General features: G+C 35.5%; 3 protein-coding genes across 3 annotated transcripts in view; 1 reads left to right on the top strand and 2 right to left on the bottom strand.

Annotated features, from left to right (window-relative positions):
* The first annotated feature begins 29,209 nt into the window (after positions 1-29,209).
* gdnfa (glial cell derived neurotrophic factor a) lies at positions 29,210-38,198 on the top strand. The gene is made up of 3 exons (XM_059539089.1): positions 29,210-29,702; positions 30,636-30,848; positions 37,591-38,198. Exons 2-3 carry the CDS (start codon positions 30,662-30,664, stop codon positions 38,097-38,099), a joined length of 696 nt encoding a protein of 231 aa, XP_059395072.1. The 5' UTR covers positions 29,210-29,702; positions 30,636-30,661; the 3' UTR covers positions 38,100-38,198.
* Positions 38,199-47,055: 8,857 nt separating this feature from the next.
* On the bottom strand, positions 47,056-109,647 carry LOC132127260 (WD repeat-containing protein 70). The gene is made up of 18 exons (XM_059539050.1): positions 109,564-109,647; positions 107,733-107,786; positions 107,576-107,659; positions 107,431-107,497; positions 105,773-105,959; positions 100,284-100,343; positions 99,301-99,434; positions 93,079-93,232; positions 88,030-88,106; positions 82,094-82,268; positions 69,063-69,162; positions 68,070-68,154; positions 66,516-66,654; positions 57,210-57,310; positions 56,087-56,166; positions 54,749-54,865; positions 51,318-51,480; positions 47,056-47,405 (listed from the first exon to the last, which is right to left on the bottom strand). Exons 1-18 carry the CDS (start codon positions 109,586-109,588, stop codon positions 47,321-47,323), a joined length of 1,887 nt encoding a protein of 628 aa, XP_059395033.1. The 5' UTR covers positions 109,589-109,647; the 3' UTR covers positions 47,056-47,320.
* A 15,832-nt stretch (positions 109,648-125,479) lies between these two features.
* Positions 125,480-135,000, bottom strand: part of cplane1 (ciliogenesis and planar polarity effector 1) — a 53,552-nt gene continuing 44,031 nt past the window's right edge. The window contains exons 41-53 of the mRNA XM_059539389.1: positions 134,144-134,421; positions 133,999-134,080; positions 133,800-133,928; positions 130,500-130,535; positions 130,272-130,413; positions 128,878-129,037; positions 127,506-127,561; positions 127,325-127,435; positions 127,084-127,235; positions 126,748-126,843; positions 126,451-126,506; positions 125,794-125,801; positions 125,480-125,742 (exon numbers count right to left, since the gene is read on the bottom strand). Of these exons, the coding sequence (XP_059395372.1) occupies positions 125,583-125,742; positions 125,794-125,801; positions 126,451-126,506; positions 126,748-126,843; positions 127,084-127,235; positions 127,325-127,435; positions 127,506-127,561; positions 128,878-129,037; positions 130,272-130,413; positions 130,500-130,535; positions 133,800-133,928; positions 133,999-134,080; positions 134,144-134,421 (1,466 nt within the window). The 3' untranslated portion in view covers positions 125,480-125,582. The remainder of the gene's footprint in view (positions 125,743-125,793; positions 125,802-126,450; positions 126,507-126,747; positions 126,844-127,083; positions 127,236-127,324; positions 127,436-127,505; positions 127,562-128,877; positions 129,038-130,271; positions 130,414-130,499; positions 130,536-133,799; positions 133,929-133,998; positions 134,081-134,143; positions 134,422-135,000) is intronic.

Genomic DNA, 135,000 nt, shown 5'->3' with positions numbered 1-135,000 from the left:
AGTGTTTCTCGTCCCGGTGTGTTCTGAGTGACGGTGTGTGTTATCTCACTGAGGGTTGTGTGTGGTGTTTCTCCTCTCTGTGTGTTCTGAGTGACGGTGTGTGTTATCTCAGCGAGGGATGTGTGTGGTGTTTCTCCTCTCGGTGTGTTCTGAGTGACGGTGTGTGTTATCTCAGTGAGGGTTGTGTGTGGTGTTTCTCCTCTCTGTGTGTTCTGAGTGACGGTGTGTGTTATCTCAGTGAGGGTTGTGTGTGGTGTTTCTCCTCTCGGTGTGTTCCGAGTGACGGTGTGTGTTATCTCAGCGAGGGTTGTGTGTAGTGTTTCTCCTCTCGGTGTGTTCTGAATGACGGTGTGTGTTATCTCAGCGAGGGTTGTGTGTGGTGTTTCTCCTCTCGGTGTGTTCCGAGTGACGGTGTGTGTTATCTCAGCGAGGGTTGTGTGTAGTGTTTCTCCTCTCTGTGTGTTCTGAGTGACGGTGTGTGTTATCTCAGCGAGGGTTGTGTGTGGTGTTTCTCCTCTCTGTGTGTTCTGAGTGACGGTGTGTGTTATCTCAGCGAGGGATGTGTGTGGTGTTTCTCCTCTCTGTGTGTTCTGAGTGACGGTGTGTGTTATCTCAGTGAGGGTTGTGTGTGGTGTTTCTCCTCTCTGTGTGTTCTGAGTGACGGTGTGTGTTATCTCAGTGAGGGTTGTGTGTGGTGTTTCTCCTCTCTGTGTGTTCTGAGTGACGGTGTGTGTTATCTCAGTGAGGGTTGTGTGTGGTGTTTCTCCTCTCTGTGTGTTCTGAGTGACGGTGTGTGTTATCTCAGTGAGGGTTGTGTGTGGTGTTTCTCCTCTCTGTGTGTTCTGAGTGACGGTGTGTGTTATCTCAGTGAGGGTTGTGTGTGGTGTTTCTCCTCTCTGTGTGTTCTGAGTGACGGTGTGTGTTATCTCAGTGAGGGTTGTGTGTGGTGTTTCTCCTCTCTGTGTGTTCTGAGTGACGGTGTGTGTTATGTCAGTGAGGGTTGTGTGTGGTGTTTCTCCTCTCTGTGTGTTCTGAGTGACGGTGTGTGTTATCTCAGTGAGGGTTGTGTGTAGTGTTTCTCCTCTCTGTGTGTTCTGAGTGACGGTGTGTGTTATCTCAGTGAGGGTTGTGTGTAGTGTTTCTCCTCTCTGTGTGTTCTGAGTGACGGTGTGTGTTATCTCAGTGAGGGTTGTGTGTGGTGTTTCTCCTCTCTGTGTGTTCTGAGTGACGGTGTGTGTTATCTCAGTGAGGGTTGTGTGTGGTGTTTCTCCTCTCTGTGTGTTCTGAGTGACGGTGTGTGTTATCTCAGTGAGGGTTGTGTGTGGTGTTTCTCCTCTCTGTGTGTTCTGAGTGACGGTGTGTGTTATCTCAGTGAGGGTTGTGTGTGGTGTTTCTCCTCTCTGTGTGTTCTGAGTGACGGTGTGTGTTATGTCAGTGAGGGTTGTGTGTGGTGTTTCTCCTCTCTGTGTGTTCTGAGTGACGGTGTGTGTTATCTCAGTGAGGGTTGTGTGTAGTGTTTCTCCTCTCGGTGTGTTCTGAGTGACGGTGTGTGTTATCTCAGTGAGGGTTGTGTGTAGTGTTTCTCCTCTCTGTGTGTTCTGAGTGACGGTGTGTGTTATCTCAGCGAGGGTTGTGTGTAGTGTTTCTCCTCTCTGTGTGTTCTGAGTGACGGTGTGTGTTATCTCAGCGAGGGTTGTGTGTAGTGTTTCTCCTCTCTGTGTGTTCTGAGTGACGGTGTGTGTTATCTCAGTGAGGGTTGTGTGTATTGTTTCTCCTCTCTGTGTGTTCTGAGTGACGGTGTGTGTTATCTCATTGAGGGTTGTGTGTAGTGTTTCTCCTCTCGGTGTGTTCTGAGTGACGGTGTGTGTTATCTCAGCGAGGGTTGTGTGTGGTGTTTCTCCTCTCGGTGTGTTCTGAGTGACGGTGTGTGTTATCTCAGCGAGGGTTGTGTGTGGTGTTTCTCCTCTCGGTGTGTTCTGAGTGACGGTGTGTGTTATCTCAGTGAGGGTTGTGTGTGGTGTTTCTCCTCTCGGTGTGTTCTGAGTGACGGTGTGTGTTATCTCAGTGAGGGTTGTGTGTGGTGTTTCTCCTCTCGGTGTGTTCTGAGTGACGGTGTGTGTTATCTCAGTGAGGGGTGTGTGTGGTGTTTCTCCTCTCGGTGTGTTCCGAGTGACGGTGTGTGTCATCTCAGCGAGGGTTGTGTGTAGTGTTTCTCCTCTCTGTGTGTTCTGAGTGACGGTGTGTGTTATCTCAGCGAGGGTTGTGTGTAGTGTTTCTCCTCTCTGTGTGTTCTGAGTGACGGTGTGTGTTATCTCAGTGAGGGTTGTGTGTAGTGTTTCTCCTCTCTGTGTGTTCTGAGTGACGGTGTGTGTTATCTCAGCGAGGGTTGTGTGTATTGTTTCTCCTCTCTGTGTGTTCTGAGTGACGGTGTGTGTTATCTCATTGAGGGTTGTGTGTAGTGTTTCTCCTCTCGGTGTGTTCTGAGTGACGGTGTGTGTTATCTCAGCGAGGGTTGTGTGTAGTGTTTCTCCTCTCGGTGTGTTCTGAGTGACGGTGTGTGTTATCTCAGTGAGGGTTGTGTGTAGTGTTTCTCCTCTCGGTGTGTTCTGAGTGACAGTGTGTGTTATCTCAGTGAGGGTTGTGTGTGGTGTTTCTCCTCTCGGTGTGTTCTGAGTGACAGTGTGTGTTATCTCAGTGAGGGTTGTGTGTAGTGTTTCTCCTCTCGGTGTGTTCTGAGTGACGCTGTGTGTTATCTCAGCGAGGGATGTGTGTAGTGTTTCTCCTATCGGTTTGTTCCGGGTGACGGTGTGTGTTATCTCAGTGAGGGTTGTGTGTAGTGTTTCTCCTCACGCTGTGTTCCGAGTTACGGTGTGTGTTATCTCAGCGAGGGTTGTGTGTAGTGTTTCTCCTCTCGGTGTGTTCTGAGTGACGGTGTATGTTATCTCACTGAGGGTTGTGTGTGGTGTTTCTCCTCTCTGTGTGTTCTGAGTGACGGTGTGTGTTATCTCAGCGAGGTATGTGTGTGGTGTTTCTCCTCTCGGTGTGTTCTTAGTGACGGTGTGTGTTATCTCAGCGAGGGTTGTGTGTAGTGTTTCTCCTCTCGGTGTGTTCTGAGTGACTGTGTGTGTTATCTCAGCGAGGGTTGTGTGTGGTGTTTCTCCTCTCTGTGTGTTCTGAGTGACGGTGTGTGTTATCTCAGCGAGGGTTGTGTGTAGTGTTTCTCCTCTCGGTGTGTTCTGAGTGACTGTGTGTGTTATCTCAGCGAGGGTTGTGTGTAGTGTTTCTCCTCTCGGTGTGTTCTGAGTGACGGTGTGTGTTATCTCAGCGAGGGTTGTGTGTAGTGTTTCTCCTCTCGGTGTGTTCTGAGTGACTGTGTGTGTTATCTCAGCGAGGGTTGTGTGTGGTGTTTCTCCTCTCTGTGTGTTCTGAGTGACGGTGTGTGTTATCTCAGCGAGGGATGTGTGTGGTGTTTCTCCTCTCTGTGTGTTCTGAGTGACGGTGTGTGTTATCTCAGCGAGGGATGTGTGTGGTGTTTCTCCTCTCTGTGTGTTCTGAGTGACGGTGTGTGTTATCTCAGCGAGGGTTGTGTATGGTGTTTCTCCTCTCGGTGTGTTCTGAGTGACGGTGTGTGTTATCTCAGCGAGGGTTGTGTGTAGTGTTTCTCCTCTCGGTGTGTTCTGAGTGACGGTGTGTGTTATCTCATTGAGGGTCGTGTGTAGTGTTTCTCCTCTCGGTGTGTTCTGAGTGACGGTGTGTGTTATCTCAGCAAGGGTTGTGTGTAGTGTTTCTCCTCTCGGTGTGTTCTGACTGACGGTGTGTGTTATCTCAGCGAGGGTTGTGTGTGGTGTTTCCGAGTGATGGTGTGTGTTATCTCAGCGAGGGTTGTGTGTAGTGTTTCTCCTCTCGGTGTGTTCTGAGTGACGGTGTGTGTTATCTCACTGAGGGTTGTGTGTAGTGTTTCTCCTCTCGGTGTGTTCTGAGTGACGGTGTGTTATCTCAGCCAGAGTTGTGTGTAGTGTTTCTCCTCTCGGTGTGTTCTGAGTGACGGTGTGTGTTATCTCATTGAGGGTTGTGTGTAGTGTTTCTCCTCTCGGTGTGTTCTGAGTGACGCTGTGTGTTATCTCAGCGAGGGATGTGTGTAGTGTTTCTCCTATCGGTTTGTTCCGGGTGACGGTGTGTGTTATCTCAGTGAGGGTTGTGTGTAGTGTTTCTCCTCATGCTGTGTTCCGAGTGACGGTGTGTGTTATCTCAGCGAGGGTTGTGTGTGGTGTTTCTCCTCTCGGTGTGTTCTGAGTGACGGTGTATGTTATCTCACTGAGGATTGTGTGTGGTGTTTCTCCTCTCTGTGTGTTCTGAGTGACGGTGTGTGTTATCTCAGCGAGGTATGTGTGTGGTGTTTCTCCTCTCGGTGTGTTCTTAGTGACGGTGTGTGTTATCTCAGCGAGGGTTGTGTGTAGTGTTTCTCCTCTCGGTGTGTTCTGAGTGACTGTGTGTGTTATCTCAGTGAGGGTTGTGTGTGGTGTTTCTCCTCTCTGTGTGTTCTGAATGACGGTGTATGTTATCTCACTGAGGGTTGTGTGTGGTGTTTCTCCTCTCTGTGTGTTCTGAGTGACGGTGTGTGTTATCTCAGCGAGGGATGTGTGTGGTGTTTCTCCTCTCTGTGTGTTCTGAGTGACGGTGTGTGTTATCTCAGCGAGGGTTGTGTGTAGTGTTTCTCCTCTCGGTGTGTTCTGAGTGACGGTGTGTGTTATCTCAGTGAGGGTTGTGTGTAGTGTTTCTCCTCTCGGTGTGTTCTGAGTGACAGTGTGTGTTATCTCAGTGAGGGTTGTGTGTGATGTTTCTCCTCTCGGTTTGTTCCGGGTGACGGTGTGTGTTATCTCAGCGAGGGTTGTGTGTAGTGTTTCTCCTATCGGTTTGTTCCGAGTGACGGTGTGTGTTATCTCAGTGAGGGTTGTGTGTAGTGTTTCTCCTATCGGTTTGTTCCGAGTGACGGTGTGTGTTATCTCAGCGAGGGTTGTGTGTAGTGTTTCTCCTATCGGTTTGTTCCGAGTGACGGTGTGTGTTATCTCAGCGAGGGTTGTGTGTAGTGTTTCTCCTATCGGTTTGTTCCGAGTGACGGTGTGTGTTATCTCAGCGAGGGTTGTGTGTAGTGTTTCTCCTATCGGTTTGTTCCGAGTGACGGTGTGTGTTATCTCAGCGAGGGTTGTGTGTAGTGTTTCTCCTCTCGGTATGTTCCGAGTGACGGTGTGTGTTATCTCAGTGAGGGTTGTGTGTAGTGTTTCTCCTCTCGCTGTGTTCCGAGTGACGGTGTGTGTTATCTCAGCGAGGGTTGTGTGTAGTGTTTCTCCTCTCGGTGTGTTCTGAGTGACGGTGTATGTCATCTCACTGAGGGTTGTGAGTGGTGTTTCTCCTCTCTGTGTGTTCTGAGTGACGGTGTGTGTTATCTCAGCGAGGGATGTGTGTGGTGTTTCTCCTCTCTGTGTGTTCTGAGTGACGGTGTGTGATATCTCAGTGAGGGTTGTGTGTAGTGTTTCTCCTCTCGGTGTGTTCCGAGTGACGGTGTGTGTTATCTCAGCGAGGGATGTGTGTGGTGTTTCTCCTCTCTGTGTGTTCTGAGTGACGGTGTGTGTTATCTCAGCGAGGGATGTGTGTGGTGTTTCTCCTCTCTGTGTGTTCTGAGTGACGGTGTGTGATATCTCAGTGAGGGTTGTGTGTAGTGTTTCTCCTCTCGGTGTGTTCCGAGTGACGGTGTGTGTTATCTCAGTGAGGGTTGTGTGTGGTGTTTCTCCTCTCAGTGTGTTCTGAGTGACGGTGTGTGTTATCTCAGTGAGGGTTGTGTGTGGTGTTTCTCCTCTCAGTGTGTTCTGAGTGACGGTGTGTGTTATCTCAGCGAGGGATGTGTGTGGTGTTTCTCCTCTCGGTGTGTTCCGAGTGACGGTGTGTGTTATCTCAGTGAGGGTTGTGTGTGGTGTTTCTCCTCTCTGTGTGTTTTGAGTGACGGTGTGTGTTATCTCAGTGAGGGTTGTGTGTGGTGTTTCTCCTCTCTGTGTGTTTTGAGTGACGGTGTGTGTTATCTCAGTGAGGGTTGTGTGTGGTGTTTCTCCTCTCTGTGTGTTCTGAGTGACGGTGTGTGTTATCTCAGTGAGGGTTGTGTGTGGTGTTTCTCCTCTCTGTGTGTTCTGAGTGACGGTGTGTGTTATCTCAGTGAGGGTTGTGTGTGGTGTTTCTCCTCTCTGTGTGTTTTGAGTGACGGTGTGTGTTATCTCAGTGAGGGATGTGTGTGGTGTTTCTCCTCTCTGTGTGTTCTGAGTGACGGTGTGTGTTATCTCAGTGAGGGTTGTGTGTGGTGTTTCTCCTCTCTGTGTGTTTTGAGTGACGGTGTGTGTTATCTCAGTGAGGGTTGTGTGTGGTGTTTCTCCTCTCTGTGTGTTTTGAGTGACGGTGTGTGTTATCTCACTGAGGGTTGTGTGTGGTGTTTCTCCTCTCTGTGTGTTCTGAGTGACGGTGTGTGTTATCTCAGTGAGGGTTGTGTGTGGTGTTTCTCCTCTCTGTGTGTTTTGAGTGACGGTGTGTGTTATCTCAGTGAGGGATGTGTGTGGTGTTTCTCCTCTCTGTGTGTTCTGAGTGACGGTGTGTGTTATCTCAGCGAGGGTTGTGTGTGGTGTTTCTCCTCTCGGTGTGTTCTGAGTGACGGTTTTGTTATCTCAGTGAGGGTTGTGTGTAGTGTTTCTCCTCTCGGTGTGTTCTGAGTGACGGTGTGTGTTATCTCAGTGAGGGTTGTGTGTGGTGTTTCTCCTCTCTGTGTGTTTTGAGTGACGGTGTATGTTATCTCAGTGAGGGTTGTGTGTGGTGTTTCTCCTCTCTGTGTGTTCTGAGTGACGGTGTGTGTTATCTCAGTGAGGGTTGTGTGTGGTGTTTCTCCTCTCTGTGTGTTCTGAGTGACGGTGTGTGTTATCTCAGTGAGGGTTGTGTGTGGTGTTTCTCCTCTCTGTGTGTTTTGAGTGACGGTGTGTGTTATCTCAGTGAGGGTTGTGTGTGGTGTTTCTCCTCTCTGTGTGTTCTGAGTGACGGTGTGTGTTATCTCAGTGAGGGTTGTGTGTGGTGTTTCTCCTCTCTGTGTGTTTTGAGTGACGGTGTATGTTATCTCAGTGAGGGTTGTGTGTGGTGTTTCTCCTCTCTGTGTGTTCTGAGTGACGGTGTGTGTTATCTCAGTGAGGGATGTGTGTGGTGTTTCTCCTCTCTGTGTGTTCTGAGTGACGGTTTGTGTTATCTCAGTGAGGGTTGTGTGTGGTGTTTCTCCTCTCTGTGTGTTTTGAGTGACGGTGTGTGTTATCTCAGTGAGGGTTGTGTGTGGTGTTTCTCCTCTCTGTGTGTTTTGAGTGACGGTGTGTGTTATCTCACTGAGGGTTGTGTGTGGTGTTTCTCCTCTCTGTGTGTTCTGAGTGACGGTGTGTGTTATCTCAGTGAGGGTTGTGTGTGGTGTTTCTCCTCTCTGTGTGTTTTGAGTGACGGTGTGTGTTATCTCAGTGAGGGATGTGTGTAGTGTTTCTCCTCTCTGTGTGTTCTGAGTGACGGTGTGTGTTATCTCAGCGAGGGTTGTGTGTGGTGTTTCTCCTCTCGGTGTGTTCTGAGTGACGGTGTGTGTTATCTCAGTGAGGGTTGTGTGTGGTGTTTCTCCTCTCTGTGTGTTCTGAGTGACGGTGTGTGTTATCTCAGCGAGGGTTGTGTGTGGTGTTTCTCCTCTTGGTGTGTTCCGAGTGATGGTGTGTGTTATCTCAGCGAGGGTTGTGTGTGGTGTTTCTCCTCTTGGTGTGTTCCGAGTGATGGTGTGTGTTATCTCAGCGAGGGTTGTGTGTGGTGTTTCTCCTCTTGGTGTGTTCCGAGTGATGGTGTGTGTTATCTCAGCGAGGGTTGTGTGTGGTGTTTCTCCTCTTGGTGTGTTCCGAGTGATGGTGTGTGTTATCTCAGCGAGGGTTGTGTGTGGTGTTTCTCCTCTTGGTGTGTTCCGAGTGATGGTGTGTGTTATCTCAGTGAGGGTTGTGTGTAGTGTTTCTCCTCTCGGTGTGTTCTGAGTGACAGTGTGTGTTATCTCAGCGAGGGTTGTGTGTGGTGTTTCTCCTCTCTGTGTGTTCTGAGTGACGGTGTGTGTTATCTCAGTGAGGGTTGTGTGTAGTGTTTCTCCTATCGGTTTGTTCCGGGTGACGGTGTGTGTTATCTCAGCGAGGGTTGTGTGTAGTGTTTCTCCTCTCTGTGTGTTCTGAGTGACGGTGTGTGTTATCTCAAAGAGGGTTGTGTGTAGTGTTTCTCCTCTCGGTGTGTTCTGAGTGACGGTGTGTGTTATCTCAAAGAGGGTTGTGTGTAGTGTTTCTCCTATCGGTGTGTTCCGAGTGACGGTGTGTGTTATCTCAGCGAGGGTTGTGTGTAGTGTTTCTCCTCTCGGTGTGTTCTGAGTGACGGTGTGTGTTATCTCAGCGAGGGTTGTGTGTAGTGTTTTTCCTCTCGGTTTGTTCCGGGTGACGGTGTGTGTTATCTCAGTGAGGGTTGTGTGTAGTGTTTCTCCTCTCTGTGTGTTCTGAGTGACGGTGTGTGTTATCTCAAAGAGGGTTGTGTGTAGTGTTTCTCCTCTCGGTGTGTTCTGAGTGACGGTGTGTGTTATCTCAGCGAGGGTTGTGTGTGGTGTTTCTCCTCTCAGTGTGTTCCGAGTGACGGTGTGTGTTATCTCAGCGAGGGTTGTGTGTGGTGTTTCTCCTCTCGGTGTGTTCTGAGTGACGGTGTGTGTTATCTCAGCGAGGGATGTGTGTGGTGTTTCTCCTCTCTGTGTGTTCTGAGTGACGGTGTGTGTTATCTCAGCGAGGGTCGTGTGTGGTGTTTCTCCTCTCGGTGTGTTCTGAGTGACGGTGTGTGTTATCTCAGCGAGGGTTGTGTGTGGTGTTTCTCCTCTCAGTGTGTTCCGAGTGACGGTGTGTGTTATCTCAGCGAGGGTTGTGTGTGGTGTTTTTCCTCTCAGTGTGTTCTGAGTGACGGTGTGTGTTATCTCAGCGAGGGTTGTGTGTAGTGTTTCTCTTCTCGGTGTGTTCCAAGTGATCGTGTGTGTTTTCTCAGTGAGGGTTGTGTGTAGTGTTTTTCCTATCGGTTTGTTCCAAGTGATCGTGTGTGTTATCTCAGTGAGGGTTGTGTGTAGTGTTTCTCCTCTCGGTGTGTTCCAAGTGATCGTGTGTGTTATCTCAGTGAGGGTTGTGTGTAGTGTTTCTCTTCTCGGTGTGTTCCAAGTGATCGTGTGTGTTTTCTCAGTGAGGGTTGTGTGTAGTGTTTTTCCTATCGGTTTGTTCCGGGTGACGGTGTGTGTTATCTCAGCGAGGGATGTGTGTAGTGTTTCTCTTCTCGGTGTGTTCCAAGTGATCGTGTGTGTTATCTCAGCGAGGGTTGTGTGTAGTGTTTGGCTGCACTGAGTCTGTTTTGAGCCATGTGTTAAGAGTTGTGTTGCTTGGAATGAGTTTTGCAGGTGATGTGAACTGTTTAGCTCAGGTGACTGTTGCTAGTGCAGACTGTAGTTAGAATTTTGCACATGTAGCTTCAGTTGTGCTCACTGTCGTTTAGCAATCGAAAAAAACTAAAAAAATTTGTGGTCGGTATTAATACCTTTATACATCAAAGCATTAAACTGATCAAAGTATATGACATGAAAGTTTCAAAACATTTTTTTTTTTACTTTCTATTCATCTGTGAATCCTGTCAAAAAAAAAACTAACACAGTTATCACAAAAATATCATGCAGCACGACTGTTTTCAACATTGATAATAATCAGAAATGTTTTTGTGAGCAGCATATTAGAAGATATTTCTGAAGATCACGTGACAACTAAGACTGGAGGAATGATTGGTTTCTTCACAGAAATAAATTACAGTATAACAGATATTCACATAGAAAACAGCTGTTTAAAATCATAATAATATTTTACATTTTTACTGTATTTTTGATCACATGCAGCCCTATAAGAGACTCTTTTGAGAGCACGTGTTGCGTGTGCTATTAGTTCAAGATAATTTTTCACCACATCAGACAGGCCACACAAACCAACAACTCTCTCCACACAAGTGTGACTAAAGCAGAGGCCATCTGATAAGCTTTATCTTCACCTTTACAGCAAAACGATCCATCAGTATCGTAAAGCATCTCTAACTACCTTCAAAACGCCTGAAATGATCATCATTTCTCTCAAATCTTTCATCTTCTCGCCCACGTACAGTACAATGGCGTTTCGGAGATGCATGTAATCGGATGAGCCTCCAAAGCGCGGTCGAGCAAAGGCGGCCCAGCTGGGACATGTGTCCCGATCCATGTGTCCCGTTCTACACCTTCTTGTGGTCTTTTTTGTGCATTTGGCCTCAGGCTGCGACGCTAGAGTCTCATCTGCTTTTGGAGAGTCGCTTCTTTCTCTAGGAATAATGATACCTTTAAGCTAACTCTCTTTGTTAAGCGCAGGGATCCCATTTCTCTTTTGAAACCTCTTTCTTTTTGTTTCTATTCTGTGCTGCGTCTCCTGTAAAAGGCCGTGCCTTCAGTTGTTAAAGTGATGTGTAAAAAATGATTGAAGGCTTCAACGCCATCCATCAACGCTATATTCACCCGCAAGCACCTGAAAAACAGCCAGAAGATGGAAAAGAAAAAGAAAAGAGGGTAAAATATGTTGAGATTCTTCTTGAGGTGGATAATTGACCTCCTGATTGACCCTTTGCTGCATGAAAACAACTTTCTTCCTCAGTATTTCTGTCTGGTTTTGCAGTATGGATATCTAAACATTTATAAATCAAATGAAAAAAAAATTCAAATGCGATATATATATATATAGATATATATAATGTCAAATGAAAATGAGAAATATTGCCTTGGAAGCAAACTTAAACTATATTTTTCTAGTATATATTTTATTTTATTTATTTAAAGTGTTGAAAATGCCTTTTAATGATCTTAGTTTTGGCTATCTATTATAACCTCTCTGTAAACATTATGATCATTAAATCATGGCAACGTGTTTTTCATCAAATTAATGTAACCCATTTCATTTTATTTCATTTTTGACTTTTAAGCTGAAATGACTTGAATAGTCCAGTTAATTTATAGTACACTCTTAAAAATAAAGCTGCTTCATGATGCCATAGAAGAACCTTTTTTGTCTAAATGATTTCATAAAGAACCTTTAACATCTGAAGAACCTTTCTGTTTCACTAAAGCTTCTTTGTAGAGAAAGAAGGTTCTTCCGATTATAAAAAGATAAGAAAGAGATGGTTCTTTGACTGAATGACCAAAAATGGTTCTTCTGTTGCATCGCTGTGAAGAAGTTTTTAAGCGCCTTTATTTTTAAAAGTATACTTTAAGGCAGCAACTGAAGCTAAATTAAAGACTGAAATGGGCTTGTTTTCTTAGCAAACGTACTACAATAATCTTTGTTTCATTTACAACTACAATATCATTGTCACAGTGCACGAGTAAAGTCTACAGTTGTTCTTCAAAATGCATCTGAACGTGAAGACGTCGCTGTAGACGAGTGTCTCTCCTGGAGTTTGAACAGCTGTCTGCAGACATACACAGCAGCTGTGTGCTAAAACACATCTCTATCTGCATCAGATTTTGTTTGTGGACACACTTTAGACGGCAAGTGTTCGTAACATGATGAGAGTGCGTTTCAAAGGCCCATCAGGACTGAATGGAGCGTCGTCTGTGACGCCAGAGCTGGACGGACAGGTGCCACGCACAGGTGCAAACACACACGTACATGTGACCTCTAACATGGGCTGCTTTACTCAATAAATGCATTGAATCTGATTGTTTTTGGATGACAAGGGCTCTGTTCTGAAACTTATAGTGAGCTGTCTTGACATAACTGAAATGCAACACTCTACATAAGCATCACACGTACAAAATATAGTGTTAAAACAGTCAATTTTGGATTACATTTACCTACCATTATAGGACATAATCTGACATTTTTAATTTTGATCTGAGCCACTTTCATATGGGGAAAAAAATCTTTACGGTGTGAGTTCAGAGTTCATGTGTATTGCTTTCCTAAGCATTTTAAAATCAAGACATATTTAAATAATAAGCAAAATTGCAAGAAATTGTAGCAATATTAAGTACGTTTATGTCATGTGAGGTCAGAAAAATAATCCTGTTTTGTTTTTGGTTAAGTTTATTTTTTCTTCATTTCGCTTCTGAGTGAATTACATTATAAAACAAGAGAAAAATAATAGAAAATTATTTCTGCAGTTCTACACTGTTGAGAAACAATGACACGAGAAGTTCAAAAAACTTAAATCAAGATACTTTTACTTGAGAAGCAAAATGACTAAGATTTGTTTTCTGAAAAAAATAAGAAGACATAAATGTATGCTTTATGCTTAAAAAAGAAATAAATATCTATCAGTGGGGTCAGAAAAAAAAAGTAAAATTTTTTCAGATGTATTATTTCTTATTTAAAGCATAAAGCATCCATTTATGTCTTCTTATTTTTTTGCAAACACACAGTAAATGTTTCTTGATTAAAGAATTTGTGCTGGAAAACAAGACAAAAAAAACTATATATATTTGTGACAAGAGAAGATCAAATGTTACACTAATGCACTGATTTAATAGTAGAGGTTCAAAGGTCTTTGAATGTCTGAGTGTTTTATGCTTAGCACATTTGAAAGGTGAACAACTTCACAAAAAAAGACAGTTTCGAGGAGAAAAAGCCGACCTGGGAACTTACTGAAACATGTCACACACATGGAGATGTGAAGGAAGACGATGTGAATCAGACTGTTGAGTGAAGGGCTCTTCCTCACATATGGAAACACTCAAAGCTTGATATAACTCACAAGGGTGCCAGAGGACAGACACACGCAGTCTTCAGCTCATGAACATCATGCATTCGGATTAGAAGAGGAATTAAATTAAAGGGCACCTATTTTGCCCCTTTTTACAAGATGTAATATAAGTCTCAGGTGTCCCCAGAGTCTGTGAATTTTTAGCTCAAAATACCCCACGGATAATTTATTATATCAAGTCTATTTTGAGTAGAAACAGAAACAAGATGTTTTTGTACATGTCTCTTTAAATGCAAATGAGCTTCTGCTCCCCGCCCCCTTTTCCAGAATAGGGCTTGTGCCTAGATACTCTGCCAAAAAAACATCTGTTTGGTTTTGATTATCATGTCTATTGTGCTGAAAGCATGCGTTTTAAAGCCATATCAGTTTAAACTTCTGATATACGGTTTTCTGAGCGCAAACGTCTGAAGCAAACGCACAGAAAGCAGCTGTCACACAGCATGTGAGTACTAAACTAAGTTATTATTGCGCTTATTGCATTTAAACTGTCAAATACACACAAGCTTATGTTAGAAAAACACCATCGGTTATGCTGATGAAGGTAAACACCTGGGAAAGAAATCAGGTTTATATTAAATCAGTGACAGCATCGTAATGCACAGTAGCTATAGCTGTCTACGCTGTTAATATAACCCAAACAATAAAATAAAAGCAGAAAAACACTCACTGATCAGGACTGAATTATGTCTTTAGATTTAATAAGACATTACCTGTGCCCATAAACAGTCGTGGGCGGGGCTTGTAAAATGTCAAATTTTATGGATTCTGTAAACGGCTTAAAAATAAACAAACAAAAGGAGTGGGTGGATTTTTATCATTATAGTGGGGTAGTGTACACACGGCCATCACACATTTACATATTATTTAATTTTGCATAATACGTGCCCTGGTACTGTTCTAAAGCATTAAAATAATGTGTTACCAGATATTTAGTAAAGAAGCTCAATTAACATAGTTGTTTATCTTGTGTCGAAATGTCTGTTTTTGTATTGATCTGTGTGTCTCCGCCCACTGACAGGTTACCCAATAGTATTTTAACACTCCGGGTTGCCAGTTAGTGGAAAAAACAGCTTATCAGAGTCATGGAAACCAGCAAACAAACAGAGTCAGAGATCGATGATTCTACCCGAACTTAAAGGCTTCAGCATCCATCTAAAAAGCTCTATGATTCTGGGAATATTAAAACATGGCTAAATTAACACATCAACTTACTGTGTATGGCTTGTCTCCTTCAACTATCGTTCCTCTTGCATGTCCTTAATCTGGCAACCCATGTTAGTATCGAGTCTCAGGAAGACTGCAGTTCCCATTTCAACCTCTAGCTGTCAAATATTACCAGTGTTGGGAACGTTACTTTAAAAAAGTAATTAGTTATAGTTACTCACTACTTGTTCCAAAAAGTAACTGAGTTAGTAACTGAATTACTCTATAATAAAAGTAACTCGTTACCAGGGAAAGTAACTATTTGCGTTACTGTAAAAAAAAAAAAAAGTTGCTATGTCAAAGTATATATATATATTTTTTTTAGCAGTTTTCACAAGTCAGTTGAAATAAGTAGAACAGACAGGTGTTCGTACATAACTTTCGAGATGTATTGCACGTAAACAGACAGCAAGAGTTTTATCCTGCACTCTTTGTAAGAAAAGTGTTTTTGGCCACTAGCTTTGTAGATGCGTGTGTCACACATTACATGCACGTTCTTGCCTTTGACTACAATGAATTTGAAGTAGTGCTCATATCTCCACCTTGAAAATGCCAACTTTTCATCGGATTGCTCCTGACTCGCCATTTCTCCTGCTGCTGCGAATCTCTGTGTAGCTGTTGCGTGTGTGTGACTGTGTGTGTTTGGCGCCGCTGGTGCGTGTGTGCAAAATCACTGGCTCTGATTGGCTACCATGAAACACATGACTCTGCCTTAGCCAATCATAATCGCTTATCTCGTTATTAACCCACCTGCTCACTCGCTGTGTGAGCCAGGGGTGCGTTCGGATTGCATATTAAATCAATGCATAGTAACGCACCGCATTTAACGTTCAGTAACGTTAACGGCGTTGTAACGACGGGAAAAGTAATTAGTTAGATTACCCCGTTACTGAAAAAATAACGTCGTTACCTAAGGCCGTTCTTTTAAACGCCGTTATTCCAAACACTGAATATTACATACTGCACCTTTAAATATTGGAGGGGAGGCACAGGAACCGTCTCATGGAAAATCATAAAAGCTTCAGCGCTGCCCTTTTTATCAAACTCACTGCTTATGCTACAAACTCAGGCTACCGTAGAAACAAGTATCTGTTTGATATGATATCAGAAACATGATTCTCCGAACTCCAGGAGATGAACTGCGGTAACCAACTATAACCGTTCAACAAAGACACACCTCAGCTGATATCATTAAACGCATTAGACAAGTTCATTATTCAATATTGCCCTTAATAGAGTTGAAGCCAATCATCACTTGTACTAGTTTTCATAGTGTTAGTGAAGATGAAAGTGGAGCATTTGTGCTCCTAGAAACCACATAGAACACCCTAGAAACTGCATAATAACGTAATGCAATGGCAACCTCATATAATACACTAGAAACTGCATACTAATACCCTGGCAACTCCACAGAACACCTTATCAATGCCCTGGCAACCACAAAGAACACCATACCAAGCGCTTATCAGCCAGCTAACAACCACCTAGCAACATACAAAAAAGCCCTCACTTATGGAAATCAAAAGCAGAAACCCAGCATCACAGCAGCAAATGCTACACAGTTCAGCACCATTTGTTAAAACAGCAAGGAATGTAAAAATTGGGTGTAAAATATAGGTTGCATAAAGCTGTGTCTGTTCTTAAACGAATGGTGGTGAAATTGCGTGTCCAAATATTTACTCAAACATAAGTCTAAGAGGATTACAAGTCCATTTCTCCAGCTCAAAGCCGAGCTACAGGCCTGGCAGCGTTCCACATCTGATGGGACTTTAAATAGCGCTGTAGATCATTCACACCGTCTGTAATAGAGCTGGAATACGGCCAACCTGGAAACAGCTTTATTCTTAACTTCCTCCGACCTTGGCATGTAAATTACATTTTTATATTCTAACAAAACTCTGTGTCAAGGCCAGAGATGCAGACAGAACTCCGTTTCGCTCATTTAGAGATAATTATCAACGTGATCGACAGTAGAAGTTTGTTTTTGCTGCTTTGTGATTATCGTCATGTTACAGGCTTTGATTGTTATCACATGAGGGTTCAAGGACTGATTGTGTCATCCGAGAAGTCTGATAGTTATGTGTCCCACTTGTGGCGTTGAAATACAGCTATAAAAACACAACACTCTAGAAACTGGGTAAGTGTGATTTCACCAAGTACAACATGTTCCTGAATCATCATTCTTGTTGATCCTAGAACAACATTCCAATCAACCAGTCAGAATTGAGATTTTCAGGAAAATCCGTTTTAGGCTTACAATATGAGTAAGGTGCTTGTACACTCTTGTTAATCAGCTATCATTTCCCACTGATATTAGGAATAAATTATGGGTAGGATCAGGTTTAGGGGTAGGGATTGGAGATAAGTCTATATTTTTGGAAAATAATGTTTATCCAGGATCATCAAAAGATGTTGATCCAGGAACATGTCTCCATTGGCAAAATCACGGCGACCCTAGCAACTGCATAACACAACCCTGGCAACAGTACAGAACACTTTAGCAACCACATAGCAACACTCTTGTGTCCAAGAAATACTGCTATAAAAACAGAAGCTTCAGTAATATGAGAGATTTGACGCAATCAAACATTCCTTTCCACCAAAAAACACAAGCACCGTAATAATTAACCTTTTATCCAGACAAATTGATCTGAGAGTAGAACACATGAGGTTTATATTGAGCCTAATTGCACTGCTACTTTTAGATTATGCCGTCTTAATTATTAGTAATGGCCATTCATTGTGTTGAGGAGCTAGAATAACAGTAAGGTAACGGATAGCTTCAAGAACACGAGTAGGCGAGCCAAGCACCACAAAGAGCGACTGACGGCTTTATTAGGATCTGTGGCTTGTGCTGCTTTGATGCTGCTGCTGATTTATTCGCTGGGTGGAGGTCATCGCTTCAGCTTCACCACACCTTTACACCATGTGTCACTGATACTGTACTGCATTATGTTGGCGAAGCTATGTACACATGCTGTAGATAATGTTGTACAGCCTGGCCTGAAGAGCTGTGAGTTATGTTTACAAGACCTCAGGCACAAGATAAACTATGCTTTCTGAGTGCCTATGTTTTGTGGTTGCTTGGGTTGCACTGTGATACAGTTGTTAGGGTGTTCTACTGTAGATGGTTTTCTTGAAAATATCCATATGGGGTTCAGGTCAGTCCTGGTGGCTGGCCAATCAGGCACAGTAATATCATGGTCAGCATTGTGGGCTTGTCAGCATATGAAAGCATAAAGTGCTCCAAAATCTCCTGGTAGACGGCTGCATTGACTTTCGACTTCATATAAAACAATGGACCAACACCATCGGACGTCATGTACCCCTAATCATCACTGACTTTGGAAACTTCACACTTGACTTCAAGCAGTTGGATTCTGTGCCTCTTCAGTTTTCCTCCAGACCTTGATTTAAAAAATAAATGCAAAATGTACCTGTATCTGAAAATACGACTTTGCAGCACTGAGCAACAGTCCAGTTATTTTTTCTCCTTAGCCCAGGTAAGATGCTTCTGACGTTGTTTCTGTTTCAGAAGTGGCTTGGTAGGCCGTTCCGGAAGACGTCTGAGTGTGGTGACTTTTTATGCACTGACATTATTCTCCTGCTTTGCGGTCATCTCTGCTTCTTGTGCACCTTTTCCTACCCAATTTCTTCCTTCCAGTCAACTTTGCATTTAACATGCTTTGATACAGCACTCTGTGAACAGCCAGCCCTTTCAGTAATGACTTTCTGTGACTTACCCTCTTTGTGGAGGTTGTCAATGATCATCTTCTGGATCAATTGCCAAGTCAGCAATCTTCCCCCTTATTGTGGTTTCAAAATACTACAGATATCTGGAATTTATACTGTAGGGATGGTCATTTGATGAAACTCAAATATGAATATTAGAGTATTTTGAGATACTGGATTTTTGACTTTCCTGAGCTGTAAGCTCTAATCATCATAATAAAACAAACAAAAAAAGTGTTCCAGGTGGTTGCAAGGGTGTCTTTTATTCAATGTAACACCAATTTCAGATTTATCCAAGTTGCTTTGGATAAAAACATCTTCTAAATTAATAAATATGAATGTATTCTCGGTGGCTGCTAAGAAGTTGCTAGGATGTTCGTTATGGTTTCCAGGGCATTGCTATGCAGTTACATAGGTGTTGTAAATGGCAGAAGTGCAGCTTCTAAGGTGTTCTTTATCCAGAGGAAATTACACTTATTTATAAGTCGGTTTGGATAAAAGTATCTGCTAAATGAATGTGTATTAAGAGTGGTTGTTATTCAGCTGCTAAGGGTGTCTTTTATCCAAAGCCACTTTGTAAGTTGCTCAAATATCAGAATAATTTGGCATCACATTAAAGGGATCGTATACCTACATTTTTTTTATCATTAATTACCCTCATTTTGTTCCATCCCTAAATAGATTTCTTTCTTTGGTTGAAAAAACACAAAAGAAGATACTTGTTGGTGACCAAACAGTTTTTGGTATTTCTCCATACTATGGAAGTCAATGGCTAGCGGAGTGTTATCAGTGGTTGCTTTTGTGTTCAACAGAAGATAGAGACTCATACAGGTCTGGACCTGGATAAATGGTCAGAAATTTCATTTTTTCTGTGAATGATCCCTTTAAGGCATGTGACCTGAAGAAATGGAGGCATGAACATAGAAACTGTCTCCCTCAATCCTTGCTCTGCCACTGTCATATTTTGGATCTCTAGAAGGATCGGTGACCTTGAGAAGCCTCGCCTCAGCCCCATGATTTCTGAGAGGATCTCACAGCCAAACATGATCCGCTGGTGTCCAGCAGACCAGCTGCTGTGGCTCCCGAGAGCCATATAATATCCTGTGGATATAGAATGACACGGATCCAGCGTGTGGCTTAATTCTGGACGCTTTGATCCTTCTGCTGCAGGTGCTGCCAACTCCACGTGCTCTATGCTTGCGTTGCTGCAACCTGTGGTTGATGCCGGATTAGCTTGGGACCTGGAGGAATAGGAAGCCGAAACCAGATAGGGCTTAGATCAGTTCCTGGGTTCATCAGTGCTAACCATCACCGGCACTTCCTCCTCCAATTAGAGAAACCTTGTTACATGTAAGTCAAAACTAAGTACGTGTACTCCATGCATTTAACGTGCCGGTGGGCCGTGCTCAATGCTAGAGGTAAGCATCAAAATAGCACTCAGGAAATATGAACAGTGCATGAGAAACCAAGCACGATGAGAAAATCAACATCAGGCTGAAAGTGGAGTTTAGAATTTTGGCTGCACATTACTGTACTAGTTTCGACAAAAAAAAAAAAGACATCAGAAGACTACAACAAACAGTCAGGACTGCTGAGAGGATTATTGGTGCCCCTCTACCCAACCTCCAAGATCTTTACATCTCCAGAGTGAGGAAAAAGGCTAAGAAAATCACTCTGGACCCCTCACACCCAGCATACTTTCTCTTTGAACTGTTGCCCTCTGGCCGGCACTACAGAGCACTGAGCACCAAAACAGCGAGACACAAGAACAGATTTTTCTTCCAAGGCCATATCCCACCTGAACAACACATAACAGTACTGTACATATGTAAATAACTAATCAAACCTTCATCTGTAAATAGCACATATGCAAATTCACAATTCTGTCAATGCACATTTTCTTTTTCTCTATACTTGTATTACTATTGTTATTTATAATTTGTTGCATATTCTCTTTATTATTACTGTTTTTATTACCTTAATTATATCTATGTTTGTACTTTCTGTAATGGAAGCTCCTGACACCAAGACAAATTCCTTATGTGTGCAAAAACACTTGATGATAAAGCACTTTTAAACTCACGCTTGTGTGATATTTGTAATTGTTTGCCATTTACAACCCAAGACTGTCAACTCTAGAATTTCAGTTTCAGACTCAGGATTAAACTAAGTCTTGTAAGTTATGTAAATTAATTGCAGAAAAGCTAGTTCATGCATTCATGACCTCTAGACTGGACTATTGTAATGCACTTCTAGGTGGTTGTCCTGCTTCTTCAATAAACAAGCTACAGGTAGTCCAAAATGCAGCGGCTAGATACCTTACCAGGTCAAGAAATTATGATCATATTACCCCAATTTAACAGTCTATGCACTGGGTACCTATTAAGTTCAGTATCAGCTACAAAATATTATTGGTCTTCTACCATGCTACAATCCATCACGCTCCCTAAGGTCTCAAAACGCTTTTGGCTCCCAAACTCTGGAATAGCTTTCCTGAAAATGTTCGGGGTTCAGACGCACTCTCTCTGTTTAAATCTAGATTAAAAACACATCTCTTTCACCAAGCATTCAAATAATGCATCTCATAATCTTGGACTGCAGTTATATCTGATCAAATTACTAAAAAACTACTTAAAAAACTAATTCATTTTACTTGGTTGGAACCGCAGCTATGCTAATTATGTCTCTTTCTAATTCTCTGTTTCTGCTGGGATCTTCATCCCGTGGTAACTACTTGAATTGAATTACAAAAATAAATAATTAAACAAATAACTAAATATATCAAGTTATTTGCCAAAAAAAATGAAAAAAAAAAAGTGTCATATTTTTTTCTTTTTTAATTTCAGAGGTTGGGTTATTTGGAATAAAATAAAATAAAATAAAAACACATAAAAAAAAAAAAAATTTAAATGCAAAAAACACATCAAAAATAGATGAAGATATTATAAAATATACTATAAAATCAAAAAATTTATATTATTATAAAATCAAAAAGATCAAGTTTTTTTGTAAAAAAAAAAATATGTATATATATATTTAAAAGAATTTGACTTTTTATTTATATATTTTTTTTTCAAATAACTTGTTTTATATATATATATATAACACACACACACAAACATACATATAAATAAATAGTCCCATCCATGTGTAATGTAGTAATCTGGAATGTCAGCAGACCTCGGTGAGCAGGCCAACCTGCCCCTGCGGGAGACGTCATCAGCAGCAGCTGGTGCAGCTCAAAGCTCACAGGTACCATAACAAAGCGCTGGCATGTTATGAGTTCACGTCTGCTGGAGTCACAAAGGGTTGCAAACACAATCAGTCCTGACCGCAGAGAATGGCTGGCCACGCTGACGTGCCGTCCGGGGCTTATGCAGATGGTGCAAGGCCTGTGAAACAGCACTTACTCGACAACAGCACGTCTGTCTTGTGGAAACCCACCATCGGGAATAAAACGCTTGGGAGCTACTCTCTCGAATACATGAAATAACCTCCATATAGTATACATGATTCACCTCGTTGAAGATCTATAAGGGTGGAGCTGGGGAAGGTGGAGGGTTTCTGAAGCGGGCTGCAACTGCTACGACAAGCACTAGTCGTATATTTGAAAGTTGAGCAGTGAGCTCATTGGCTACCAATACAGAAGAGAACCAATCAGAAGTGTCATGTGATAATGTCATTATTTCAGATTGACATTCGGACTGCACCATCTAGAGTTTCTTGCCAGAACTCTTTATTTAATAAAAAAAAGGTCACATTAATTGCCAAAAAAAATAAAAAATAAATAAACAAATAAATAAAGATCAAGCCATTTGCAAAAATAGTTACATTCTGAAAGGTCAAGGTATTTGCAAAAATATTAAAGCAATTTATTTGCTAAATTGTAAAAAATATCAAGCTTAAAGAGATTTAAGTACATGTAAGAAAGGAAAGAGATCTCATTATTATTTCAATGAGATCAAATGAAGACAGTGCAAGTGCTTCTCAGATATTTCTCCTTAGAATAAAAGTTTCAGAAAGATTCAGAAGTCTACAATTAAAAGTCAGAAATCTCAAACATTTTGAGTCAAATGATCCGAGCTGCTCCACTTTAGTTTTACAGTTCTCACCGTATGACAATACTGACTCATTTGTATCTATTTTTATTTAAGGATTTCCAAGAAACATCTGAGGCAAAGCTGATACTTCAGTGACTCGTAACTCGTTAAATCTCCTGATCAATGAAAGAACAAAGCAATAACATTTTCCTCTGGGTAACAATATTAACTCGATTTCACCTGAACCGCTCTATTCCAGAAGAAACATTCTTTCATCATCAGCTGACAGGCCTTTCATTGGCTTGGCTTTTGCACTTCTGCGGTAAAAATAGAAAGGCAAGCTATCATTAATTCGACAAACAACCCTGAATACGATCCTTCTGTGGCGATGAAAGTCCAAACATACCTTTGCTCTTTAACTTTATGCATTTCTTATCTGTGTTTATCAGCTGAAGCAGCACACCCAGAGGACCTGACACAAGCTGATCCATGACAGCGCGGCCATTGACTCGCCATCTACGTGATGATAGTAACACGGATGATGACATAATTTCCACCTGCACAGGTAACACAGGTGGGCCAGAATCTTGCAAAGAGAGCAATGGAAAAAGAGGCATGTCACCAAACAATAAACACATAGAAGATACTGTAACAGCAATTATCTAGTCAACAAAATGTGTTTACCTGCAGTATCTGCATGCTAAACCCAACCGATTAATGAAATAAAATTAAGTAGAGGACACATCACTGTGTCCAAATGTAACCTGTCCTAGATTGTTTAATAACCTCATACACAACTCATGCAAGATGTGTTTTATAATCAATATTACTAGCACTTATAATTTTATTGATAACCTTTAATTTATTATTTAAATTGATAAACTAAGTACCAAGTACAATGAAAAAACATTTGGTGTAGGATTTACATTGAAACTACTTTCACTCAGAAATTGAAATGATTACACAGAAACACATTGGATTTGACTGATTATATATTTTTTGCAAATGTTTTATGAACAAACCCCTCTGGAAAATACCGGAGTAAAACTATACATTTTGGTGATGCTGCTAAAGTAAAGAAATAAACTCATTTAGAGAAAACATCCTTTAAATATATGTATTGTATTTAAATATACAGACTTAATTAAAAAAAGGGCCCTAATAAAATCAAGTGAACAATATATGAAGAAACCACTCAGTAAAAACCTTTAGAATATTGAAAGGAATAAAATTGTAAATTTTGGTGTACAGTATGTAAGTGCTGCTGAATTGGAGAAGAAGAAAAAAACTGAATTTAGAAAAAAAATCCTTTAAAGATATGTATTTTAGATACAAAATATATGTATCCTTTTAAAGATATGTATTGTAACTCAATCTACAGATGTAAATAGATGAAGTCTAATAAAAAAACACTTTAAAGTCTGAAACATGTTATGAAAAGCCAAACATCCCCAAATCTCAAAACTGATTTTTTTTTGCCTTAAATGTGAAATTTTGAAAACTGAAATATTATTTCCTTTTAAAATGTACTCCATTAATACTGTTTTATTCAAACCTTAGAATTTTTTTTATAATGCATTAAACTTTAGCATTGAACTCATCCCACACTGTTTGTCATCAAATGACAAGATAAGTGGTCCAAGAACTGAGCCCTGGGGAACCCCAGTAGTTAGATGTTGTGACTTGGACGCCTCACCTCTCCAAGATATCTTGAAGGACCTATCTGAGAGATAAGACTCAAACCACTGGTACATAATAGAAAATTCAGAATATAGTGTTTTAAAATCTGCTGTGTATTTTTTTATTTCTAACCCATCAAGTTCAAGTTGAGCTTTATTGTCATTACACTACATGTGTGGACATACAGAGTCGTGCCTCACAGAACTAAACTTTCTAACCTATCAAGGCACATTTTTATGGTTAGTCGCATTTTATTGTATGCATTAAGCAGTAGTGCCATTTTTGTATTGTGACCAACTCTTTGTGACCATCAATATCACATCACACGTCTAATCATTTGCAAACAGTTATGACTTTATGCCACGTCAGCAGAAGCAGATGAAATGCCACCAGGTTAGAAAACACATCTAAAAATCCCATGATTTACAATAAAACAGACAGTATTGTTTGACTCAAATGTTATTCATAAGACTTGCAATTATGCATGTAAACACATCTCATGCAAGTCGTTACTGGGTCATCATCATTGTGTACTTTGGTACCTCACCAACACGGCAGATGTTATCATTGGCATTCTGCAATAACATTTATTTTATCTAATTGTTTTCTGTGTTGAGTTGTGGTGAACACAGCTTTTCTCAATCAGAGAAACACCCATCTCAAGCAGTGGCAGTCTGATCTTTGTTCTCTGCACCCTTATGACTGTAATTTCATTAACCTGAGCATTTCATCCTGTCAGTGATCTCTGATTATATATATATATATATATATATATATATATATATACACACATACACACCGACCGGCCACTTTATTATGTACACCTGTTCAATTGTTTGGTAACACAAATTGCTAGTCAGCCAATCACATGGCAGCAACTCAATGCGTTTAGGCTTCTAGACGTGGTGAAGACGACTTTCTGAAGTTCAAACCGAGCATGAGAATGGGAAAGAATGAGGATTAAATGGGCAGACTGGTTAGAGATGATAGAAAGGCAACAGTAACTCAATTAACCACTCGTTACAACTAAGGTGTGCAGAATACCATCTCTGAACCCTGAAACAGATGAGGTACAGCAGTAGAAGAACACACCGGGTGATGCTCCTGACAGATAAGAACAGGAAACAGAGGCTACAATTCACACACACACAATTCTCACCAAAATTGGACTACAGAAGATTGGAAAAGCATTGCCTGGTCTGATGAGTCTCAATTTCTGTTGAGACATTCAGATGCTAGGGTCAGAATTTGGCGTAAAGAACATGAAAGCATGGGTCCATCCTGCCTTGCCTCAATAGTTCAGGCTGGTGGTGGTGGTGTAATGTTGTGGGGGATATTTTCTTGGCACACTTTGGGCCCTTTGAGCATTGTTTAAACACCACGGTCTACCTGAGTATTGTTGCTGTCAACGTTCATCCCTTTATTACTACAGTGCACCCATCTTCTGATGACAGGATAATGCACCATTTACTCAGATGACCTCCACAGTCACCAGATCTCCATCCAGTAGAGCAGCTTTGGGATGTGGTGGAACGGGAGATTCACATCATGGATGTGCAGCCGACAAATCTGCAGCAACTGTGTGATGCTATCATGTCAACATGGACCAAAATCTCTGAGGAATGTTTCCAACCCCTTGCTGAATCTATGCCACGAAGAATTAAGGCACTTCTGATGACAAAAGGGGGTCCAACCAGATACTAGCAAGGTGTACCTAATAAAGTGGCCAGTGAGCGTATGTATACATTATATCACATACATTATACGTTATATATATATATATATATACAGTACAGACCAAAAGTTTGGACACACCTTCTCATTCAAAGAGTTTTCTTTATTTTCATGACTATGAAAATTGTAGAGTCACACTGAAGGCATCAAGGGCTATTTGACCAAGAAGGAGAGTGATGGGGTGCTGCGCCAGATGACCTGGCCTCCACAGTCACCGGACCTGAACCCAATCGAGATGGTTTAGGGGTGAGCTGGACCGCAGACAGAAGGCAAAAGGGCCAACAAGTGCTAAGCATCTCTCGGGGAACTCCTTCAAGACTGTTGGAAGACCATTTCAGGTGACTACCTCTTGAAGCTCATCAAGAGAAAGCCAAGAGTGTGCAAAGCAGTAATCAAAGCAAAAGGTGGCTACTTTGGTTTAAGTATTTCTGCTTTTATTTTAATGTTTTTAAGAAAAAGTCTTATTTATGGACTTAGTTTTAGTTAACTAAAATAACCCTAACATGATGAAACTATCAAAGCACTTTTTTTCTTCATCCTAATCTAGTGGACGAGCTGTTTGCACCTCCAAGTGTCAAAATCACAGTCAATACAAGCAAAAAAAAGTGAGTGTTAATGCGGTGCTGTGAGAGACAGACTGCAGAGTGAGAAAATAGATCAATAAAGCTCCTAAAGCAGGAGCACTGGGCTTACGGCCAATTATGACAAAATTACTTAAATATAACCTCACTCACAAATCTAAATACAGGAGCAGGAGATCGGACTTCACTACGGAACGACGGGATCACAATGTCACAGCTGAAGAACACCGGATACTCGCCGAACTTCACAAGCCGAGGCTGCTTGCTGTCCTGCAAACATTAATGCATTTCAATAGACAAATATGGTGTCTGTTTTGGACAGCTTAAGCATATAATAGTTTCCAAGCATTTTCTGAGGGCTTCAACCATTCGCAATGGATCAAATGTTTGTGACTATGAACTACTTTGATCGGCATCCCAGAACAAAACAGAGGTTTTATTCATTAAAAATGAAAAGTGTTCAGAAAGCGCATGAGGACAAACTAGCTGATGGGAAGAGTATAGAAACATGCCATTTCTGAGCCTGCATTATCTCAACAGAAGGATAAAAGCGAACACACTTTATGGGCCCATCCGAGATCTGAATATTGAACTCAATACCCATTCAGAGAAAACAAGCCTTGTCCTGCCTTTCAGGATTTGAGTGTTGAATTGAAGGGATTGGCCCTCCATGTATTATATGACAGATTTCTTTAGGAAATCATAATGACAACCAGTGCTTTTGCCTTCACAATACACTAAATGAACACTCTAGACATCTTTGAATACACAAAACAAGAGGAAAACATGGGGAAATTAATTGACATTTTCCACAAAGTTGAATCCCCTTTTAGACTAAACTGATTATTTGTATGTTTAATAAATACAGGCATTTAGTCATACAGCGGGACTTTATTGTATAATAATTAATAATATTGTAAGAAAAGAATAATGTTATTCAAAATCCTGCAGTCGCTAAATATTTCAGTTTCTTAAAGGTACAAATAGTCATGTGTGTTTATATACATCTATATATATATATATATATATGTATGTATGTATGTATATGGAGATTTTTACAAACATGAAGTGTTTATATGCAAATCTCCATTTTTATAAATTTTCATAAATCATGTTTTTATTGCGTTTCATTGTGTGAGTTTTCTTTTTCATTATTATTTAATCAAAACAACACAACTGCAGATTGATTGATATTAATTGGAATGCAGGATAAAAACAAACAAAAAACGAACAAACAAACATGATTTGTGAACACTCATATATATGCATGTGCACACACACTTGCAGTATAACAAATATTTGTGTTTTTAAAAAAAATGCAGTCTAAATGAATACAAGGGCATAGGAACTGCATGAATAAATTATATACAGTATATGCAATTACATAATTATAAGTTAAATTATATATAATAATTGTATTGAATATAATTATTACATAATTAGTTTAAATAAAATGATTTTAAAAACTGTATCCATTTTCCTTTTAATGTAGCTAATGTTCACCCATCAGTTTTTCTGAGAGACTTACTTCAAACGTCTTCATGTTTTTCCCTTTCAAAAGACTTCTAGCCCCTGTATCTGTGTGTGGATGTGCTTTCAGACTCATGGCAGGATGTTTAGAGAGCTTCGCTTTACAATGCCACGCAGCTTTAATTCAATTCAGGTTTTCCAATTCAATTTGTTTGTATAGAGCTCTTCACAATGTAAATTGTTCCAACCAGCTTCACAATGAATAGAGTCTTACAAAGTCCCTCTGGAAAGCCAAAGATGACAGTAGCAAGAAAAACTCTCTAAGATGAGATGATGAGTAGATGAGAAGGAATCTTGGGAGGGACCGAGCCTCAGCTGGGGAAACCCTCCTCCTCCTCAACTATATTATACAAAGCATACATACAAACACACACACACACATCTGCTGTCAGTGATTCATTTATTTGCACTGCTTTTTTAGCAATTGTTCGGGTACTTTGTTGTAAAGCATGACTGATGCATACATAAATCCCTTGAAGGAAATCTACCCTCAGGCCATCCAAGCTGTAGATGAGTTTGTCTTCATCAGGTTTGGAGAAATGTAGCACTGCATCAGTGTCTCATCAATGGATGCTCTGCAGTGAATGGGTGCCGTCAGAATGAGAGTCTGATAAAAACATCACAATAATCCACAGCACTCCAGTCCATCAGTGAACATCTGGAGAAGACAAAAGATGAAACACATCCAGCATTAAGATGATTTTAACTCAAACACATAGAGTCTATAATGCATAATAACACTTCCTCCAGTGAAAAAGTGCATCTGCTGTTGTCTCTCACATCAGAATCCAGACACAGATTTGTTTAGAGCTGTTTAAACGCTGCTTGATCTGTGCAGATTTCTCTCCTGATTCAGACCAGAACACTTTTTCACTGGAGGAAGTGTTATTATGGATTATAGACTCTATGTGTTTGAGTTAAAATCATCTTAATGCTGGATGTGTTTCATCTTTTGTCTTCTCCAGATGTTCACTGATGGACTGGAGTGCTGTGGATTATTGTGATGTTTTTATCAGACTCTCATTCTGACGGCACCCATTCACTGCAGAGCATCCATTGATGAGACACTGATTTAATGCTACATTTCTCCAAACCTGATGAAGAAACAAACTCATCTACATCTTGTGTGACCCGAGGGTGTGTAAATGTGCAGCTAATTTTCATTCTTGGGTGCACTAGTCCTTTAAGATCACATTCAGAGGAGGGATTGTTTTGTTGCATTCCTCATTAAGTGGGTTCTGCATGCAGAAAAAAACGAATAAATGCAAATGAATGAGTTTGAACGGTCATGTATGTTTACACATTAACTGCCACTGATCCTTTTTCGTAAAGATGGTTTTAATAAAGTCTGCATGACACAGCTTAATCCTGTGGAACAACACACAAACACAACACCAAACACCACAAACCTCTCTTACCAAACAATGTGGCCGAGTCAGATTACATACCGTGGTATTTATTGCAAACATTGCAAGAAACTTCAGAGAAAATTACAATGAACAACTGAAAAAACCCAAAGGATGTTTACAATGGGCCTTCATGAGGCTTCACTCTAAATAGTTTTATTTTTGCATAAATTTATTAGTTTATTTTTGGTCAAGACATAGCCAACAAGATCAGATGCTTTAGAAAATTAGTGCATCATTTTCTGTAATATGCACAATGGTAGCCGTAATTTGTGCATGTATATTACTTCCAACGTTGCTCTCAAACTCTCACCGATGGATATATGTTTTGCGAGCATGAGAATATTAGGGCGGGGCCCAGGCGTGACGTCAGCGCGCTCGAACCCCTGAGAGTATTTATACGCGCTCAGCGCTGAGTGTGAGCGTCAGACGCGTTCAGAGACGCGCGAGTGGATCATGACCGCTGTCTGCTGCTGACAGATATCAGTCTCATACAGTCGCGCTGCACTCTCAGCTGATCCGCGCGGATATATCAAACATTCACCTGGATTTCATCACCTGTGCGTCGCTTCTCGGAGGCAGAATGCGGCGCGCTTTAATAGACACGGGAAACTATTACAGTTAGTTCGGATCCGGATCTGCGTCTTCGGGATCCCGATGTCTTCATATGAGCCGCTGCTGCTGGTTTTCTCTCTCGTTACAGACGCGGCAGCATCACGGTTCCGCGCGTCGCGTCGCGCACGGCGCGTCATTTGGACACTCTGGATCTTCTGCGCACGCTTCATTGGGATCAAGCGGATAACGTTGTGAATGCACCTGGAATCGTGATAGTTTTGAGGATAACGCACGGATTTTATCCTCTGGATGTTTCCTGATTTACTGAGAATTTGGCTTTTCTGAAGCTCCGGTCTGTATGGACCCCATTTAAGGTGAATTTGTCTATACAAAATAGTTTTTCCTTATTCATTTTTTTACAGCTATTTCCCCGCGTGCACTCTAAAACATAAATGTTATTGGCGTCTCTAATCCTTTCAGCAGTACATATTCTTTGGAAATTAAAAAGTTGGACATTTGATTATAGGTTTCTCAGATTCTGATGCACCAAAACAAATGGTCTCCTAAAAAAAATTGTTACTGTATGCTGTTTGAAAACAACTTTGTAACTTCAATAAAACACTAAAAATGCATTAATAAATATGGAGAAACCTTTAAGAGTTATGTTAACTTCACATCACTATGAGCAATTTTGGAATAGGTCAAAATACGTAAAACTCCAGGATTTATGCAGCTCTGATGGTTTTTATAAAGCAGAATGATACAGTAAATATCATAACCAAATGATCTACTGACTATATGATTTGAAATATCAAAAAGGTATTAATTACACGTAGAAACAGCAGGTTTTAATGATCAACATTTTTTAGCTATTCAGAGTAAAGCATCATTTACTGCAAAAAGGAGACATAAAGGTCATTGTAAACTTCTTTGTTCATGAAACTTGTAGATTTTATTTCCCTTTTCATCAACAGAAGTTTTCGGAATGGGGAAAAACTCTGGCAGAAAACACACATTTTTCTGCTCTGTAATACTGACAGAAATCTGTTCAGCATTAACTGACCTACAGAACACATTTCACGCAGGGCCCACATCAGAATATTTAATTCTGCACCTCTCACAAGTTACAACACTTCGCTCTAAACCGTTTCCCTCTGGGTAGACTTTCAGTAGCGCAGAATACAAAACACGGCATTCGTCAAATTAACACATGAAAAACCCTCTCCTTTTTCCATTCAAAGCCACGTTTTGTCACTCATGCATGCTGTTGTGCAGAAACTCATGCTTTTACCTTTGCACCATTGCAGCTTCCCTCAAAGGAACTGAGTCTAAAATGAAGTTATGGGACATACTAGCCACGTGTTTGTTGCTCCTGAGCTCCGTTTCTGCACGTCCCGTCTTCCACAAGCTCCAGCCATTCAAAAGAGCTGTCATCCACAGTTTGACGCCTGCTCTGGACCCCATCATCAACTCCCAACCTGAAACCATGCACCTAAAACAAGCCTCCATGGAGGAACAATGTAAGTCACAGAGCATGCAACTCTCAATTTCTTCAATGCACAGTGCAAAGGAGATGTCCATGTAGTGTTAATTTCTTTTAGTTCAAATGCAATGGAGAACTGTTTTCAATTACTTGCATAGCTGCATGTTGAGCAACCCAAATACAGATGCACAACTGACAATATACTGGTCAAGAGTACAGTACAGAAACATAACTTTCGGAAGCACTGCATGACCACATGTTTTAAGTAACACACCCTACTTGAGATGAACCCGGCATGGATTGTTTACATTCAACGCTGAGCTTTCCAGCACTTTTCTTACATGTTTTCCTAAGTAAGGTGATGTTGTGAACACCAACAGATATTGACGTAATGGGAAAGGCATGAACTATACATTCATTGTGCATTTCAGCAGCTGTTCCAGATGTTTAATAGTGGCCTCATCTTTTACACAGTAGCCTTCTTGCATCATGGGAACTTTCTAAATTAGAGTATTAATGAGTGAAACTTGGCATGTGGAACAGTTTGCACTGGACTGACCGCAAATATGCATGAATTTATTTAGAAGTCGGACGCTTCACCAGACCCTTGCATAATGTAAGGCGTGCTGAAACTATAGTGAACAACAGACAATGGGAGCTGCAAAAAAACAAACACATGTTGAATCACTCAGTGACTTGTGTCTTGGGGATTCAGTGTCTCTAGTCCTCTGAATTGCTCCAAAATGTGTTCTTGTTATGGCAGTTTGGCCGTCCAGAGAGCAGCCACTAAAAGCAGTGAAGAACATGCAGTGCACTGCAGACTTTCAGTCAGACGTTCAACCTGAAGCAAATGAAAAGGAGGTTTTGAGTGCATGATTGAGATGCATCTTTCTAAATGTTGCTCTGATTAAAAACACGAGTGAAAATTATGGTTTGACATGTTGAACAGTCTGTACACATTTAACATATCACTGATGTGCATCCAATAAATTGAGACGTCTCTCTGAACAATATGGAAGCTTATTTCTGCCTTGGGATAAAAATATAAAAATGGTATTAAAAAAGGTAAAAAGTGTGAACTTTTTTTTCCTTAGAACTGTGAGATACAAACTTGCAATTCTGAGTTTACATCTTGCCGTTCTGGTTTTTGTTTCTACTGCAGATTAAATTGCAAAAAAAAGCCACTTGTAGTTTATATCAATTACAAGGTACCGTTCTCACAATTCTGAGTTTATATCTTGCAATTCTGAGATGTGAGACATATCAGAATTGTGAGACAAAGTCAGAATGGCAAGAAAGTCACAATTGCGAGATATATTAGTCAGAATTGCAAAACATCTGAATTGTGAGACAAAGTCAGAATTGTGAGATAAAAAGTCAGAGTTGCGAGATATAAAGCCAGAATTGCGAGATATAAAGTCAGACTTGTGAGATATAAAGTCAGAGTTGCGAGATATAAAGCCAGAGTTGTGAGATAAGTTAGAATTGTGAGATATAAAGTCAGAATTGCGAGATATAAAGTCAGAATTGCGAGATATAAAGTCAGAATTGTGAGATATAAAGTCAGAATTGCGAGATATAAATTCAGAATTTCAAGATAAATTCAGAATGGCAAGAAAGTCACAATTGCGAGATATATTAGTCAGAATTGCGAAACATCTGAATTGCGAGACAAAGTCAGAATTGTGAGATAAAAGTCAGTATTGCAGGATATAAAGCCAGAATTGTGAGATAAGTTAGAATTGTGAGATATAAAGTCTGAATTGTGAGATAAAAAGCCAGAATTGTGTGACAAAGTCAGAGTTGCGAGATATAAAGCCAGAATTGCGTGATAAGTCAGAGTTGCGAGATATAAAGCTAGAATTGTGAGATATAAAGTCAATTGTGAGATATAAAGTCAGAATTGCAAGATATAAAGTCAGAATTGCGAGACAAAGTCAGAATTGCAAGATATGAAGTCAATATTGTGAGAAGTCAGAATTGCGTGATAAGTCAGAGTTGCCAGATATAAAGCTAGAATTGTGAGATATAAAGTCAGAATCGCGAGATATAAAGTCAGAATTGCGAGATACAAAGTCAGAATTGCGAGATACAAAGTCAGAATTGCGAGATACAAAGTCAGAATTGCGAGATACAAAGTCAGAATTGCGAGATATAAAGTCAGAATTGCGAGATAAGTCAGAATTGCGGGATATAAAGTCAGAATTGCGAGATACAAAGTCAGAATTGCGAGATATAAAGTCAGAATTGCGAGATATAAAGTCAGAATTGCGAGATACAAAGTCAGAATTGCGAGATACAAAGTCAGAATTGCGAGATATAAAGCTAGAATTGCGAGATATAAAGCTAGAATTGCGAGATATAAAGCTAGAATTGCGAGCTATAAAGTCAATTGCGAGATATAAAGTCAGAATTGCGAGATAAGTCAGAATTGCGTGATAAGTCAGAGTTGCGAGATATAAAGCTAGAATTGCGAGATATAAAGTCAGAATTGCGAGATATAAAGTCAGAATTGCGAGATAAGTCAGAATTGCGAGATATAAAGTCAGAATTGCGAGATATAAAGTCAGAATTGCGAGATAAGTCAGAATTGCGAGACAAAGTCAGAATTGCAAGATATAAATTCAGAATTAAGAGATAAATCAGAATTAAGAGATAAGTTAAAATTGCAAAATAAAAGTCAGAATGGTGAGATATAAAGAATTTACGAGATAAATCAGAATTGGGACATTAGTCAGAATTGCCAGATATAAAGTCCAAAATACGAGAAATAAAGTAAGAATTTACGAGATTAATCAGAATTGCGACATTAGTGAGAATTACGAGATATAAATTCAGAATTATGAGATAAGTCAGAATTGCGACATTAGTCAGATTTACGAGATATAAAGTCAGAATTGCGAGATATAAAGTCAGAATTGCGAGACAAGTCAGAATTGCGAGATATAAAGTCAGAATTGCGAGACAAGTCAGAATTGCGAGATATAAAGCCAGAATTGCAAGATATAAAGCCAAAATGGTAAGACATATCTCCACTGTGTGAATGTCAGAATTGCAAGATATGAAGCCAGAATCGCAAGACAAAGTCACAGTTGCGAGATATGAAGCCATAATTGGAGATAAAAAGTACGAATTGTGAACTTACTATTCTCTGGATAAAAACAAACTCGCAGAGAACTAAGATGAGCACCTGGCGTTTAGGGGTCTAAATGGCTTAATGTGAATGTGCCTGTTAATTCATTGCTCAATCATCCTGTGATGCACAAAATTGATTTCTATGTAGTCAGCACAGAGATTTGAGACGCAGCCAGCATTTGTCAGAGTCATCTGATACCGCCGTAGATCATGTAACCAACTGGGTTACACAAATGACTCCAGTGTAAAGGTTACTCGATTCTGGCACCATTCATCACGCCTCCAGCTCAGAAACAGTTGGAGCTCATACAAACATCTCAAGCAAGACTAAATTCCCTAAACATCTGAATCATCTTAGTCCCACAGGGAATACTTCACTCTACCTGCCATATGGTGCATCTGTAACACGAAACAGGTGTTAATGCATGTTTGATGTGCTGATATTTGCATGAAATAGCAGGCATGAAAATTGCTGAAACAGGTTTTGAGAGATTATTTCTTCTAGTTAAGGTGTGGTTTACGATTGGCATTAAAAGCACCCTGTCCTAATTTGACAAGTAAACAGCGATTCAATACATATAATTTGCATGTTCTCCGTCATAAGACTGCATTTCTCAAAGCTGCTTGTTTTTGAGTAAAGCAAAGGCGATAGAGAGGGTCGTGTGTCACTGGGTCCCAATGGAGGGCCAAATGACTCAAAATTAAATCATTAAATAAATGTGGAAATATATAAATAAATAATAAATACATAATTAAATACATTAATATTTATTCCTTCATTCATTAATTCATTCAAACTCATACTAACAATGGAATCATAATCATTAATTTATTAACGAATTAATAAATAAATATATAAATATTTATTTATTTACATGAGGAGAACCGTAAATCTGAAAATGATTTAAAAAATACTTAAAAAAATAAAATAAAAAAATACTTAATCATTGATTTATTTATTCACACTCGTGAACTAGAAGTTGAATCCATACTTGTCATTTATGGATTTATTTATTTATAAATTTAATGTTACTACTGTAATTCTATATTATTATGGGATTTCCTGCAATGCTTTCAGAATCTTTACTTTTTAAAATTATTTAGTTTCTATATTTCTTTATATATATTTTTATATGAACATTTTAATGACAGTACATTTATTGAACAAAAATTAAGTCTTTTATTTATCAAAAATATTACAAACTCTGCTAAAGTGATAGTTTTGAACAAGTACTAACTTGGACATAATACAAAATAAAGATAAAAACATTATTTTAGCTGAATATCGTATGTGGGGAAAAAAGGCCCACCTTGCCACCGAATACATTTATACGATTTTTAAACAAAATAAATCACTTGTATTTATTTTCATACAAAATATGATATTGATGCATGAAATCATACATTATGGGCATAGTGAAAAGCACATTTTTTGTCTTTAGCCCAGTTGTAACCTATAATATGCTTCAAATGCCTATATACTGTATAAATAGTCACCACTTTAACGACAAGACAAGGAGATGTAGTTGTTGACATATTTAAAGTTTATGACCTACCTAACTCAGAAACTGGAGTATTAAAAAAATCTCAGAAGTTGTAAATACAACTTCAGAGGCTGCTCATGATGCTCTGCAGTGAATGGGTGCCGTCAGAACGAGAGTCTGATAAAAACATCACAATAATCCACAGCACTCCAGTCCATCAGTGAACATCTGGAGAAGACAAAACCTGAAACAAATCCAGCATTAAGATGATTTTAACTCAAACACATAGAGTCTATAATCCATAATAACACTTCCTCCAGTGAAAAACTGCATCTGCTGTTGTTGTTTAGAGCTGTTTAAACGCTGCTTGATCTGTGCAGATTTCTCTCCTGATTCAGACCAGAACACTTCTTCACTGGAGGAAGTGTTATTATGGATTATAGACTCTATGTGTTTGAGTTAAAATCATCTTAATGCTGGATGTGTTTAATCTTTTGTCTTCTCCAGATGTTCACTGATGGACTGGAGTGCTGTGGATTATTGTGATGTTTTTATCAGCTCTCGTTCTGACGGCACCCATTCACTGCAGAGCATCCATTGATCGCAGATGACACGAGGGTGTGTAAATGTGCAGCTTTTATAATCGTAACCTCTTATAAGTGGGAATAAATGAAACATTTCCAAAAGTACTATTCATTTCTTTCACGTTAAATCATTTTTAATGAGGAAAAAATGACCAATAAAGATTAGCAGCATGTACTGTATACAGTATACCATGATTGTTGCAAGGCTTTTCCGAGAACTGTGACACGGTCTGACTGTAATGAAATCATGATGCATTACATGCAGATCAAACGTGTGCTTGTTTTTGTTTAAGATGAGTGCGGCGTTCATGTTTCGAGTTTGTGGTTGAGCAGATGTATTTCTGCTGTAGCTCAGTGTCATGATCTATAAGAGGAGAAGAGTCTGAACAGTGACGGGCGAGAGCCCCGTGAGTCATGAGCCGTTATTTGGGATGGGACGGTCGATCGTGACAAATAAACAATGTCCAATACAGTGAATCTGAGTCAAAAGTCTGAGAGCAAGCTGAGGGTCTGGAAACAAACAGAAAATGTTTAAAACATTAAAATATTTCACATTCTAGGTCACTAATCAAATGAGCATATTTATACTTATATATAGTGACATCAGTGTTATCATTAATACAGTATTTATTAATATTAATAAATATAAAATAATTTTCCATTTTCTTTTCAAAGTTCGTAATTTTGTTGTGTTGTTTTGTTTATGTTGTTTTTACAGTATATCCGTTACGTTTTTCTTATTTTTTCTTTTCAGTTTTAGTAATTTTGTTGTGTTTTATCGTTTCCTTTTAGTTTATTAATATGTCTATTTATTTATTTTTAGTACTTTTGTTGCGTTTTTGTAGGCTTTATCATTTTTTTTTTTTTTTTTTTAATATGTCTATTTAGTTTTTATTATTTATTTTGGTTTAAGTAATTTTATTGTATGTCATTTTTATTATTGCTTAAAATGTATATAAGTTTTTATTAATTTATTTCAAGTGTAGTAATTTTGTGTTTTTGTAATTTGTATTATTTTTCTTTACTGCCTATTTGGTTTTTATTATTTTTTTATTTTAGTTTAAGTATTTTATGTCGTGTTCTTGACATTTCTATTTTATTTATGTCTAATTAGTTTTTGGTGTTTTTATATTTCCGTTTTAGTAATTTTACTAATGTTGTGTTTTTGTAGGTTTTAATAATTTAGTTTTTCTCATTTATATGAGTTTTTAAATGTCTGTAAATTTTTAACACTTGCTATTGGTTTTTATTTCAGTTTTAGTAATTTTAGTACTTCAACTTTAATAAAATTATAAATGTTGCCTTTCAACAAAAAACTGAAATATTTACTAAAAGTTATTTTTTCATTATTTCAATTATCATGAATCAACATGAATTTACGACTCAAGATATTACGGTCTTGTTTTTTTTTTTGTTTTTTGAAAACAAGATTTAATAAAGTTAATGCATCAAGTAAATGCATCTTGATTCAAGAATGCTTTGATATTTATACTAGAAAACAAGACTAAAACACTAAGAGAATGATTTTTTGCAGAGTAAACCTCACAGCTGATGTGTTTTGTTCTGTGTCTTGAAGATGACGTGAACGGCTTTTACCCGGAGCAGTTCGAGAACGTAATGGACTTCATCGAAGCCACGATCGGCCGACTGCGCAGATCCTCCGACGCAGATTCGCAAACCAAGCGGGACAGAGGCCGACACAAAGGAGCAACAAACACGGAGAGGAACAGCCGGAAGAGGAGTCGTGGACGAGGCCGTAAGGAAAGCCGAGACGACAGGGTCAAAGGTCAAGGGCGTGGGTGTCTGCTTAAAGAGATCCACCTCAACGTCACTGACCTGGGCTTGGGTTACAGGACCAAAGAGGAGCTGATCTTCCGCTACTGCAGCGGCCCGTGTTTCGACGCCGAGACCAACTACGACAAGATCCTCAACAACCTCACCCACAACAAGAAGCTGGACAAGGAAACGCCGTCTCGGACTTGCTGTCGGCCCGTCGCGTTCGACGACGACGTCTCGTTTTTAGACGACAGCTTGGAATACCATACTCTGAAGAAGCATTCGGCTAAAAAGTGCGCTTGTGTTTGACGGACGAAACCAGCGCAGTGCAACAAATTATTTTCTTACTTAGTACTTCTGTGTTGTTTTCTAGTATTAATATCTTAACGTTCTTGAATCAAGATGTATTTACTTTAAGATATGTGAACCTTCAGTAGAAAAGCAGTCTTGTGGTATATCTGTAGCAATAATCAACAATAGATTGTATGAGTCAAAATAATAATTTTTTCTTTTATGCCAAAAATCATTAGGATATTTAGTAAAGATCATGTTCCATGAAGATATTTAGTAAATCTCCTACCGTAAATATATCAAAACTTAATGTTTGATTATTAATATGCATGGCTAAGAATTCATTTGAACAACTTTAAAGATGATTTTCTCGATATTTAGATTTTTTTGCATCCTCAGATTCCAGATTTTAAGACAAATATTGTCCCTTACATTAACGGAAAGATTATTTGTTCAGCTTTGAGATGGTGTATAAATCTAATTTTTTTAAATTAACTATTATTTCGTGCTCCAGGGTCACATAGTAAGTCTTGTTTTCTATATAGAAAAACAAATTGTTTGTTTTTGCTTAAACCAAGTAAAAATATCCCCCAATGGAGTAAGAAACCTGTTATGCTGAATGTATTTTGCCCCATTGGCAGATATTTTTACTTGTTTTAAGGAAAAACTAACATTTCTTTTTTTTGTTTTGTTTTGTTTTTTAACAGAAAACAAGACATAATATCTTAAATAAGTTTAATTGTACAGCAAATGCATCTCGATTCAAGAATGTTAAGATATTTATACTAGAAAACAAGAGTAAAATACTAAATAAGAGAGTCATTTTTTGCAGTGTGTGCAACGCTTCAGACTGGGTCGCAGGACTCTTGGAAGCAGATCTCAGATAGATCCAGTATTCACTTTGTTACCAAACCACACGGTTCATCCAGAAACAACAAGACTCGTCTGCAGTGGATTATCACGTTTACACCGAGAACCACAAGCACAGACTCCAGGTCTTTAATATCCAGAAAGCTATCTATATATATATATATATATATATATATATATATATAGTATATATGAAAATGTATTTATTGAGATTTAATTAAGTTATTGTTATTTATTGCAATCCATTGTATTAGAGTGTTTGTTTCTCTTATTTATTTAAGGAGGGGGTTTTTGTTCTCTATCTTGGATGGTGCCAAATCTGAGCATGAGTTTTTCAAGAAACCGTTCACAATTCGTCATTTATTCAAGCTAACGTTGTTTCAAACATCATGTGACTCACAAAATGAGAGGTTAAGGTGCAATGGATAGATAGATAGATAGATAGATAGATAGATAGATAGATAGATAGATAGATAGATAGATAGATAGATAGATAGATAGATAGATAGATAGATATTTTGCCCACCATATTTAGCCAAAATTTCACAATTATGCTCAGATCTTAAAACAACAATTCAGATATTATGTATGCGAAAAATTTAAAATTAATAATGTATATTTTTATTTTTACTATTAATAATTACTTCTCATGGTCAAACATGGGGACTGCTATTCTTTTTTTTCTAGTAAAATTTATGAAAAAAATAGAAGTATAATATTTATAAAAATATATAAACAAATTAGAACAAAAAATGTAAAAAAGAAAATTAGATATAAAATATATTTCTATTTTTCTAACATATTTTATATATTTTTCTTGTGTATATATTTATGTATGAAATGTTTTAGATCTGAGCATTTTAGTATTTTATATTTTTATTATTATTTTTAATATATTATATATTAATTATTCCAAAACAGCTCACACAGAAAACACTTAAAATCAAACAGATTATTATTGGTCTGTGTGTCAAAAATTAGACAACCAACTTCAACTTCGAAATCTTTCACCCCTTCCGGTAAATCCCAATTAAAACCGATGGATTTTCCCTGCAAAAATTCACCAAACAGTAAATGTGACCGAAACCTTTTGGCAGATGTTAAGAGATTCTAGTAGTTTCCATTCAGTGAAGGTAGATCAGGATTTACAGACATTTTTCACAAATAAAATAGTGAATATAACTGGTGCACGATATTCAAACTCTTCCGAAGTCATATGATTGATATGCATGAGGAACCAACCCAAATTTAAGACTTTTTCAATGCAAAGTTAATCTCTTAAAGCTTAGTGTCAAACACATTGAATAAGAAAAGGTATATTTAGACCCTTGTGCCCTGTTTGACATCTCTGAATCCAAACCTCACTGTTTTTTTTATTGCATTGCAACGTGTTCAAGTGTAAAAAAAAATGCATGAGATTTGAGAGCTACATGAACAGCAACTAAAATGTGTGTTTGTTCCTCAAAACAAAGCATCGCACGACTTCAGAAGACTTGGAAAATAATGCAAAAGCCTTGTTATGATGCTTTGAGAATTTAATTTTGCATTCGATTTCATTTTGGTCTGACAGAAGAAGGTCAAATGGTTTTGGAACGACATGAGCTTGAGTAAATCGGAGAGATTCTTGAGATGAACGAAAGAAAATCGGATAATGACGTCCCGTCTGTGACGTTCGGCCTCGTGCAGTCAGTGATGGAAAAGACGCGTCTTTGGTCTCCAGCTCCACCAGACACTGCCATTGTTTCCAACAACAAAAGAGCAGATAATAAGTGAGCAGAAGACCAAGTATTATTCTAGAAAATAAAAATCCGATGTTGTTTTGCAAAAAGCGAAAGTCTTGATCTTTTTCCATCATTAAAACAGGCAGACCAACTGCTCAAGCCGGACCTCAGATGGCTCGTCTCCAATTATATCTTTAAAATACGGTCTGGCCTGACGTGTTTACATCTCTCTGTAATGAAATCAGTGCCAGAGACCGCCTGCGCCGAGCCGAGCTCCACAAATGGACTGTTTGATCGGAGCAAATAATGTTACATGTGACCTCTTTGAACCTCTTTGGTCAGAAGCGACAGCTGAGGTCAAACCGGCCGTTTACACATTAATCTGTACCAGGACCCCCGTCGTTTAAGACCATGTGTCAAATCAGCTTTGTCTGCTCTAACCGACTTGAAATAAACTTCTAACAGGATCAGTTCTCTCAATTGTAGAGCAATCTGGGTCTTCGAACTTTCTGTGCAGTGAGCCCACAGTATACTTTGTTTTTATACGCATCTTTACGCATTCATCTTTGCGGTAGCTCTATCCACCTTAACACAGACATTTTCTGTGAATGTGTGAGAAATCACGAGAAGAATAACAATGTGCATTGAATGCTAAAACTGTATGCACTACAAATCAGTGTGTTCGTAATTTTGACGTAAATTTTCTAGCCTACAAGACTGTTTTCTCAAAAGTTTAATTCAGAGCTATACATTATGGGTTTATGTGTACGAACCATGCATAATCCATCTTCCTCACATACTATTGTATGGATGAAACAGGAAAAATAAGGTGGATATTTATCACCGTTAAACGAATAATTAGCTGGTGACGTGGATTTACTTCTTGTAGTGTTAAATACAGTTATCGTGTGCATTGCGATGTTCAAAGTGGATATTGATGATAGTGAGGGGAAGATTTTAAAACAAGCGGTTCATTCATAAACTCGTAAGACCTTATGTTCATGCTGTGGAAATACACACAGAAGATAGAAGACAACGAACACATCTTATTGCAGTGTCTGCGCTGTTTCTCTCCACAAGTTATAAGCGCTAAAAATGTTTCTATACGCTTTTAAACTAAAGATCGGCTCTCTCATGCAAGCGCTTCTCAATGCGGCCATCTGTTGTTGTTGTTCAGTCTCTTTAGTTTCGCTTTCTACTGCTAAACAACAACCAGGGACAGTTTTGACACGGTTTAAAACAAAATCAATGCGCACGCGCGAACTGAGCACAGCGTGTAGGTTAGGTGTGTGCATAAAAACCGAAGTATACTTTGGGCTTTACTGTTGCATTATGATCCCTGAACAAATCCCCCATTTCAGAAGTAACTAGGCCAAACCTCTGTAAAGCACGAGGTGCCTCTTTTATCAGGATATATTTCATCAGCCGTTCAACCTTAATCATGATAAACGTGCTCTGGAGTCGTAGATGTAAGAGAAAACACTCCTCTGCTCTGATGCATGACGCGTCTGCGCGTGTAACTCACGCGCGTGGATTCCTCGAAAGAGAACATTCAAGATAAGAGTTCAAATGTCTGCTGAAACTCATTTTCCGTCCTGCAGTGTTCGTCGGTCCTGTGAGACGTTTTGTCTTGTTTTGTGTTACTGAACCAAAGCTCTCTACAGACTTTATTTTTGTACAATATTCATTTTATAACTTTTTACAAAATAAATCTTGTTTCTATCATGCTTTTGTGTGCATTCATGACTGCATATATCAATGCACGAGGTTTAAAATAAAAGAACAGTTAACCTTATACATTAACCGTTCATCCAAAAGTTTTTAGTGAAAAACTAAAAATGTTAAATCACTTGAAAAAGGCCATAAAACACACACATTTTATTTTTAGAACATTCATGTTTATTTTAATATTACATATTCAAATATAAAATAATGTAGATATATATTGAAAAATATTTTAAAAATACAAAAATAAAATAATTTGATATTTTATATAATACTTTATATATTTTCTCAGATTACTGTGAAATTAAAATGAAACACTTAATTTGTATAATATTTAATATTATATATATATATATATATATATATATATATATATATATTATAGTTATGCTTTAATGAAGTTATGCTCAGACCTACAACATTTCTTTTATATATGTGGCAAAATAAATACTGGTAAAAAATTTAATTATAAATTGTATTTATATATATATATATATATATATATATATGTGTGTGTGTGTGTGTGTGTGTGTGTGTGTGTGTGTGTGTGTGTGTGTGTGTGTGTGTGTGTGTGCAAACTATAATTATAAATTAAGTAAATTTGTACATTTATATTATGATGATTAGAATTTTATGTAAAATCCTTTTTCTAGTTAAGCTCAAATCTAAAACATTTCTCTCTCTCTCTCTCTCTCTCTCACACACACACACACACACACACAATAGGGGACACTGTAAATGACTAGATTTACAACAACAACAACAACAACAAAAACGATGACATTTACAGTAGGAAGTCCATCATAGTGAAGGGCTTTCAGATGATCAGTTGTCTGTCAGCTGAAGCTCAGGCGTGCTGAGAGACATTTCAGGGTTCGGAGAGTCGGGATCTGTCCCGCTCGGCTCTAATGCATTCCTGAACAGCGGCCCAGGATTCTATGGTAAACAAAAGCTTGCTGTAAAAGACGAGCAGTAAATCTACTGTAGGCACTCTGTGGAAATGTTTCCATAGGGCTGCAGAGGTTTGGGAAGAAGTGTAGCGACTCTCTGTGTCCGTGTCACCGATCTGACCAGAAGAAAACTGATCCAGCATTCAGACAGATTGAGATCCAGAACGGATCTGCACGTATGAGGACGGATCTGCAGGAAAATCACGCAAATTCTTCAGCTGCTCATACAGAGAAAGACCTGCAGAACACCTGCCCAAAACATGCAGATTTATAAACCGACTGACTGAAGGACGGATGGATGGACAGAACAATGGACGGATGGATGGATGGATGAAAGAATAATGTATGGATGTATGAATGAACTGATAGGCAGAACGATGGATGGATAGATAGAATGATATAAAAAACAATAAATGGATGGAATAATAGATTAAACGATAGGTGGATGGATGGATAGGTAGAACATTATATGGATGGATGGAATGACAGAAAGAACAATAGATTGATGGATGGAATGACAACAATATATGGATGGATGATGGATGGAATGATAATTGAACAATGGATGGATGGAATGACAAAAATAACAAGATAGACAGATGGAATAATAGATTGAACGGTGTATGGGTGGATAGATAGATAGATAGATAGATAGATAGATAGATAGATAGATAGATAGATAGATAGATAGATAGATAGATAGATAGACAGATAGATAGATAGATAGATAGATAGATGGAATGATAGATTGAACAGTAGATGAGTGGAGCTCGTATGTTTGTCTGTATAATCATAATCAATAAGGTGTGTACTGAATTTGTTCTTTTAATATCAGTTTTAAATGCATTAAGGCACTTTAAGTGTTTTTCTCCATGTTGTGTCACGCTGTTTAATTGAATTATTGCAAAATATTGCTTTTGTTCTAAGAATAAAGCTGTTAAACCTGTTATACTGCATTACATTTACATTTTGTGATTTAGGAGATGCTTTTATCCAAATTGACTTACAAATGAGGACAAACCAATCAAAATCAACAAAAGAGCAATGAACTGCAAGTGAGCTTAAATTTTTTATTAAATTATATAATAAAAAGAAAAAAGACAATGGAAAAAGAATAGAGCATGCTTGTGTTAGAGGCTCTTTTGTTAATTGGATAATAAATAAAAAGAAAACAAATAGAAAAAAAGAATACAAAAAGATTAGAGAATCTAGAATCTTTTTTTTAAAGAAAACAAGCAGTGCGAGTCTAAAAGGGAGTTATTTATTTTTTAAAGAATATAATTAAAATAGAGTTCTAGAGGTAGAGGATCAAACAAAGCAGTAATCCCCATCAAGCCGTGGTTTACAGTGAATGTATAACAGCTAAGGATCATTGTTAGGCACGACGCGAAGCGGAGTTATGTGTTATACAATTCACTGTAAACCACAGCTTCACTGGGATTATTGCTTTTATAAAACGGTTATTCCATATACATAGTAAAGTTAAAAAAAAAAATAACACAGAGCAAATAAAGTGTAATCGTATTAATAAAAACAGTATTCTTCCACCAAACAATGTAGTTCCCCAGAACTACAAAGTGGTTGCCGAGCAACACACAGAAGTAAACAAAGGTGTATGTTTGTAGAGTATTTTACAACAGCTTCCAACATGTCTCAGCCAATCAGAATCAAGGACCGGAACTCTCCATTTTATAATAAAGATGGAATAGAAGTGTTTTAAGCCGATTCTTGAAGACGCAACAGGGAACAGTTAATGTAAAAGTCTGTGACTTTGTTGCAGCTACATTTAAATACCATGATAAAAGCATTAGCTATTAAATCACAACATGAAAAATTGATAGGGTTATATTCTTAGCCAGGACACCTAAAGCTAAGAGTTAACCCTCCAGAGTCTGCAGTCTGTGATTCTGAGAACAACATGACAACAAGCCCCAGATATACGATCCACTGACAGGCGCCGCCTCGAACCAAAGCATTCGGTGACATCACCTGCTCCAGCATTCCCACAACGGACTCTGTTGACACCAGCACTCAGAATAGGCCCCAGGATTAGACCCCGGCGCTGGGGAAGCTGGGATACTTCACTCTTCACCACGCTTTTCTGATCGCCAGATGATTTGCTTTCGAGGGCTTCGCAGCTGCAGATATCCGGAGGATTATTAATTCCGAGTGCTATCCGATAACACGGCAGAAAACTTGGGAAATCCCTGGACATCCCTGCAGGACAGACTCTGGACACAGGAGGCTTGTAGCGGAGGGAAACTCAAACGCATTAGTGGCTCTCTGAGAAACGATAGTGTTTCAAGATCTCGTCTCGTGTTTTGAAAAGCAAAAGCGTCCTGTAGGTTAGCCAGAGGGTACATTCCTTTCGGTTGTAATGAGCAGAGACACATAATCCACATCTACTGCAGCAGCAGCTCGTTCTTCAGCGGTGGCATCATCTTCATCCACCGAGAACGTTACTGATGTGCACTTATGTAACCCATCTAAAAGTAGATGTTTACAATCGGAGCATTTCAATTATGCACCTTCTTTAAAAAGCCTAAGCTGCATCAGCATTAATAATGTGGCCTATTTATGCACGCTCTGTGCTTTTATTCAGCATTTTCTTGCTTTGTTTTTTAGAGACTAGACTATAATCATCAGACATTTTGCCATAAAAAACAATAGATAATAAGATCATATATATATATATATATATATGAGAAAAAATATATACATGCATAAGGAAATAAATATAAAAACTATTTAAAAAAACATAATCCTCATTAGATGGAGTAGATGGAAGCAGGTAGTTATTTTGTCTTGTGGTGTCCTGTTGTATTTTTTTTTAATGTAATTTTAATGTATTGTAAATTGTCTTTTTGTGCGCTGGTCTTGCTGTAAAATCAATTGCCCCTAGGGGACATAAATAAATAAAGAAAGAAAAGAAAGAAAGAAATTACTGTAATTATTCTTTATTTTAACTCTAAAGTATGGATACATCACTAAAGTACTTACTGTACTTTAATTAAATTGCTGATTTAGACACTTTAGCATTACTAATCATTTATATTTATTTAAATAATTCTTATGTGCAATAAACTGTGACCAAAATAAAAATGTAAACAAAAATGTACGTTTAAATGTTTTTTTTTTTTTAAAAAGGTCAAGACACATTACAGTAATGACTATTTGGAAAGAAAATGTGCTTAATTATCATGAAAATATCTTAAATGTTTAAATACTGAATATATATATATATATACACGTGTGTGTTTAATTCATATAGGTAATTATGACAAATTATTTATATAATTTAAATAAGCTATTAATGATAGTAAAACAAGTACTAAAATATTCACACTAAATATTCAAGTCAACAGAACACAAATGTTCTCTCAGACACAATGAGATCCTGGAGAGCTCGAGCATTAATAACAAACAAAGTATCTAAAGTTTTTTTCAAATAAATATTTATAGAGCGCAGTGACTCATGGGGAAGTCGAGGATTCGCTCGGGAGCAACACACAGGAAATTCAACGGAAAGGAATGTGTTGTGATAGCGTGACGTCCCATGTTTACACGCAAGAGCGTCTGACACGATACGTGCATCTACTGAGCAAAAAATTATTACTATCCGACTCTATTTAATAAAGCTTGACCGAATGTAATGTCTAATGTTTTTGCTTTTTAACCGATGATACCAAAAAAAGACAGAAAAGAGTGTTTGTATGAGAAACAGACCACACAACAGGTTTATTTGTAATCTAACAGACAAAAAAACAAAAGAAAAACCAGTCAAAACATGAAATCAGACAATAATGAATCATCTGTATGAGCTGTAAATGACATTCAGCAAAAAAGACCAGAACTACAACAAAAAGACTTCTGCTCAGATTCAGACTCAAGGTTTGGGAAGTGTGTGGGAGAATCCCGACAGAAGTTTCATTCCTCTGAACTCCTCAAACTCCGAGTGGAAGAGGAAATCTCCTCAGATCTTGCGTTTCTTCCATTCGGGCTGATCTTCGTCGACCTCTTCTTCCTCCTCCTCGGCGAACAGCGGGTCCGGCTGCGTTCTGTCAGAGAAAAACACATCGTGAGACACGTTCAGATCTCACTCAACACAAAACATGATCTGCGGCCCTCTGACAGAGAGGATGATGGGAGATTAATCCAGTTCCCTACTCTGTCAGATCACTGATTAAAATACAACATCTGCTGTGAGTCACAGAGGGACACCGATACTCACACACACACACACATGGATAAATACACACACAACTAAACACACAAAGACACACGCACAAATAAATACAGACACACATGAATAAATACACACACACACACACACACTCTCTCTCTATCTCTCTCTCTCACTTACACAGAAATCACACTTGTTAAAATTACAAATGACCTGCTTCTTGCGTCAGATCAAGGCTGCATCTCATTGCTAGTTTTACTTGATCTTAGTGCTGCGTTCGACACCATAGATCATGACATACTCATAGATCGATTACAAAACTATACAGGTAATCAAGGGCAGGCTCTAAGATGGTTTAGATCCTACCTGTCCGATCGCTACCATTTTGTTTATTTAAATGGGGAGTCATCTCATTTATCACCAGTAAAATATGGAGTGCCACAAGGATCCGTCCTAGGTCCCCTTCTATTTTCAATATACATGTTGCCCCTTGGTAATATTATTAGAAAATACGGGATTAGCTTCCACTGTTATGCTGATGATACTCAGCTATATATCTCAACGAGACCAGATGAAACTTGTCCTATTAAATTCGGATAAGACAGAAATATTACTTATTGAACAAAAAAACAGTACACAGAATCTCGCAGATTACAGTTTGCAACTAGACGGATGTACTGTTACTTCCTCTACAGTCAAAAATCTGGGTGTTATATTAGACAGTAACTTGTCTTTTGAAAATCATATTTCCCATTTTAGAAACACCTCTCTCTGTTTAAATCTAGATTAAATCTCTTTCGCCAAGCATTCAAATAATGCATCTCATAATCTTGGACTGCAGTTATATCTGATCAAATGCGCAATATTATTCTTTAGCTTGGGTTAAACTAATCAATTTTGATATATAAATTTTAAATATTTAGTATCCTCCCAAAAAAATCTGTATCCAAATATCTTGTAACCCGATTATCAAATACATCAATTCAAACATGATCTAAAACACTTTTACATAAATGATAAAAAAATGACAGAATGAACATAAAATATTATTATTAACAACTAGATACCATTAAAAAAAATTCATTACTTGAAACCAATGATTATAATTAATTATTTATAAGCTATTATAGTTTTATTTTAATATTTTAAATTCGTTTTATCCTTATAATTTCAGTATATGATTTTGTCAGGCTTTCTTAATATTACTATTAAGATTTTATTTATTATTATTATTATTATCATTATTATTTTAACTTTGCAATTCGTAAACAAACTTATTTCAGTGACTTGTCAAGGCAACATTTTTTTGTTTTTTCATCTAATATTTGTATTTTATTTCAGCTTTATGTCATTAACAACCAAAATTTTATTTATATATATATATATAGTTTGGGCTTAGTATCAATAGTTCGATTTTAGTTTCACTTCAAAAATAGTTTAACCTAAAAATATATAGAATAAAAAATATATAAAGATAAATATATATATTAAAAAAACTAAAACTAATAAAAATGACAAGAACAAACAACAAAATTACTTGAATAAAAAAAAAAGGTTGTGTTTAAATTCAGCCCAGAGATGAATCTGAGACGTGAAATGTCTTCTCTCTGATTGGTCTAAAACATGAAGCTGAAGTACAAAGAAAAAGACAACAGCGCTGACCTCGATTCACACCACAGCATCTCGAGTGTCAAAGTGTGTGTGTGTGTGTGTGTGTGTGTGGACACCTGAAGAAGGCAATTACAGCGGCACGACACGAGCAGCACGAGAGTAACAGGATCATTACTGCAGTAATCAGCTCAGCTCAGATCCAGTTACACGAACACACACCTGACAGCATCAGTTTACTGTCTTTATCAAGAGCATCTTTAACGTTTTTAAAACAATTGGCTAAAAATGACTCCTCTTCAAATTATGAAAAAAAATGTATCAAATGGTTTTATAAATTCAATCTTAAATTTAAAAGTATCGGGTATTTTGTTCGCAAATCTTTGAGAATGCTTGTTTCTCCATAAACTATAATTATCTAATAACTGACACGGACTGATCAGCTGAAATGCAACCAACAATCCATTGGGGAAATTAAACAAATTAAAAGCACATTTTGGGGATGGATAAATAAATAAAACTAGAAAACTAAAAAAAAATAAATTACATTTAGTCATTTAGCAGACACTTTTATCCAAATGAGGACAATGGAAGCAATAAAAATCAACCAAAGAGCAAATGATATGTAAGTGCTATAACAAGTTTCAGTTTGCCTAATGCAGTGCACAAAGCAAGGGCTTTTAAATAATAAATAAAAATAAAACAGGCAGAATAGAAAATGAATAGAGCAAGCTCGTGTTAGAGGCCTTTTTTTTGCTTTTGTTAGTTGTATAATAAATTAAAAGAAAGCATATAAAATACAAAAAGATTAAAAAGCTAGCTAGATTTTTTTTTTTACGAATAAAAATTATTAGAATAGTGAGTACTAAAGTTAGAGGGTCAAATAAAGATGGAAGAGATGCGTTTTTAGTCATTTCTTGAAGATGACTAAGGACTCAGCTGCTCGGGTTGAGCTGGGCAGGTCAATAAAATAAAATAAAATAAAATAAAATAAAATAAAATAAAATAAAATAAAATAAAATAAAAAAATAAAATATATAATAGAATAGAATAAAATATATAATAGAATAGAATAAAAAATAAATAAATATATATATTTTTTTTTTCTTTTAATTAAATCAAAATGTGCAAAATAAAATAATAATAATTATGAATAATACCAATATGGTCACTAATATATTTCCACAAATAATTCTTAGAAAAAAACAATAAAATAAAATATAGAAAAAAACATTAAATCTTCATTCAAAAATATATATTTTTAAGCAGACACGGACAAAAAAAAAAAAAAGAGTAGAATCCGACTGATTCTAATCGTTAAAACAGTGCTAAATATGGCTAGTTTGGGCTCTGTGTGTTTGTTATTTTGGGATGGAGAGCTCCGTGTGTAACTGGAGAACATGATGTGTGTGATCTGTGAGCTCTGGTGTGACACACAGGTGTCAGGTGAGCTTCAGTCTTCACACCTGTCTCACCTGCACATAAAATAATCCCATCAGGCATCAGCCGGGGCTCAGTGGAGAAACCCATTCAGGGCGGCTAATGTTGAAAAACGTTGATTGTAAAAAATCAATTCAATGCTGAAAATGACCAATAAAAATAGTTTAAATTCTATTCAAACTGCACTGGTGAATGATTGAAAGATTAAAATATATATTTATTTTTAAGTACATTTTAAATTGTATTAAGTGTGTTACTTTGTAAAGAATAATGGAAATTATGGACATGCTTGTTTGTGTATATGGAATTTTATAAAGAAGTGAAAAAATTAATAATAAACAACATTTTATAAATGAAAAACTTTACAAATAATTTTAAAAGGTTTAAAAAGTGAAACAAAATCATTCAAAAAATGTTTTTTTATTATTAAACGTTTGTTATTAAATGTTTGTGAAATACATCGTCGATATAAAGTTAAAAACACAATCTTATTTTGTTTGTAAAAAATTATGGAAGTGCTTTAATAAATTACCTAAATAAAAAAATTAAAACTTAAATGCAAGTAACAATTCACGACTAAAACTAGCTTTTAGCTTAAAATGTAAGTGTTAAAAACAACATCTGAAAAGGACATTTAAAAAAAAAAACTCAATGATATGAACACACACATGAATATATGTAAACTAGATATTCGGTCTTAAGTTGCTATGTTTTGTATGCTGTTTGTGGTCTCTCTTACTGTTTGTAGGCCGGGGCGACCCAGTACGGGTTCTCAGCCGCTTCTTTGGCGTGACGCAGGATGGCCTCGCGCGGGTTGCTATCGTCAGTTTTGTCGAGGGCGATGTTTTTGACGATGAAAGAGGACAGTGTCCCGCCGTGAGCCGCCACACGACCACCTCGACCTGCTCGGGACAGAAGAAGAGATCAGAGCAGAATCACACACATTCAGAGGCAGTGCTGAGGAAAGTTACTTCTTAAAGTAATGTTACAATATTGCATTACTACTTTTTATGTAAAGTAATGATACGCTACATTTGAGTTACTCTTTAAATCTGGGCATGGCTTGCTTGTTATTTATATGTGTCCCTGCAGCACAAAAGCAGTTTTAAGTCTCTGGAGTATATTTGTAGCAATAGACAACGATACATTGTATGAGTCAAAATTATACATTTCTCTTTTACGGCAAAAAACATTAGGATATTAAGTAAAGATCATGTTCCATAAAAATATTTAGTAAATTTCCTACCGTAAATATATCAAAACGTAATTTTTGATTAGTAATATGCATTGCTAAGAACTTCATTTGAACAACTTTAAAGATGATTTTCTCAATATTTAGATTTTCTTGCTCCCTCAGATTCCAGATTATCAAATATTGTCCTCCGAACAAACCACACATCAATGGAGAGATGATTTATTCAGCTTCAGATGATGCATACATCTCAATTTTTAAAAATGTACCCTTATGACTGATTTTGTGCTCTTGGGTCAGATATAATAAAGTTCTTCTTTTCCAAATGTAAAAGCCCGTTCACACTAAAAGTGAAGTGAATGCGGCTCAGGCCGAAGGAAATGTAAATTCAGGTCTGTACAGTAGAGGGCGCCGCTCAAACTAATCACATGAAGAATATAACGCAGAAGTAGTAAGTTCAACACTATTCAGCAATAACACAAATATGTCTTTTTTTTGATTATTTGTATGACTGAATTAGATAATTGAAGTTGGTTAATAAAATGGGATTAAATACATAAATTATGTTGGTTTTATTGCAGATTTGCATAATATTTTATATTTGCATTTGACCGTTTTTATTTATTTTAATACTGAATCCAGAGCGGTCAGTCGATACATGGCAAACAAAGTAACTGCTGTTACTTTAGTAGTTACTTAAAGTAATCTGATTACGTAACTTATTTTCCATTTCGGCTTATTTACTGTGAGGTTGGTGATTCTTGGTAATGAGGTGTCAATACAAAAAAAAAATGGATTTGTACTTTTCAATAAATAAATAATTGATTTATTAACTATTAATTTATTAGTTAATTAATAATGTACTAATTTAGTTGTATAGCTGATGATTTTATATTAATAATTGTAACATCATAAATGTATTATATTATAAATATATTGTTATTAAATAATTTAAATATAGCCTTTATGTATTTTAATTAATAAATTAATATACAAAGTGAAATAATATATATTAATATATTTTATGTTACATTTGTCGAAACTGTGATACATTTTATATTCATAATTATATTTTATATTATAAAAATATATATTCATATCATTTTCTTTAAATATAAAAAGACTATACTAAAACTATATATTCATTATTTATAATATAATAAAAATAAATATATATATATATATATATATATATATAAATACTGTATATAAATGAAAAGAACTCACTGATTAATAATTTAATATAGCATATTTTATATTTGTGGAAACTGAGACAGTTTATAATTATATTATATTTAAATATAAATATATATTAATATTTATATTAATCAAAAAATAAAAACTACATATACATAAAATAATTGATAAATACAAGAAAGTTAATTAATATATATTAATACTGTTTTATTATTAATGTAAAATATATATATATATATATATATATATATATTAGTGCTGTCAATCGATTAAAAACTTTAACTAGATTAATCACACATTTTTTCTGTGATTAATCGCAATTAATCACAATAAAAAAAGAAATGTTTTTGTACGTTTTTAATATATTTTTAATGTAATAATTTCACAGTTAATCAAATTAATGTAGAAACAACATAAAGACAGTATATTTTAAATACTTGTTTAAATGGCATCTTTTTATGAATGAAGGCCAGTATTACTGATATTAATACAGCTACTGATTTTTTTTTATTTTTTACATTTATTATTAGGCTTCAGAAATAACAGTTTTTAATTTAAGTAAACTTAAAACAATGCTAACATAAACCCATAATAAATGTCATGTTTACTCCTGCCCTTCCTGTCTTAACAGTTAGGAAATTTACAGAAATTTAATAAAGTTATCAAAGTTATATGCAGTCTGCACTGCATAAACTATAAATTAAATAGTTAATCCTTATTAAAGCTACAAAAGTTATTTAGTCAAGAGCAGCGAGTCATTTTCTCTGTTCCCTTTGTTCTTTAACTTTACTGACAGGAAGCTTTATTGGCTGCTGTCCCTTTAAGAGCAGACAGACACGCGGATCTCACCGTTTATATACTGTCTATGGATCTCGCCTCATTCTCTCACAACTCTTTTTGTTCATTTTAGACTTTATATAAATCATTTAAGATTGCTCTTATGAGGATAATCGACAAAACTGGCACTTTGGGATGTTTATTGTTAGTTCAAGCGCTTAAGAGAACTGGATTCTGGCGCCCTGTCTATGCATTGTGTGTGTGTGTGTGTGTGTGTGTGTGTCACATAAGGGCATTCACAGACAGCGCATTCTCTTTTGTCTTGCTGCGCTTGAAATGTTTAAAAGCATTTAAATGAATAAGAGCGTGATCATATAATGTAAAGCTAGCCAACGGATGGCAGAAAATACGGATGCTGCGTTAATTGCGTAAAATATTTTGACACGTTAAACCAGACAAAAATTAATCGCATGCGTTAACGCGTTAACGTTGACAGCACTAATATATATATATATATAAAAATGGTAATACATATTTAAATATCGTAAATGTAAATTGATATTTATTATATAAATAGAAAGATATATAGGTTAGATAGACAGACATTTATTTTAATATCTCCGAACTAACCGGACTAATGTTGGTTTGTAGTTATTGATAAACATATATTCAATAAAAACATAACTAATAATTAGTGATTTATTAGCAAATTTGAGTCTTTCATTCAGTCAAGGGATGCAACATTTTTTTAACAGTGGAAATATTGTACAGGATAAAACTGAACGCAAAATAGTGTTCAAGTGGTAGAGCATTGTGTTAAGAAGCCCAAGGTTGTGGGTTCGAATCCCAGGGAACACATGTTAGCCTGAATGCAATTTAAGTCGCTTTGGATAAAAGCATCTGCTAAATGCATCAATTTAATTTAAATTTAAAGTTGATTGTCAACATGTATATGTAAGAGAAAGAGTGATGGATGTGTGTCGGTGAGGGTTCAGAAACATCACCTGGTCCGGACACGGGCGGCTCAGGTTTGTGGGATCTGAGTGGATCCAGTCGGTCTTTCTCCAGCTGCTTCCTGGTGCTGCGCTGCCGGGCCTCACGAAACATGGGCAGAGCGTGAGCTGATGAAACACCACAATCACATGAAGCACACCAACACAAAGAACTACGCTCCTCACTGCAACAGGGCTGTGTTTACTCTTGATTAAAGTGCCCACACACAACCCAAATAAAGTGCGTCCATGATGCTTGTGTGTGTGTGTGTGTGTTTGACTCCGGGGTCACGGGGAAAGAGCGAGCGATTTTCCATTCAGGAGTTCTGCTGATTCCGCTCACGCTACATCAAGCAAAGAGGTTAGTGGTGACACATGGACATCAGTGGTCCATCATCTGGACTCACGTCACCTCAATTTTCCATCGCTATTTCCTGAGGGTTTCGGCGAGACTGAGGCTCTAGTGATAAACGCGTGGCTGCTGAGTGTGTCTCGTGCTAATGGCATCGTGGGCCTCGGGTGAGACACAATCCGATGGAAAGCACTCACTGCATGCAAACACACACACACACACACACACACACAAAATCATGCTTGCTCATGCACTCACACACACACACACACACACTCACTAAAACACACACACACACACACATTCTTGCTCTTGCACTCACACACACTCACACACACACACACACAAACTCATGCTTGCTCATGCACTCACACACACACACACACACACTCACTAAAACACACACACACACACATTCTTGCTCATGCACTCACACACACACACACTCACTAAAACACACACACACACACACACACACACACACACTCACTAAAACACACACACACACACACACACACACACACTCATGCTTGCTCTTGCACTCACACACACTCACACTCACAAAAACACACACACACACACACACACACACAAACTCATGCTTGCTCATGCACTCACACACACTCACACTCACAAAAACACATACACACAGACACTCACACACACACACACACACACACAGTCGCTCACATAATAAATTAATAATTAAAATGTTAAAATGCAGCTGTATTTTCAGCATCATTCCTCCAGTCTTCAGTGTCACGAAAATATGATGATTTTACCATTTAAATCAATGTTGAACACAGTTGTGATGCTCAATATTTCTGTGGTAACTGTGATGGATTTTATTTTTCAGGATTCACAGATGAACAGAAAGTTCAAAAGAACTGCATTTATTTGAAATAGAAACATCATGAATGTCTTTTTTTCTGTCTCTTTTGTGAGTGTTGGCGTATATGACGATATATATATATATATTTTACGCAGGTCACACTCACGGGTGATGATGTAATCCTGTGTCAGCGTCTCGGCGTGTTTCTCCTTCCTCTTGCTCTTGACCACACACAACATCGCACCTCTGAAGAACAAACAACACACAAAACAGCACATTAGCTTCAAAATAAGCTTCAAAATAAGCTAAACAACTAGAGATCAAGACATCAACTGCCACAATATTTCTTATTTTAAGTAATTCCCTAAACAAACCTGAATATAAAGGGCATTTTAAAATGGATTTTTAGACCTGGAAAACTCATGGAAATTTAGAAACGTCCTAAAACATCAAATCTGAATAGTAGAATTATTATTATTATTTTTATTTTTATATCAATTAATTATATTAGCACTCTTTTTTATTCCGTTTTCCATAAAATGAAAATGTATGGAAAAAAAAAGAAAAGATAATTATATTTACATGTGTGATTTTCAGACCTGGGAAAGTCGTGAAAATTAATAAACTTCTTAAAATGTCATTGCTATAAATATAAATATTCTAGGCATGACGAATTCTACAATATTTGTTTTTCTGGTATAAATTGCTATTTGAGTGAATAATAATAATAATAATAAACATGATGGAAACTAATGGAAAGCTGAATTAAGTGATCATTACATTTAATATTTTTATTGAATTATTTGAATATATTAATCACCCCTAGTTTAAGAAGAAACAATAATAGTGTTATTATAATTATCTACATTTCGCAGAATTCTCAGGATCTTGGGAAACCAGGAAAAATAAAGGAAGTTTAAAGGTGATTTCTAAACCGAAGTTATGGAAATTTCTATAACAAATCTATTTTTCTTATATGTTATTATATCTATTAATACAGTCATATCAAGCTCTAAAATACTTCATCAAGTAGAAATAGTTATTCGTGAGTAAAAAAATCTAATGGGTTTAATATTTTAATTTAACATTATGTTCCATTTTATCTACAGTATATATAGAGTGAAGGCTTTTCGTGTGCATGTCAGCAGGACGTGACTTTGATGTAAACGTGCAGAAAATTTATTCTGCTCTCAGTCGACACTAATCGAGTCCAAACCCGGCTGAATCAGTACTAAACAAACAGACACAGAAGAACAGAAGAGTGTGGACGGACAGCAGAGCATCTGCACCTCTGACTCTTGATCGGGTCGTAGTAGACCTTCGCCAGGCCGCTCCCCGTCCCGACCATGATCTGATTCAGCTTGGGATGCCAAAGACAGCGAACCACGCTCTGAAACAACAGAAGATGGGACGTCAGCATGAAGCAAGGGCAGAGGAAAAGACTGCGCTCTCTCTGCGTCCTCCTCATTTCCAGTTGACTATATTTGGATCTGGATCTCAAAGACTCGAATGGGCCGCTGCCAGGACAGTGTGTAAGGATGTGTCTGTGTGTGTGTGTGTGTGTGTGTGTGAGACGGAGGAACAGACTCCTGAATAACTGCAATTACATGCATGCAGGCGCGGATTTATGGGTGGGCACATGCCCACCCAGATTGACTGGTGGCCCACCCAATCAGATTAATAGAAACAATTTTTTTTTTTTTTTTTTTTATTACGAATTAATAAATAATTACATTTTAATAGTTTCCTGAGGACATTTAAGTACAGTAGCTATGAAAAATAGCTACAAAATAAAAATATTATGTCGGCATATCACGTGTTGGTCCAGTGATGCTATCACGTAACACAGCTCGTTGTCTTGTGAATTTTTTTTCCTGCACGGGCCGGCCACATGCTCTCCGTGCGCGCACTGATTTAAAAGTGGTGTAACGCCACTGTTACACTGTGAAACACACATACTCCGAGTGCAGTGCGTGACTGATCCACCACTGTAGGCTACCACAAACACATACTCACTATTTGTATTTCAAATCTAGAAGTTATCAGAAACTTTTATTAAAAAAGTAAAAAAAAAAAAAAAAGGTTTGTCAGCATTGCGATTCTCTTTGTACATATACACTCTTTAATAGACGTTTTAACACAATTTAAACAACGTATTATTCAGCGCTACTTATATAGATTTATATATTAAGTTGCTCAAACAAGTGGTACAATATTTAAGCATGTAGTACTTATATTAAATTTGAATTTGAATTTATTTTATTTGATCAGGGACAATGCACAAAAAAAACATTAGTCTAAAAAAGAAGAGATGTCATGTGCCAGGTTATAGCAAAAAATGCTAATTTACACCCGCAGTCCCTGGACAGGAAGATGTTATAGGCCCCATGTACAAAAGTTCATTAAATATATACAGAATAATACATAAAATCATTACTTCACTCACATCATAAAAACACACTTCACTTCATCCATCCATCCATCCATCCATATTTACTTTGTACTTTACAGTGATGGTACTGGCGAGGCTTTTTATCATGGATTTTTATGGCCCTTTTATATAATGATTCAAGTAATTTTAACGATGTTTTACACGCCTGAGACCAACTAGACATGCAATACAGTAGATGTGGAACAATCATAGTGTTGAGGTATATATTTGAGGCTTCCGTAGTTAATGAATTTCTAATATGTTTATAGTTCATAAAATTAAATTTCAATTTATTACTAAGATTTTTTATGTGACTTTTAAAACCAAGGTTCGAATCAAGTATTAGACCTAAATATTTTGTTTCATTTACATTTTTAATTGTTTGTCCATTTACTTTAATTTCTTGAGTTACTTGTAATTTACGTTTATTTGAAAAAAACATTGAGACCGTTTTATCCACGTTTAAGGTCAGACAAGACGTATTGTAACCATTCTGCAACTTTTTGCATCTCTTTTGATAATTTGTCAGCAACCTCCAGCTCGTTTTCCCCAGAAGTGAAGATAACCGTATCATCAGCGTACATGATTATGTCAACGTCCGAACACACTGTAGGGAGGTCATTTATATAGATGCTAAAAAGCAAGGGTCCCAAAATAGACCCTTGTGGCACTCCCATCGAAGTGGCTCTGAACGCAGATTGGATGTTATTCACTTGTACACACTGATGTCGGTCGCTCAAATAAGATCTTATCCAATTTTGGGTGTGCTCAGAGAGACTATATTCATTTAATTTACTGTAAAGTATCTGGTGATTGACAGTATCAAAAGCTTTACGCAGATCAAGGAAGACTGCTCCCACCACCCTTCCCCGATCCACATATGCCCTGATAGTTTCCAGGAATTAACAACAGGCAGAGTCTGTTGAGTATTTCCGTCTGAAACCAAATTGCATTGGATTTAAAAGAGCTTGTGATTCAAAGTGGGTGGTAAGTTGCTCTGCCACAGTCTTCTCGAGCACTTTTGACGCAGCTGGGAGGATGCTTATTGGACGATAATTGTTCATGTCTTGTTTGTTCCCAGACTTAAATATCGGGGTGACAATCGCAGGTTTTAAGGCTGCTGGAAAAATACCCTCACTAATCGATTGATTGATCATTATTGTCAACGGATCAGAGAAGATGTCCTTATATTGTTTAAGAAAAGAAGTATCAAGTCCATAAATATCTTTTGCTTTGCTGTTGTTTAACACAGTAATAATTTTTTTAACTTTAGTTTTAGTTATTGGGCTAAGATTAAAATCAGATTTGTCACTGATTGTGAGGGGGGGGGTGAGCAATGTGAAAATTCTGAGCAATTTTTTGGACATTGTTTAAAAAATAATCATTAAAATGTGTTGCTATTGCAAAAGAGTCATCAATAATTTTTCCCTCTATATTGAGACAAATATTCTCACATTTTGACTTTTCTTTTCCAATCAGTTTATCAATAGTTTTCCATATTATTCTACTATTACCTTGTGCATTTCTAATGATTTCAAGAAAAAAACTGGCTTTGGCCTTTCTAAGCTTAGCTGTAACTTTATATCTTTGACTTGTAAAGGCGAATCGATCCGTTGTTAATCCTGATTTGAGAAATGTTTTTAGCGCCATATCTCGCTTTTTCATCATATCCCCAATAATTTTGTTGAACCATGGCAAATTTCGTTTTTGCATGTCGCTTTCTTTGATTCTTTTTTGTGTATTTGATTAATATGTCATTTACAGCCAACATAAGATCATGACAGCCCTGTTCACAAGATTTTTTCTCCAGGATGTCTGCCCACTTTGTTTGTATTAAATCTTTTTCCACCAGTTGTAAATCTTTCTTTGGAATGAATGTGATATACATTTTACAATTCGTTTGATTTTCATTCGTGCACCTTGTTTTTATCAATTTTCTAGCTACTAGAGTTAAATTATGATCAGACATGCCTGTAATTAAAATATAAGTTTTAATTATTCTCTCGGGTTTATTTGTCAATATTAAATCTATTAAAGTTTGAGAGGATCTTGTAATACGAGTTGGTTTACTTAATAGTTGTGTTATTTGAAAAGGTTTTGTTATTTCTTTAAGTTTGTTTCTACGATTTCTCAAACCAATTTAAATTAAGGTCACCCAAAAGAATGACTTGTTTTCCATCACACTGTTTAAGTAAATTACCAAGAGAAATAAAGAAATCATTAGTAGCTTTAGGAGGTCGATAAATTGCTAATACACAGAAAGTCATTTGAGGAGATAAAGTAATAGTAGTCCCCACACACTCCAAGTTACAGTCACTGATATCCAGTTGTTTACTTTGGATGTGATCTCTTACATAAATCAGCACACCGCCGCCTCTACCCTTAAAATCGCAAACATTTCAAGTTTTAATACAATAAATATTGCATGTCATAAAGAAATAGTTTTTTCACCTCCACCATGAATGAGACGAGAGTTGTTCATTATGTCGCCTTGAAGTAAAGACATCCGCGTGCGGTGTGAAAGCTCTATAATACGGAGCCCGGGAATCAGGTGTATAAGATTAAAAAACCCGAGGCCCCTCCGTATATTCACCAGGCCCACCTATTAATGACGTTCTGTATCCGCCACTGCATGCATGTCTATATGATCACGTTTTATAGTGAACAAGAACAAAAGAGCAGCATTAAAGTTAAAAAAAACACCAAAAAGGCCTGTTACATAAAGTCCAACCCAACGAACAAATAAATACAGCAGATTAATATCGTTTAAAACCATAGAAGTAGTAGTAATAGTAATTATTATTGTGTGTTTTTATTATTATTATTGTTGTATATTTTTCATAGTAACATATTATTAATATTGAAAAAGTTCTATGTTATGATATAATCTAAAAGTATAATAAATGTGATATTAGTTTCCAATTATGAAATATTAATTATAATATGATAATTATTTAATCGTTTATTTAAAATGAAGGTAAGTGAATAATGAAGGTGTAAAGGAAAAGACATGATCATTGTTATGCAAACATGCTGTCCTGAAACTAAATAAATAAATAAATGAATGAAATAAAAAATAAAATAAATATAGGTTTGGATTCAAATGAGGAGAAAGCAGAATACGTCATCATTGTCGTGCAGATAAAGCACTGAAAATAAAAGTGTATGGAAATACCCCAAAATAAAACAATAAAAAAAGAAAAGAAAAAAGAACTAAAGTAAAATAAAATAAAGGTTTGGATCAAAATGAGGGGAAAATGTGTCTCCACTGTCATGCTGCATTGAAACGAATGAAAATACCACAAAAATAAGTTAAAGAAAATAATAAAATAAACATTGTCAAACAAACATGCTTTATTAAAATTAAATAAAATGTTAAAAAAATAAATAAAAATAAAATAAACATTGTCATGCAAACATGCTGCACTGAAATGCATAAAAATAATATAAAAACAAAATAAAATAAACATCAGTCATGCAAACATGCTGCATAAAAAAAAAAAAGGATGAAAATGAGTGCAAGTTAACAATGACGCTGTACAAGAAATCCAAAAGAATAAGCAGCAGGTTTTGGAAGTCCTAATGCACTTTAAGAATGATCTCTTGAGATGAGTTAACAGCACAAGAGGAACTTAATAAATAATGCTATCTCCAAGAAACTCTTTCCAAACAGATCCTGCGGTGTGTGCAGTGTTGAGATCAGGAAAGACCTGCGGAGGCATGGGGGTGAAATCTGCTTAGCCTCCAGCTGTTCAGCACCGGGCTCGTTTCTGAATCCTCCAGCCGGACTGAGTTAAGCCTCCCTGACCTAGAATCCGGCTTTAGACCCTCTCCCTCCCCCAGGACCGTAGCAGGGGTTTCTCTGGCCCTTATTGACTTAACGGGATGTACGGGGTTAATCCGTCTCTATGGGCATGTGGCCGAGTAATTGATTATTTAGAGAAGATCTGAAAGATTTGGCTGCGGATCTGAAATGTGCTTCCAGCTGAGCCTTTTTTGGCCGAATACAAACATAATCTCCTTTAGTCGCTCCATTACCTTGCAGATACTGTATCATGGGTTTTAGATCGTGCACATCTGTATATCTGACCTCTCCATTACTCTTAATCGTGCCACACAGAGACCCTGGGTAAGGAAAGCAAACATCAGGACAAGCAACACATGTGAACTGTCGAAAATAGCGATATATGCAAGCATCTACGGCTGTTCATCATGTGCCAGAGAAACAGACACTCACAATGCACAGTATTTATATGCAGCTCAAATGTTTCTACGAGCACTAGGAGAAATGATAATAATGGTGATGTGAGTGAAGTGAGTGAGTCAGATCTTATGGCAAAGACTGGAGTGATATTTCAGCATCATATTCAATAACAATAATAATAATTTAACTACACTGCAACCAGACACAAGGTCACTTTCAAGTCACAGTTTGATTTGTTTTGTTGATGTAAAAGGGGTTTTCCAACTCAGATTCAAACCAGTGAAAAGATATGCAATGAAATAAGACTCAAAAATACACTTGTGGATTCAGGAGGGGTGAAAACAGACGAAGAGATGAAGGTCACCTGGACTTAACATTAACAAGCTTTTAGTACAAAGTTTATATTTTAGATCTTGGTTTAGTCTTTCTGTGCAGAGCATGACTTGCTCCATAGCACCGCTCAGAGAAAACTTCAAGATATTGCTTCAATCTGAGAAGCACTGGATTTAATTTAGTTTTCTGAAAACTGTCATCTTAACAGTGGTAACAGATACTGTACTTCCTAAAGATGTAACTCAAAGAAAGCATGTAAAGGGAAAGCAACAGTGGTCTCAGAATAGACCCCTGGGGAACACCACATACTAAAGAGGCTGACGTGGAGGAATATTATTCCTATATTCACTGCAAATGACCTATCCTTTCGATAGGAGGCAAACCACTCTGAGAAACCTACAAAGACACTTAAAACAAACACTATATCACTTCAATCCCTGGCGCACCGGATCTGTTTTAGTTTTCAGATGTCAAGGCACATTCCAAATGTCACTGGAAAATAAAACTGAAAATGGTCAGGGTACCGTAAGTAAGAGATATTGTACTTCTGAAAGATATAATTGAAGAAGCATATAAAGGGAAAACAACAGTGGTCCTAGAATCGAACCACAGGGAACACGCATACTAAAGGGGCCAGTTTGAAGGAAAATTTGTCCTTTGGACAGGAGGCAAACCACCCTGAGATACCAACACAAACACTTAAATAAAAACTATAACACTTCAGTCTGAGCATTCCCGAATCGGTAAGTTTTTGGACATACAGCAACATTCAAAATGACATTGGAATACTGTTCCTCCCGTAAGATGAACCTCAAAGGAAGCATACATAGGGAAAACAACAGTGGTCCCAGAATCAAACCCTGGGGAACACCACATACTATAGTGGCTGAAAAACTTCCTATATTCACCAAAAATTCAAAACACTCTGAGACACCCACAAAGACAGTTAAATAAACAACATAGCACTTTAAATTCAAGCAGCACTGGATCTGTTTTAGTTTTCAGACATCAAGCCACATTCCAAATGTCCAATGCAGAGAGAGCAGCAGGCGTCCTGGAGGACGCACATGTCTCACCTGGTTTTTGCACCTTGTGAAAAAGTCAGCAAAGCTGAGAACCACCCCTGGAGTATTTACTCTTTCCAGCCTGGAGAAGTGTCCACGTCCCGGCACAGAGCACGACCCCACTGCGGGGTTACGGCCTGTGTTTACACTTGAATGATTGGTAGCTCTTCCTGTCACAGGATGGCCTGGTGCAGCACTTCATAAAGACAGCACTTAAATTCTTCAGCCGTCTTGCGCTAGATAAACACTGTAAATAGCTCCTCGTCAGGTCAGCTATAAATAACTTTAGTCTTCTGGACGGGCCAAAGGTATTTTCAGCGAACAAGAGCCGTCCACTGCTGCTAATGTGATTCTACCGATTCCGGACATAAATGATGGGAGTATTTTGGAGTTTGGAGTATTTAGGTTTTTATCGTCATTATATGGAAAAGAGAAACTCGCACATATGGCCTAATGTCTTAGTTAACACTTCATAATATTAAAGAAAAATAATATTGTTAAGGGTGATGTCATATTGCTTTTTATTTTAGGATAAAATATTACAGTTGTACCGACGATCTTGTGAAAACACAACACAATCAATTAATTATTGCAGATTTCTGTATAAATAAATAAATATTAAATTCGATTAAATTCTATAATTTTTGTACTGGTAAACAATCATACAAACAATTAATTAGTGCAGATTAATAATAAACCTAATAATTATGTGTTTGTGTGTATATATAATTGTTTGTATGATTGTTTACCAGTACAAAAATTATAGAATTTAATCAAATTTAATATTTATACAGAATAAATAAAAATACACCAATAACGAAATGTCAGTTTAATTTATATATAAAATACTATGAAATAAACGTACGAAATTACATTTTTAATTATTTTGTTAATTTGCAATAATGAAAATAAATTAATAAAAATTAATATGCAATTATACCGGATGCAATTCTTCTGTGAAGCTCTAAATCAGAAATCTTTGAAAATGTGTGAACTTCTTTAACAAGAGCAATGGATGCGGATTAATTCTGACAAATTCCAAGAGAACTGGAAGGAGGATGATATACTACAACTACCACTAATAGCAAAATGCACCAATCCAAAACATTATTTCCTTTACAAGAAATCTTTTATTTATTTAGATTGTTGGACTATGTCTGTGATTCATAATCGCACAAAGAATATTGTGTATTTCTGATTAAGGCTACTGCTGCTGCTCCATGGTTTCTGTGCTGCATGTATTCAGTGTGTTGGAAACCAACATCTGCTTTATGCCATCCTGTCAGCTTTAAGATAAGAAGCAACCTGGGATGGAGAGAATTAGCCTTTGCGCTGTTCTGACTAGAGCTGGATCGCTGGGACTGAGGGAAGCACATTTGATCACAGATGGCCAGGGGAGCTTTGAGCCGTCACTCAGACGTGCCTCAGAAAGAGACGCTTCACTCGCTTCAGACAAATCCAGCTCTTAGGAGCGCCGGGATGTTCGAGGTCACGCTTGTGTTGTTCCAGCAAATGGATGGAGGAAGACAACGTTCCCTTCACTTCCATAGGGACGAATGAACAGGCTTTCACTTCGTGTCTGCAGTTGCAAAAGTAACCTAACAGTACAGCAAGTAATGCAAGACCCACAGTCTTCCTGGACAAAGTTTCCATTACAAGAGAAAATCATATTATTTGGACGCTCTCAGTTCTAGAAACTGTAAAAATTTACATAACCGGAGCTGTCAGTACATGCACATCTGACAATCAAATAAACAAATAAAGCAGAAGAATTATATTATATTCATTTGAAATTATAAAATAATAATATAATTAAAACAAAGCAAAATATTTTCAGATTAATATAATAGTAATAATTACAAACATACAGTATATATTAGTATTGTAATTATATATATATATATATATATATATATATATATATATATATATACATGCCAGATTAAAATCCAACACAATCCAATATATATATATATATATATATATATATATATATATATATATATATATATATATATATATATATATATATATATATATATATAAATAATGTTTATATATGAAACATTAAATAAACGTACAAAATAAATTTAAATAATTATAATAATTTGCAAGAATGAAAATAAATTAAATAATGAAAATATAATGAAATTTAATTTGTAGTAAAGGCAGAATATATTTTCTTCTGTGAAACTCTAAATGAGACATTATGCAATATCAGCAAATTCCTTTTCCAATGACAATTCATGCAGATTTATTACATACCTAATTAAATGGCGAAATATCAGATTAATGTATATATAAAATATATTTTCAATTAAATAAGCGTGGACGACCCTGGGGTTTCAGTCAAGTTTGGCTGACCGGCGTCATAACCAATCACAGACTGAAAACACTGAAAATCCTTAATTTGCTAGTTAGTAAAACGGTCCCAGCTGTCCCATACTTCATTGCACTTCATCAAATCATGTTTTGTTATCTGGAAACATTGTAAGTCTCGACACAGTGCTGTATAATGTATCATTCTCACCATGACACCAGCACAGAAGTGTGTCAAACCTACCGTATCGCCCACTTCAATCTCATAGACCTTCTGCAGAGATTCCCGCTCGAAGAACAGCAGCTTCCCGTTTCCTTCGTCCTTCTTCACCGAGGTTCCTGTCAGCAGCAGTTTATCATCCGGACTGAAGCAGCAGTCTGTCCTGTACAGAAAACAACCATCAGCACAGTTACAGGAGAGAAAAACTTCACAATCATAAAGACTTACAACACACTTCACAATATGCTGTGCTTTCACGCATAAAGCTAAGCAAACAGTATTAACATAATATACAGGTTCCTTGCAGTGTTGTTATAGTTAGCTAAAACTATTTTTTTAACTATTCATTTATATAAATCTGAAATACATACTAATGGCTTGATGTCTGAAATCTAAAACAGATCCAGTGCTGCTTGAATTTGAAGTGCTATGGTGTTTTTCGGCCCCTATAGTATGTGGTGTTCCCCAGGGTTTGATTCTGGGACCACTGTTGTTTTCCCTATTTATGCTTCCTTTGATGGGGGAACAGAATCTTACCGCTGTTGCACTGACTATTTGAATTTTATTTTCCAGAGACATTTTGAATGTTGCTCTATGTCCGAAAACAAAAACCAATTCGGGAATGCTCAGACTGAAGTCTTATAGTGTTTATTTAAGTGTTTGTGTTGGTATCTCAGAGTGGTATGCCTCCTGTCCAAAGGACAGGACATTTGCTGTGAATAAAGCTAATTTTCCTCCAAGCTGGCCCCTTTAGTATGTGTGTTCCCCATGGTTCGATTCTAGGACCACTGTTGTTTTCCCTTTATATACTTCTTTTCAATTATGTCTTTCAGAAGTACAATATTTCTTACTACTGTTACCCTGACCATTTTAAATTTTATTTTCGAGTGACATTTGGAATGTGCCTTGATGTCTGAAAACTAAAACAGATCCAGGTCTGCTTGAATTTAAAGTGCTATGGTGTTTATTGAAGTGCTATGGTGTTTTTGTGTGTGCCTCAGAGTGGTTTGCCTCCTCTCTAAAGGATAGGACATTTGTTGCGAATATAGGATGTTTTTCAGCCCCTGTAGTATGTGGTGTTCCCCAGGGTTTGATTCTGGGACCACTGTTGTTTTCCCTATGTATGCTTCCTTTGAGGTTCATCTTTTGGGGGAAGCAGTATCTTTTTACCGCTGTTGTGCTGACCATTTTAGTATGTATTTAGTATGTATTTCTTGTATTAGCATAGTATATATTGTGAACAATAGTAAAATAATATCAGGCTAATGATTTTCATTAATTACTCCATTATAATGTATCATTTGAGAACGTGTAAATATATATATATTTATAACATCAATAAAATGTGTTATTATTGTTATTTCTATTATTATTATTATTATCATTGTCATTACAACATTATTTGTATTTCCTATAAATTTTTTATTTTACCATTAATATTCAAAATACATAATTATTATAGAAAAGCAGGACATGCTTCCCAAAAGAACTCCGTTCCCATAAGAAGACTTAGAATTATCAAAACATCTAGAGAGTGGTCAGACTGATCAAACAGAAGTGTTAAAAGTTTCCCTTTACATTGGGAAGGAGGAGGTCAGGCCAGTGACGGCAGCGAGAGGTTTCCTGAAGTTGCGTATGTCCCACGTCTTCAGAGTGTCGTCTCCTGAAAACACACACAGAACAGAGAGATGAGCGATCGAATCAGAGCTGAATCAGCATCATTGTGTGTCTGCGTGAGTCAGAGTCTGATTCCTTACACACTCAGATCACTTCACACCAAACACAAGACCTCTTTTATCTGCACACAAGTCGACCTTTGTGTTCACGTCCAGCATAATCCAACAGATTCAATATATTTTAGCATTTAAAACCTACAAAATAATTCTACTGTGAAGGTCGATGCAGAATAGCGGTGGGCAGTATGAATAATATCATATGAATCATTTTATATCAAATTAAGAGTATATTTCACTGTTTAGGCAGTGTTGCCGGAAAGTTAAAAACCATATGTAAAATGTAAAACAACTTTTAGATTTAATATAGATAATTAACAATAGTTTGAAAACCAAGAAGAGTTTCAATACACGGATTAAGAGACTGAATTTTGATGATTTTTGTTTCGTTTAAAAACATGTTGGCTTCAAAGTTTGTCTTGAAATTGTCCAACAATTCATGGGGATAATGATGTTAATTATAATTTCATATTAAATAAATGAGCAATATATAATAAATAATGGCATTTATATATTTATGTATATATTTTTTTATATTTATGTATATATTTATTTATATATTTACATATATAAATTTACGTTACAGTTCAGTAAAAATGCAAAAAAAAAAGGATTTTTTTTTTTACAGAATTGAAGTTAGTGACCCTTTATGTTTTCTGAAAGATCAGACTTCACACTACATGCTGTAAAAATATGCATTTTTCTTAAAAAAATGACTTTTGCAAATTAAGCATCTTTACTGCCTATTTGTGAACTACCCATTTATATATACTTTTTTTTTTTTTTACTGTCTCTTATAGGCAGTCCTAATACAGACAGAATCAGCGGCGGGTCTGACCTCCTCGTGATGCGAGAGTTACTCCGTCGTAAGAGAAAGTGAGGCAGGTCGTGTCTGATCCGGCGGCGTGAGCCTGGCGACAGTGGAACTTAGTGTGAACCTGAAAAACACAACCAAAGCACACATAAGAGACACGTCTGGACGAGCAGAGGCCAGACCTGCACTCCATTAACACTCTCACAAGAGCTCTGCGGCCCAAACACTTTCCATCTGCAAAACCACCCTCTGTTCTGAGAAGAGAGAGCCTCCTGTTTGTTCAGTTACTGGACCAGCGAGTCTTCAGCCTCAACAGAGTGACGAGATATGAATGATTTCTCAATGAAGAGCTCCAACACCAATATACACCAAACGCATTTGTTTTTGTAAGGTTTTGACACTTTTATTAGCAGAATAGTTGAAAGCTGAGAATAGAACAGAATTCTAAAGTCAATTAAATAAATATGAAACAAAACCATACATTAAAATACAAGAATGGAATGAACAGGGTGAAATACAATTTTAAATGAACAAAAATATATAAATTAAATTGAATTTAAAAAAATAGTTTAAATAAATAAAATGAAATAACATAAAATAAAGTAAATTAAACTTGAGTAAAAAAAAAAATTGAATTAGCAGATAATAATAAAACCGCAAATTAAAATATGTAAATAAAATAAAATAGTTTGAAATAAAAATAAAATAAATGAAAATAAATGAAATAAAGATGTGAAAAAAAATAAAATGTTTTTTTTTTTTAAATAAACGGGTAAAATAAAATTAGAAATGAAAATAAAAAATAATTCCGTAATAAACACACACACACCCCTGCACACAATTATGCTTTCAATGGGGAAATAACAATGAGTTAAAATAATGGTGATTATGATTCTTATTTAAATATGTTTTGGTGTATCAGTTTTACATTTATTATATAATAATCCCTGTATGAGTTATGAGCAGCAGCTGTTGTACACTAGTGAGTGATATCTGGTCTGTGTGTGTGTGTGTGTGTGTGTGTGTGTGAGGACATGAGTGAGAGGAAGACATTCACCATACTGCTGTGTTCTTGGACTGAAGATTATAGACTAAAAACAGCATTTCTTAAAGAAGGAGAGCACGTCTGAATCTGTGTCTGAACTCTGAGCTCTATTAAAATATATATTGACCAAAAGATTTAACTATATTTTGAATATAGTTGAGAGCAGACTGAACAAAATGAAAAACAAAGCGAAAAAAAAAATTGTGATTGTGTTTGGAATGACATGGTAACCAAAGAACATGTAACACTTGTGAACTCTTTTTCTGTGTCAGTAACAGTGGAAATGTTTAATAGGGTTTTTGTTTTTTTTAGAAGCCAAAACTTCACGGTTTGAGTCCTTACAGAAAGTGACTCGCAAAAACAAACTCACCATGAGAAGTTTTCACTGGAGCTGTGACAACAAGCCCCGCTCAATTAAAATAAATGAAGAGTGATGGAAACCGAAGAAGTGTAGAGAGAAAAAAAAAAAAACACGAGCTGAGGACGGGAAGAAATGACAAGATCGACGGAGGAGAAAACGAGGTCCAGAAACAGCTGATGGACGGTGCGTCGAACAGAAGTCGTGGCACTGGAACGGCCAGATAACGACTCTATATCCTCTTCGCCAAACCAATTTACTGCTGCATAATTGCAGTCTTTATCTGAGTTTCTCCACCTGCTCGTGCTCCGCTCTGATGATTAACCCATGGCCAAATCAGCTTCATTAATTCACTCAAGTTCTTCCACTTGAAACGAAGGACAGCGGTCTGTCCTTCGTTTCAAGTGGAAGAACCTGAGTCAAGCGTCTATTTTAACTATCTCTGCTCTAACAGTGTAAGATTCATCAGTATGTCTTACTGTGAAGGAGAAGAAAAGACAAATTGACATTGTCATAATTAAAATAAATAAAATTATGAATTAAATACATTTTCTTTTGCATTCAAATAATCTAACTGAATTAAAAATATTATTTTTTTACCCCATAAAGAGATACAGGTGCTTCTCAAATAAGAATGTCGAGGAAACCCACCAATTCACGATTTCAACAAATTAGAATATGGTCACATGCCAATCAGTTAATCAACTCAAAACACCCGCAAAGGTTTCCTGAGCCTTCAAGATGGTCTCTCATTTTGGTTCATTAGGCTACACAATCATGAGGAACACTGCTGATCTGACAGTTGTCCAGAAGACAATCATTGACAACCTTCACAAGGAGCCACAAATACTCATTGCCAAGAAGCTGGCTGTTCACAGAGTGCTGTATCCAAGCATGTTAACAGAAAGTTGAGTGAAAAAAGTGTGGAAGAAAAAGATGCACAGCCAACCGAGAGAACCGCAGCCTTATGAGGATTGTCAAGCAAAATCGATTCAAGAATTTGAGTGAACTTCACAAGGAATGGACTGAGGCTGGGGTCAAGGCAATTAAGAGCCACCACACACAGACGTGTCGAGAGATTTGCTGAACCACAGACAACGTCAGAGGCGTCTTACCTGGGCTAAGAGAAGACGAACTGGACAGTTGCCAGTGGTCCAAAGTCACCTTTTCAGATGAGAGCAAGTTCTGTATTTCATTTGGAAACCAAGGTCCTAGAGTCTGGAGGAAGGGTGGAGAAGCTCATAGCCAAAGTTTCTTGAAGTCCAGTGTTAAGTTTCCAGAATCTGTGATGATTTGGGGTGCAATGTCATCTGCAGGTGTTAGTCCATTGTGTTTTTTGAAAACCAAAGTCACTGCACCCGTTTACTAAGAAATCTTGGAGCACTTTGTGCTTCCTTCTGGTGAACAGCTTTTTGAAGATGCTGATTTTATTTTCCAGCAGGATTTGGCTCCTGCCCACACTGCCAAAAGCACCAAAGGTTGGTTAAATGACCATGGTGTTTGTTACCAATCCTGAAACCCAGAGAGAATCTATGGGCTATTGTCAAAAGGAAGATGAGAAACAAGAGACCAAACAATGCAGATGAGCTGAAGGCCACTGTCAAAGAAACCTGGGCTTCCAGACCACCTCAGCAGTGCCACAAACTGATCACCTCCATGCCATGCTGAATTGATGCAGTAATTAAAGCAAAAAGAGCCTCTACCAAGTAGTGAGTACATGTACAGTAAATGAACATACTTTCCAGAAGGCCAACAATTCACTAAAATAGTTTTTGTATTGGTCTTATGGAGCATTCTAATTTGTTAATTGGGTTTTTTTTGTTAAATGTGAGCCAAAATAATCACAATTAAAAGAACCAAAGATTTAAACTGCTTCAGTCTGTGTGCACTGAATTTATTTAATACACGAGTTTCACAATTTGAGTTGAATTAATGAAATAAACTTTTCCTCGACATTCAAATTTATTGATAAGCACCGGTAGTTCACCCAAAAATGAATATTTTATGTTTATCTACTTACCATCCCGGGGCATCCAAAATATAAGTGACTTTGTTTCTTCAATAGAACAATTTTTTTAAATAAAACTTTTGCAGTCCGTCAGTCGTATAATGTAAGTGGATGGGAATCATGGCTTTGAGAGTCCAAAACATACACAAACAAAACCAAATTAAACCCTGTGGCTCGTGATGATAAATTGATGTTTGGAGACAAAACGATCGGTCCGTGCAAGAAACTGAAAAGTATTTATCTGGATTTTCACTGCAATGTCTAAACTGTCCTGAGCACGTTCGCGTCATCGTCTTCTTTAGCCGGTGCGTGACGCATCTTCTTCTTGCAATCTCTGAACGAAACGTTAAAGTTACAATGTAATCAGAATACTTAAACTTTACCTAAAATGAGTAACCCAGATTACATTGACTAACCAGGAATACAATTTTGTAAGTACTCTGGCTAGACTACAGTGTTGGGAAGGTTACTTTAGAAATGTAATACGTTACAGATTTTAAGTTCCCTTATTTAAAATGTAATAAGTATTGTAACTAAGTAATGTAACAGATTACATTTAATAACACGGTCAGAATCTCCAAATCCTTCATCACTTGTATTAAGATTACAATAACTTAATAATAAAGCACATCCACAACAAAATCAAACTTTGAGATCAATCTGAGGATAAATAAAGATTTTAACATTTTAAATCAAATCCTTGCATAGTTATAACCGGAAACACTGGGATCAATAACAATGGCTTAGGAAAATACAATTAGTCTTAAAAATAAACAAATAGATTTAATAAGCATATGTCTTAAACTCCTGAAACACTGGGGTCTCATATTTAAGAGAAGCCAATGCAATTTATAAAAGATTAATTAAATCTGTATGTGGGTGTGTGCGAATAAAACTCAAATATAACCCCCTTTGTAATACTTAACATCTCCACAATTTACAGTTGTTATTTTTTCTCATTAACCATTTGTTTTGTAATTAAATATATAATCCCATTACTCCCCAACACTGTTTGGCTATAGCTAACTACAGCAGGTTAAATTTGGGAGGACTTGCTCTAACTTTATCAGGCCATTTGAAGGAAGTAACCAAACCCATGTGAGTGTTTTACAGCTGATGAGGCATGTGAGGAACGGCTGATAAGAGCTTTCCTGATGGACGTGTGTTGGGTTTCAGGGTGTGCTTGTTCTTCTGGAAGATTAACAGATTAACAGAGGAAGTGCATCAAAGAAGCAGCGGACGTCTTGATACGTCTACAGCCATGAGACTTCCTGAGGAAGACACGGGAATCATGCGCTCGACTCCATAAAGGTGTTTGCCATGCACTTTATTGCCTTATAAACTCTTGTATGTTCTTGTGAATAACCGTGACCTCAGTTAAAACACATTATAACACACACATTGTTATGGTTTAAAAGATTATAATGCATGATCTACACACAGTTTGGTTTTATATCATGTGTTTTAATGCATCATAATTAGATGGTGTGTTAGCAAATATATGTGCATTATAAATATCTAAACTGCGGTTAGAGTTATAAATAAATGATTGATTTTTAAATAAAACATGATATAAAATGAACAGCACATTAAACTGATTACAGAACATGTTTTAAAATAAAAATGATTTTGTGTTGTATTATTTAATGTGTTTTACTCCATTATACTCTTTAAAATTCATAACACTGTCCAGATATACTATAATGCTATATAAAATAGTATAGTATAATGTATACTACAGTATATGATAATACAGTACACTAAAATACTAAAATCTGTAGTATAGCCTGCAATATATATATATAATATTATTAAATCAAGGATATGATTATAAATTGAAAAGATAAGGCATTACAATATGTTTATAAGCAATTTCATATGCTGTATTATTTTTTGTATTTTAATACATAATTTCAACCAGGAATAATTATCATTTAGCATTTTAGAGATTAATATAGCATTTTATATAGTATTTTATATATTAAAGGATATAGCATTTTAGGGATTAATATATTTTTTTATAATGTAATTTCAAATTTTAATGATAATATAATATATAAAAAATATCGACATTGAAATGACATTAAATGGTAATAAGAGCTGACATTCATACAGGACCTGTCAGGGACAGATCCGATCTGTTCTGAAACATCAACTCACAGTCCGACTGATGAGAGGTCATGACCCCGTAATCAATGACCGAACCGAGATCTCCAGGATCAATCCATCTGTCCGTCCCAATATCTCCACGCAGGAGATCAAGGTCTGACTGGAACTGACCACATCTGGCTGCATTCTTCATACATGAGCCAGAGACATCTCTAACCAGTCCGGGTTCACTCTACTAGTGCTTTCTTGATTTATTTTTTTCATTAATTTTTTTATTTTTTTTGGTGAAGATTCACTACCTGTCAAACGTTTTTGAACCATAAGATTTTTAAGATAGAAGAAAGAAGTCTCTTCTGCTAACAAAGTCTGCATTTATTGGATCTAGAGTACGGGAAAAAGTAACATTTTGAAAATTTAAAATAACGGTCTTCTATTTGAATATATTTTAAAATGTAACTTTATTTCTGTGATGCTCCGCTGTATTTTCAGCATCATTCCTCCAGTCTTCAGTCACATGATCTTCAGAAATCATGAAAATATGATGAAGAAACATTTCTGATTCTTATCAATGTTGAAAACAGCCAGGTATACACCACCAAAAAAAAAAAAAATTCTGACTCCAAGCTTGAGATTGGAACAGTACCAAAGTTTTTTTTATTTCAGATAAACGCTGATCTTTGGATCTTTCAATTCATCAAAGAATCCTGAAAATGTACTCAACTGTTTTCAATACTGATAATAATCAGAAATGTTTCTTGAGCAGTAAATCATCATATTAGAATCTGATCTGATCATGTGACACTGAAGACTGGAGGAATGATGCTGAAAATACAGCAATGCAGCAAAGAAAAAAAAATTACAGTTTACAATATTCTCAAATAAAAACCAGCTATTTTAAGCAGTAAAAATATTTCACAATAATATTGATTTTGCTGTGTTTTGGATCAAATAAATGCAGGCTTGGTGAGCAGAAGAGCTTTTAGACTGTAAGTCCCGGACCCTCGAGGAACGGGCTGTTACTGTAAGCTGCTGGGGAATGCTGGGTAAATATTTAGTCTGACAGAAGCAGCAGTAATAAATCACAGGTTTTTAGGCTTTGGAGGAACAGAGGAGCAGTGAAGAATCATCTGTTCACACGTCCCATCAGGTAAAACATTATATGCATGTGTTTCAATAGGCCTTCTTTGGGTAATTAGATAATTTTCTTATTCCAGTCATCCATCAATGGACCTCCGGGACAAAATAAAGAAGGATTGGACGAATATAGGCAAATCTCAGTGCTTTTTCATGAACACCAGACATGGATATGTCATGTGACATGATATCCAGAGAGGATTGGTTCACACCATCTGTGAATGACTTCTCAAACAACAGCCTCTTCAGGCAAACCAAACACAGAGCGGCTGACACTGTGATTGGTCGTGAGGCAGAAGCGCTGACAGACAGGAAGTTCAGCGTGTGACGTGTCATAGTTCAGCACATGAGAAATACCACAGGAATCCATTAAACAGGTGGCAGCGCTCAGGTTATATCACAGAGTACGGGTATGTTTACTTCACTTCTTCTGTTAGTAAATCTAACAAACACATGTTCAGATCACATTTCACCATATATATATATATATATATATATATAAATAAAAGACAGATTTTGCATTAAGTAAATAAATATATAATTTGACAATTTGGGCATTTAAATTATAGTTTGCATAAAGAAAAAATAAACATTGCATAAGGAAAGTTTATACATTTATATAATAATTTAAATATAAAAATATATTTATTAACAGAAAAATAAATTAATAAACAATACATAGACAATTAAATAGATATTGTATAAAGAACAATTATACAATTATAATCAATTGTTTTTTGTATTAAAAATATATTTAGCATAAAATGTTTTATTATACTTTATATAATAATTTAAATATAAAAAAGCATTTATTTTCATAAAGAAAACAAACAAATGAATAAACACAGACTGAATTAAATAGATATTTTTTAAAGAAAATGTATATATTTATAATTAGAGAAATATAGAAATAAGATAAAAGAAAGCTTAATTTATGTAAATTGTAAACAGATTTTTGACCTGTGAATTATTTTCATTAAATACTTTACAAGTTAAATAACATATACATATATATATATATATACACATATATATAAATACACATACATACATATAAATATATATATGCATATACATACATACATACATATATATACACATACATACATACATATATATAAATAAATAAATAAAATTAAAATAATAAAAACAGTATTTCATTCACAGTAATGAATGAGATGTTTTTTGTATTAAAGTAATAAACATTCAGGGGTAAATGTGCTGAACTGTACTGAAAATGCGAATGCAAAAAAAGTCTTAAAAAAAGGCTTCATGTTCTTTATGCAAAATATAATTTACCATTTCTTTCTTTCAATTCTGGGGTGAAATGTGACATGTTTCGTGAACAGCCGAACATATGCCGGTGCCTGCCATTGGTCAGTCAGATAGATAGCCCCGCCCCAAACTCATGTGAGTTAGAAGTAGGGCTACCCCCTAATAGTCGACTAATTGTTAGTCAACCAGAAGAGGCTTGGTAGACCAAACTTTTATTAGTTGCTTAGCCGCAGAAAAAAAATCCACAGGTTCAAGTGAAGCTGAACAGTAGCTCACTGCAGGACAGATGGAGGCCCCGGCACACCCACTTACTCTTAAAATACTCCCTCATTTCTACTCATACATATAGGAGTAATAAATCTTTCAAATCTGCAAACACTCTACGTTTATTCGTGTGCACTCACAATAACAACAAAACATTGTGCTTTTGTAAAATAAAGAAAGCAAACAGGATGTGCTTTCTGCCGTCTCGGTCTCCGTGAACTTGAGCGCCAAACTCTGTGTATATCTTTGCCTTACACACAATAAAAATATATCTATAGTGAGTGAAATGTCTACTTTTAAACAAACCAATTCACATTGAAAACAATATTCTCAGATTATGTAATGAAATATGCAGACAGTCGCTTCATTACTGAGGAGATGACGAGTCAGTGTCGCCGACTTCACATCTTTACCCAAAAACTAAGAACTTATTAAAGTGTTAACGCAGCCTCCTTACGGTTTCTTTCTGACACATTCATAATCATAACTTCTGCGGGTGTACTGTTGCAAGCTTTATACATGTGCTTGAGTGCTTAATAGGCTATGTATGCAAGTAAAGTCTCATTATAATGATGTAAATGGTTTATTAATAAACATGCAATTAGTCGACTAATGCTAAAAATGACCAGAAAAACCAGAAAAAGAAAATAGTGGAGGCCAGCCCTAGTCAGAAGATTGAGATGGTGGGCGCCTCAAACCAACACATTCATGTTCTGAGTCAGTGCTTTGCTCTTCAGGAGCCGAACTACCAATGATTGTCTCACAGTGACTCTGAACAGCTAAAAACCACCACCACCAAAAAAAAAAAAAAAGCTGTGCCTGTTATTCATGGTCTGTCCTGTACCAGTCCAGTCCCTCTGTCCGGCGAAGACGCTGATGGGTATTTACGGCACGGCCATATGCTTTGCGTTAACTAACATTCCTATGGTCAATTAAGGCCTCGTCCCCTCAGACGTAATGACGCAACAGACCAATTCAACAATGTTCGGAGCTTGTTTTGCTAGAGCTTTGTTTAGAAGGAAAAGTTATTAAAGGGACTCCAGCTCAGGGGAATAAAGACCGTTTTCAATAACAGCTTCACACCTGCGGTGAGATCGAGTAGAGCAGCAGGACTTTTTCCTTTATGCAAACTATACTTTAAATTAAAAAAATAATGATGTAAAATGTATATATTCGTTTATTTTCTTTACGCAAAATGTGATCTGAAGATGTAAGAACGAGCACATATATATATATATATATATATATATATATATATAGTGCCTTGCGAAAGTATTCATACCCCATCATTTTATTTTATTTTTTATCTTGCTGCCTTACGTTGTATTATGTTATATGTTATACTTTTTGGTTGGTACTCTGCAGGCGATGAGCAGAGTTGGTTTTCTTCAAACATGATGCTTGGAATTGGGTTTATCAGACCAGAGAATCTTGTTTCTCAGAGTCTGAGGGTCCTTTAGATGCTTTTTTGCAAATGCCAAGCATGTTTTCGTATGTCTTCACTGAGGAGAGGATTGAGTTTGGCCACACTGTCTATAAAGCCCAGATCGGTGGAGTATTGCAGTGATGTTTGTCCTTCTGTATCTCCACATATGATCATGGAGCTCAACTAGAGTGACCATCAGATTCTTGGTCACCACTCAAACCAAAGCCCTTCTCCATCAGTTGCTCAGTTTGGAGGAGACCAGCTCTAGGAAGAGTCCTGGTTGTTTCAAACTTCTACCATTAAGGGTAACAGAGACTACATGCTTCTGTGAACCTTCAATGCAGCAGAATTTTTTCTGAACTCTTCCCCAGATGTGTGGCTCGACACAATCCTTTCTCGGAGGTCTACAGGCAGTTCTTTTGACCTCAAGGCTTGTTTGTTTTTCTCTCTGATATGCATTACCATCTGTTAGACCTTTTATTAAGACGTGTGTGACTTTCCAAATCATACCCCTTCAATTGAACTTGCGACAGGTTAACTTCAATCAAATTGTAATAATAACATTAACAAGCAATATGAAAGCTCCTGAGCTAAACTTCAACTGTACCAGATAAGGGTATAAATACTTACGCAATGCAATCATTCAAGTTTTTTTTATTTTAACCAAATTTGCGAAGAGGCTAAAAAACAATTTTTTTTGCTTTACCATTATGGTAAAAAAAAAAAAAAATAGAAGGGGTGTGAATACTTTCGCTAAGTCAAATAATTATATTTTACTAAATATTGTAAATGTCTACTACACATAATACATAAACAACAGTTGATAAAACAATACAAATATTTTATTCATTGCTATATGATCTATAATAATAGCTGTATTATTTATTATTATATATATTTTTTGTATTCAGGTAATCTGCATTGTTGTTTTTAGCTCAGAACGGATCTGAGACTCATTTTAGGGGCTCGACTCACTAGTTGAGCAACTCTAATGTAAACTTTCCACGGTTTTTGGGAGTGAAGTTTGCGAAGAATGTGGCAATAACATCCTTCAAAGTGGCCACGTCGTGGGAAGAGACCAACAACTATTCTAAGTGACCGAACAACACCTACTCAATCTGTTAAAATTGCTTTCGGAGGAGTTTCTGGAGCTCTTTTCATTACCGCCATACAGTAAAGCACAGCTGTGAATGACATTATGAAAATCTCTCTTTCTCACCTGCTTATTTCCTCTGGCTAATGTGTCCCACCCGCTGAGGGGTCCAGAACCGAAATCCTACAATCTGAAGTGGGCTGAAACAACTACTTTTTACCTGCTAAGAGCCACACTTCTCATCACAGATGTCAATGACCTCAGCTGGAAATTAATAAGAGGAAGGTGACTTCATCTGCACTGATGCTACTCAAGACATTTATCAAACGAGAGAGGAAAAACAACACTTGCATGCATCATTTAACTACTAAGTTCAATTCTCCGGTTAGAATTCATTTTTCAAGGTTTGCAAGCTTTACAGCAAAAACGTACTGCTTTATGTAATAAGAATAACCCAATAACTGCCTTTTGATTGACTTTTTCCCATTGATTCTCGTTCATTTCTTAATAACACACAAGAGTGCAATGAACTGAAAATGTTGCTCACAAGACACTTAGTTCATGACTGTGCATGACATTTTAATGGCTGTAAAATAAAATAAAATAAAAAAATGTTTTTCTGATTGTTTATAGACTAATGACATGTCAGCTATCATGGAAATAAAATTAAATGCAATGAAATGAAAAAAAAACAAAAAAGGTGATCTTAAACAGCTTCTTTTCAGAACTAGATTTTACGCTGAATGCCATGTAATGACCAACAAATGATTTATTCATATTAAAGTAAACAGAAATGTGCTTAAGCTGTAAATTATGCCAACAGAAGAAAAATAAAAAAACATTTTCTATTATTAACAGAATTCATAAATACAATAAATAATATTAATAAAAAATTATATAAATGTTATCAATCATGCATATAATGCATTTATATATATATATATATATATATATATATATATAATATAATACACATTTTCGAATTAAAATATCTAATATATACATTATGTTCTTAAAAATGATCTAAATATGTAAAATAATAGGCATATATATATATATATATATATATATATATATATATATATGTGTGTGTGTGTGTGTATGTATATATATATATATATGTGTGTGTGTGTGTATGTATATATATATATATATGTGTGTGTGTGTGTATGTATATATATATATATATATATGTGTGTGTGTGTGTGTGTATGTATATATATATATATAAGTGTGTGTGTGTGTATGTATATATATATATATATATATGTGTGTGTGTGTGTGTATGTATATATATATATATATATGTGTGTGTGTGTGTGTATGTATATATATATATATATATATATGTGTGTGTGTGTGTGTATATGTATATATATATATATATATGTGTGTGTGTGTGTGTATGTATATATATATATATATATATGTGTGTGTGTGTGTGTATGTATATATATATATATATATAAGTGTGTGTGTGTGTATGTATATATATATATATATGTGTGTGTGTGTGTGTATGTATATATATATATATATATATGTGTGTGTGTGTGTGTATGTATATATATATATATATGTGTGTGTGTGTGTGTATGTATATATATATATATATATGTGTGTGTGTGTGTGTATGTATATATATATATATATGTGTGTGTGTGTGTGTATGTATATATATATATATATATATGTGTGTGTGTGTGTGTATGTATATATATATATATATATGTGTGTGTGTGTGTGTATGTATATATATATATATATGTGTGTGTGTGTGTGTATGTATATATATATATATATAAGTGTGTGTGTGTGTATGTATATATATATATATATATATGTGTGTGTGTGTGTGTATGTATATATATATATATATAAGTGTGTGTGTGTGTATGTATATATATATATATATAAGTGTGTGTGTGTGTATGTATATATATATATATACACAAACACACGATTTATGATTTGTATTCGGTATTGTTGTGTCCCACTTGCATATTTTTTTTTCAAACATTTCCATTTTAATGATTTTTGATTATTACTTCATATGTCAAGCTTTATTGGGTTAAATAAAGTAGTTTCCCACGGAAAGCGCTTCCCATACTTCACCAGAGCGAGCACAGCATCTTTATTAACCTCTGAACCCCTGAATCACACTCGTCTGTCAGACCACACACAAACAGTAACAAATCAGCGTCCCTCCTGTCCGACTCATCCCCTTCGGACACCCACGCTTTACACAGACCTGCTCAGTGTCAGCGCTCCGGTGACCTCTGACCTCTTGCACTGGCCGTGTCTCATCCAGGATAACAGTGTGGTGTGAAGCGGGGCACTTACGCTCAGGTTCCTGTCCCAGATCTGGATGGTCCCGTCCTGGCAGCCGGCTGCGATCAGTTTTCCGTCGCGGCTGTAGGTGCAGCAGGTGGGGGTCACTCTCTTGCCCTGCAGCGATCGAGGCTTGAACACAGACTTGTGCTTCTTCTCCGAGGTCAAGTCCCACGTCCGCACCGTCCTGAGAATGAGACCAGAACGGGTTCAAAAAATTACAAAAGTATTAATAAAACTAATATATAACTGTATTTGACATATTTACATTATATATATATATTTTTTTTAAAAGAGCAGATTTAAATATTGTAACTAAAAATATTTTTATGTTAACTAAAAGAAAACAATTATTGTGAATAAAAAAAACAAAAACAAATATAAAATCAGATAAACTGTTGTGACATGCTAGTATAGGTGTCAACAAGTTCAACTTTGCGAACTAATACTTTACAGACTGAAAAAGATGGCAAAAAATCCTGTTAGTTTCCACATTTTAATGTTTTTTTTTTTACTGTATTAGATTATTACTTATTTATCAGATAATGATTGTTTGATTTATTAATTTATGCGGGTGATTATTATTATTTAATAATATTTATTTTATTATATTTTTAATAATTAGATCATTATTATTTATCAGATAATTATTAATCATTGATTTTTCCGATTGATTGAATTTATTTATCTTGATATTTACTCATTATCTAAAAGATATAATAAGCATTTAATTATTTAATCAGCATTTATATATTTGCCGCCATTCATTAATAAATTTTTTTTTTTAAAATCAAATACATGTTTTTAAATTTATTAGATAATTTTTATCAGATTTTTATCAGTCATTGTTCATTTATTATTATTTTGATAACTCTTATTTATTCACTTAATATTTTGTCAATTAAAATAATAATTAATTGATATATTTTTATTACATTTGATACTTTTTTATATTTAATTAAATAACTGAATGAATTAATGAAATTAAAAACTCTTCAAAAAAAAAACTCCATAAATGAAGTTATGATTTGGGGCCAAAAATGCTCTTTTGGTCTCATATATCACATGATAAGTGCACAATATTGTCTGTTTTTATTCAAAATAAGAATAATAATGTCATTCATATATATATATATATATATATGCAGTGCAGCTAAGGAAATACAATGTTTTCATGTGTCTTGTCTTTTAAAATATATAAAAATAATAATTTTATAATATTATTCATAATATATTGTGACACTGACGTACAAAAGGCATGTTAAATAATTGACATTTTTAATTTAAATAATTCTGAATACAATAAATTGAACAATATAAAAAAATAAAAATAATATAGAATTATACCTCCTGTTTTATATATATATATATATATATATATATATATATATAGTTACACTGTATAAAATAAAAAATAAAATCGATAAAAATAAAAAATGATTTATAAATTACTTAAAATATATGAAAATAAACTAATAAAATAAATATATTTCAGAATACAACGCTAATAAATAAAATGTACAGATAATATAAAAACAATTTATAAATACTAAGTATATGCTAAAACTTTATGCTTTTTAATATTGTTGGACATCTTGAATATAACTGAACCTATTAATACAAATAGTAAAAGTTTGTATTAAAACTGCACAAAAAGCTGAATTAAACAAATCGCTCCGAGGGAACACAAGCGGCCCCTAACGCTCCCACTGCGGGAAAGTGTTCGGAGACACTGGAAAACTTCCCGGATGGATGGAAATAAAGGACAGAATGATTAACAGCTCGCTGATTATGAAGAACTGCTCAGATGAAGCTGTGTGTTCATTAATGGGCTCTTAAAGGCTCGGAGCAATTAAACGCCGTCTTTGTTTGGGAATGGTGTTAATCGTGAAGAGTGCACTGCTCGCTCTGTGAGGAGCAACCCTTTCAGACGTGACCCTGACGCCGATCCATCACAGATCCAGTTCACACACATGAACACATTACACTTCAGAAACTGGGTCACACGTCTACCACGAGTCAAAGATGCAAAACGCATCTACTGGGACTCTTCTTCATGTGCCCTGGACACATTCATTTCTGAAACCCCAAAGAATCATCTTGAACCATCAGCTCACTTCATGTGTCCGGTCATAAAGGAGGTTTTATTTAATTGCAAGCACTGCAGCTATAAAATATAGAGTTAAGAACTGGAAATCTGAGAGCAATCCAGAGCGAAAATACTGGAGTAATGAAATGGTACAGAACATATTGTATATATAAAAAAAAAAAATAAAAAAAAGATTGACTATATTTGGGCCCCTTTTCTTCATGCACTACCTTTATTTATTTATTTATTTATTTATATGCTGTCAATTGATTAAAATTAAAATCACACCCTTTTTCTAAAATTAATCCCAACCCATCGTGATTAATCCCAACTTTAAACCCAATAACATTTACGTTTTTAAAATACTTTTAAATTGCAATTATTTTACATTCAATATCCAAATTAATGTAGAAACAAAATAAAGACAGTACAATTTTATTTATATAAAATGTAAATATAATATATATTTTATAGCATATAGTAATGCATTTTATATATATTAATATTACATTATTATATTGCTTTATATTATATATATATATATATATATATATATATATTTATATATATTATTTTTGTTAAATAAATAATATATAAAAATATAATTAATATAAAAAATTATTAATATACTGTAAATAATATATAAATAAATAAAATGAGTAAATACATTTTTACTTTAATATTTTTAGCAGTGTTGTTTTAAAGGGGATGAATTGGAACTTAATGCAGAAACTTTTCTAATAAGTTCACTACTAGCTGCAAAACATTTTAGGCAAATTACCGTCAGATTTAAAAAAAAGATTAATTTTTTTTGCAATAATTAAATAATGAGCAAAGATATCAGATCGCAGAAGAGATGTTTTACAGTCCTTATACATAAAGAGATGTTTGGCAGAGCCTCGGAGGTTGGTTAACTGATAAAAGCAGCAGTTTAGCAATGATCCCGAGCATATGGGACGCCTCCTAATCCGTCTTCAGCACTACAGCTCAAACAAATGAGTGCACGTCTAAAAATACACTCCGCTGTGCAGCTCTGAATCTCAAAAACATTCAAAACACTTATGAATACAGTCCTCCTGAACATCAGTCGTCACAGTCTCACAGTCACTTCCAGAAATCAGCATCAAAGATGTGACCCTGGACCACAAAAAACCAGTCAAATTTAGATTTACAGATCATCTTTCCATTGATGCAAGGTTTATGTTATGTTATCCTCTGGAATCTGAGGATGCAAAAAAATCTAAATATTGAGAAAATCATCTTTAAAGTTGTTCAAATGAAGTTCTTAGCAATGCATATTAAGTTTTGATATATTTACGGTAGGAGATTTACTAAATATCTTCATGGAACATGGTCTTTACTTAATATCCTAATGATTTTTGGCATAAAAGAGAAATGCATAATTTTGACTCCTACAATGTATTGTTGGCTATTGCTCCAAATATACCCCAGAGACTCAAGACTGCTTTTGTGCTGCAGGGACACACTTATAAACTTCACCAGTGCTTTTACAGTAGTAGCTGTAACAGGTGGCAGATCTCCAGAGCTTTTAGTGGGGAGCCAGAGAGCTGCTCTCACTGCAGCACGGCATGCTGGGAATCCACGGCATTCGTCCTGCAGCACAGCGGACAGCGCCAGGACTTCACCACGTTACAACTGAGAGGACAACGCACTGAGGGTCACGCAGAGGTCATCGCAATCCATCACCTGCCAGCCGCGAACGAAAGCTGAGATCACTGAGAAACTCGCAGAGAACTGCACAAAACGCTCCTCACGTTATATTCTGCATAAAGAAAATTAAAGCTATTTTAGCGACATTAATAATAAAAACTAGCACTTAAATTGTAATTTTTAGACACTAGCGTTAATGCTTTTATTCATCGAGGATGCATTAAATTGATCCGATGTGACATTAAAGACATTAATAAGGTTAGGGTAGATTTCGATTTCAAATAAACGCTGTTTTTAAACTTCCTGTGAATCCTGAAAAATTAAATGTGGTGCTGAAAATTCAGCTTTGATTACAGAAATAAATTACAGACATTCACATAGAAAACAGCCGTTTGAAATGATAATATTTAACAATTTTTTACTGTATTCTTGAGCTAGGAACTAGGTAGTAGCTAGGATAGCAAAGTGCACTAAAGGAGGAAGAGCTGACACAATTACTGCGAGAAATGCTATTTTAATTTAAGAAGAAACTGAAATGTGACTCTGAATGAAATGTGTCTTGAACTGGTCAAAAAAGAAAAATGACTCACTGAATCTGAATCTGACTCACTCACTCACTGAACAAATATTAATTTTTTGACAAATTATAAGTGGACTGATTCTTGAATTGGAAAAAAAATAATAATAATCACTGCCATAATTGCTACTTTAAAAAATGTGTGAATACTGACTCATCTTATAAATAACTCACCGAATCAGACTCATTTACTGACTCATCTTATAAATGACTCACTGAATCAGACTCATTTACTGACTCATCTTATAAATGACTCACTGAATCAGACTCATTTACTGACTCATCTTATAAATGACTCACTGAATCAGACTCATTTACTGACTCATCTTATAAATGACTCACTGAATCAGACTCATTTACTGACTCTTCTTATAAATGACTCACTGAATCAGACTCATTTACTGACTCATCTTATAAATGACTCACTGAATCAGACTCATTTACTGACTCATCTTATAAATGACTCACTGAATCAGACTCATTTACTGACTCATCTTATAAATGACTCACTGAATTAGACTCATTTACTGACTCATCTTATAAATGACTCACTGAATCGGACTCATTTACTGACTCATCTTATAAATGACTCACTGAATCAGACTCATTTACTGATTGGATGGCTGCCATATTTGTTACTTTAAATAAAGGGCGACATTATAATGCATTTGAAAAGACTCTTATGAATAAATAATTATGAGCAGATTCTTGAATAAAAAAAAAACAAAAAAAGAAAACTGAATCAGATTGAGTTACTGACAGACCTAACACCAGAATTGATATGTGATCACAAATTATGATTTTCATGAACAGATTCTTAAATTAGTCTAAAAAGAAAACAAACAAAAACAGATTCTTGAATAAATAAATAAATAAAAACAGCAAGTATTGTGCTCCAGTCAGACTAACAAATGACTCACTGAATCTGAATAAATACTCTGATTGGATAATTAAAAGAAAAATATTAAAATATGAACAAAAATATTTCTATATCACAATATTATATATCACTGAATCACTAACTCTGACTCACTTGGTGGCTGAACAAATATGAACACTTAAATGTGATCAAAAGACTGACTCTTATGAACAAATGACTCTTATGAACAAGGAGTCAACAGACGTTACAGTTTGAATCAAACTATCAGATGACTCACTGAAACAGAATTAAGACTCGCTAATTGACTGGATGATTAAAGAATGAAAGATGATTATTTTTTATAAACAAATTAAAATTAGTTTTGTGGAGCGATTCCTGAATAGACCAAAAAGACAAGTGATAAAAAAAGACTCACTGAATCATTCAATCTGACTCACTTTCATGATGCTTGCCATAAATGCTTTTATGGAATGTATTTCAGAGTTTATACAAATGCTAAATTTTGGTTATGTGATGTTTGGAAAGTGGTTAACATCAAATTTTGAATCACTCACAACAAGCCCAGTGAAATACCCACAATCCCCTGGGATTATGGGTTAAAACCCATGAACAAATGGTTTGAAATACTTTTCAAGTATGCAACCACAAAATGCCAGCAGAAACAAAGCTGAACACTCGACTTTAACCTCGAACACTGACGCCTGGAAATCATCTGGCATCCGACGACTCACCCGTCATTGGAGCAGGTCAGAAACTCCTCTTTAATCTTGGGATGCCAGCAGCCATCGTTCAGCATCGCTGTGTGACCCTACAAGAGGACAGACGACAGATCAAGATCATAATCAGGCGGCAAAGTGCAAATTAAGCAACATTCAGTTTGAATCATACTCAAAAATTCTAGTAAATGAATTAGGTTCAAAGATGAAAAAGGGCTTAAGCATAAAAACAATAAGTGTAATATTGCTTTAAATGGTTAACAAAAATTGTAAAAAGTTCTGTTTAATTTAATCGCAATTTTGTTTTTGTTTTTCTGAGCAAAAAATATATATATAATACATTTTCCCCTGATTTACAGAAGACACCCAGTAAAGTATCATTCAGTGTAACAATCTCGTCAGTGATATTTACATCAAAAATCAATTTATGACATATTAAATAAATGCAATATATTTACATCATATTGATACATCTTGATACAATTTCAAAAGTTTGGTTCATATTAAGAAATTAATATAAATAAAATCTTTGGATTATATTAATAAAATAAATATACAGATACTATTCCAATAAATAACTGAATCACATTAATGCATAAATACAAAAAGTATCTGAATAAAATTCCAATTAATAATTTTAATTATATTAATGCATCACATTAATACATTTGTACATAAAAATAATACTTAAATAAAATCACAATAAATAATTTTTAAAAATCATCTAAATGAACACATTTAATCATTAACACATCTTTATTAATTCCAAAAGTTTGTTTCATGTTAATAAATTAATAAATAAATTAATTAGAAATAAAATCTGAATTAAAATAATTAGGGTCATATTAATAAAATAAATATAAACTTTTTATGCTTTTCCAAAAAAATATATTAATACTTTTAAAAAAGTTTGAGTAAAATAAATAAATACTAGGGGGAAAAAAAACAAGTTTGAATACGATTCCCCAAAAATAATTTGAATCTTGATAATAAATAAATAAATAAAAATAACATTTGCACAATTCAAATGAATGCTTTGAATCATATTAATACATCCATAAAATATCTAAATAAAATTCCAATAATCATAAATAAATAAATTTAATAACATCAACGTGTCAAAACTGATTATAGAATAATATAATAGAATTTTTATGGTTTTACTATTGATGATTAATCAATGTACATTATCAAAAAAAGAGAGTTTAGAAAAATGTATATCTTTCTTACTAAACACCTCTACTAACAAACATCAGCCTAACGTGAATAAACCATGTTCTGTCCTACAGTACATTATTACATCCTTATAAATGAATACTCTGTTTCACATTCACACTCTACAGAAGAAAACATGTTTCTAATGATGCCTTTGAAGTGTTCATTAAGACACAGGAAACGAGTCCAATCGAAGGACAGGAAATGCATCAGAGGGCTTTTCTAGATTCCTTCTGAGAGAATAAATAAAGCTGTCAGTGATTGTCTGTAATGATGAGCACATGCTGCATTGTTTAAAGCCCATTATTAAAGCGTGCCATCATAAATATGTTCTGAATACTTAAACGTCCTGAAGGTCACATGAACAAATGCTGCAATTAAGGACACACACTGGCCTCATGGGATACGAAACACAAATTCAGAGCAGATATCTGGCTCCATCCTCAGAAATTCATTGTAAGAACTGATAATAATCAGAAATGTTTATTCAGCTTATTAAAATAATTTTTGAAGATCATGTGACACTGAAGACTGGAGGAATGATGCTGGAAATACAGCTGTAAATCTCAGAAATTAATTACAGCTTACAACAGATTAACATAGAAAGACATTATTTTAAATTGCAATAATATTTGATATTTTTTTATGTAGTTTTGATTAAATAAATGCATCTTTGGGGAGCAGAAAGTCGTGTCAGTAGTGAACGCCAAGTGCACACACATGTGGAAATGATAACTATAAAAAAAAAAATAGAAAAAATGAATGCAAGTATTTCTGTTATGGATGTCCAGTTGGCATCTTTCAACAACAAAACAAAACATTGACAATGATTGAAGAAAGCACCAAGTGAGCCACGCTTCACACACACTGATTACAGAGGGACAGTGTGTCCGCGAACAGCCTAAAGGACCAGGTGCAATATTAAGTGTGCGCTGGCCTCTCTGATGTAGTTCATGTATACCTCATTACGCCTCGGTCAACAAACAGCGTCCAGATGCAGCAAACAAACAGACCATGAGAACTGACAAACACTCCCAGAGCATTCTGAGCGCAAATCAGCCAAAAAGCGTCTGTGAGATGCATACTGGTTTGTCAATTTCTGACCCTTATAATTAAAGGGCAAATTTGCATTTAGTCATTCAGCAGAAACTCTTATCCAAAGCGACTTACAAATGAGGACAAAGCAATCCAAAAAACAAAACAAAAGAGCAATGATATGAGAAGAGTCTCCATTAGGCAAACACTCAAATAAACAGAAATAATACTCAAATAATAGTAATCAAATATACTTAATTATATCCAAATTATTAAATCAGTCCATTCAGTCCAAAATATGGAAACAGTCAAATAATTACACGGAAAATTTGCTGGTAAAATGTGAGTCAATGGCTACCGGCACTTTAAAAGACAGAAAAAAACATATACAGGCATTGCAGAATTTATTTTAGTGGCTCCTGTAAATATATTGAGGTCTTATGAAGCGAAACAATCAGTCTGTGCAAGAAACTAAATATTATTTTAGTATATTATTTAGGGCCAATCTCATTTCTCTGTCTTACCCCTTCCCCTTCCCCTTCCCCTTCCCACTTTGTCTGCGTCTTCCCCTTGCTTCTCGATACCGAGTGAAGGGGGGTAGGGGTAGAGCGTTCCACTAACAAATGAGACGCCACTCGATTGCCGTTTGCGTCATCTTCCCTTGCCACTATCTGGCTGCCACGTCAACAGAGGCGACAAGCATTGACATAAACAAACGAAGATGCCGTCGTCTCAGGTTGTGATATCGATTTCCTGGGCTCTCTTTATCTTTGCACGCTTGTGTGCCATCAATCAAAGACACCGTAGAAGAAGATTGTGTCCACCAGGTCAAATCAATCAAGGAATAACGAGTAATGTCACGAAAATTCACTTCACACTAATTTCACCTAAAAAACATAATATGAAGTGTCATGTCAAGGATACAGATAAAAATTAACGTTAGCTTAGCTCGACAAATATAGCTGCTAGCTAGCGGTTAACTAGCGATTTAAAACAAAAACATTACAATTAAAATCGCTTAAACATTGTATTAAAGTATCCTAAAACACGAGTGTCATAATTATAATGTCAATTAAACTGATGAAAATTACATTTGTGCGACTCCTTCACAGTACGACGCTCAGCCATAAAAAAGCTTGATGTTGGCACTTCTTGAAAAAATTATACGTTGTTACCCCTCTCTTTCAAGTGTGGTCCTCCGCAAACTTCGTTTCAAGGGCTATGTAGCCCTTCGCCTTGGCCCTAGCCCTTGATCAGAATGAGAATTGAGACGCCACTTCCCCTTTGTGGGGAAGTCGTGGCCTAATGGTTAGAGAGTCAGACTCCCAATCGAAAGGTTGTGAGTTCGAGTCCCGGGCCGGCAGGAATTGTGGGTGGGGGGAGTGCATGTACAGTTCTCTCTCCACCTTCAATACCACGACTTAGGTACCCTTGAGCAAGGCATCGAACCCCCAACTGCTCCCCGGGCGCCGCAGCATAAATGGCTGCCCACTGCTCTGTGTGTGTGTGTGTGTGTGTGTGTGTTCACTGCTCTGTGTGTGTGTGCACTTCGGATGGGTTAAATGCAGAGCACAAATTCTGAGTATGGGTCACCATACTTGGCTGAATGTCACGTCACTTTCACTTTTTTTTTTTCACTTTTCTCACATGAACGCGCAAAACCGAGGGGGAGGGGTAAGGGTAAGGGCTAAGACAGAGAAATGAGACGCAGCCTTATAATCCAGAGCTTCAGGCAAACGGTCTAGAATGACATGTGGTTCACGAATGAATCATTCTTTTGAACCGATTCTTTTTGGTGAACTACTTGAACCAATTCACCAAATCAGACTGAATCATTTGAAACAGTTCACAGCTCGGGCAGCACAGATCTACTAGTTACTCAATCTAAAAAAATAGCTTGGAAATGAGCCACAATAGCGGCGTATCTGATCCGCTGATGAATGAATCATTCAGTTCTCCAGTTCCTCTAACAGTCACTGAACTGAGCAAACAGTTCAGCTCGAAACCATAAGTTGAACTGAATATGCAAATGTGTGAACAGCGCTTGAAAACGGGGAGAAGTGAACGTTTTTATGGTTTCTCAAGGTTTATGTTAAAAGGTGAGCTGATAAAGACAGGTTACTCACTTTATATGCTTTGGAGATTTAAAACATCCACATTACAACAACTTGTGAATCATTTATTTGAACTAGCTCATTGAAGTGAACTGTCTGAAGGAATCAGTTCACAGAAAAGAATCAGGTTTCCCCGTGTGCCAGGCTCTGGATTACAGGTATAAAATGTTGTAAATCATGATCAGTTTCTTGCACAGACTGATTGTTTCGCTTCATAAGACCTCAATATATTTTCAGGAGCCACTGGGTTTAGTTTCATGTTTAATCATATGGTTTTTTGACTCTAAAAGTGTCGGTAGCCATTGACTTGCATTTTACGAGTCACCAAGGACCACAGCTTTCACTAAAAATCACTGATTTACTTTAGAAAAATAAATGCAGGGCTGTAGCTCATTTTTCCCAGTGGTCACTCTGGAGCATTAAACACGTGATTTGGTTGCACTTTGAGTATTAATCAATGCATGCTGATGAATAGTTTTTTGTTAGCATAGTTTATAGTTGCATGGTAACAAAAGAGGTTAACAGAACTTAAAAATTAAAAAAAATTAAAAATTAAAATTCTCCAAAAATTGTCTCAGTCTAGAGCCCTGAAAAGACTTCTACATCTTGGATTGAGGAAGAGTAAATGAACAGCACATTTTAATTCTTGGGTGAACTATCCCTTTAAGATTTCTATATGCAAATGTATCTTTACGGTTACCTTGGTATTGGCCATGTCCACAATATACTGATCTCCTTTGATGCATTCCATGACCTGGAATCCATCTCGGTCCAGAACTTTGGCTTGCGAGTTTCCCGCCACAACCAGAATGACGTCCCCAGTGACACTGTACTGCAGAGACCTGATCTGATGACTGCAATCACACACACACACACACACACACACACACACACACACACGATTTTACAAGAGATATTTGTGACCCTACCGCACAAAAGCAGTCTGAAGTCTCTGGGGTATATTTGCAGCAATAGACAACAATACACTGTATGGGTCAAAATTATCGATTTTTCTTTTACGCCAAAAATCAAAAATAAAAATATATATCAAAAAAATATATATATTTGATATATTTATTTTGATAAATATATCAAAACTTAATTTTTGATTAGTAAAGTGTAGTAGTCAACCGATATTGTTTTTATTTTTGACAGCTGATGCCGATATCTTGGAAAATAGGGGGGCCAATAGCCGATATAAAACCGATATAATTGTAATTTTTATTTGCATTAACCTTTAAGAAATGTAAAATCATTTGACAATGGATTAAAAAAATAAATGTGTAAAATAAACATGCTTTAGATAAAGTATTTTTCACAAAAATTAATAAAAATATAATTAAAAAGGAAGTAAACACTGTCACCAGTGTGCACTGGGAATCATATTTTTCAAATAAAGCCTGGGTAACGCTCATTTTTACATACAGCACACAGTGAAAATGACATCAATATCACAGTGGGCAAATGCATAAAGCGCAGCATAATTTAAAATCACAAGTTTGTGTATTTGCTTAATGCTGACGGCAGACGAGAAAGTATTATAAATGTTTGCCTTTCTATTACTAATAATATATAAGCAACTTTTACAATACTCTCTGTATACATTAATTCTTTTGTTTAACCATTTTATCTGATTATTAAATGGACTTTTATCCGTATTAAACAGAACTTTAAATGACGACAGTGAGAGTGTGCCGCTCCCAGCGCCGTCAAAATAAAAGTCAGTTGCCTGGTCAAAATAAATAAAATCCCGCCTCAAACACATAGGCCAAACAAGAAAATGATCGACCAATGGCGATATTTGAAAAATGCCAAATATCGGCCGATACATCTACTTTGGTGATATATCAGTCGACCACTAGTAATATGCATTGATAAGAACTACATTTGAACAACTTTAAAGATGATTTCTTCAATATTTAGATATTTTTTTTGCATCCTCAGATTTCTAATTTTCTAATTGCTGTATCTCGGCCAAATATTGTCCTCCTAACAAACCATACATCAATGGAAAGTTTAATGTATAAATAAATGTATGAATTTCAATTTAAAAAAATTGACCCTTATAACTTATATTGAGGTTTTGTGTTCTAGGGTCACACATGATCGATATAAAAGAAAATATATATATTTTTAAACAATTACAAAAAACTATTTATTGTAAAAGTAGAATAGTAATTATAATTAGATATTTACAAGCATACTTTATTTTCTTTTATACTACAATATATTAATGTCTTCACTTTAACTACATAAAATCAAAGACTGAACCAGTACAAAATTAAGCAATACATTTTTTTTACCAATATACAAGCATAAATATTTTATATATATATAAACAATTTTAATTAAATATAAAGTTGATTTATACATAGATTGTTTACCCCAAAATAAGAATAAAACATTTATTTTGCTTTGTAGAAAATATGAATGGCAATAAAATAAGTTTAACACTTTCTATATGTCCAAACCTGGTCATGAGCATTAATAATTAAAATCAACTGGGAGAATGAAAAATGTAATAGTTCATCCCAGACATTTTACTTTTCTTTCATTCTCATCACTTTAATGCAATTACACTTTATTTAAATAAATGAAAAGCTGCACTACAAACACTTTCATGATGCATAAATACAATTTAAATAATATATCAGTATTTTTTGCATTATAGCAATGGTGAAAATGGGCTTCACGGTCATTCAAACGACAAAAACAAAGTAATAAAGGTTTTGAAAAAGTCAGTTTCTGTTCTGGTGTGTAATGTGACCCAGCCGTGTTCAAGCACTTAAGCTGTGCTAATACAGAACAAGCACTAGATAAAGCATGATCTGTGCAAACAGAGTCCTAGTGTGAAGCAATTCATCATCTCTGCGCTGTTTAAGAGAGAAGTGAGCACAGTTAGTGTAATATTGAGCGCTGCGGTCCTGGAGAGACTGTTAACTGTGTCCATGACTATGTGAGAGCGCAGAGAAGAAGAAAACATGATCACCAGAAGCAGAGGTCTGCTCTAAATTCCTGTTACCCTTTCTGGGTCACCGGCTTTATGGGCTCCACATGGGCCGCGTGTTTTCTTTGGCTGTTCTGCTCGCGTCTGCTGGTAAAAAGATGCCACCGTACCTGGGCTGATGAACTTGTTAATGTGCCGTGGCGCTTTAGTAAATCACACTCGGGCTCAGCCAATTGGAGTTCAAGATCTCGAGACATTTGGGTTCCACTTTTAGGAGGATTTCAAGGAAAAAGATTAGACAAGACCAAAAATACCCAGCATCTGGCTGCATTTAGCTGATTCGACCGGAGATCGAGGGCCTGTTTAAAAATAGGTTTTGTACGGAAAAGGAGAGTGCTATTTTATTTTTACATTAAATTAATGGGAATTTAAGATATAAAATGTGCTTAATTATCATTTATAACAAGAAAATGTAAAATGCAAAAAAAAAACATTTACATTTTTTTATGTAAAATATAATTGTTTTATACTCATTAGATTTTCATTACTGTAAACCATTATAAATGCTAAATATAAATGAAAATTGTATCAAATATTACCTTAATGTTTTTAAACAATGCAATTTAAATAATAAATAATTACGATCATATTATATTGTAATGTACATTTTTGCATTCAATTCATGAGAATTTGGGGATAAAATGATTAATGAAAATAATTTTAATTATTAATGATAAAATGCAAAAAAAACTAATTCTGCATGTAAAATATTTTTATTATGTTAGAAATCTCTATAAATTAATTTTAATTGCTTGGTTCCTTTATTCATTTTAAACACTACATATTTTATCTACATCAGCATTAAACAAAGGCACCAAATATTACCATATTGTTTATTTTTTATACAATTTAGATAATAAAAACACTTATTTTTATTTTATTTTATACTGATTTAATACATCAGTTCAGTAAACAAGGAGTTAATATTAAGTGACTTACATTGAGTAATAAAACTAAGTCACATCTCCATTCAAATACAACATTGCTTCAATTATGAATGAAAGTGTTTAAATGAATCTGATTCAATCACCTGTTCATAAAGAGTCACTTGCTTCATTCCTGAACGAATCAGCTGTTCGAATGAATCAATTGAATGAATGATTCAGTGATAAAATCAGTGACTTGCTGCCACCTGCCGGCAGTGTTACTTTCATTTTTAAAGTATCTTTTCCGTTATGTAAATCATTTAATACTTCTTATTTTGGATTTTGGATTCTTATCTTAGATTTTCAAAATACAAATTCTGAATACAAACACACACATTGGTTAATTCTGATCTCATTTGATTGGTAACTTATTCTTCTTATTCTAGGTGTTTTTATTCTGTCGTTTCAATTAGAATTTTTTAAAAGCTTATTAAATCGATTTTTTTTTACGAAAGATAACACTTTTAATAAAGTTAGAAAAATGCAAACACAAAGGTTAAAACAAAATTCTACTGTAAATCACTTTGAGTCGTCAAATATCACCTTGAATGGGAAAGAACATTTTTTATAAAATTTTGAATTAATAATAAGAAGGTGCTCTTAAATATTTAACTGTGCTCCTCATTTTAAGTTCATAAAAAAAGTCAGTCTAATCTTCACATAATTTTTTTTTAAATTATATTTTACTACCGTATTTTCCAGACTGTAAGTCACACTTTTTTTTCATAGTTTGGCTGGTCCTGCAAATTATAGTCAGGTGCGACTTATTTATCATAATTAATTTGACATGAACCGAGAAAAAAGAACTAAGAGAAAACATTACCGTCTCTAGCCACCAGAGGGCGCCCTCTCGCGGCTGTAGACGGTAATGTTTTCTCTTGGTTCTTGGTTCTACATAAATGCGACTTATAGTCCAGTGTGACTTATATATGTTTTTTCCCTTGTCATGACGTATTTTTGGACTGATGCGACTTATACTCGGGTGCGACTTATAGTCCGGAAAATACGGTACATAGAAAAAATGTAATGAGAATAAAAATAGCTTTCTTTTTTTTTCAATTTACATCATATATCTAGCTTTTGTTTGAGATTATTATATTACGTATCAATTATTTTTTTGCATTAAATTATTGGGAATTTGGGGGGAAAGTGCTTAATTGTGCTAATTAATAATGACAAAATGTAAAAAAAAAAAAAAAATGTAATGTAAAATACAACTTGTAAAGGCTTTCTGGGTCAGCAATATTATTCTTCAAGTAAATATATTTTTACAATATTTTAATTCATATAAAATAAAAGACAGAATAATTTTTTTGGTCATTTTTTATATTTCGCCAACTTTTTTCATCATTGCATAAATGAAATAGCCAAAATGTGCTTTTTACTGTCTTGTCTAGCTTTTTAAAAAAAGAATTTAATTATAATAAATAAATAAAAATTATATATATATATATATTAGGGATGTCCCGATCAGGTTTTTTTGTCCTCGAGTCCGAGTCATTTGATTTTGAGTATCTGCCGATACCGAGTCCCGATCCGATACTTCTATTATACATAAAAAAAGAATAAAGAAGAGCGAAAAAACTGATCCAGGATGTTCAATAAATTACATTTTGAAATATATTCAAATATAAAACAGCTATTTTAAATAGGCTAGTAAAAATATTTCAAAATCTTACTGTTTTGCTGTACTTTGGATCAAATAAATGCAGGCTTGGTGAATAGAAGGGACTTCTTAAAAAAAAAAAAAAAACCTTAAGCTTACTGTTCAAAAACTTCTGACTGGTAGTATAGGCAACTTTATTTTTTCTCTAATTTCTAGCTTTTAATTGGCTTAGAAATCTATAACTGCTGGACAATAACAAATAATAATGATTTGTTTATATACTACAAACACTGTTTATCACATAATAATGCAGAATAGTTTCTATACTGTAATAAATACTATGTCAATCAGCACTGCATTGTTCATACTTTATTTATCACCTGCTGGAGATGACTTGAAGAACAATTTATTGTCGTGATCGTATTTTAACGTCTTCGTGTTTGCATAAGTTTCTGTTTTCCTGTGCGCACCACAGCATAGCTGGACGCTTTTGTCCATATTAGGAATTTCCTGATATCAGCGCGAGAGCGCGCTCCGGCTTCAAGTATGAATGAAACACACACTGCATGAGAGTTTAGCGCTCTGTGATGTTCATCTCGCTGTATCCTGGGTCCGAATGAAACTATCATGTCTCTTTGAGTTTAAATCTATATTTATTCACACCAGCTCTTGAAAACAAAGTGATGTCATGCCGCACGCGTCACTGTTTCTGTGTGGAGTCAAAAGGGTCTAACTCTGTGCCACCGCATAACAAAAGATGTGTTAAAAATTAATGAGAATATATATCCGAGTCCTGATCGGGAGGTAACGTCCGATTCCGATCGAGTCTGAAACCACGCGATCGGGCCTGATTTCCAATCACGTGATCGGATCTGGACATCCCTAGTATATATATATATATATATATATATATATATATATATATTATTTATTTATTTATTTATCTATCACAAACACACACGTATATTTACTCAACACTGAACATTTTTTAACATTCTAGAAAACAATACACCAACAAAGCACAATATAACTTAAAATTTATAAGTGAATAAAAGTATATTTTTTTGGCCATTTTTGAGACCCCCTTCTCGAATCAGTGATGCACTTTCTACTGTACAAATAAAAGAGACTTCATTTAAAAAATCAGAAAATATTACAGATCCCAATTTGAACACTATGTGTGAGTGTTATAAATTATGCATTGGTAATAGAGCAGTAGTGATTATTATTATCGTCGTACTTTTCTTATTTTATTTTAAAAATGCAAGAAAATGTAACTGAGCATCGGTCGAGTTCCCTAATATCTCAAGACCATTGTGTTCCTCTGAGGGGGATTTCTAGTTAAAGCAGAGCTCTGACTGGAGACAGACGAGGTGTACGCACCATTCACACGGCTGCAGCGATCGGAAGGCATGCAGCGCAGAGTCCATCCCGGCGAAATCCCAAAACTTGACGTCGTAGTCGAAGCCTCCGGTGACCAGACGAGCGCCGGACGGATCCAGAGCCAAAGCTGAGACCTGGACCAGAAAGCAGCTTCATTAGATGCTCTCTAGAGCCTTAAGAGACTATTAACACTCAGAAATATTAAAGAGCTGAATAACGACTCCGAGGTCTTCTGTGCAGCAGAACTGACCTCAAACTACTTTTGAATTTTAAAGATTAAAATTAAAAAAAAAAATAATAATTCTAAATAAATACTTAATAAAATTGCTAGTAATACTAATAACAATAATGTGCTTAAATATCAAGAAAGTAAGGTAAATGTTTTTTTTTGTATGTGACTTTTGGACAGTATGTATAATAAGACCTTTTATAATAATCATGTAATTTTTTTAATCTTTAAAAATAATTATTGTAATTATTATTTAAAAATATATATGATCTAAAGAAAAATTGCATATATAATTATATTAAAATTATAATATTAATATACAATCAATACAAAATTCACAATATAAATAATATATTAATTTGAAAGAATTCAAATTCATGTTGGAAATGTATGTATTTACAGACTAATATTACAATATTAATATTTAATTAGTAATACCATATGAACAGTTATAATATATCAATTATAAATAGTAAATAGAAAATACATTAAAAAAATTCTACATTATAAATTAAAAATTATATTTTTATATTTATTTAAATATTTCAATGTAATGGTAAATGTAATAAATAATACTGCAAATATTATCAAATATATTTACAAATATTTTAAATGATTGTGATTTATGGAAGAACAGTTGTTTTGTGTGTAATGAAGTCCGAGCTGAAGAGAAGAATGAGAAGCTCATTTAGAAATGAATGCGGTCACTAGACTGACGTGTTGATCGGAGGATGAGCGTCAGATGGACACTTACACTTTTGGAGCCGTGCTGAAGCGTGATCTCATGAGAGTCCGGGATCCTCTTCACTGGACTCTGTCCAGAAACACAAACATCTGCAGTGACTTTCATTCAGTAGATTTAACCCAGCGGCCCGAAGCCGTACTCATCTATCAGAGCCCTCAAACACCACAGGCCTGAGAGAACACTGTTACAGAGAGACCACGACATTCACAACACACACACACACACACACACACACACACACACAGAGACAGAGACAAATCAGACACACACTCACTCACACAGAGAAAAATCACACACACACACACACACACACACACACAGAGACAAATCACACACACAGAGACAAATCACACACACACACAGAGACAAATTACACACACACACACACACACACAGAGACAAATCAGACACACACTCACTCACACAGAGAAAAATCACACACACACAGAGAAAAATCACACACACACACACACACACACAGAGAGACAAATCTCACACACACACACAGAGACAAATCACACACACACACAGAGACAAATCACACACACACACACACACACACAGAGACAAATCTCACACACACACACACACACACACACAGACAGAGACAAATCAGACACACACTCACTCACACAGAGAAAAATCACACACACACACACACACACACACAGAGACAAATCACACACACAGAGACAAATCACACACACACACACACAGAGACAAATCTCACACACACACACACACACACACAGAGACACAGACACATACACACACGCACAGACAAATCACACACACACGCTCGCACTCACGCACGCACACACACACAGAGACAAATAACACACACACACCCACACGCACGCACACACAGAGACAAATCACACACACACGCACACTCAAACACACGCACGCACACACACACGCACGCGCACACACAAACACACGCACGCACACGCACACACACACAAACACACTCAAACACACGCACGCACACACGCACACACACGCACACACTCAAACACACGCACGCACACACACACGCACACTCATACACGCACGCACACACACGCGCGCACACTCAAACACACGCACGCACGCACTCTCACACACGCGCAAAAAACCCACACACTCACGTCTGCTTCACACACTCACACAAACTCACACTCCCTCACCGCTCCAGAGACAGTATGACCCACACACATTCATCTGATGTTTTTAATCTCTCTACAGCCATCAACTCAACATCTGAGGTAAAATGACAGCATATGAAGCACTTATGAAGGCTAATAAGTCTTATTAGTCATTTGTATTGATACCTAAGGGCAGTGTGTCCCTCTAGTGGCATCAGAGAGACATTACACACACACACAACACAGCTCTCGCTTGGAGCCAGATAAACAAATTAAATATTACCGTCTGCCTCACGCAGTGGTGGACGAAGTACACAGATCACGTACTTCAGTAAAAGTACAGATACGTATAGTAAAATATTACTCCAGTAAAAGTACTCCTTTTTCAATTTTACCCAAGTGAAAGTACAAAAGTACTCGATTTTTTATGTACTTAAGTAAAAAAGTACTGAAAGATAGATGTTTGCAATTTTATATAGGCTACTTAATTTAATTTTATATTAGCACATATTTTTTTTATAATTCTACTGCTCAAAATACCTGGGATTTTTTCCAAAATAACCACTATATGGAGTCAGGATATATTTGTGTTGTTGATATGGACTACACTGATGAGAGTGATGTTAACTGTGAAGCTTACACTGTGATGTACCTGAGAGAAAACAGAGATGACCATCTGATTTACACCAGTAAGAACAAAGTATTTTAAAGTTTGTTGTTTTACAGAACATTACAGTTATATATGACATGATAATAAGGCCTGAAGTTAGGAAGAACATTTTAAGGAAAATATAATTATATTTTCACAATGATTTTTTCCTTCTCAAACCTTGTCTGTTGTGTAAAAACACCCCTGGCCAAACGGGGTGCATCTCTTCCCACTTTGATAATTACTGTAGTTACCATTTTCTGAACATCACATCCTTTCTTTTCTCCCCAGATGTAATCTATATATATATATATATATATAGGTGGTTGAATAAAAATATTTGGACATTATAAAAATTACCTCAAGTTAGCACCAGCAAGCTTGTTAGCTAGACAGTTAGCATCAGCTAACAATATTTACTTATTTTCGGTACGGTTATGAATAAACATTCATGTCTGTCTACTCGTCTAGTTAATCCAAACAATATAACGTTACTGTTGATAAACAATATAAAAACAGACGTCACATAGGACACTGTAGCGTTTTAATAAAACTGTTAATATTACGGCAGCGGGGAATTTGAACATGCATGAGTTATTTTATTTAATCTGTGTTAGTTTAATGTTTTTTTTTTACCTAAAACACAGAGACGCTGATTGATGTGTCTGCACTCGAGCATTTCAGTGGGCTTAAATAGATCACTCTTTACAGCGGATTTAGTTCCCAAACAACGGACAATTTTGACCTAAATATGATTTTCAGTTACAATAATTAATCCTAAATTTCGACATTAATAGCTTACTTTTAGAAACATCCAGGGCCGTAGCTGGGGTTTGCGAGGTCCCGCTGAAGATTGTACCTGTTGGCCCTGTTTGAAATTGTTTAATCTGTATGTTCGTTCATTTTTATTTATTTGTGCTATTTACACAATGTTTAAGTTTTTTTTTTTTTCAAGTTTGTAGGTGTCCAGGTACAGAAACCGAATAATTAAATGTAAAATAGCACTGGATAGTCTTCAATGTAAAAATGAAATATACAATCAAACCTACATTTATTCAGACACCTTCAACATTTCTCACATTATTACAGTTTATTTGCTATTGCTTCTAAAATGGTTATAAAATATGACAAGAACTTAGAGTTAAACTGTGTCAGAACAAATTCGTCTTGATAATGTCATAACTTTGATAGAAATTTAATGGATTACAATCAACCAAAACTACAGACAATTGTTACAATATTTACACAACTATCAATACTTTGTTGACCAATTACCGAGCAATGCTTCATTTGGTTCAGACTGTGGTGTGAAAAGGTTGCATTAGCAATTCAGAAGAAAAACACATAAGCAATGCATGGTGCTTTACAAGGTGCTGAATAATTTTTGGTCCCAATTGTATATATAGATAGAGAGATAGAAACATTATATCTGTTTCACTAGTAGGTCACTGTATGGAGATTCTTTGGGTATAATATGTCACAGTTTGCTTATACTCACTTACATAAATGTATTAGTGTCCTGTACCTACTAGTAAAATATACATATCAAAAATTATATCTGGAGTCTGAATATTTTTTGGTTTGACTGTGCATACATTCTTGTTAAAACTACAAAGTAATTCAGTCAAGAGCAGTGAGTGATTTTCATTTTCTTGGATTAACATTACAGCAGCAGCTAGTAGCTAAATTAGGCGCGGTCACTTTAAGAGACGATGAATGCATCTTTTTCCTCAACTGTTTACTTTAACTTAAGAAATAACTGACAAATAACTGAAAAAAAAAATAAAACAGATTTTTCCAGCATACTTTCCAAGGTGGATATTTTGACATATTTTCTATGTATTTGTCGGCACAAGAGCAAAAAGAAGCAGTTTCGGTGTTCAAGTGTTTTGAGAGATGCCTCGTGAGCCTGAACACCGCGAGAACTGAACTTTGTATTTACTACATTTATCTTTGTTTTGTGTTACTTTAATATTACTATATGTAGGTATTTGTTTACATGTATGTATACGTGTGTATATATACGTGTATGTTAATATTATAATTTTTGTTCTTTTTGCATTGTCCCTTTTTTGTCTTTTACTTTTTAGGTCCTGATCTCATACACCTGATTACCCGTATCTTGATATTGAACTTAATTAGTCCACTAATTGCTTATTGATGATGGGAGTGGTTTGGAGTGTTTTTATGTGTGAGCACACCAATTGTGATTATCACCTTGCCCTGAGGAAGACCATTGCGGTCGAAACATGTCGGCATTTTAATTTTGATATTGGCCATACCACAATAAAGGCTTCTTAATGTTTACCTTCTCCACCTGAATTCTTTTTGAGTGCCTGGGACCTGTGTATTTTTCATTCTATATTGCTTCCCCATTCCCAGAGCACCTACTACAAGTTCTTATCTCACCGGAGCGCCGGGTTGAATCGTTTTCTATTTACCGCGAGAACTGAATTGGGCTCTTTCACATCTTTTTGTTTGTTCAAACTGCGATTTGTATTTGTTCGTTCAGGTGCAGGAGGGACTTCGAGGAGAACTTCACAGAAGACAGCTCAGTTCGCACCGAACACAGCGCGCGAGTAACCAGCTACTCTGTTAAGCTTTTTCGTGTCTTGTGTTTGGATGCTTTAATGTTTAAATCGACAAGTGGTAATTTAAAAACACGTGAAAATGATAAGCTTTCATGACGACGCGCAGCAGTGGCCCGTCAACTGTCCTGACTGAGCATCTCCCATCAGAATTTCACTGGAAACATGTCAAATAAAAGTAGTTTTGGATGCTAAATGCAGAAATGTAAACATTCAAAGGTCAAAAGGTTGACAGAAAAACTATTTCATTTCCATAATCTAGAACATCATTAAATCAATGACACTGCAAAAATAAAAAAGAGGCTTTAAATGTTAAAATATTCTAGTTCATTGTATTTTCATTGGAAATATTTATTATAAATACTATGTTTGTCTACATTAGCATAAATTAAATGCATCAAATTAAAAAAATTTTACTATAACATTTAAATAATATATTTAATATATATTTTGCATTAAATATACTATACATTAAATAAAGTCAAAAAGCAAAAAAAAATTACTTCTGAAAAAAAGAATTACTTTTCTTAAAATTATTTTACTATATAGTTATTTTTATTCTCATTAGATTTACATTACTATAAGCATTAATTATGAATTATATGTTTTGGTTTATCTGCATCAGCGTTAATTAAAGGCATCAAATTCTAAAAAAATGTTTTTACTCAACAATTTAAACATTTTGATAATATTACATCATAATAGTTTTATACATAATAAGTTTTAAATATTTACTAAGATTTTAATATTAATATTTATCATTCCATTAAAGGAAATTTGAAGATAAAATGTGCTTAATTATAATTAAAAATGACAAAAGATACATTTTTTAAATGCTAAATATATATTTCTTTACTAAATAGTTATTTTACTGTCATAAAATTTCATTACTATTAAACAAACATGCAAAAACACGTTTTATCTACATCAGCACAAAGGCATCAAATATTATTATAAATGTTAGTTTTTTTTACAAGACAATTGCTATAATCTATATTAATACAGTATAATATGGATAATACAGATGAAGACAGATTTCAAGTTGAATGTAAACATTAGTAAAGAGGTAAACATTAAATCTGATCTGCATGTGTGAATATGATTTATGGGACTGAAAGATGAAAATACACTCACGTCATCTTCCTCATCATTCATATCGTCATCATCATCATCATCATCATCATCAGCGGTGCTGTGCTTGTATCCAGGAGGCAGCGGTGGCCCGACCACATCATCATCATCATCATCATCATCGCTTTCCTCCGGCTGAGCACTGAGCACAACAGGAAGTGGAGGACCAATGACATCAGAGTCCTGCTTCCTGTTCACACAAACGCATGATGACGGAACAAGAACTGGCATGAAATAGATAGATTACTAATCAGAAATGAAGTTTTGATACATTTACAGTAGGAAATTCACTAAATATCTTCATGGAACATGATCTTTACTTAATATCCTAATGATTTTTGGCATTAAATACAAATTTATAATTTTAAAACATACAGTGTATTGCTGGCTATGTAGTTATAAAACTTTAAATGCATAACACAAATTGTACAGAAATATTAAATCATATTTCATAACATTCAGTAGATCATTACACAGTTTCACAAATTTTAGACTTTTTTTTTTTTTGGTGTTATTGTTTTTTTAGTGTTACAATTAGGTAAAGTAGCAAAAATAAAACTTTGTGAATATAATATTTCCTGATTAAATGACACATTCCCTATATATTCTATCTGTTGTGTTTACAATGAGAAAGATAACAGAATCTCACACAGAGTTAAAATAATCAAAATATCCTTTTTCAAAATATCTGCTAGTGAAATTATTATAGAATTTCTGTTATTATTTGTATCATTATTATTACTACGACTGAATAACAATAAAAATAAATAAACATTATATTCTGAAGGGAAACTAGAATTTAAATTTCAAAATATCTGCTAGTGAAATTATTATAGAATTTCTGTTATTATTTCTATCATTATTATTACTACGACTGAATAACAATAAAAATAAATAAACATTATATTCTGAAGGGAAACTAGAATTTAAATTTCAAAATATCTGCTATTGAAATTACAGATTTTCTGTTATTTTCCCATTATTATTATATTATTACATAATGAATAATAATAATAATAATAATAATAATAATAAATAAAAATAATTTTCTAAAGGGAAATTACAATTTAATTTTTAAAATATATGCTACTGAAATTATTATAGAATTTCTGTTATTATTTCCATTATTATTATTATTATTAATATTACATTAACACTGGATAATAATAAATAATAGTAAATAAACATTAGAATTAGATTTTAATTTTCAAAATATTTGCTATTTAAATGATTGAATTTCTGTTATTTTTCCATCATTATTATTAAATAATGAATAATGATAATAATAAATAAAAATCATATTCTAAAGGGAAACTAGAATTTAATTTTCAAAATGTCTGCTGTTTAAATTATTGAATTTCTTTTATTATTTACATTATTATTATTATTATAATTACATTAGTTTTTTTTAATTATATAATAAATAAAAAGAAAACAGATAGAATATAAAAGGAATAGAGCAAGCAAGTGTTAGGTCTTTTTTTGCTTCTTGTTAAGTGTATAATAAATAAAAAGAAAAACAAAGAATCTAATGTTAGTTTTCTTTTAAGATTAGAATTAGAATAGAGAGAGCTCGACTGATTTATTCTTTATTGTCTTCCTATAGTAATCATAATGTCATGCAGTGTTTATTATTAAACAGTTGTGGTGATGCTCTGTACCTGGACGCTGACGGCTTGCTGCTCTGAGAGCTGCTGCTGGCCTCAGTTTCCTGTTTCTCACGCTCCTCTGTGACAGAAAAACTCAGAGTCAAGAGGATTCTTCAAACTCAGAGGTCAGAGGTCAGACTAGAGGTGAAGTAATGACCTAAGATGCGCTGGCTCCTCTCGATGGCTGTCCTCCTCGTCTGCTCAAACATCGCCTCCAGGTCAAAGGTGCGCGCTTTCTTCCCTGAGCACCAATCAGACAGGATTCAGACTCAACACGTGACACTGAAGACACACACAGCTCCAGAAACACTCACCGAACCCAGAGAAGCCCATGACAGAGGAGAGGTCTGCATCACTGCTGGAGTCACCTGAGATCAACACAGCATGATCAATCAGAATACTTTACATTACACTCTCTAAATATCTGCTATTGAAATTAACACAGATTTTCTGTTATTGTTTACATGATTAATAATAACAAAATATATATTCTAAAGGGAATTTAATGTTAATTATTTGCTATTGAAATTATTGAATTTCTGTTATTTCCGTTATTATTATTACTACATAAACACTGAATAATAATACAAATAAATAAATTAACATTCTAAAGGGAAATTAGAATTTAATTTTCAAAATATCTGCTACTGAAATTATTATAGAATTTCTGTTATTATTTACATTATAATTATTATTATTATTACATTGTGAATAATAATACAAAGTATATTCTAAAGGGAAATTAGAATTTAATTTTCAAAATATAGAAATTAATAGATTTTCTGTAATTATTTACATTATTATTATTTACATTTTATTACCTTAACACCGAATAATAAAAATAAATAAACATTCTAAGGGAAATAAGAATTTTTTTATTTTTAAATCTGCTATTGAAATTACAGAATTTCTGTTATTATTTACATTATTGTTATTATTAATACATAAACACTGAATAATACAAAATATACATTCTAAAGGGAAATATGAATTTAAATTTTCTCAATATTTGCTATTGAAATTATAGAATTTCTATTTTTTCCCATTAATATTGTTATTATTATTACATAAACAGTGAATAATAATAAATAAAATTTTATTCTAAATGGAAAATTTGAGTTTGATTTTCAATTTAGTTTTTTTTGCTATAGCTATTACAGAATTTTTGTTATTATTATTATTAAAGAATTACTACCTTTACAAAAAGTTATTGAACAATTAATAAAGTGTGGGTGTCAGTTAAAAATAATAAATAAAACAGATTCTAACATATTATAAAAGGAAAATCTGAGTAAATTTTTTTTACATTTCTGCTATTGAAATTATTAGATTTTCAGTTATATAAATTTCTGCTCTAGTTATTATTACAGAATTTCTGTTATTATTATTATTATAGAATTATTACCTTTACATAATAAAAATTGTGTATATAAACAATGAATAATGTTTGGGTGGCAGAAAAATGTATAAATTCAATTATTATTATGGTAAATTTGAGTTAGAATTTAATTTATATTATTCTATTATAGAATTTTAACCTTTACAAAAGATACTGTAACAATGAAGAATTATAATAAAATAAAACAATCATCATCATCACCTAAAGGGAAAATTTTAAATTATTGCCTTAGATTACAAAAACGAACTCGGTGTGCGAGTGATACATAATAAAAAAAACACTAGGTTTATTTATTTATTTAATTATTGATAATGTGTAGGTGGTAAACAAAATAAATATGTTAATGATGGGCATCTGTCCCTTAACGTGATTGGTTATTGAACTGTGACGTAGTAAACCGATGACGGTTATAAACCGGGTATGTTTGAGAAACTGGTTTAAAGAAGAAAATCCTCAGCAATGGTGTTGACTAATGGATAAATGGCACATGGTTTGTCTAAAAGCGAATTAAAAACAACATCTAGACTAACGGTTATTCTGGTTATTGTTTGAAGAATCCCCAGAATCGCATGTTCAGGCGTCTGTGATGATGATGATTATTATTATTAAAACAGCGCGGCGACCGGAATTGACTTCATTAAACCACCGACGCTTTCAGAAACACGCAGTGCCGCACTTTAAACACACTGACCTCACTAACACGACGGAAACACTCCACAAAATACAAAATAAAGTCAGAAACTCACCAGCATCACTCACGCTATCAGCCATGACTAAAAGATCACACACACTTCCGGGACGCCGAGAGTCAAAATAAAAGTCTCTCCTAAACACAAGCCCAATGACGTCATCGCGAACTGTTTTCACCATAGACATATAAATACCTAGACGCCTCATTGGCCGCTTTGAGCCGTTGCCACGATACGTCAACGCGTCCGCCATGTTAGTGAGGGCAAGACTGCCTTAAAACAAATGAAAGTAAACGGGGGAGCTGCGGTTTTTACTGAATAAAAACACGATAACGTTCACATTTATCCACCGATTTCAGAGGTTTGTGATCTATGTGCAGTTAAAAAAAAACTTTGCCTCCAGTTATTTAGTTAGGTTTGGAAAATTATTAATTGAAAGCTCACATGTGTCTCACTTGTTGATTTCGTTGGTTTACAAATCTGTTAATTTAGTATAACTGTGACATATTCATGTAATGTAATTTGAATGTACATTACATATGTAGTTGTTTTATTGCTTTCTCTGTGTTCAATCCCAACATTTTTCTTTCTTTTTTTCTCTCTTTCTTGTGTCTCAGGTCAGAACACAGTGAAGTGAAGTAAAAGTGACATTCAGCCAAGTATGGTGACCCATACTCAGAATTTGTGCTCTGCATTTAACCCATCCGAAGTGCACACACACACTGTGAACACACACACAGAGCAGTGAACACACACACACACACTGTGAACACACACACAGAGCAGTGGGCAGCCATTTATGCTGCGGCGCCCGGGGAGCAGTTGGGGGTTCGATGCCTTGCTCAAGGGCACCTAAGTCGTGGTATTGAAGGTGGAGAAAGAACTGTACATGCACTCCCCCCACCCACAATTCCTGCCGGCCCAGGACTCGAACTCACAACCTTTCGATTGGGAGTCCGACTCTCTAACCATTAGGCCACGACTTCCCTTCCCACAGCTCATTCCCTTTGAAATACTGGGATAAAATCTAAATAATACATCTTTAAACACTTATAATTTACTATCGTTGAGAAAATGTAATAAAACAAGTCAATACAAATCAAAAAGTGACACTTGTAGTCTGCTTTTCATTTTGATAGCACTATAGCCTACAGATGAACTCCACAACAAATAATAACACATGTAACTGATGAGGCTATGGATCCAGTGAAAATGAAAATATGCACTGCTACAGTGCACAGTAGAAATATAGTAAACGTGATATGTTATATTAAAAAGTATATGTAGTACAACTTAAAGTAAAGTGAATAATATGAAAAGAGAGTACAACGGTACAATAACATATAATATAATAGATTTATAAAATTCTATGTATAATATGAATAATACCATAATAAATAACTGAACAACAATAGGTTAATAATAGCAAGAAGAATATGTAATATAAAGGGTGGAATAATACAGAATAGACAAAAATGAAGAATAAATTAATAGTAAATTAAAGAGTAAAATAAAAAAAATTGAAATGTAATTTTAAAATACTATTTGTGTAATAATTATTTATCAAATTAAGACACAACTAATGACACAACACAAAAAAATTGTGGACATGAGTTCCAAATTGTGTTTAATTAATGAGCTCCTTAAGTACAACCCGAATTCCGGAAAAGTTGGGACGTTTTTTAAATTTTAATAAAATGAAAACTAAAGGAATTTCAAATCACATGAGCCAATATTTTATTCACAATAGAACATGGATAACGTAGCAAATGTTTAAACTGAGAAATTTTTACACTTTTATCCACTTAATTAGCTCATTTAAAATTTAATGCCTGCTACAGGTCTCAAAAAAGTTGGCACGGGGGCAACAAATGGCTAAAAAAGCAAGCAGTTTTGAAAAGATTCAGCTGGGAGAACATCTAGTGATTAATTAAGTTAATTGATATCAGGTCTGTAACATGATTAGCTATAAAAGCTTTGTCTTAGAGAAGCAGAGTCTCTCAGAAGTAAAGATGGGCAGAGGCTCTCCAATCTGTGAAAGACTGCGTAAAAAAATTGTGGAAAACTTTAAAAACAATGTTCCTCAACGTCAAATTGCAAAGGCTTTGCAAATCTCATCATCTACAGTGCATAACATCATCAAAAGATTCAGAGAAACTGGAGAAATCTCTGTGTGTAAGGGACAAGGCCGGAGACCTTTATTGGATGCCCGTGGTCTTCGGGCTCTCAGACGACACTGCATCACTCATCGGCATGATTGTGTCAATGACATTACTAAATGGGCCCAGGAATACTTTCAGAAACCACTGCCGGTAAACACAATCCGCCGTGCCATCAGCAGATGCCAACTAAAGCTCTATCATGCAAAAAGGAAGCCATATGTGAACATGGTCCAGAAGCGCCGTCGTGTCCTGTGGGCCAAGGCTCATTTAAAATGGACTATTTCAAAGTGGAATAGTGTTTTATGGTCAGACGTGTCCAAATTTGACATTCTTGTTGGAAATCACGGACGCCGTGTCCTCCGGGCTAAAGAGGAGGGAGACCTTCCAGCATGTTATCAGCGTTCAGTTCAAAAGCCAGCATCTCTGATGGTATGGGGGTGCATAAGTGCATACGGTATGGGCAGCTTGCATGTTTTGGAAGGCTCTGTGAATGCTGAAAGGTATATAAAGGTTTTAGAGCAACATATGCTTCCCTCCAAACAACGTCTATTTCAGGGAAGGCCTTGTTTATTTCAGCAGGACAATGCAAAACCACATACTGCAGCTATAACAACAGCATGGCTTCGTCGTAGAAGAGTCCGGGTGCTAACCTGGCCTGCCTGCAGTCCAGGGGTCTCATTTATAAAACTATGCGTAGGATCTTTACTAAAAGTTTACGTGCGCCCAAAAGCCAAAAATGGCGTACGCCAAAAAATATTCCGATTTATAAAACCGTGCGTACGCACACCTGTAAGCAATGTTCCCTTTATAAATCACAGATCACCCGCAGATGTGCGTACGTGAACCAGCCTCATATCCCGCCCTGTACACGCCCATTTTTAACCATAAATAGTCAATGCAAATCACCTCATGATTGCTGATCAGCATGTAAATGAGAGTGGAATCCCATATATACCTGGAAAACTGGCATGCGACCCGCCAATTAATTAATCCAAGAAAGTGAAAACGTGCATTTCTGTTAGCCTAATTTTAATAATGGCGACAGGTGAGAAAAGAGGAAAAAAACGTAATTTCTCAGATACTGAGATTGAAACACTTGTAGGGGAGGTGGAGGCTCGGAAAACTGTGTTATTTGGTGGCCACAGCAGTGGGGTCACTAATAAAAAGAAGCAGTGCGAGTGGCAAAGTATTGCTTCTGCCGTCAATTGTGTCAGTGGGACAGAACGGACAGTTGCAGAATTAAAGAAAAAATGGTCCGACCTGAAGGTATACAAATTTTTTTTTTACCAACATATTACATTTGTGTTTTATTAGGCTATATACCTATATAAATAGCAATATTGATTTTCAAAAAGTTTTATTTACATGTGCTTACAGTATGCAAAATATGTGTGTATTAAGTATACCATTTAAAACGACAGATATTATGGCACTCAGGGACGGCTGTGATATACCAGACCTATAGGGTGAGATGATAGATTCCAATAGAATTATTTCATATACAAAAAGGTCTTAGAGACAAATTTGAGGATTACTTATAGTTTTTTTATATTATTAATTTACCTGTCTGCCAATTCCCGCTGGAAACAGCCGGTTGCCAAGAACCCCAGAGTGGTGAGGACTTGTATTTGGACTGGGATGGCATGGTTCCGGCGTGTTGCCCTCTCTAATACTGGACCCAATTCAGCACATAGATCCAAGAGCACAGCTCTAGGGAATCTAAATCGGCTTATTAGCCAGTCATCATCATGGGCCAGGAAATCATCATGGTCCCTGAAAACTCGTTCTCTCCTTATTCTGCCATTAGCGTAATCCTCCAACAGTGCCAGGAGTGCCATCATGAAGCATTACATACCCGGGTCACCGGAGAATTTATATGTTTCTAGCAAATAGACTGATCGTTAACACCTTGACAAAATCACTTAATTAATTTGTGGGCGAAAATTTAAGACGAAAATGTTATAGTGAACACATGCTTCTTGACGGTTTTGTAATGAACACCGTAATAGTTAGGACCGATGATGAGTAGCGATTGTGCTTCATGACTGTATTTGCAGACTTTGACATTTTATGATATAGGCTATGTACATTAAGGAAAATATTTCCTTTTTACACTGTGTTCTGCAGTTCTCTAATAAAAGGGTATTTCATGCTATTCTGTAGGCTATCACATGTATCGCGCCATGTCCTCCTGTGCTCCCGTTGTGGACAATGTGACTGTAAGGCAGCGCTGATTATTATTTTATTTTACTTTTAATACATTTTGAATTACGTTTGGATTTTACTAGATGTATATAGCCTAAAACAATCGGCACAAATAACACTGTTGGATTTAATCTTCATGATAATGTGGATATAACGTATGAAATGGAGTGAAAATTAAATGTCATTCATTCTTATAATCGTTCTTCTCACATTTATTTTCTACAATCTAACTTCAGTTCACGACCTCACCATCGGTGTCGCCAATTCCCTTTGTCTCCAGAATGTGCGTACGCACGGCTCAAAGTTTGCTTAAAGGTGCGCACATTCTCCCGTCAAGTTTGTTTTTTATAGATCACAACCTTTGCGTGGGAACTGGCGTACGTACGTTTCCAGCCCCGTTTTGTGCGTACGCACGCTTTATAAATGAGGCCCCAGATCTTTCACCTATAGAGAACATTTGGCGCATCATTAAACGAAAAATACGTCAAAGACGACCACGAACTCTTCAGCTGCAGGAAATCTATAAAAGGCAAGAATGGGACCAAATTCCAACAGCAAAACTCCAGCAACTCATAGCCTCAATGCCCAGACGTCTTCAAACTGTTTTGAAAAGAAAAGGAGATGCTACACCATGGTAAACGTGCCCCGTCCCAACTATTTTGAGACCTGTAGCAGAAATCAAAATTGAAATGAGCTCATTTTGTGCATAAAATTGTAAACTTTCTCAGTTTAAACATTTGCTATGTTATCTATGTTCTATTGTGAATAAAATATTGGCTCATGTGATTTGAAAGTCTTTTAGTTTTCATTTTATTCAAATTTAAAAAACGTCCCAACTTTTCCGGAATTCGGGTTGTATAATATATACATGTACACACATACATATATATATACAGGTCCTTCTCAAAAAATTAGCATATTGTGATAAAGTTCATTATTTTCCATAATGTAATGATAACAATTAAACTTTCATATATTTTAGATTCATTGCACACCAACTGAAATATTTCAGGTCTTTTATTGTTTTAATACTGATGATTTTGGCATACAGCTCATGAAAACCCAAAATGCCTGTCTCAAAAAATTAGCATATTTCATCCGACCAATAAAAGAAAAGTGTTTTTAATACAAAGAAAGTCAACCTTCAAATAATTTTGTTCAGTTATGCACTCAATACTTGGTCGGGAATCCTTTTGCAGAAATGACTGCTTCAATGCGGCGTGGCATGGAGGCAAACAGCCTGTGGCACTGCTGAGGTGTTATGGAAGCCCAGGATGCTTCGATAGCGGCCTTAAGCTCATCCAGAGTGTTGGGTCTTGCGTCTCTCAACTTTCTCTTCACAATATCCCACAGATTCTCTATGGGGTTCAGGTCAGGAGAGTTGGCAGGCCAATTGAGCACAGTAATACCATGGTCGGTAACCATTTACCAGTGGTTTTGGCACTGTGAGCAGGTGCCAGGTCGTGCTGAAAAATGAAATCTTCATCTCCATAAAGCTTTTGAAGTGCTCAAAAATCTCCTGATAGCTAGCTGCATTGACCCTGCCTTTGATAAAACACAGTGGACCAACACCAGCAGCTGACATGGCACCCCAAACCATCACTGACTGTGGGTACTTGACACTGGACTTCAGGTATTTTGGCATTTCCTTCTCCCCAGTCTTCCTCCAGACTCTGGCACCTTGATTTCCGAATGACATGCAAAATTTGTCCAAAAGTCCAGTGCTGCTTCTCTGTAGCCCAGGCCCTTCTGCCGCTGTTTCTGGTTCAAAAGTGGCTTGACCTGGGGAATGCGGCACCTGTAGCCCTCAGGGTCTGGTCACCTTTTCTCGTTGTGCAGCGTTTTTTGCCACACTTTTTCCTTCCCACTGAGGTGCCTTGATACAGCACTCTGGGAACAGCCTATTCGTTCAGAAATTTCTTTCTGTGTCTTACCCTCTCGCTTGAGGGTGTCAATGATGGCCTTCTGGACAGCAGTCTTACCCATGATTGCGGTTTTGAGTAATGAACCAGGCTGGGAGTTTTTAATAGCCTCAGGAATCTTTTGCAGGTGTTTAGAGTTAATTGGTTGATTCAGATGATTAGGTAATAGCTCGTTTAGAGAACCTTTTCATGATATGCTAATTTTTTGAGACAGGCATTTTGGGTTTTCGTGAGCTGAATGCCAAAATCATCAGTATTAAAACAAAAAAAGACCTGAAATATTTCAGTTGGTGTACAATGAATCTAAAATATATGAAAGTTTAATTTTTATCATTACATTATGGAAAATAATGAACTTTATCACAATATGCTAATTTTTTTAGAAGGACCTGTAAATATATACATATAGCTGTGTCTTTCTGGTTCGAATGTCCTATCCTAATCCACGAATTTCCAATCCGTGCTCTCAGATTTTGTAAACCATACCCTCGGTTTTTGAATCTGTAACCACAAATTCATAATCTGCGCGCACACTTTCTCAATCCGTTCCCATGGATTTGTAAACTGTAGCCTACTCACGGATTCATGCAGCAAGCTCCTACGTGTTAACATACAGTTTTAATGAATATTATTATGTGGAATGGGTCTACAGCAAAGTGTCTTAAGTGATTCTCTGTATGTTTTTCTCATACAGGTGAAACATTGTTGAAAACATGCAGCCTGTCTCTACTGTGGAGTCACCGGCTTTCAGTCAGCTCCTTAGCATGATAACATAGATTTCATTTTTAAACAGCATTTATATATATATGTATGATTCTATGATATATATATAATTGATTCTGAATAATTCAGATTGCTTTCATTTATTTATTTCAAAATGTTCTGTGTTATGTCGTCCACTGTTGATAGTTTTCATCCTTAAGCTGTGAAAGGAACATTTTCAAGAGCTCAACACAACAGCTTTTATGATGCAGAAGTTTTTGATTCTGAATATTATTCAGGTGTTTTGTTATTTATGTCAGAAATCCTTGTGATATATAATATTCAGTTTGTGCTGGTCTGACTTAATCAAAATAGTGTTTAAAAATTACTTTCTGTTTTACTTTGTGTTTGTATTGACCATAACGCATAAAAGCGCATTAATGTGAACATTAAAAAAAAGTTCTTTAAAAAAATAACTAAAAAGTAACTTTTAACAGTAATGCATATTTCTTAGTAACTAGCACAACACTGGTGTTGTCATAACGTTCACCTTGGAGATTGAAAATGTTTCTTTTTTGAGACCCCAGGAGCCCAAATTCAGAGCCAGAACAATAAAACCCACAGAAGAGGTGGGAGTTCAAAGAAGGAATCTTTATATCACCAAACTGCAGGGAGAGGAAGAGTAGATATAAGTCATGATCTGCAAGATTAACCACAATCTGATGTGATCCAACCACCTCAGAGAAAACCAGTGTTGAGCTGCTGCAAGAGCTTTAGAAGCACAGCAGCTGTGGTCAAAGAGTTCTCGTGTGTTCTGATTGGTGGATGATGATGATGAGTGGATAAAGACTAGAGCAATCAAATAGTGAGAGAGTGATCTGCTCACCTGGTTATGTTCCTGGATGTTTCGACGTGGAAAGCAACTCGGAATGGAAATATTGATATTTTATTTGTTAACAACATACTTTTCGTACCTTAATTTCAGTAAATGTTATAAAATTAGAGAACTAAGCCAATAGTAGCGCTGGCGGTGTCATTTGATTTGGATGGGAACTTCGGATTGTGTATCATTTGAGTCAGTTCGGGAGTTCGGAGCATAAATAATTTGAGTCAGTTTGGGGATCGCGAATCATTTGAGTCAGTTCGGGAGTTCAGAGCGTGAATCATTTAATCAGTTCGGGAGCTCGGAGCGGTATCGCGAATCATTTGAGTCAGTTTGGGGATCGCGAATCATTTGAGTCAGTTTGGGAGTTCGGAGCGTGAATCATTTTAATCAGTTCGGGAGCACGGAGCGGTATCGCGAATCATTTGAGTCAGTTTGGGAGTTCAGAGCGTGAATCATTTAATCAGTTCGGGAGCTCGGAGCGGTATCGCGAATCATTTGAGTCAGTTTGGGGATCGCGAATCATTTGAGTCAGTTCGGGAGTTCGGAGCGTGAATCATTTTAATCAGTTCGGGAGCACAGAGCCGTATCGCGAATCATTTGAGTCAGTTTGGGAGTTCAGAGCGTGAATCATTTAATCAGTTCGGGAGCTCGGAGCGGTATCGCGAATCATTTGAGTCAGTTTGGGGATCGCGAATCATTTGAGTCAGTTCGGGAGTTCGGAGCGTGATTCATTTTAATCAGTTCGGGAGCACGGAGCGGTATCGCGAATCATTTGAGTCAGTTTGGGAGTTCGGAGCGGTATCGCGAATCATTTGAGTCAGTTTGGGAGTTCGGAGCGGGACCGCGAATCATTTGAGTCAGTTTGGGGATCGCGAATCATTTGAGTCAGTTCGGAGCGTGAATCATTTTAATCAGTTCGGGAGCTCGGAGCGGTATCGCGAATCATTTGAGTCAGTTTGGGGTTCGCGAATCATTTGAGTCCGGGAGCTCGGAGCGTGAATCATTTTAATCAGTTCGGGAGCTCGGAGTGGTATCGCGAATCATTTGAGTCAGTTTGGGGTTCGCGAATCATTTGAGTCATTTCGGGAGTTCGGAGCGGGTTCGCGAATCATTTGGGTCAGTTTGGGGTTCGCGAATCATAGCTGTATATGGATAGGCATTTTTAACTAATTTAGTAGCTAGTTCTAATTACGTTTTCCACGCGTGTTTATGTGTGATATGTGAAATCGTATTTTTTGTTTTAATGATGTGCCTCTTAACAGTATCAAGTATAATCAAAAACTAAACAAATCGTGCCTAAAAAGTGCAGGCATCTAGGCTAATGCAAAGTTACATGATGAAGTCATACTAGTGCACGTGGCGCGTGCGCATTTTGAGTGTGTTCTTTCACTGCATTATACGGTGTATTCAAATGCATTTATGAATGCATGTGAATGATCACAAAATTCAAGATATGGGGCTTAGAAAATGTATATTTTTATATCATTTTATGTAGTTAATCAATATCATACGAAGAGTGCCATTTCAGTTTTTCTCTAAAAATCAGAATGATTAAAATGTGATATTAAGTTACTACAAACAATAATTTAATTACAAATACAAAATGTTGCAGAACAATGTAATATATGAATGAATAATAGCCTAAAGAACCTTTGTGCCAAAAGGGTTCTTACTTGTCATTATAGAACCTTTTTATCATAAAAGGTTCTTTGGAGTTGAGTAAAGAACCCTATAGTTCTATATAGAACCCCAATTAACCTTTTTTTTAAAGTGTGTTGTCCAGTGTTGGGCAGTAACGCGTTACTGTTACGCAGTTACTTTTGACAGTAACTAATACTGTAACGCATTACTTTTTAAATAAATTAACTCTGTTATCGTTACCATATGGTGCATTGTCCGTAAACATGAAGACGCACTGTGGGCGTGTCTCCGTTTATTCAAGTATGTGCGGCAGTCATGGCGAGTCAAGGCGAGAGCAACACGAGTTTCTCAAAGTGGAAATATGCTCATTATTTCACTTTAGTTGAGCATAAAGACAAAAACCTTTCAGTCAAATGTAAGCTGTGTCTTTCTGGTTCGAATGTCCTATCCTAATCCACGAATTTCCTATCCGTGCTCTCAGATTTTGTAAACCGTACCCTCGGTTTTTTAATCTGTAACCACAAATTCATAATCTGCGCGCACACTTTCTCAATCCGTTCCCATGGATTTGTAAACTGTAGCCTACTCACGGATTCATGCAGCAAGCTCCTACGTGTTAACATACAGTTTTAATGAATATTATTATGTGGAATGGGTCTACAGCAAAGTGTCTTAAGTGATTCTCTGTATGTTTTTCTCATACAGGTGAAACATTGTTGAAAACATGCAGCCTGTCTCTACTGTGGAGTCACCGGCTTTCAGTCAGCTCCTTAGCATGATAACATAGATTTCAGTTTTAAACAGCATTTATATATATATGTATGCAGTACAGACCAAATGTTTGGACACACCTTCTCATTCAACGAGTTTTCTTTATTTTCATGACTATGAAAATTGTAGATTCACACTGAAGGCATCAAAACTATGAATTAACACATGTGGAATTATATATGGAATTATATACATAACAAAAAAGTGTGAAACAACTGAAAATATGTCATATTCTAGGTTCTTCAAAGTAGCCACCTTTTGCTTTGATTACTGCTTTGCACACTCTTGGCTTTCTCTTGATGAGCTTCAAGAGGTAGTCACCTGAAATGGTCTTCCAACAGTCTTGAAGGAGTTCCCCGAGAGATGCTTAGCACTTGTTGGCCCTTTTGCCTTCTGTCTGCGGTCCAGCTCACCCCTAAACCATCTCGATTGGGTTCAGGTCCGGTGACTGTGGAGGCCAGGTCATCTGGCGCAGCACCCCATCACTCTCCTTCTTGGTCAAATAGCCCTTGATGCCTTCAGTGTGACTCTACAATTTTCATAGTCATGAAAATAAAGAAAACTCTTTGAATGAGAAGGTGTGTCCAAATGTTTGGTCTGTACTGTATATATATATATATATATATATATATATACTGTATATGTATGTATGTTACTCGAAATTGATTCTGAATAATTCAGATTGCTTTCATTTATTTATTTCAAAATGTTCTGTGTTATGTTGTCCATTGTTGATAGTTTTCATCCTTAAGCTGTGAAAGGAACATTTTTAAGAGCTCAACACAACAGCTTTTATGATGCAGAAGCCACTTTAGTTTTTGATTCTGAATATTATTCAGGTGTTTTGTTATTTATTTCAGAAATCCTTGTGATATACAATATTCAGTTTGTGCTGGTCTGACTTAATCAAAATAGTGTTTAAAAATTACTTTCTGTTTTACTTTGTGTTTGTATAGACCATAACGCATAAAAGCGCATTAATGTGAACATTAAAGAAAGTTCTTTAAAAAAATAACTAAAAAGTAACTTTTAACAGAAATGCATATTTCTTAGTAACTAGCACAACACTGGTGTTGTCATAACGTTCACCTTGGAGATTGAAAATGTTTCTTTTTTGAGACCCCAGGAGCCCAAATTCAGAGCCAGAACAATAAAACCCACAGAAGAGGTGGGAGTTCAAAGAAGAAATCTTTATATTACCAAACTGCAGGGAGAGGAAGAGTAGATATAAGTCATGATCTGCAAGATTAACCACAATCTGATGTGATCCAACCACCTCAGAGAAAACCAGTGTTGAGCTGCTGCAAGAGCTTTTGAAGCACAGCAGCTGTGGTTAAAGAGTTCTCGTGTGTTCTGATTGGTGGATGATGATGATGAGTGGATAAAGACTAGAGCAATCAAATAGTGAGAGAGTGATCTGCTCACCTGGTTATGTTCGTGGATGTTTCGACGTGGAAAGCAACTCGGAATGGAAATATTGATATTTTATTTGTTAACAACATACTTTTCGTACCTTAATTTCAGTAAATGTTATAAAATTAGAGAACTAAGCCAATAGTAGCGCTGGCGGTGTCATTTGATTTGGATGGGAACTTCGGATTGTGTATCATTTGAGTCAGTTCGGGAGTTCGGAGCATAAATCATTTGAGTCAGTTTGGGGATCGCGAATCATTTGAGTCAGTTCGGGAGTTCGGAGCGTGATTCATTTTAATCAGTTCGGGAGCACGGAGCGGTATCGCGAATCATTTGAGTCAGTTTGGGAGTTCGGAGCGGGTTCGCGAATCATTTGAGTCAGTTTGGGGATCGTGAATCATTTGAGTCCGCTCGGGTGTTCGGAGCGGGACCGCGAATCATTTGAGTCAGTTTGGGGATCGCGAATCATTTGAGTCAGTTCGGAGCGTGAATCATTTTAATCAGTTCGGGAGCTCGGAGCGGTATCGCGAATCATTTGAGTCAGTTTGGGGTTCGCGAATCATTTGAGTCAGTTCGGGAGTTCGGAGCGTGAATCATTTTAATCAGTTTCATTAGCTCGGAGCGGTATCGCGAATCATTTGAGTCAGTTTGGGGTTCGCGAATCATTTGAGTCATTTCGGGAGTTCGGAGCGGGTTCGCGAATCATTTGAGTCAGTTTGGGATTCGCGAATCATAGCTGTATATGGATAGGCATTTTTAACTAATTTAGTAGCTAGTTCTAATTACGTTTTCCACGCGTGTTTATGTGTGATATGTGAAATCGTATTTTTTGTTTTAATGATGTGCTTTTTAACAGTATCAAGTATATTCAAAAACTAAACAAATCGTGCCTAAAAAGTGCATGCATCTAGGCTAATGCAAAGTTACATGATGAAGTCATACTAGTGCACGTGGCGCGTGCGCATTTTGAGTGTGTTCTTTCACTGCATTATACGGTGTATTCAAATGCATTTATGAATGCATGTGAATGATCACAAAATTCAAGATATGGGGCTTAGAAAATGTATATATTCATATAATTTTATGTAGTTAATCAATATCATACGAAGAGTGCCATTTCAGTTTTTCTCTAAAAATCAGCATGATTAAAATGTGATAAGTTACTACAAACAATAATTTAATTACAAATACAAAATGTTGCAGAATAATGTAATATATGAATGAATAATAGCCTAAAGAACCTTTGTGCCAACAGGGTTCTTACTTGTCATTATAGAACCTTTTTATCATAAAAGGTTCTTTGGAGTTGAGTAAAGAACCCTAGGTTCTATATTGAACCCCAATTAACAAATTTTTTTAAAGTGTGTTGTCCAGTAACGCGTTACTGTAACGCAGTTACTTTTGACAGTAACTAATACTGTAACGTATTACTTTTTAAATAAATTAACTCTGTTATCGTTACCATGTGGTGCATTGTCCGTAAACATGAAGACGCACTGTGGGCGTGTCTCCGTTTATTCAAGTATGTGCGGCAGTCATGGCGAGTCAAGGCAAGAGCAACACGAGTTTCTCAAAGTGGAAATATGCTCATTATTTCACTTTAGTTGAGCATAAAGACAAAAACCTTTCAGTCAAATGTAAGCTGTGTCTTTCTGGTTCGAATGTCCTATCCTAGTCCACAAATTTCCTATCCGTGCTCTCAGATTTTGTAAACCGTACCCTCGGTTTTTGAATCTGTACCCACGAATTCATAATCTGCGCGCACACTTTCTCAATCCGTTCCCATGGATTTGTAAACTGTAGCCTACTCACGGATTCATGCAGCAAGCTCCTACGTGTTAACATACAGTTTTAATGAATATTATTATGTGGAATGGGTCTACAGCAAAGTGTCTTAAGTGATTCTCTGTATGTTTTTCTCATACAGGTGAAACATTGTTGAAAACATGCAGCCTAAACAGCATTTATATATATATATATATATATATATATATGTATGTATGTTTCTCGAAATTGATTCTGAATAGTTCAGATTGCTTTCATTTATTTATTTCAAAATGTTCTGTATTATGTTGTCCACTGTTGATAGTTTTCATCCTTAAGCTGTGAAAGGAACATTTTCAAGAGCTCAACACAACAGCTTTTATGATGCAGAAGCCACTTTAGTTTTTGATTCTGAATATTATTCAGGTGTTTTGTTATTTATTTCAGATATCCTTGTGATATATAATATTCAGTTTGTGCTGGTCTGACTTAATCAAAATAGTGTTTAAAAATTACTTTCTGTTTTACTTTGTGTTTGTATAGACCATAACGCATAAAAGCGCATTAATGGGAACATTCAAGAAAGTTCTTTAAAAAAATAACTAAAAAGTTCGCGTATTTCTTAGTAACTAGCACAACACTGGTGTTAACACATATGAATGTTTGGGTGCGAGTATGTGAGGTTTACCTTACAGAACAAAATCTCAAAGTATAGTTATGTTTATCACAGACCAGAATATGAGATGGTCCCCTCAAAAAACTTTCTATTAATAAAAATTAATAATCATTATAACAACATCACAATGAGTTCATCGTGATATTGCAGCTGGACTCACTATGAGTTCCTGTGTTTTTCATTTCTAGGCTATTTACATCATGTAGTTTTTGTGTAAAGACACACACTGTACATTATCAGCATTAAACAGCCTGTGCAAAGCTTTTTAAATGCAGTCTATAGTATTAGAATATGAGCTGGGTCATTCTGTCGATTCTCCGGGCTGCTCTGGGTTTAGTACAAACACAACACTAGTCTGTGGAGGTATAGTCTTGTCTCTTGGAAATGCAGAGAACAGCTTTCCTCAGCTTTCCTACAGGCTGTCTTTGTCCTGTTTGCAAATGGATAAAAGGGAAGAAAAAAGAATACATAGAATAAGTTCACAGTTTTATGAAAAGCAATGAAATCCTTATAATCAAGTGATGATAAACTTAATCGGTAACACTTTTGAATAACGGTCCATTAGTTAATATTAGTTAACTACTTTAGTTAACATGATCTAAGCAAGAACAATCCTTCTACAGCATTTATTAATCGTAGTTGATGTTCATTTCAACATTTACAAATGCATTATTTAAATCAAAAGTTGTGTTTGTTAACATTAGTTAATGCACTCTGAATTAGCATGAACTGACAATGAAAAACTGTATTTTCATTAACTAACATGAACAAAGATGAATAAATACACTAATAAATGTATTGTTCATTGTTTGTTCATGTTCGTTAATGAATTAACTAACATTAAAGGACTAGTACTCTAAAGTGTTACCACTTAATCTTTGTAAATAAGTAACAGTAGTGAAATTAAAGAGAGAAGATTTAGCTCCATCATTAATCTAGACAGTCATAAAGGGCTCACTCTGTATATTGTGCTCATAACACCATTTAGTTTATTATATAAACGGCAATATAAGTTAAAACGTAATAAGAATTCATTTAAACTTTGAATTCTTATAAAGTCTCAGCTTTCACTGCTAACTACGTTAGCGATATCGCTAGCTATTATTAATAGTCCGACACTGGTGGTTAATTAAGCTGTCAACATAATGTTAAAAATGACCAAAAAATCATAGAGAAAGAACAGCTGAGTCTTACCTGTGAAAGATAACACCCCGAGATCTGTTTTTATTATCGTGTGACGGTTTGTAGGTGTCCAATCTGTCGAAGAGTCAGGTATGTTTTCTTCTGTCCTGATGTGAGTTATGGGAGTTGCCCGCTCCAATATGGCGGCGGCGGTGACGTGCGGTCGAGCGGCCAATGAGGCATCTAGGTTTTCACCTCCGACGTATAATTAATAATTATAAAATCAAAGTAAAAATTTATTTCATTAGAAATCCTATTTCTAATATGCTATGATGAATCTTATAATACAAATACACAACTAAAACCAATGTGAAATAAAAAAAAATGCTTTTATTATCTAAAACTTTAATTAATAGCTAATAATAATATATATATAATAATAATGTATTGTACTAATAACGTATTTTTTTTTTTTTTGGAAAAAAATTCCAATGATGTTTGGAGCTCATATTTAATGCACTATTGATGATCACGTCATTACAAAACGGGAGGTTTGAGATCTTCAGTTTCATATTAACACCTGTGGCACATTTTATGAAAGGATTTTCAGTAAACAATTCTTAGAAATGCAAAATGAGATTTTAAAAACATCTCAAAGCCCCGTCGTAAGAGTCTGCATTCTGAAATGAATCCAAGAGCACCACACAGCTGCCAGAGATTCCTGTTTATTCTGCTCAAACAGTCGAGGCACATATGATACACACACACACACACACACACACACAGATACACAGTCAGCAGCAGCTGGTCGTTCATTGCTGCTCGGACACAATCCTCTCGATCGCCGCCCAGTCCAGTTTGCTCAGGACGCTGCCGCTGCTTTGAGAAAGAGCGTCCAGATCCAGCCCACGCAGGAGATCCTCATCATCCTCATCCTCATGCAGCTCCTCACAGCCCTGGAGACGAGAGCAGCTGTTCCCTCAGAACAGTCTTCTACAGTCAACCAAACACACTCTATAGTACTTGGGTTCCTTATTGAGTTTTAGAATTTTAAAGGCACTTGATAGTGTACTAGACAATATTCTAAATATTTATACTGAAATAAATGGTACATTATTTATTTCTTAAACACTATATTAAAAATTTTCTGATTTTTTTTTCTAATATTTTCTATACTATATATAGAAATAAATGGCACATTATTTATTTATTCTTTAAACATTACAGATGTAATATTTTCTATATTATATATAGAAATAAATTGCACATTATTTTATTCCTTAAACATTATATTACAGATTTATGTTTTTCCCCCTAATATTTTCTATACTATATATAGAAATAAATGGTACATTATTTATTTATTCCTTAAACACTACATTAAAAAATTTAAGTTTTTTATTTTTTACTGTTTCATTATGATTTGTAGGTTGTATCCAAAAAAGCTGCTCCGTATTTTCTTATTTTTCATATTTCCCTTTAATTTCCAATTGAGGTCATTTTTGACCATATAGCCTTTAATTTTTTTTCATAAGCTGTAGCAAGTGGCAAAACACTATCAAATGATGTATTATTCAGATTAAAAACAGAAATGAACCCACTCTTGGTGTAAACTGGCAGAGACTAGCAGGCTAGCAGTTAGCTAGTTTGAGCTAGGGTTAGTGTCAGTGTGTGTCTCACCGCTCTGATGTCTCTCTCATGCGTCTGATCTCTCTCTTTCACTGCTCTCTGTTCTGCTGTAGACGAGAGGAACCCATGTTTCATCCCGACACAACAACAAACATCTCAATATATGTGTTTTCCTGTACATCCTCACGTAACTGTAAATGTTATCTTGTTTATTGTGTTCACATTATTTTTCTACTTCGTATTAATATTTGGCTTTTATTGTAAAATTATATATTTATTTTTTGTAAACACACTCTGTAATAAATCTGATTCTGATATTTTTACCGAAGCGTGTCGTTCTGTCCTCACTCTGATGGGTGGTCTTCTTCTCTGGTCTGGTTTTGGGGTCAGACAGCATCCCGCGGCGAGTGACCTGGGATAACCGATCGGCCGGAAGAGCGCTGGCTGAAACACAGGAGCGTGGGATTGAAGCCATGTGACCCGTGCTGGCAGAATGAGTGTGAAATGAACGCAGAAGGTCTAACTTTGAACCACAGGCAACAGAAGTGATAAATATCAGTTTTGCTCTACAAAAACGAGTTCATTAAGCCCTCTTCTTGCGATCCCAATACTCCAAATAGTAATTAAACATCTGAAATGATTCATTTTGAAAGCACGGGTCACGTTTCTAACTGAGATATGCACCTGGTCTGTGCAGGCCGAGTCTGCTGCTCAGAGAGCCGTGTGTTTTGGCAGCAGGTTTCCTCTGAAGCGTGACGGTTTTCCCCAGAGATGCCTGCGGTCCGCTCTGACTCCTGGGAATCCTCTTCTTTTTCCCTGAGGACTGAGCGGTGGTCCTGAAACACAGCACTGAACGTTTAGCAATGACTTCTCCAAACAAAACAACCACTGCAGCCTGCACAGAGGAGGCAATCCCAGAATGCACCTGAGGCTCTGCTGTGGGATTGTGGGAAGGCTGAAGGGCGAGGTGAGCAGCTCAGAGATCAGACCGCAGGCGTCACGCGCTCTCCGCTCATGATGCTCCTGAAGCAGCAGCCTGAACACACACAGATCTCATGAAACACGAGTTAAGAGCAGTGTGTGTTAGTCACTGAACACAATCAGACCTGTCTCGCTCTGCTTTGGTTCTCTTGCTGGTTGCCAGATCCACAGACGTCGGATTCTGCTGCGGGAATTAATTATTCAGAAGAACAAAGTTACTAACAGGCTTTTGGGTAAATCTAAAACTTCAAGTTTCAGTTATTGACTTGTGTGGAAAAAGCTAGGCAGATATTGTGTTTTTATTAATAGACTGTTTTATGAATTGTGCTATGTAATTCTCTCTGCTAAATTCTCTTAGCATGCATTTCTAATCATTTCTTATCTCTAATCATGTCCAGGGACTACAAATGAAAAAATAGCCTTTGGCTAATTCTGGTACATTTACAGAAATGTTTTATTAATGTAAAATAAAATAAAATAAAATAAAATAAAATAAATTAAATTAAATTAAAATAAAATAAAATAAAATAAAATAAAATAAAATAAAATAAAATAAAATAAAATAAAATAAAATAAAATAAAATAAAATAAAAGATGTTTCAACAATAGTTTTTTGGTAAAGAACTAAGGCTGTTTAAGATATTTGTGCAGAAATTCACAGGTTTATAGCAGCACATGCTTTCTTTCAAGAATATTCCAGTATCATTCAGCCTCTAGATAATATTATTGTGAATTTAAAAAATATTATTATATTAATTGTTATTAAATACATTTTATACATGTTTAATATGAAAATGTAAACAATTTTCTTTTTTTTATTAAAGTTTAAATTATATATAAAAAATTTTTTTTTAATATTGCAATTATTCTTTTTAATATATACAAATATGTTTTAAGAAAAACTACTTTTAAAATATTTGTATTCATCAAGGGTGCATTACATTGATCAAAAGTTACAGAAAATATATTTATAATGCTACAAAATATTATTTTTTTTAAATATGTGCTGTTCTTTTTAACCTTCTGTTCATCTGTGAATCATGAAAAAAAAAATCAATTTCCACAAAAACATTAAGTGTGTTCAACAGTGATAATAATCAGAAATGTTTCTCGAGCAGTAAATCATCATATTATTCTGATTTCTGAAGATCATGTGACACTGAAGACTGGAGGAATGATGCTGAAAATACAGCGGAGCATCACAGAAATACATTACACTTTAACACAGATTCACCCAGAAAACAGCTGTTTTACATTATAAAAATATTTCAAATTTTTACAGTTTTTACTGTATTTTTAATCCAATAAATGCAGCCTTGATTAGCAATAAACAAATCTAACCGACTCCAGATTTTTAAACAGTAGTTTATGCATTTATAAAAATGTAATTATTCACACAATCAAATATTATCAACTATAAACACATGATTGAGAATCCTGATTTATAACAGGTATTTCTCAACATGAAGAAAACAGCTTTGATGTGCAGCGTCTCACGTGTTTAACTGGAGAGATGTAGGGTCTGCGCTCTCTCTCTCTCTTCTCTTCTCTCCGTTTTCTGTACTCTATCAGTCGTTCTCTCTGTTTCCTCCTCATCCACATCCTCAGATCCCTGCGCTCCTCCTCCATCATGGCTCCGCTCGGCTCGACCTCTGACCTGTCGCCCACCACAGATACACCGACCAATCAAATCAATCAATCAACATGTCACGCATCCCTCACTGATCTACTCAGCCAATCAGAACACAGATCGTTTAGATTCAGACTGTTCATCTTTTAGACAGTTTTATCCTAACAGGGCAAGAACAGTTGACTAAAACTATAAAAAATATATATATATACTTTATTTTAATTTTATTAAAATTTAGGTAATTTTTATTTTTCCATTTTCTTTTTAATGTTAGTTAGCATATTATTAATTAGTTGTGTGTGTGTGTGTGTGTTTTAATGACTATATAGATATTATTCATTTTTAACTTGTTTTCAGTTAATCAATAAAATGTTAATTAAAGTAAAAAAAAGATCATAAAAAATAATTTAAATATTTTAATTATTTTAGCTTTAATTTTAAGTTTTATATATTTTATTTTTTAATTTGTGGCAACATAGTCATATTTAAAATAAATATCTTTTAATTCTAACAGTTATTTTTCCATGCTAATTTTAATTTTATTAAACATTTATTCCATTAGCTGAGTGTTTTTTTTTAATTCTATATAGTTTTTATGATTTAAAAAAATAAAAATTACATTAAATTTAATAAACTCATTACAGTACATTTTATTAATATTTTGCGTAAGGGTTTATTTGTCCACTTTTTAATTTATAAAACATTTTATTCATTAGCTGTGTGTGTTTTTTTTTAGTCTATATATTTTTATTTAATTTTAGTTTTAGTTATTTTAGGCTTTCAACTAAACAAAATTAAACAAATGAATGAAAACATTTTTAAAAAACACACAGACACAAACAATAACAACAAATCAATAAAAAGTTAACTAAAATATATATAAAATAAAATGGAAACTAAAAACCGATTCAAAATATTAATAAAATAATAATTTACTAAAATAAAACCATTTTATGGTTAGTATATTTTGGTTACTAAAATAACTAAAACTTAAAACTAAATTAATAAAAAAAATAAAATAAATGGTAACTAAAGTTAAAAAAATATAAACGTAATACAAAATATGAATAAAAACTAGAATACCATACTAAATCACTAAATCTGAGTAAAAACTGCTCAACTAAATAACTCAACTATGATTGTTTTTGCTGAAAGAAACTTTGACTTACATCATAAAAGGGAGAAATACGTGCTCTAGCTACTACAAAGGTGTATTAGTTTGCTTTAAGCATCCTAGTGAGCTCACTTCTGTGAAGCTGACCTGCTGCGATGAAGCGTTCCTGATCGGGACAGATCCAGCGCTGATCGGGATAAAGCACCGTCCCTGATTAACTCACACAGAATGTCTTTAACATCACTGAGGCCGCTGACACCGAGAGTCTCCTCCTCCTCCAGCAAAGACTCTGCAGGAACAGAACCAGACTCACACACGTCCATGACTTCAGCTGTGTGTGTGTGTGTGTGTGTGTGTGTGATGTAGGTCACTCACCAGGATCAGTATCTCGCTCACGCGGCTCCAGTTTCACTGAAAACAAGCAGATCATGTTAAAGTGAGAACCTAAAGAACCTACAACAGACTCTCTCAGAGGAAACATGAACATCTGAAACGGGATTAATGCAGTGAACACAATTCAGTTCAAATTTATTCATAAAGCACATTAAAAACTACACAAGCATGCTTTGTGATTACAAGAAATGTTTTTTTTTTTTTTTTTCATTAAATGAATGCACTATATATTTGTTGTTTTATTCAAACATTTAATATTTTTAGGGGATTTTATGGTACTAAATTAATTTAATTAGTTGAGATCCATTGTCCTGTCCATAAAAATGATAATTTCCAACTTAATCTGTAAATCTTGAATGCTTTGGAGCACAGATTTAGGATTGGCTTCTTTTTTAAAGAAAATACTTGAGAGATTATTGCTGAAGTGAAAAAAAAGTTTAAGCTCATTATTATGAAGAATGCACAAAAATACTATTTTAAGATTTTTACAATTTAAAAACCAGAAATCTAAAGTTGTGTTCCGAATTTGAAGTTGATATCAAAAAAATATTTTTGGTGCACTACCATTCGTTTCCAATGTGGTCATGTCATCATTCATTCATTAATTAATGCAGTGAACAGAATTCAGTTCAAATTTATTCATAAAGCACTTTAAAAATTGATTACAAGAAATGATGTGGTTCACATCGCATTTTTATTTCCATTAAATTAATGCACTATATGTTCACTTTTCTATTTAAACTTTTCATATTTTTTAGGGGATGCTGTGGTACTAAATTAATGCAAATAGTTTAATTATATCCACTGTGCTGTCCATAAAACGCTTTGGAGCACAGACTTAAGCTTGGCCTCTTTATAAAAGAAGACACTTGACAGATTATTGCTGAAGTGAAAAAAGGTTTAAAAAGTTAAACAAAAAAAACGAACAAAAAAAATAATATATATATATATATATATATATAGGTTACTGAAGTTATTATTATGAAGAAAAGCACAAAAATACTATTTTAAGATTTTTACAATTTAAAAATCAGAAATCTAAAGTTGTGTTCCGATTTTGAAGTTGATATCTCAAAAAACGAGCTTTTTAAGGAAAAATTCATTTTGGCACACTACCATTCATTTCCAATGTGGTCATTTTTGACCATTCACGTCCATGTTTTTTGTATGTGTGTTCACTTAGCAAATGCAAAATCTCTTATCAAGTTTCATACTATTCTGCAGAAGTAAAAAAAAAAAGCTGCACTGCTCCGAGAAGAACCATGTTCAATATTATACAGACGCTGGGTTGTCATTATTTTACTAGTCATGGACTGGGAGACGTTACATTAACCTGTTAACAGCGGCAGTGTTGGGAAGGTTACTTTGGAAATGTAATAGGTTACAGATTACAAGTTACCTTGTTTAAAATGTAATAGTAGTGTAACTTTTTCAATTACTTTATTAAAGTAATGTAACTAATTACTTTTGAGTACTTTTTGATTACTTTTCTAAATTTGTGAAAATTAAAGAATAATAAATAAAAGCATATACATCAACTTAAATACAGTTATCTAATAAGCATGTGACGTATTCTGTGTAATAAACTCCTGAAACATTGGTGTTTTTTTGAAACTGCTGTCTCTGTATATGATGATAGTTTTCTCAAAATAAATAAAATGCACATGAAGTGACACAAAGCAGTTCTAGAAATTATGTTTATGTGCTCGTTTACTCCTATATTGAGGCGGCAGAGGTTGAAAACACTGCGAGCTTCAGTAGGCCTATGTGTAGTAAATGAAACCATGACTTTGCCATTAATTTACAGGAGGGGCGGACTGGGAAAAAAACTCAGACTGGAAAATTCAAACTCATACAAACAAATTCATGGACAAAACTATTTTTTTATCTATTTTAAATCTTTAATTTGGGGACATGCAAAATAATTAAAAGTTCTCTCCTGAACTGCACCTTCACTTCTATTTTTCTCTTCAGTCTCTTTATTTTGCCCTGTTATCCATCTCTCTCATGATTGAACAAAACTATACTTTACAATACAATACTCTACAATACTACAATATCTTTATAGAAAAATCCTAATACTGTACACGAGTCATGTTTTTCCCTTACAAAAATTTACCATACTTTTATTAGCCTATATAAAAGTAAAATAACCTTGTTTAATTTTTATTTTTTTTTGCAAATGGATTTGTATTTATTTTTAAATAAATACATTTGTAAAATAATTTTACATTTTTGGTTATCACAGTTAAACAATAGTAACCATTTTCTCTGGATTTATAGTTAAATATTAAAATGTTAATTTTTGTAAGGGTTGTGTTGTTGTCTGTCGTAGCTCCCCCTAAACCTATAAAAAAATCTGATTGTTTTTTCAGCTAAATAAGTACTGTAACATTACATCAGATAATAATGATGTCCTTTATATAGTATTTTGAGTGATGACTGATGAGCAGCGTGCTGCTGCTTGATTAAATAAATAAAGACAAAAAAGCATCTTTACAGATGAAACTGACCTGAAACCCTGAATGTAATCCCCTTTGTAATCGTTAAAAATTTCATAAGTAACTGTAATTTAATTACTCATTTTTTCGTAGTAACTGTAACTAATTACAGTTACAATAATTTTGTAATTAGATTACGTAACGCCGTTACATGTAACTAGTTACTCCCCAACACTGAACAGCAGTGTCTGTGTTCATATGTTGAAATAAACGTGTAATTCTTAGTACCGCGTTTCTAACTGCATGCATTTGAATTAATCTACAGACATAATATGTAAAGTGTAATAAAGGTGTATTAAAGATGTTTAAAATAGCTGTAAAACTAAATTCGAATTTTGTACTTAAATATTAACAATATTGAAATTATATTTTAATTTAAAATTCATAATTTCAGTTAGAGGGGAAAAAGCTTTTAGTTTCTCTCCACAAGAGGGCGCATCGAGCAAAATATTACTAATGCATGATTATTCAAAATAATAACATAACAAACAAAATAATGTTTAAATGCCATACATAATTAACTAAGTTGCTTAAACGATTAGAAACAAAACAGCATTATGCATGTATAACAGAAAACACCAATCACAAAGAGTTGGCTACTTTCTTAATTTCTTCATTTTTAAAAAAAAGTTAAACTTGCATTCATTTTAAATGGCAGCAAATGCAAATTAATGCAAATGCAATAAATATGTGTTATGTGTGAATGGCTTGGTTTAAATCTCAGTTCAACTGGATAGGCTAAAAAAGCATTACAATGCAATCACATCGTCATCACATCTACCTGTCGGAGGAAAGCCCTCGTGATGGACTGAACCTCGGCTCAATGCAGAAGAAGACAGGACCTCCTCATCTTCTTTCTCTCGGTCAGTCGTCGCTCCAAACCGATGCGGTGAAGGACAGGAACTCCTCACTGTTCACACATTCAGAACTGTTTAACAGCCTTGTTTACTCTACATATGAATCTACTGAAGTCGTCTCACCTTCTCGTATGACTCTGAGAGAGCTGGACTGAGGTTTCTTCTCCATCGCTGAAGGACTCAGTGTCTCGATAGTGTTCACCAGCTGAAGGAGAGCACAGTCAGAGCGTTTCCCATCATGCAGCTCATCAGCAGCTTCGTGTCTTACCAGTCGAGTGCTGGCGAACTCTCGGTCCATGTGATCGGCGATGCTCTGGAGTCTGAGCAGCTGAGCGTCCATCTCTGAGAGCCGCGCTGAGATCTGACTCCTGGACATCAGCATCCGGTCCAGAGCGGGCGGAGGAGGCGACCGAACAACGTTCAGGACGCTCAGAGACACGGGGTCTCCACCGAGAACGGCTTCAGGAGACTCGCACACTACCGAGGGACCTGAACAAATCATCTCTCCATTGATGTCTGAGATACAACTATTTGAAAATCTGGAATCTTGAGGATGCAAAAAAATCTAAATATTGAGAAAATCATCTTTAAAGTTGCTCAAATGAATTCTTAGCAATGCATATCACTAATCAAAAATTAAGTTTTGATATATTTGCTAAATATCTCCATGGAACATTATCTTTATCCTAAAGATTTTTGGCATAAAAGAAAAATCGATAATTTTGACCCATACAATGAATTGTTGGCTATTTCTACAAATATACCCCAGAGACTTAAGACTGGTTAAAAATACTGCTTTCTCTTGCATCGGTTCATCAATGGATACACCTTTATTTTTTAAATATTTTAAAGTTATTAAAGCATATTTATTATTATTACCGTGTATATTATATAGTTATGGTAATGCGGATTTAATTTCTAGCAATTTTGTGCATTAAAATACATTTATAATGTTACTTTTGTATCAGTTTGTAAACTGCAATTTTTTGTTTTCGAATATGTTACATTATTTTATTATAATTTATATTAGTTATCGCTAATTTAATTTTAAGCAACTTAATAAATATATGTATAATATCACTTTCTTTTGTGTCAATCTTTAAAGTTTTCAAATGTGTTTTCACA

The sequence above is a fragment of the Carassius carassius genome, chromosome 45 (assembly GCF_963082965.1).
Source record: "Carassius carassius chromosome 45, fCarCar2.1, whole genome shotgun sequence".
In the NCBI taxonomy this organism is placed as follows: domain Eukaryota; kingdom Metazoa; phylum Chordata; class Actinopteri; order Cypriniformes; family Cyprinidae; genus Carassius; species Carassius carassius.
This window is presented reverse-complemented; position numbering and strand designations above follow the sequence as displayed.

Excerpts from the sequence above, each read along its gene's own strand:
- LOC132127260 (XM_059539050.1), bottom strand. The coding sequence starts at position 109,588 with ATGGCTGATAGCGTGAGTGATGCTG. Across the intron at positions 99,435-100,283 it reads TTCAGCACGGCTCCAAAAGT|GTCTCAGCTTTGGCTCTGGA; the intron begins GTAAGTGTCCAT and ends TTTCTGGTCCAG. Across the intron at positions 47,406-51,317 it reads GTCGCCCCGGCCTACAAACA|AACGCAGCCGGACCCGCTGT; the intron begins GTAAGAGAGACC and ends TTTCTCTGACAG.
- gdnfa (XM_059539089.1), top strand. The coding sequence starts at position 30,662 with ATGAAGTTATGGGACATACTAGCCACGTGTTTGTTGCTCCTGAGCTCC. Across the intron at positions 30,849-37,590 it reads AGCCTCCATGGAGGAACAAT|ATGACGTGAACGGCTTTTAC; the intron begins GTAAGTCACAGA and ends TGTGTCTTGAAG.